The sequence below is a fragment of the Lygodium microphyllum genome, chromosome 30 (genome assembly GCF_053477565.2).
Source record: "Lygodium microphyllum isolate KBCC chromosome 30, Lygodium_microphyllum_v1.1.10, whole genome shotgun sequence".
NCBI lineage: Eukaryota > Viridiplantae > Streptophyta > Polypodiopsida > Schizaeales > Lygodiaceae > Lygodium > Lygodium microphyllum.
Window position 1 is genome coordinate 63,812,237 of NC_141164.1, and position 144,179 is coordinate 63,956,415.

The 144,179-nt window shown below is 40.3% G+C and overlaps 3 protein-coding genes across 6 annotated transcripts; all 3 read right to left on the reverse strand.

The window, feature by feature from the left end:
- Positions 1-23,183: 23,183 nt before the first annotated feature.
- FANCM (DEAD/DEAH box RNA helicase family protein) lies at positions 23,184-94,076 on the reverse strand. Of its 4 annotated transcripts, XM_087672470.1 has the most exons (22): positions 93,802-94,076; positions 92,234-92,555; positions 92,001-92,144; positions 91,701-91,783; positions 56,711-56,825; positions 56,116-56,207; positions 47,000-47,054; positions 46,788-46,909; positions 46,555-46,668; positions 31,446-31,639; positions 31,204-31,334; positions 31,017-31,077; positions 30,850-30,920; positions 30,705-30,754; positions 30,413-30,578; positions 30,156-30,283; positions 29,314-29,640; positions 29,187-29,229; positions 26,112-27,791; positions 25,888-25,954; positions 25,500-25,649; positions 23,184-24,569 (listed from the first exon to the last, which is right to left on the reverse strand). In XM_087672470.1, the coding sequence occupies exons 1-22, from the start codon at positions 93,826-93,828 to the stop codon at positions 23,927-23,929; spliced, it is 4,785 nt and encodes a 1,594-aa protein (XP_087528596.1). In that variant the 5' UTR covers positions 93,829-94,076; the 3' UTR covers positions 23,184-23,926. The 4 variants fall into 4 exon arrangements, with proteins under 4 accessions (XP_087528596.1, XP_087528597.1, XP_087528598.1 ...); XM_087672473.1 differs by lacking the exon at positions 23,184-24,569 and having other exon boundaries at positions 25,518-25,620; XM_087672471.1 differs by lacking the exons at positions 56,711-56,825; positions 92,001-92,144; positions 92,234-92,555; positions 93,802-94,076 and having other exon boundaries at positions 23,186-24,569; positions 91,701-91,775.
- Positions 94,077-96,744: 2,668 nt separating this feature from the next.
- LOC148009936 (uncharacterized) lies at positions 96,745-97,515 on the reverse strand. Its single transcript, XM_087672847.1, has one exon. It carries the CDS (start codon positions 97,513-97,515, stop codon positions 96,745-96,747), a length of 771 nt encoding a protein of 256 aa, XP_087528973.1.
- Positions 97,516-98,372: 857 nt separating this feature from the next.
- On the reverse strand, positions 98,373-99,920 carry LOC148009937 (uncharacterized). Its single transcript, XM_087672848.1, has one exon. It carries the CDS (start codon positions 99,918-99,920, stop codon positions 98,373-98,375), a length of 1,548 nt encoding a protein of 515 aa, XP_087528974.1.
- Between the last annotated feature and the right edge of the window lie 44,259 nt (positions 99,921-144,179).

Sequence of the window (144,179 nt, forward strand, 5' to 3'; positions counted from 1 at the left end):
AAAGCTAGACTGGTTGCCCAAGGATTTTCACAAGTTGAAGGGTTTGATTTTCAAGAGTCATTTTCCCCAACTGCCAGAATGACCACTATTTGCACGGTACTTGCAGTGGCTGCCCACAAGAAGTGGCCAGTGTACCAAATGGATGTTAAGTCAATGTTCTTAAATGGTGACCTCAAGGAGGAGGTGTACGTGGCTCAGCCACCAGGGTTTGAGGCCCCCCATTCTGAGAACAAAGTGTGTAAACTGAAGAAGGCATTGTATGGGCTGAAACAAGTCCCCCAGAGCATGGTACCAGCGGATAGATAGGTTCTTTTTAAACCTAAACTTCAAAAGATGTGCCTCAGATGCTAACTTGTATGTTTACAGGGATGGTAAAAAGTCTGTAGTGATTGTCCTATATGTGGACGACCTTCTTATTACAGGTGAATATGAAGATATGATCAACCAAACTCGAAAGGCTTTGAGGTCTAAGTTTGAAATGACAGACTTGGGCTTGCTGCACTATTGTTTGGGGATTGAAGTTTGGCAAGAGCCAGGAAAGATCTTCATCTCTTAGAAGAAGTATGCATGGGAGATCTTGAAGGCATTTGGCATGACCGAGTGCAAGGAGATAGCTACACCTATGGAGGTGAATGCAAAGTTATCCGTCGAGGATACATCAGCACTAGCAGACATTGGGAGGTATAGGAGGTTGGTTGGCAGTCTGAACTATTTGTGTAACACCAGACCAGATATCAGTTTTGTTGTTGGTGTTTTGAGCATGTTCTCAAACAAACCTCATGAGAGTCATTGGAAGGCTGGGATGCGGGTGCTCAGATACTTGAAGAAAACTCTTGACTATGGTATCACATACAGTTTCGGAACTTCTCTTGTAGGGAACTGTGACTCAGATTGGGCAGGAGACATTGATTCCAGGAAGTCAGTTTCTGGTTATTGTTTCTCTTTGGGTTTAGGAATTTTCTCTTGGATTAGTAAGAAGCAACCAACAGTGGCATTGTCTTCTACCGAAGCAGTGTACAAGGCAGCTTGTTTTGCTGCATGTGAGGCCGTATGGTTGAGAAGGATTCTATGGCATATGGGAGTGCAGGATGAAGAACCAACTGTGCTGAGATGTGACAATCAGAGTTGCATTGCCATTGCCAAAAATCCAGTGTTTCATGCACGCACCAAACATATAGAGATCCAGTATCACTATGTGTGTGATTTGATGGAGGATGGGATAGTGGAGTTGGTCTACTGTCCAACAGAGGAGAATGGAGCAGATATCTTCACCAAAGCACTTACGAAGGATCTGCTTCAAGTTCATCTTCAGAGACTTGGCATTGGGCCGAGGAGATAGTTCACCTATGGGTGGACATTAAGGGGGGGTGTTAGATATGATCAATGCCCCACCCTCATTAGGTGCTACGAATGATCCATGGTGCTCAAAGTTGTAAGGCCCCCATTATGAGGAGAAGCCAAGTGTGAGCCCGGACATTGGTGGAGTCCTGACTTGTATATCAGATGAGGTCTATGTGACCGGATGGCAAAAAGGTGACCATTGTGGGTCTAATCTTTGGGTTAGATGGAGAGGTTAAGTTGGTAGCAACTCGAGGCACATTGCATTGAGTTGCGTGGTAAGGGAGTTAAAAGGGGCCCCTATTGTGGGGTCCGGGGGCCGCGAAAGCGGCCCCTGGTTGGGGCGGGGGTCCGGGGGCAGCGCCCCCGGCCCGATGGTAAAGGGAATATTCCCTGGCCGACTAGTGGAGGCTCATATGGTAGGTCGGTCAGCAGGCCGCCAACCTAACGACCTTCGCGGGCTATAAAAGCTAAACCCCTTCGCAGCCATCACTAACTCATCTTTCACCCAGTCAGAGTTGTTGTTCCAGCTAACCTTAAGCTCTTCACCTATCTTCTGTCTAGATCGCCATCTAAGCTTCACACAGTGGAAGCGCACGGGTGGACAAAGCCATCTTTGTATCAGTTGTTTGGAGTTAAAGAATTTACTGATTCTCCTCTTATCTGTTGTATACTCTCTATCTCTTTCTCAGATTCTGTTCGCTGCGCCGTGTAATATTTTACAGATTCAATTTATGATGCATCGACACAACGTATATGCACAAGTACTTGGTATTCAAAGAACTAATGAACATTGCGGTTATCATGCTGGGGCAAGGTGATGGGAATACTCTTGAATGGCGAGATATTCATGTTTACACTTGGGATGGTCAATGTAACTGCATTTCAAACTTGCATACAATATACATATCAGTGTTGTATATCCTCCTTTCCCTATGGGCAATGATGGTTGGTATATAAAGGTTTCTTATAGTAATGTTAATGATCCTATTAACATACATGAATTGTCCAGTAAAAATTTTGTTGCATTTCAACTTTAGATACATAAAGATATAGAGGTGTGCATGTTGTATAGTGGTTGAGTATTGCAATGGTTTATTGTCAATGCTTGTTAACCCTCAAACGAACAAAGGTGGAAAATCCAAAAAATTTAAAGCGGAAGACAAGGCCAAGGCAAAATCGAAACGGAAGGTGAAGGCGCGCCAAGAGGAATCCGAAAACGCAAGAAGTGTAGAAAAGTCCTAAATCAAGGAGAAAGGCGCACGAAGAAAAGCGCAAGTCAATACTTTTGTAAAAATGGCGCAAGGCACACCATGATTTATTATAAGAGTGGTGGGGCTCTCACTCGTTCAAATTGTAAAGGTAGATGAGCGGTAGGGAGGAAGCTAGGAAGATAAGAGGACAATGGGAAAAATGACCTAGGCCACGGTCGGCCATGTAAAAAAGGGGATAAGGGGATGACTGCCCAAAAGGGATTTAGGGTTTTGTATATAAAGTTAAAAAGTGAATGAGAAGCTCATTCTTGTGTGTAGCCAAAAGGAGCTATCTTCTTCTTCTTCTTCTTCTTGCTTGCTTGAGCTTGTGCTTGAGAGAGGGAGTGTGAGAGTGTGAAGAAGTGAGTGTGTGAGGGTGAGGGACCGGGGTAGAGAAGCTCTCCATCTTCTCCTCTCTTCTTTTATTCTCTTCTCTTCTCTTCTCTTGCTCGCGACAATGGAGCTTGGAGTATGGAGCTTGCTTGAAGCTTGCACTTGGATCGTGGAGCTACCATAGTGCTCGGGAGAGGAGGTAACTCGATCAGGCATGGAGGTAAGCTCACTACACCCGTAGAGATAGATAGCACATCGGCTATGTGAGAGGTAGCCATTAGTGCTCAACTTGGAATGCTTGAAACAATAAGTGGTCCATGGGTCTCGGGGGTTGATCGCCTCCACATTTTGGTTCCATTGGGACCAACAAATTCAAGCCTTGAGTGCTTTGAATCAAGCATTGAAGTAGGGTTTTCCCCAAACCGGTGCTTGAGGTAGATAGGTAGGAAGCGAGGGAGTTTAAAGAGGTACTCGATCTCCTTAGCAAGTAGTTTTTTGGTTTTTGGACTTGGGAAAGCATGATGGAGTAGTGTAGATATTTCCCTTATGATTTTTTATTGCATTTAGGAAGGATAGGAGCAAAACATTGGAGTGCACAGTAGGGTTTTCAGTTGCTGTATAACAGGCTAAAACAGGGAAATGAAGGGCAAAAAATGAAAATTTGGGTTAAATATTAGTAAGGGAAGCAAGACTAAGGTGAGTACAGGCTTGGGCAGGGTGATAAGGGGCCATGATTGGCAAAAAAGGCCACATTTTGTATTGCAGGGTTTCAGGAGAGCTGGAGAGAGAGAGAGAGAGAGAGAGCTTCATTGCGTGGACCTACTTTGATCTTGTCATCTAGGAGTTATTTGCCCAGCATAGGTAATTCCACACCTCCCCTACATGAGTAGCTTGAATATGGAGGTGCTCAATAGGTAGGAAGACCTCGATCGCTCGACATGATGAATTCTTGAAAGTCCAACGAAAAAACACATCGCGCTCAGCCCGTCTAAGTGACGGCAATTATGGGCCGAGTCCCACTCAACCATTCGGCCCTTTAGTATTCGGCCCTCAGCCAACTATACTCGGATGTCTCTCACTCGGCCTGTCCGAGTGAAGCATTCGGACCACTTGGTACTCGGCCCACCTGACTCAACCATTCGACCCTTAGCCCACTCGGCCAACCCCATTCGGACAAGTTATCAATCGGCCCTCAGCTGAATCAACCATTCGGCCCACTTTACTCGGATGCCCTTCGCTCGGCCCATCTGAATCAAGCATTCAAACCAACTTGATATTGGGCCCTTGGCCTCGCCGACTTGGCCTAACCCCATTCGAACCAACTTGATATTCGGCCCTCGGCCCGTTGGCCAACTCAGCCCAACCCCACTTGACTCGGATGCCTACCACTCGGCCCGGACGAATCGGGCATTCGGCCCCTGCAATTCAGACTTGTTGGGCCAAATTTGGATTTTTTCAAATTTTAACCTGTAGATCCTAAAACTGATTGAGATACCATATTGGGCCGAAACCACATCATAGGTCTATCATTGGGCTGAAATCTAGAGTAAGTAGTTTAAAACTTGGCTATAAATGGTCCTTCAAATTGCACATGGTATTTACTGTAATGGCCCTGCGGGCCGGGGGGGAGTACCCTTCGGACCCCCACAAAGGGGGCTTTGTCCCCTCCACACCTCCCCCGAGTAGGCTGGAGAGAAAACGCACACCGCAATAGGTCCTCCAAATTAGATCCCAGTGTAGTCATGGCTCTACACAAGCATGGATTCTCACTTGCAAAAGAGCAACCAAAAGCCCATGCCCGAACAAACAGAGACCCTAGAACCTCAATGGGCCAATCTAGCCAACAAGGGCAAAAAGACCACACCGTAAAAACACGTATGTGTTGCATTTGGACTACATCTAGTCAAAGCAGAAAGCAACAACATCAAGCTACAACTGTGAGGATGACTAGATATGATAGTCCTAACGATAGATGCACCTTGAATAGCACTACACAGATGATCCAAGACATCAGTGGAGAACCCACATCTGGTCGTGTAGTTGGGGACTCAAGGGCATTTGTCAAAAGGCTTAAAATTATAAGTCAAAACCCAAAAGATGAAGACATAGTACCGTCGACTTATCTTAGGGTTAAACTCACCGCAAAGAGAGAGCACATTGTCGATGCTCTCATCGATGAAGGAGCTGATTTTAATATCTTGACCTATGAAGTATGGACCTTACTAGGCCAACCAGAGCTCACATCGACTAATGCAACTCTTAACCCTTATGGGGGACACCCACAAGCACTTATAGGGATGTGCAAAATCCTTGTAACCATTGAAATCGAAAGCTTGCCTATCTTATTCCATGTCCCTCCAAATAGTGCTGATTGTGGAAAGGAAACCCTCCTAGGACGACCCTTCAAAAGGGCGACCAAGTGTGAGGCCGACTATGTAGCACAGAGGATACACTTGACACTACCGGGTTGAGGATAATCACAACCTTTGGTAAGGGTGACCTTGTTAAACCTCGAAGGAAAGACAATGAACATTCTCATACGCCATGCAAGTCTAGTGATGAGAGCAAGGACTTATTGGAAGAGTTGATACAAGCGCATGTTGAACGGAGAGAACCAGTGAGTGAGATCATGCTTGAAACAGGAAGGTCGGGAGACAATGCCAAGGATAGGCTTGGGACTTACAAATATCATAGAAGACCACAAAGGAAGCCCAAGCCGTATAGACAAAGGTATCGATGGAGAGCCAGCACAACGTCGCGATGGGTATCCAAAGCATTGCTATGTGCTCAAGGGTATTATGCAGGTAACCAATGGATTTGGGTACCAAAAACCCCTGCTAAACCACCTCTATCAGGTAAAGGCCAAATCGTATCAAAACCAAAGAAGCACAAGAGGAAATCTAAACGAAAATCTAGGCCTCGAGGTAAGAAACCAAACGTAACTATTGGAAAGGTAGATCCTCAGCCTAGCATGCTTAACAAGCAAACATCAAATGTAATCGTCAAGTATGCATGAAAGCCACTTGTGCCCAAGGAGCCTTTGAATTTCCAATAGGGTGATGAGCACCATAGATGCAATGTTGCTCATGACAAGACTGATTGCTCAACAAAGCAAATGGCACAATCACCTAATAGCCACGAGCAAATCTTTCAGCCAGTGCCAAGTCCACCTAAGAGTCCCAGATCTCCTACACCCTCTTTTCATAAACGGACACAGGAAACACAACAACATTCATCAAGTGCGGCTACTCAATCCCAATCTCTACCTCCATCTGAGATTCCAAATGTCCAAGAGGTGGGACATGACACCACCTGTAGCTCTCGACCCAAGGATATACATGTTCAATCCACCGTGGTGGCTAGCTCAACTCAATCTACACAAGTGAATGCTCAGAAGGCAACAAAAGACATGACCACTTTTAATCGGCCTAAGGACTTGACATTGTAGCCTACCAATAGTAGCCAGTCCACTGAACTAGCTGCTACTACTTCCAATCAGGAATCGCAGCAGTCACAGCCCTTGGCCGTGACAATGCCCCTTGTGGAACGTGTCCTTAGCAGTTCACCTGTGGAGGAGGTGTCGCAACCAACGTCCTTGACAACTCCAACACTTCCAATGCACCTAAAGCCTAGACTTGAGGAGTTAAATAGAAGGGAATTAATTGAAGAGCTAGACTCTCCAAATGTGCAATAACAAAGTTATCAAGCTCTTTTGAGACTCTTCTAATATTCCTACAATAACCAATTTCTTATGTCTTCTAGGCTTTATTCATTTTAAACCTTGCACGAAGTTGAGCTCTTTATGATCTTTGTGTGATATGTGGGCTTTGTTTCTTGCTCTAGGGTTTGTTGATGCCCCTTACCTTTTTCAATTGTGTCCCTTCTTAAAGTTTTTACTACTAAGTTTCTAGCGATTGTCACCACAAGTTTTTCACTTAGCTTATTTTCCCTTTGAAGCTTTCTTTTGTTCTTCCACTAAGTTGTACACCAAACCATTTCCTACATACTAGTATCATGCACAAAACCATTTCCTACATACTAGTATCATGCACAAATGATGACTTGTGGCATGAACCACTTGTGGCAATATGGAAGTTGGCTTGCGATTGTGCTTGAAACAGATAAGTGCTTGATCATCAAATGATGTGTGCATAAAATATCAAGTGTCTAAGCATCACACATGGACATGGTTGCAAGTGATGTTAATCACTTGTGAGTGTCAATTGTCAATCATGTCATGGACATGGAGTAGCCCAAATGCCAAGTCACAACTATTGTGGGTTTGCAACATGGCAACTTGCTCACAATGCATGCCCAAAAAGTCTTACCTCCATGATCACAATACCATGGCCACTTGTCCATCAAAATTCAAACATGAGTTCAAAGTGTATGCACCCCAAACCTTGGAATCCCACCAAAGTCTTGCATTTTTCAAGTTTCCCTCTTTCCTTCAATCAATGCACACAACAATTTGTTCAAGTGAAAAGAGTTTGATTGTTTTGTTTTTGTATTTTTAGTTTTTTAATTTTTCTTGTATTCTTGTGTTTTTGAGATTGTCTTCTTCTTTCTAGAGCCTAACCCGTCCTACTCATTCACAATCCAACAAGCTAATTCCTCATTGATCCAATCTCCCTAAACTAGCCATGTGTATTTCAAAATAACAAAGTCATTGCATAGGAGAGATTTGCTCCTTACCATTCCACCCCACACTCAAGTGGACAAGCTTGCTCTTCCACCTCAAACTAAGAGTATGAGCACCCTACTAATTGCTTTCATCCTTTCTCCTAAACAACAAAATTCTCAATGCTCAACAAGAGGACATTGGATAGAACTCTTATTATCTCAAGAGCTTCAACATCCTTGAATCAAGTATTTGTTACTCCATTGTCTCATGCTTTTACTTTTTTTTCCTATCCCAAGAAAGTAAAGAACACAAGACTAGCTTCAAGGTGTAGTAGCTCATCAACTTTCCTTCCTACATAAGCTTGAAGGCTTGAAGATGGTCCCATGACCCAAGCAATGCGCTCCACGAGAAAGTGCCTCAACACCTTTATATCCAGATCAAGCATACCCACTATTGGTAGAAGAAGATAGAGAAGAAGGAGGATAAGAATTAGAACTAATGGAAGAGATTTGCCTCACCAAGTCTCACTCTCTCATAAATTCTCCCTCATACACAACTCAAAACTCAACCTCTTATTTAATGGGAAGAAGAGAAGGGAAGAAATACATCGAGATAATGTTTGCTTTGCCAAGTCCCTCATTCATGCACACTCTCATGCTCTCTCTTCATCGCTCTCTAATGACAGTTGCACCAGATGGAAGATAAGAAAGAAGAAGAGTAGTTGCTTAAAGTTTGTACACACTCATTGCACAAGTTAGAAGATAAAAAGGAAGAAGAGTAGTTGCTCAAAGTTTGGATATACATGAATAGGGTTCTCAATTCTCTTTTCTTTGTTTTGTAAATTGAAATTAGGGTTAAATTTTCCACCCAATTTAGAGTCAGCATTAGGGTTAACACCCTCTCAATTAGGTTTATGGTTTTGTTGGGCATCTTATTCGCTCCACTAGCCCTTCTTTTTTAAAGGCTTTTACCATAGGTTGATTCAACCTAGTTTGAGCTAAAGCAAATAAAGTCACATGGCCACAACTCTCACATCCATTGCGGGTTTTCTAATTCATCTATGACAAATATTGTAACACACTCTCACAAAATATTATAAAAGAATAACATCACTCGTGGAATAAATTACAAGTGTCTAAAAGAACATAGTGAATCCCAAAAATATACTTTTACTTTCAAAAATAAAATTTGATACTTTGACTTCATTTTCACATTGTTTCTTGCATTTTGCAATTAACATGTAAACATAAGCAAACCACAATTTATGCACAGGTAAGGTCATTTGCAATATAAGATTGTGAAGTATTTGCAAGTAATAGCACAAAAAGTTAATTTGCTTGCTATCTAATGAATAAAGTCCTTACATTATGCTTCGAACGACACCAAATATTTAAAGTGCTTAGAGTTTGCACTACATGTTAGGTTTCATGAATTTGGCATCACGCACAACTTAAAATGAGAGATGCACATACTAAAAGAACATATAATGCACATTTAACATTTCTACATCACATGGTATTATGTGACATAGTTATACACTATACGATGTAGAAAAGTTGGAGAGAATTAAGTTTGCATAAGGCTTGTCATAATACAAAATGTAGGAAAGTTGGAGAGAATGAAGTTCCTAGTATCTTATCATAATTCAATGTGAAAACAATGAAAAGTATGTAAGAGAATGCAAATGTCATGATATAAGCTTCACACAATGCAAAAAAAGAATGTGATCTATATTACACTACACACGTGTTAAGACCTTGGAGATAATCAAACCAACCAAACAATACTTAACTAGATACAAGTCACTTTGTTTTCCAATCTTTTTTACACATATTTCAAGAGTTGATGAAGTTAATGGACTTAAATATTGAACCAATGTAATGGTTTAAACTATAATCAATGTTTACTTTAGCTAAGAGGCCAATTTAAACGAATTGACAAAGAATGTTGGTTGGCTCCCAAAACCAAAGCCATCTAAGGTATCCTTGATAAAGCTAGCCAAGCTCTCAAGAGCATCGAAGATACAAATAAGTGTATTACATGAGCTAACCAAACTAGAATGCATGAAAATTGTGCAACTTGTATTGATACGAATAAATTGAAGTCGATGCAACGATGTGATTGAGGTGCACCTTCATCCACGGGGCTTGTTCCGATGGGGTTGAGTGCATCTCGCAATGGGCTCATATTAGTACAAAATGGTCAAATGTGAGCATCTCCACCATCTTTCAACTCGACACAAGCTTAGAATGTGGCAAACAAGACAACACAAAGCACACTTTATGCAGAGTGGCAGCAACAGCTGATGCATGTGTTCATGTACGACTTGGTCCATGATGGTACATAAGAAACTAGTTTGTTAACCTAGGGCTATCTAGTGGAGTAGGGACATTTTAGGGTTTTCCAACTATAAAACGTGAAAGACAAGAATTTGTAAGTTCTTTAATTCATGCACTATTTACATGAAAACATCATCTTTTTGAGACAATACACTTTTCTTACATAAGCTTTGGAAGTGTTTATGACCAACTCTACAATGGTGAGAGGGTGTATCTATTGTGTGCTTCAACCATGGATTTCTTATGATGCATGGGCACTTGTCACACAAGCCTAAAGTGGTGATTGAAAGTCATGTTCCTCTATATGTAGGACATAGAGGCATTGGTGTAGTTAGGGTAGTGGAACATTTCCTTTCTTTGCCAACTTTGAGACATGAAGTAGAGTAATTCGTGCATATACGAATTGTATGTCAAAAGTGTAAACAAACAACAAGAGAGAGGTGAAGCAACCAAGAGAATACACACACAATGGAGACTTAAGAGCACACAAAGAAGTAGGGCTGAAATCTTCTTCTTCTTTCTTCTTCCACACAAAAAGAACTTCGCTATAACATGATAAAGTACTTATATAAAGTACTAAAACATATGTACGTGTGCAGTCATTAAGTGTGAACCCGCTAGGGATAGATGGGGTGACACAACAAATGTGCTATAACGAAGAGTGGACTACGTGGTTGTAGTATAACTGTAAAATCTTTGGCATATCTCCCATGTCAATCACCTAATGGGCAAGTGGGTAAAGTTTTGCCATATTACCATAGCTTGTACTGGATGCTAGCTTATGTGGAGCTCAATATCTAAATACCCCCTTGACATCAATATGAGCTCGTGTACTCCAAGTATAGTTTTAAAATGACAAAGCATCTCAACTCTGAAGGCCTTGCTAAAAATATCCACATCATGATCTTGTGTACTGACATAAACCAAGTCAATATCACCTATTAGAACTTGCTCTCAAATGAAATGCTCATGGGCCTCTATGTGTTTGTTCTGTGCATGATACATTGGGTTCTTGGCCAGCTAAATGCTACTAAGGTTCTCACAGTGGATAATAATCTTATTGTCCACTTGCTGCAGCCCCAAATCATCAAGTAGCTTGTGTACCCAAGCTACCTCACATGTTGCAACCGCAGCACCCCTATACTCTACCTCAATACTAGGTAGTGCAACTATAGTGTATTTCTTGCTACTCCAAGTAATAGTACCAAGAGCAAACATAAATCATATGGTAAATCTCCTATTTGAAATACTAACCCAATCTATGTCTATGTAACCATGCACATTCAAGGATACACTTGCTGCATAGAATAAGGCATAGTTAAGTGTAGAGATAACATAGTGCAATGTGCACTACATTGCATCGAAATGTGGCTTCCGTGGAAGTTGCATAAACTAACTCTCCAAAAAAACTATGTAGTTTAGATGTGACCTTGTGATTCTCAAATAAATAAGGCCACCCATAGTCATTCTATACATAATGACATCATCAATTGCATCAGCCTCATGTGCAGTCGGCTTAGCACTAACATCCAAAGGCATCAAGTTTGGTTTACAATCAGTCATACTATATTTTTTCAACATATCCAAAGCATACTATCTTTGTGACAACCATCTACTCTCTAGAATCCTAATTATCTCTATGCCAAGAAAATAGTGCAACTCTCCCAAATCCTCCATTTCAAACTCATCCTTGAAAAGACTCTTTACATGGTCAATCTTTCTCTCTCTCACCCATATTAATCAATTCATCTACATATATAGTGATGATAATAATACCCACATCACCCTCACATATATAAAGTGAGTGATCAACCTATGCTCTGCAAAATCCAATGCTAGCAATATATTTTGCAATCCTATTATGCCATACCAAGGGTACTTACTTTAGCCCATATAAAGCCTTACAAAGCCTATATACATAATCCAGATAACTATCATCTTCATAACTAGGTGGTTACTCACATAAACTTCTTTTTGTAACTCCCCATGCAAGAAGGCATTTTTAACATCCATCTTATGCATAATCCAACCATTTAATGTAGACATTGTTATGAAAACCCTCACAATAGCCATTTCAACTACTGGAGGAAAAGTCTCCATATCATCAATACCATGACTCTATGCATACCCTTTGGCAACCAACCTTACCTTATAATACTCAAGTGATCCAATAAATCTATTTACAGTCAATAGTTTTCCTACCTTTAGATAAAGGCACAAAATCCCATGTATCATTTGCCTTAAGTGTGGTCATTTCTTCATCCATAGCATTATCCCAATGCTCATTACCCACGATATGCTCAAAACTAGTGGGCTCTATATCTTACACAACCTTAACCATGTATGCTTAGTGATCAACTACGTAGCTATCATATGTCAATCACTCCATGGGTTTCCTTACTCTTGTTGACCTGTATGGACCTGAATCACTATCGTGTGTCTTAGTATCCTCTTGTGCCTTTCTCATACTAGATGCCTTAATGTATGGAATTTCAAATTCTACATCCAAGCTTTACTCAAAACCATCTGAATCCATATCAACATGAGAGAAACCTAATGATACATCAATCACAAGAGGTGAGTCCCCAATCTTCTCCTTAATTTTCCTTGATACTTCTGATGTACTTGGAGTGTCCTACACATTGGTATATCAACTGCTTATTTTATCAAAGATAAACGCCCCTACTAAATCTCATTTCACATCTAATATGTTATAACATATGTATCCTTCTACTCGAGAATATCCCAAAAATACACATTTTTCTGCTTAAAAGATCCAATTTACTATGCAAACATCACAAGTATGCACATAAGCGATACATTCAAATACTTTCAAGTAGAATAATTTTAGGTTTTTATCTATATACTTCCCCTTGAGTGTCATATCATATACATTAGCCATGTTCCATCATTTAACCAACACAAGCCAGGTTCTTAGTTATGTTTGAAACATATAGCATATCAATCGGGAACTTTATTTTACTACCTTGTGTACCTAAGGGAACATTTCCAATGTGAGTAAAGGAATGGATTGTACCATCCTCTACATAGCCTAGAGACTCTAGGGTGCAATCTCTCTAAGCCACTCTCCACGAGAAGACATGTGATTAGAGGCATATAAGTTTACATACCATAAATCATTTTTATACGACTAGCAATCATAGTGTTCATAAAATGCTATGTGACAACAAGCTACTCACTTTTTTCATCATTGTTTTCGATAATGGAAGCATAATTGCCTTACTACTTTTTTCCATTTTTAATTTCAAGTTTCCTTTTGAAAATTTTACTTGAAATATTACATTTTTCACTGCAATGCCAACATTCCCTATTATCACCAAAATTATTCTGATGTTAGTTAAAGCCTACAACTTACCCTCTTTGGCTTTTCCTTCCTCAAGATTGTCTTCCCCTATTTTGTTGTGCACCATAACTTTGACCACAACCACCACCTTGGTCTTAGCCCACAACCTCTATCTCTACTAGTAGAGTAAAATACATGTTCAAACTTACTCTTACTTTGAGAAGAAGAGGAATCAAAGCCAAGGTTCTTCTCTTCAAGTACCAACATAGAAATCAAATCTACACAGTCAAGGATATTATCATTGGTATTCATTACCTAAAGCTCTTGTACTCATCTCCAAGTCCATCTAAACACGCTCACACAACATTGTCATCATTAACTGCAACATTGGTAGATACAAGAGCTTTCACAATACTCTTGATATTTAATGCATAGTCATTGATGGATATGTTCCTGATGCCAAGAGGCATATTTCACGGTGGATTCAGTGCCACGGTGGATTCCGCGAGGTTTTACGGTGGATTCCGTAAACTTTGATGAGACCGGGGCTCATACACAAAGTGGATTCTTTGTGCGGGAAGTTGATGGGGATGCCTATCCTTTTCGAGCGTTTCATTAATTTAGTGTGTACATGGGTGATTCCATAGCGGGTGATTTCACAAAATGCATATTAAATTAATAAATGTTTATGATTTTAGAGTGCGCACTCGTAATAAATTAAGGTTAGGATTGATTTCTAACCAGTTGATTTATTTATGTAGCTGAAGACTGCTAGGTATTCACTTTTGTCAGTTTAATTGTATTATTTTACTAACGATTGTGAATGCTTCAATTGATGTGTAGAGATAGCAGCAGTGGCGGAGGAAAGCATTGGAGGATAGCGAGTATTCAAGTTATCACTTATATTTTGATGGGCGCATACCTTAGGCATGGCGCCTATATTTTGTCGTGCCTATTTATTGAGGCGTTGGATATTTATTTATTATTTGTATGCGCATGGACGCACGATTATGTTATTTGTACTTGGACATTGTATTTGGTATGCCTGACTCTTTGGGCACCGTCCACATTAGCTTTATTTCTATTTTGTGCTAAAGCAAACTCAAAAGCCAAAAGCTTGCTATTTTGTAATTTGGGCTATTATTTGAGCTTGAAAATGATTAATACATAAAATACATGCTTTGTGGAGCTCTCACACAAGGCATGGGGAGAGATTGCACCCAATTGCTCTCTTGTTCATGTCGTGCATGCTTTTTACCTTCAGTTTTGTGCAAAAAGTAGAGTTCTTTTGTTTTTGGGGACCTGCCGGCATTCACTACACGAGCGTACAGCATCCGATTTGCACACCAGTGGTATCAGAGCCAAGCTGAGATCAAGAGCTTCCAATCGCTATCCATCTTGTGCGAAGGCGGAGCTCCTGGAACAATCAAGCTCTACGGTCAATCTCATCGCAAACGGTCGATACGGGAGGATTCCTGGCGGGCAAGAACCTCTATTTCCATCCTCAGATCGCGAAGGACCGGCCTGCAACAGCGGAGGACCACTCCTACATCCTCTCATACAAGTCGTGGTTACACAGAGATAAGCTCTATATCTTCAAAAGCTTAAAAGCTTTCATTAGTATTAAGCTTAATAATAAAGCTTAAAGACCACAAAAATTCGATGTCTGGTAACTCGACATGCCCTCAACGTGATTTTCGGCGTGGAAAAACGGCGCCCCCCCCCTCAAAAATCGTCGACTGTTATCACCAAGCTTAGTTATATAAGCTATAAGTCATAAATCCTCCTAATCATTCAAGTTTTCCAAGTCTTGTGATTACAGCAAGTCACTCAAGTTCTGCAAGTTCTGGTACTCTGCAAGTCATATAAGTTTGCAACTCTACAAGTCAGACAAATCACTTGAAGTCAAAACTGACTTCTGTTCAAAACTCATAGAAGGACTGTTCCTGCGCAAAAACTCCGAATTGCAAAGTTGTTCATTGGAAGGTACTGTTCGCATACGCAGGTTTGCTGAACCAGTTTCAGCACACGCAGAAGATCAAAACGCAGATTTTTCAAAGATTATAAATCGTGCAATAGCCAAAGACAAAGATTGTGAAAGCCACACACAAAAATATATAAGCCTTGTACACCCGATCTTGAGGTACGCTCATCCCGCTAATTGGATTTTGAGAGTGTGAGGTCTTTTGAAGTTTTGCAGGATGACAAAACCACATATGGATGATTTAATGGATTGAAGGCGATCTTCCTGAACCTACGATGGAGCAAAAGCTGGATTTAATTATGATGCAATGGGATGAAGAACGACGAGCTCGGCAAGCATTACAAGTTCAATTGGCCAATTTACAAAGATCGACTATCGACAAAGAGAAACCACAATCTGAAGATCTTATCCGACGTACCATCGACGCGACTCTCGAAGCTCAATCCATCCGCAAAGAAACAAAGATAAGTAAAAGAGATTTCAAATTCCGTACTTTCAATGGCACCCGAGATAGAAAATTTGTTCTTGCATTCATCAGTTAGTTTGATTATTACTTTCATGAGGAAACATATACAGAAAAAGATAAAATCAAGTGTGTCACTAATCATTTAGTGGATAGAGCATCTCTTTGGTGGACCGTGGTTCGTAAGAGTATAGATTGTCCCACTACCTGGGAGAATTTCAAGAAGAAGTTTATGCAGAATTTCCTTTCTCCACAATTCCATAAAAAATCCATAAAGCAATGGGACCTTCTTCACAACGAGATCATGAGCCTATTCCTCAGTACACCGAGCGCTTTTGGAATGCATTACTCCAGTTACGCATGCTTGAAGACGTACCTGAAGCGACACACAAGTGCAAGTATATGTCTGGATTACTTGGGCATTACTACGCTGAAGTCAATATGTTCAAGCCTGCAACTCTTGAAGACATAATTTCTTTAGCTCATGACACTAAAGACAAGCTTCGAGGAAGAGACAAGCGTCCACAGCAATTTCAAACCAATGGTAACTATGGATCTAAGCAATTCAACTCAAATTTTGGAATATTTAATCAATGTCGTTTTCCTTCATCATCTTTCCGTAAAACTTGGGCAAAACCACCTGCTTTACCATCCAATACCAATCAAAACCCTAAGCCTATTTCACAGCCAAATCCTAATATTCCTAGACTTCCTTCCATTGCAAACAATGTATCTAAAGCCAAACCTATAGTATGTTACAAATGCCACCAACCTCGACATCTAGCAGTAATTGCCAATCCAAGAAGCCACCTGTCCATATCAACTACCTTGAAGCAATGGAAGAAGACGAACATGAAGAAATGCCTGATTTCACGGAAGATGAAGACGACATTACTACTCCTTCGGATACTTTACCAGGTATGCCAACTCCACATTCTTTATTGACAATGAAATGTTTAGTGCATGGAAAAGAAAAGATTATTTTGCATGATGATGGTAGTGCTCATGATTATATTTCTGCAAAGCTAGTGAAAGAATTGAAATTACAGACTGTACCTACGCATTATCGCATTAAAGCAGCATTCTTAGACACAAGGTATAATGGAACACAAGAAGCGCATGACTTAGAAATTCAAATTGGTAAATACACTGAAAGAATGAATTTTCTAGTTGTACCATTACAGTCCAGTGATATTATTTTAGGTATGCCTTGGCGTCATCAACATAACCCTGATATAGATTATTCCACACATTCAATTAATATTAATTTTCAAGGAAAACATATTACATTGTATGGTATGCATGCATCTAATGCTTTTCCACTGCTTTCACATACTCAAGCTAAACGTGCATTACGCAAAAGTAGTAAATCTTATCTCATTTTGATGAATGAACTACAAGTTAAAGAAAACCATATGCGCCCTAGGCAAAAAGAATTTCTTGCACACTTTAAAGACTGTTTTACAGAAGATCTACCACCTGGTTTATCTCCTTCACGTCCAGAAGACCATAAAATAGATTTGATTCCTGGTACACAACCACCTTGTAAAGCACCATATAGGCATAACCAAATAGAGCAAAAAGAAATTCAAAATCAAGTTGAGGAATTACTAAATAGAGGATTGATTAGACCTAGTAGTTCTCCATTTGGTGCACGTGTTCTGTTGGTAAAGAAGAAGAATAATACCTATCGTATGTGCATTGACTATCGAGCTTTAAATAAGATCATTGTAAAGAATAGATATCCAATTCCTAGATTCAATGACCTTATGGATAAACTGCAAGGTTCTGCCATATTTAGTAAAATAGACCTTAAATCTGGTTATCATCAGGTGAGATTAGATAAATCTGACATATTCAAGACTGCATTTAGAACGCAATTTGGTCATTATGAATTTTTAATGATGCCTTTCGGATTGACTAATGCACCTGCTACATTTAATAGAATGATGAATCATATATTTTTGAAATATCAACATTGTGTTATTGTATTCTTTGATGATATTTTGGTGTTTAGTCAAAATGAGAAAGAACATTATGAACATTTATCCTTGGTTTTCAAGTTATTAAAAGATAATCAACTGTATGCCAATCCGGAAAAGAGTGAGTTCTTTAAAATAGAAATTGAATATTTAGGTCATATTGTATCATCTAATGGTATTAAGGTTGACCCTAAGAAAATAGAAGCAATATTGAACTGGCCTATACCTAAAAATATACTTGAGTTACGATCATTCCTAGGTCTTGCTAGTTTCTACAAGAAGTTTGTGCGTAATTTTTCATTACTTGCTTTGCCTTTGACTAAACTTTTGAAGAAAGGCATTCATTATCATTGGTCTGATAATCAACAGAAATCCTTTGATTTATTGAAACATGCATTAACCCATGTTCCTGTTTTACAACTACCTGATTTTAATAGACCATTTTTTTTAGTAGTTACTGATACTAGCGGATTTGGAATAGGAGCCATACTTATGCAAGACAATCATCATATAGCCTATTCTAGTTGTAAACTGAAACCCTCCGAACTTAAATATTCCACATATGATAAAGAATTATTAGCTGTAGTACAAGCTTTAAGACAATGGAAACACTACTTAATGGGTTCTGAATTTATGATTAAGACCGATCAACAAAGTATTAGACATTTACTTAGCCAACCCCAAATATCTGACCGACATATCAAATGGACAACCTTCATTCAGAGTTTTCATCCGATTATCCAATATCAACCCGGTAAAGAAAATATAGTGGCCGATGCATTAAGTAGAAGACCTACCATTCATAATATTTCTGTTATATCATTTGATTCTTTAAATCCTATGAAAGATACTTATCATCAAGACATTACTTTTCATGCTGATTGGAATAAATTAGTTGGAAATAACTGGATTCTTATTGATTTACTGTCTTATAATGATGGATTCATGTTTTATGAAAAGAGATTATGTGTTACAGTTCCATTCAGATGTTTTGTTTTGAATGAGATTCATTGACCTCCATATCAAGGTCATAGAGGTATCATATCTACTTTACGTACATTAACTGAAGATTTTTATTGGCCACATATGGACACTGATGTATCTAACTTTGTTTCTGAATGTTTGATTTGTCAAAGAGTTAAGAGACATCATGGTAAACAGTATGGATTACTTATGCCTTTATCTATTCCATCAAGACCATGGAAACAAATTTCTATGGATTTTATTACTGGTTTACCTAATACTAAAGCTAACCATGACATGATTTGAACTGTAGTAAACAAGTTTAGTAAACAAGCATATTTCATTCCATGTAAGAAAACTTTAACAGTATCTCAAGCAGCACAATTGTTTCTTAAAAGTGTTTTCACTAACCATGGATTTCCAAAAGTTGTTATTTCTGATCGTGATTCCAGATTTTGTAACAACTTTTGGATTACTTTGTTTGCTAACCTAGGAACAAAGATTGATTTCTCATCTGCATTTCATCCTGAAACTAATGGACAAATAGAAGCCACTAATAGTACTATTTTAGATCTTTTACATGCTTACACTATTTCTAAACCACAGACATGAAACATACATTTACATTTATTACAGTTTACATATCACATACACCATATACATCTACAAAGAAAGCACCGTTTGAAGTGATTTATGGTTATAGATTATCTACACATGTTGCATCTTTATCAAATAGAATTCAGAGTGCTGATGATATTGCTATTATGCACGCTACTATTTTTTATGAGGTTAAAGACATGATTGCCAAAGCCCAGCAATCATATACCAAACAAGCCAATAAAAAAAGACAAGCAATGAATTTCAAAGTTGATGACTATGTTTGGTTGAGAATAGAAAAACGTAGATTACAAAGTGTAGATAAACACCCAGTTGTAAAATTAGCTCCTAGATTCTATGGACCATTTAAGATCATTCACAAAATTAATGACAATGCATTCAAGTTAGAATTAGCAACTCACTGAAAAATCCACAACACATTTCACATTAGTTTATTACGACCCTTTAGAGGCTAATTACCTATACACCATGTTTATGAAACCCATCTTTGTTAGAGGAAGAGACTGAAATACTTGAACCTGAAGCTATCATAGATACTGACTTTATGACCACTAGAACTGGCCAAAGATATTCTAGATATCTAGTCAAATTTAAGAACCATCCTGTAGAGGAAGCCCAATGGATGTACCCTAAAGACTTAAATGCTTTCCCCACTCTGCTAGCTCCACATTGAGCTAATAGCAATTGAGGTCAATTGCTATTCCACCCTAGGGATATGATGCCAAGAGGCATATTTCAAGGTGGATTCCGTACCACGATGGATTCCGTAAGGTTTTACGGTGGATTCCGTAAACTTTGATGACCGGGGCTCATACACAAAGTGGATTCTTTGTGCGAGAAGTTGATGGAGACGCCTATCCTTTTCGAGCATTTCATTAATTTAGTGTGTACATGGGTGATTCCATAGCGGGTGATTCTGCAAAATGCATATTAAATTAATAAACGTTTATGAGTTTAGAGTACGCACTCGTAATAAATTAAGGTTAGGATTGATTTCTAACCAGATGATTTATTTATGTAGCTGAAGACTGCTAGGTATTCACTTTTGTCGGTTTAGGGGGAGATTGCACCCAATTGATCTCTTGTTCATGTCGTACATGCTTTTTACCTTGAGTTTTGTACAAAAAGTAGAGTTCTTTTGTTTTTGGAGACCTTTCGGCATTCACTACGAGAGTGTACATCATCCGATATGCGCACAAGTTCCCTCTTTAACTTCATTTAGCTCTGACTTAAGCTATAGCTTTCTAGTCTTTATATTTACCTCAAATAACCTTGTCACATTCTTTCAAGCAATAGTGAGGGTTTCAAATTCTTGCAAATAGTCCACCATACTATCTTTAACACACTTATAGCCAGTGTATCACTTTACTCTATGTGTGCTTTCAATCCTTCTTAGCCTTTATTTATTATGCAATAGCATTTCACAATGGGGTTTCGAGTGTCACTACCATATCCCCTTCAATTATCCTCCGTGTAAGTCACCTAACACATTAATGAACATGCAAAGATTATTTGACATTAATAAACATACCAATATCACAGATGTGCTTATCCAAAGGTCAAGCAAGCACTTCAAAAGGCTCATGAGAAGCAAAAGAGGACAATAGATCATTGTAGATGTGCATTAGAGCTTGTAGAAGGCCATTATGGATTATGTTTTAGAAAGGCAAGGCTAAAAATAGGCAAGACAAAGAGCATTTATATCCTAAGCTGGATATGCATTAATATGGATCCTTCTAGGTTTTCAAAAAATAGGTGATGTGTATAGACTAGAATTGCCTTCACATTGAAAGACACAATGCTTTTCATGTATTAAGATCTTTCCATATGGATGTATCAAAGAATATAGTTATTGCAATTCAACCAAACATTGAGTTGGATGGAAATTTGGTACTCAAGCAAACTTTAACACATAAGGCAAGAAATATAAAAAATAATGTTCCCAAATATTCCTTGGTAAAGTTTCAAATTTACTTACCAAATAGATGCAAAATAAATAAAAGGCAACTTAGCAAACCATTCTCAATTGATTCAACTTTACCTCAATGCATTCTAGCTTGAGCCAACTTTCAATTTGAACTCCTTTAAGTTCAACACAATGAGAGATCTAAGACACCACTTCATGCTCAAGGGGGAGCTAACAATTCACTCTAATGATGGACAACTCGTGTATATAGTCGAATTGGAATGTACCGAATTTTCATCCAAGGTATGGTTTGTTGAGCATATGATTGTCATGAGGTCACTATCCAATGTACAGTCAATACGATTGACATGCAAATGGCTATAGTTTTTACTGTGTCTCTATATGCCCAAATTATGCTTTACTTTGTCATGATGGTCAAAACAATATTGATTTAGAATAATTAATACATTCCATGTGATTCTTTCTAGCAACAATGATCATTTATTATTAATGAATTGCTATTTAAAATTTTCAATACCCCCCCCAAATGGGGGTGTGTGTGTAGCATGAGCATGAAGTGCACTAACAATCTGCCCCACATGGGGGTGTGTGTGTGTGTGTATAGCATGAGTATAGCTAAGTGCACTAGCAATCCGTATTGTCCTATACTTTGCCAATTGAACAACTTTTCTTCTCACCATAATACAATGGAAAATGATGGTAAGGGTTTAAGGGAGATATCTTTCCACAAACATGTGTATTTAATCACTTTGCTTTATCATAATTGCATCATGCACATGTGAGAGGTGCAAGCCAATTTGAAATGATGACAATCCAAAACCCAAGTTCACCAGTTGGAGACATTAGCAAAAGTTATTACAAGCTACACTGGATATGTACTTATGGGTGCCCGGTGACAATCTTCATCTCACACTAAATGGGACCTGAAAAAGGATTGTGTTGTTATTTAGCCTAAGAACTAAAAATAAAACGTCTAGACTAAGGTTATTGTAAATTAAAGCAAGTTTCAAGAAGGGCTTAAAGCATTAAACGTAGATGGGCAATTGTCAATTTATAAGCTCGAATTGGAGGATTTCTAAATTATATAATTATTGATATTTAGAGTCTAAAGGCTAAAGCTACATTAGAATGTGTACCACTTGTCAAACAAAGAGAAAACTTCCAACCATCAAGAAGAAGAAAAACAAAAGGAAAAACACATCACATGTGCAACAAGATAAGAGCAAGAAATTCTCTTCACCTGTGTGAGAAGTGGCATTACATGGGAGCTCACCAATGGCACTACAATTTTCCTCCCTTTCGAAGCTATCAATGCTATCAAAGTTATCATTCAAAGGATTCTCCATTTTGCCCTCTCCTCTTTGCAGATCTCAAACTATCCAAGACTATTTCATAGTACTTGAAACTAGTTACTTATGTAATTGATTTCTCAACCATCTTGAGCAGCTTGCCCTTACATTAAGGCCCAAAATCAAACACATTACAACAAATCTGCAAGGGATTACACATCCACATTGCAAACTGTCACACATGCAGGTATTCTCAATTCAAGTTGTGCCCATTTGTGCCAAAACCAAGGAGCAAATCGATCTTTGATAGCCTTGGTTGTTTGTGACAATTGGAGAAGCCCAAATTTGCAGAGGGATCTACCTACGACTCAATATCCTAAGTGAGGTCTTATCCATCTTCAGTCTAGCAGGCCATGACTCGGCAGTGTCTGAACCCTAAGTCACTGGACATTTGCACTGATTCATTTCTTTTGTACAAGGGATTTCCTCATTTCTACTGTATAAGGGATTTCCTCAACTCTGGGAGCTTTCTTCATGAGAGCAGCTTGGATAATGGGCAAAGACAAGGTGTTGCCTAGGATTCAAGTGGTTAGGATCACTAGAATGATGTTGTAACCTCACTCTATGGTTCACTGACATTATTCATATGGGTGACCAGAAGTTCGTGACAACTACAGTTGGTGAGCAGACAATTTATTACTACAGTGCTTACAAGAACGTGGAAAGAAAGAGACACACAGCTCTCATACAAAAAGTTATTGGAAAAGGGCAATTAATAAAATCAACTTAAGAACCCATTTTACAGAGGCCTTGATGTTTCCACATGCAAGGAACAATTGAGGCCAAGGAGATCAATAAACTTACCATAAGAACCTGATCTTCAAAAGAGCTTTAATGCTGTCACTCGCAAGGAACTCAGGTCAGACCTGGAGCAATGCTAATAATTTTAATTACAGTGTATGGAGTATAAAATATCTCCACATCCTCAGGATCTCTGATTATGCTACAATGATGGCCTGTCAGTTGTGCTCTTATAATCCCAGCTACAACAGATAAAGGTAAAAAAGGACTCTGATCAGGCCAAATATCGACGGATGACAATTTTGCATCCAAGATCTACTGAACTTAGAGCTCTCTGGATTTGTCAAATTTGATACAGCATTTTTGTTTTCCATCACAAATCTGAAGGTCTTTACCTGCTGCGCATGCAATATCATCAGAGTCAGCTCACTCAAGCTCAGCTTTAAAGATCTCAGACTACAGCTTAGCATACTACCAAATATATGCGTGGCAGCAGAAGCCAAATATCTTAACTAGTAGCAAAGGGTATATATTCTGTCGGCCTGTTGCATGGACCCTTCTCATTCTGTCATGATCTCAAGATGACACTTTACTGCCATTCCCTCGCATCAATATCATCAGAAAAAGTTTCTTTGCAAAGCCGGCTCAAAAAATTCAGAATATGCGGCCATCATCAGTATTTGCCAACTGCTTGTATCATTAGCACCTCTAGCAGTCAATGCCAAGATTAAATGATGGAAAGCACTCAAAATCATCATGGCCTATATCAACATGCATGCAGATTTGATCTTTCCTAATCCTGTGGATATCTGCATCAACCGCTACCACAGGCTGAGAAACATTTGCTTGAAACTGGGAGCGTGACAACTGAGCTGCCTCAACCTCCAAAGCATCTAGATCAACTCCTATAAATATATCATCATCAAAGTTTCCAGCTACATCTGACATTTCAAAATTTGGTGACACTCCTTGCTGTTGAAAGCTTAATTTCCGCTTTCTGCATTGCAGTTTGGTTCCAGACTGTGAATCATTTGGAAATTTGCCAGAGTCGTTATTTTTCCCACTTGTATTATTTTCTTTAATCTGTCTTGAGTCGGAGTCAAAACTGACCGGCATTGTTGAATGGCTTCCCAAACAGGGAGTTACAAGGAAACTGCCAGCAGGAACTGTCAATCCTGAACCAACTACAGTTTTTTCGCAGCTATTTGTAAACTCTAACAATTTGCTTTCTTTTGATTTGTGCGAACTTAGTGAATCGGTATACCCAGACAGAGGTGTGCTATTGGGCTTTAAGAACCTTGTCCAAGGTCCAAAATCCCCATGAAGAGGTGACTGTGTCAGCAAGGATTTCCTGTAGCAAACATATCTTTACGTTATAAGACTAATCAAGAAAATAACCATGCAAAATTTGTTACTCTGTTAAGTAACATCATCACTCAAATTAGATCTGCAAAAGCATAGAACGAAACAATCTAGAACACTGCACAAGGCAGCTGGGGGGATGGCCATATGCAGTGAAGAATATGATGTTGAATTGCTGCTTTGACAGGGACAGCTTAAGTGGGACCAAGCAACCAACATAGCCAGGCATGTGACCAAAAGGACTGTCAAGACGACAAGCTAGCGGACACAATGACATGAAGCTCTGCATTTGGTGTCACCAAACTAAAGAAACAGGTGACATGTCGATCAACAACTGCTGTTGGACTAAAGGAACAAGTAATAGGTTAGTGAAGACAGCTGGGGGTGGCATCATCCATGCACACAGGTGATATGACAGGCAAGAAATGAGGCAGGCAAGGGTAGGAGGCACAACAGCCAAGCAAGCCCATCAGGAGATCCTGAGCGGCAATCTTTGTCAGGCCTAACACATTTGGCATCCAGCTCAGTAGCCACAGTCCCAGTTCAACGGTCTCAAGCCATTACCAATGAGAAGTTGCCATACATAACTTGGCTTTCCCTTCCAAGGTTTCTGGCAAACTCCAAACTCATGTGAGCTAATCAATATTAGACTCAACCATACAGCCCTAAGTTGGAAGAAACCCAAATGTTGCGAACTAGGTATAGATGTTTGAATGTTGCAGCTCAGGAAGTTCAGGATGCATATTTGAAATTGCATAAAGTGCAGAAGGATGTCATGGCATGCAGTTGGCCTATATTAATATTTGATTATTGAACACCCCAATGGTGAATGGTATAAATATGTCAGTCAGCCTCAACTCAGTTGTGTTAAATGTTCTTTAAACCAGCACTTTGTTGAACCCATGAGACAGATACTAACCTGTAAACAGCCATCATGTCAACCGGTTCACTAGCACCAGACTGACTCGCTACTGTTGGTTCAGGTCTGTCATCTATGAAATCCTCCAGAGATCCCTCTTCATCTTCGACATCATCTTCATCTGTAGAGACTGCTTCATCAGTTGACACCCTGCAAAACAATTACTTCTGAAGACATTCTTACAAAGCACCATGTCTATCGGTTTTTCTAGAGCACAATCAAAAGGACAAAAACACTAAAGTAAGAAAGAGTAAGAGAGTCAAATGAAGACAGGAATCTCAAAGCATTATGTCTATCAGTTTTTCTAGAGCACAATCAAAAAGACAAAAAACGTGAAAGTAAGAAAGAGTAAGAGAGCTAGACAGAGACGTAGAAAAAGATTCCTTACTCAGCTTCTTCATCGACTAGAACTGCAGCTGCAGAGTGGAGTCTTTGCTTTCCCAAGCCAGCCTCAACTGTTACAAAAAGTATGCAGGAAGTGAACATTGGAGTTATCCTACTTCTACTTGACTTTCTTCAAAAAGCCACAAAGTACCAAAAATCAAAAGCAAGCATACATTAGAATGCAGGTAGACCACTTCTAAATGCACTTCGACCTACCCAAGAGCATACCTTGCATTGGTTTTTTTGATTTGCCTTTCTGTTCACGATGCACTAAGGAGGAAGACTTTACTGTTTCTGTTGTTGCCCCATTTTGAACTTTCCTAAGTCGTTTGAGCTTTCTTGGCTTATCAACAGAAGACATTGCTTCCAAAGATAATCTCCAGTTTCCACTAGTGCTCCTCCGACTGCAAGGGCACAGAGGTGAATCCATTACTCTTGTTACATTTGCTGGCTTTCCATCAGCCAAAACTGTGGGGGTAGTATGTGTAGTTTCATTAAGGGACAGTGCTGTTGGGACATTTGCTTCATTTCCATCATCCAAAACTGCCGGATCATTATGTATAGTTTCATTAAGGGACAGTACTCTCGGGACATTTGCTGCTTTTCCATCAGCCAAAACTGTGGGAGTATTATGTATAGTTTCATGAAGGGAAACACTAGCTCCTGCATGTGCACTGTTATTCAGATTAATAACTCTCCGAAGATCATCATCAAGCACTTTCTTGTTTTTCTGGGAAACAGGAATGGGTTTACTGGGAGACCTCACTGCTCTCCATGCTTCCAGATACATGTTTCGGCTGTTTGATGAGGGATGTTTACATCTTGAGGCATCCCACTTGGGCTCATCATGCAAACTAAAGCCATCAAATAAGCTGCTAGTATTTGCAACTTCAAGTTCCTTTTGAACAGAGGAATTATCTAAACAAGGTGATGACGGGACAATCCCCTGCTCTGCCAAACTGCAAAGACGTGGGCTGTCATTATCCAGATTGTTCTCATCAGGTTCCAAACCCTCTCCATATATACCACTGACTTTCAGCATTTTCTCCTCAGGTGTGGATGTAACAATATGCCTCACCTCATGTATAGGTGTGCTGGTTGAATCCTCTGCAGCAACTCCCAACTGATCCATCCCATGACATATATTACTTTCATTATCCAAATCTTGTGCCTCACAAAGCTCCGATGGCAATAGAGAAGATATTTTCACATTGGCATTGTATTCAACAGCACTATCAGTACATATGCACAAAGAATGCTTGCACTGACCCCTGAATGGTAGTGTAGGTGGTGATGTGACCTGGACATAGCCTCCTGAATCCACGCTTACAATTCCTTCAAATATACAAAGCTGAGGTAGAGGATGGTCAGAAGCTGTGGACATTTTTGAATTTACTGGCAAGCATTGATTGCCAGGCATCCGCTCATTCTCTTGGCCAATCAATTCTTGGTGTTTAAATGGTGAAAGACTTCCGTAAGATCCTGATTCTGGGAGACATTTGTCTGTATTGTGAAAATCTGTTTCAACTAATTTCTGTCCCACATTGAAAGAAGAAGGTGAATTAAAAGCAACCGACATTTTTCTGTTTACTGGCTCAGGACGGTTAACAATATCTCCAAGCATCAACTCGTCAGGCAGAGCATGAGTGGAAGTATTGCCATCTTTTGGGTTAACAAGGGAGTAATGGGTGGAACAAGACAGCTCTGCTTGCCAAGTCCATTCATGCTGTTCGGACAATAGGGGGCTTCCAGAGCATGTTGCCTCTTCCAGCAAGTCTTCTCCCTTTTCAGAATCAAGTCCCTCTGCTTTTACTTTTGCATCAACGGAAGAATGTGAAATGAAAGAAAGTGGTTTGTTTTTCTCTTGGCTGCATTCAACTTTTCCTGCAGCCTGATTGGCATCATATCCTGTGGCCCACAGAGCAATGAAAAATATGAGACACTTCAAAATTGTGCTAATGCCATGGACGAGCATCTAGGGTGAAAATAGATGGCTGCAAGCAAACAGGATGTTCCTTCACTTATGCACTTGTACAAGGTGTGACATGTACACTACCATGCATGCACTTACTTTCTTTTTTCATACTCTCAATTACTTTACAGAATCTAGATCTTGTGCTGGAAAATACTCTTATGCATTATCAAGTGGGAAAGACAGTGGAAATGCCATCCTACCTAGCTTCAAACAGTCCTCTAAACTGTACAAGGGAAGCCAAGCTGTAAAACATTTAGCATATGAAGAATTAAAGGATTCAGTAACTGTCTACAGTATACAAACAATTGCAAATCAAACTTATCCCAAAGAGCATGTCACTGCAACACTTGAGAACATATACATAACTACCAAAAAACCTGGGTATGATATAAGAGCATACGTGAACTGTCAGGCCAGAAAACTAGACGCAAAAAGTTCAACTGGGAGATACACTAAAACCAATGACTAGAGTCCACATGTACTACAGATGTAATAAAACATGTTTCTGCATCTCTGTAACACCAAGATAAAACGAAAACCCTGTATCTTATTAAACTACCATCCAGAAAATCAAAACAAAAAATTTCAAGCAACATGTTTTTTTTTACATTTTTGTATGTATGAGTTAAAGTTACCATACATGTCCTTCAAAACAAAATATAAAGATTTCTACTATGTTTCTGTAGGTTTACAAGTTAAAATTATCCTACATATCCTTGGACTAATGCTCACGTAGTTACTCTACAGGTCCTTTGTCTAATGCCCAACTAACTTCACCATATGATGTGCTACATGTGACCAAAATATTCTAGCATGTGCACAGATTTTCCTAGTGAAATTGCTATGCTGATATGAACTCACGGTTTGGTAGGTGTACACAGCATGCACATGGATAGATGCCTGCATTCCAGACATTAAGAGGTCCCTCTTTTGATCGCACCCACACAGATCTGAATGAGATCATCAAGATGGTTGTTGTCAGACAACATACCTAAAGAATATGACAAATATTGCATTCTATTAAGGCCACTTCTCCACCTCACACCCAACAGCTTACTCGTGTCCAAGCTACATGGGCACTAATCTCTCCCATGAGGTGAGATGTGCTGTCAAACTTACCAAAAGCTAAAAATACTGTGTATATCTTGCTTCAAACTGTGATTTACACTTCATAAGAGAGGGAAGAGACAATATTTGAGAATAGAATCAAGAGACCAGAAAACCAATGTGAAGATTGTTTATGGAAATGTTTTCTACAAGTAATACATAATATATAATTAATATGATTAAGACTAATAATGTGTCTGATAATATAGTGACAGACATACCTTGTGTATCTTTAGGTATGGCCGCCTCCATCACATTTAAAGTCTGTATTTACAAAAACAAAAAAGACAAAATTTAAAGATCTGTTTTTATGACAATGCATCTTAAGACCACATCAGCTTGTATTACCTGCTCATCATGTTTTCTATGAGAATAATTTTGCCGCAACAACTGCAGAGTATCAACAAGCATAGATACTGTTTTGACTGAGTGTTTTACTTTATGCACCCTGCTAGCAAGGAGCTGGCAATGAGGAAATGCAATCAAAGAGGGTCTCCATGCAGCAGGTTGAGATGGCTCGATATATCTTCTGAGAATCAGTAGTTCCTCTACTGTTAGAGCTGCAGCACCTGGATCAAAAGTTTCCACTGGTTTTTGCTTGTTCTTGACACGAGGTACAAATTTGACTATAGATAGCTCCAATAGCTGAACCTCTGGTTTGAAAGAGTGTGGAACCTGGCACATTTCACAATCTGCTTAATAGGCACAACCTGAGTAATTTAATTGAACTGAATACATAATCATCATGATTGCACGTTCATGGTTGATATGCTAGCCCTAAGCGCATTTTACATATCTCAAGACTAAAAAGCACACCAGTAATCCATGATAGATCAACAAAAAAGATGACATGAGGACAGGCATAGGGACAAATCCTTTTTCTACAAAAATGACTTGTCCTCTTTGTTTATTTTACATATCTCAAGACTAAAAAGCACATCAGTAATCCATGATAGATCAACAAAAAAGGTGGTAAAAACAACAGTGCCTTGATATCATTGTAACTAACTTTTATAAAGCTGAGATTAGCTTCCTCATCAAATAAGAAACACTATATAGTGCAGCAAAAAACTATTTCCTCCAGACAACAAAACAGATTAAAAACTCTTCCTCTGAACAAGCTTCACAGAAAGAGAGTTGACGATTATCTCCCTAGTAGTATTTATCTTGATCTATATACAACAGCCTACCATTCGAGGACTTGAATGGAAGTTGAAGCTGCGTACACCACCATTATGCATGTGCTTGCTAAGAACTTTGCTCTTGGCTTGCTTTTTCAAGTACCCTTGAAGCTCTGCTCCCTCACTTGCTAAAACTAGTGCTCTTTATGTCAAGGCAACAACTTGCAACAGTTCTAAACGGATCAATTTGAATGGAGCTTCAGACACTAGACATAAACCAACAATTCTATCACAACAAGGTGATAAAGAAAACACTCTAAGGATATTGACTCGGCCATCCCGTTTCCTGCCAGTTCTTCCCATTCGTTGTATCATTCTAAGAGGTGATATATTTGCATCAAAACAAATGACAAGGTCAACCTCCATGATGTCCAATCCCTCTTCAGCAATTGATGTGGCAACAATAGTGTTGAATCCTCCAGCACGAAATTTCTTGTAAGAAAGGCAGAAATCAGTTAAACCACAAAAATAAATAACTTCTTTGCGGCCCAAAACAGATAGCTATGTCTTTTTTAGTGCTACTGACATGGTTCACTGAAGAAAAATCCAGTTACATACTTGCAGCACAGATTGTTGCACTTTCTGGCTTTGACCCTTTGAACTTTTACCTATACATTAGCATAGATATGAAGCTAAAAGCAAACACAAATCCAGTAAGATAAGTATGATTGAGACAACAAATAGCGCACAAATAATATAGAACCTGAGCTTTGGCCAATAAACTCCATTGCTTTTATAGTGTCCCCGAGCGTTTGTAGGGTTTCTAAAATATCTCTGCAGAGCTTATAAAGATCAAATGAGCAGATTATAGATGAAGAGGACTCCATACAAAGACTATCACTGTAGAACGCTGCCATTGTTAATACTTACTTTACACTTTCCCGGAAGTTTGTAAAAATGATTACTCTTGTTTTTGCTGGATCGTTCTTCTCTGCATTCATGACAAATCATGTTTGAGACCCCATATAGTATAAGAATGATCCTGCCATATTCATTCTCATAATTTGGAAAATCTACCCAGAAATACTGAACCCCTCAAAAAAGTAAAAGTGCATACTGAAATGTTCTGATACTAGTTCCTGCAATTTTAATAACTTTGGACTGGAGGCACCATTTCCCACATGCTTCTGCATCAGTGACTTGATCTGCTGAAGGTTTTCATTCCTTCCCATCAGTCTTGCAAAGGGCCTGGAAAATGACGAAAGCAGTCAAAGTTAACAGAGCAGAAAGTCTACTAAAGCCATACGAGCTTCACAAAACTCAGCACAACCTCATTCCTGGAAGAGAAAATAGAAATACCCTGATAGCAGCTTTTGTTTCAGCATCTCAAATGCTGGCCGAATTCCATGGCTAAACAATAGTTTGAAAATGTGATAGAGAGTAATGATAGCTGCAAAGCAAGCCTCAACATCCCCATATTGTCTTTGATCCAGACCTGATGGTGGAGCTTGTCTGAACTTGTCTCTTGCAGTCAAAAACTCATACGGTGTCAACTGAGTCAAAATATTCAAGGTCAAAAACAGAAATTGGAGTGCGTCTCAGTCACATATCTTTAATTACATCCTTGTGTATACTTTATGGAACAGTGACATAAACACTCTCAAGGGAGATCATGGTTCTTGACCTAAACATGAAGCAGAAAGTCCATGGTCAAAGAACACAAACATAGCTGGGTCTAATAGTCTTCTGAAATTAGCATAGGCATTGAGTTATTTTCCATTCCCAACGACCCAAAGAGTGTAGGCTGATCGGAAAACTAACAAAATTTTCCATCTTATACTTTCCATAATCCATTTGGATCACTTTTTTTCCCATAAGGGGTAGTTTATATTAATTGTGAAAAAACATACCGGATAACAAGATTGTCTTGCGGAGATTGTCCCTTTCTTCATTATCTCTTTTTTAGAATTTTTTTCCTTTGCTTTGCTCTCTCTCTCTCTCTCTCTCTCTCTCTCTCTCTCTCTCTCTCTCTTCCATGAAGATAATTGAATTAAATGGCAACATTTACATCAGACCATCAAGTCAGCTAAGAAAACAGAACAAACACAAATCAAGCCAAAAGGCCTCTAAGACCATGACACACAAATATCACACAAAAAGGACAGCCAAAGTGGAGCAAACAATATCCAGCCAAGGAGCAACAATGTCAGGAAGAACCAAGTCAGCTGAAACCATAGAGGAGATCTTCCATAACAATAAACCACGAACATGGGCCACATGACCATGGATACCCAAGGTAGAATCAAAAATGAAGGCATTCTGAGTACACCAAATATGCCACAGAATTGTCCATCTAGGAATGGAAAAGGCAAGAATGATCTGATTGCAAGATGAACATAGAAGCCGTCCTTCCCATAATCCATGAACGAGCTGATATCCATTGCTGAGTCACTGAGGGCCACACACAAGAAACAAAACCCCAAATCTGTTGAGCAACAAGGCAAGAGACAAAGAGATGAAGCAATGCCTCATCGCATGCAATGCAAAATACACAGCGATCATGGGAGATCTTGCAAGCACGCAACACATCTTCAGTTGAAAGACCCCCAATAAGCAACCTCCATATGAAAACTTTACCTTGATAAGGAATCTTAGACTTCCAAAGTTTGAGAAATCTTTCTCGCCACTTCTTTTTGCAGTCTCGAATATGCCATATTTTATTGGCCTTTCCAATGACCTTTTGACCTCGACAATCTGATGATAGATCTGATTAGCTGACCTGTTCTCAAAATCATCAAGTAGCACAAACATCCAAACTTGCCAAGGAGACAAGGGCTGTAAAGCAAGCAATGGAGAGTACCTCAAAAGTTGCTCATGTAAGGATGATCAAATGTCATGATAACCACGAGCCGCTCAAAAGTATTGATGAATGTGCCGGAAAAAATAAAGACGGGGCTGCCCAAGAATGACACCATTATGGACAGTTTGCAACCCCAAGCAAGCCATCCGATTAAACTTATCTCGTTGCAAGTCTTTATTATGCCAATCCAACAACCTGGAGGTAGCCAGCACTTCTCCTTGCAACGAATTCTCATCCTTTCGGAGATCAAAAAGGCGCCAAACTACGAAAACGCAAAATCTCTTGCCAGGATGCAATCAAGTGAGAAAGGAGAAAAAACTGGGAGACGTTAATAGGCCTCGTGGAATTCAGCACATACCACCAAGAAACTTGAATAACCGTGCGACCATGGGAGATACATGTCTTTTCAATGAAAAATTTTGCAATATCTGTCCCAAGATGACTCTATACACATAAAGCCTGCAAAAGTGCCAATCTCAAAGCAACCATATGGAAATTAACATCCAGTAAAGCTGCTCCCCCCATCCTTTTAGAAGTAGTCACATGTTACCAAGAAATCTACACCTGGCCCAAACGATTCTCTTTCTTTTTCCACAACATGAAGCGGATAGGCTGAACCAGTTCCAAGAGAGACTTCTTAGTCCAAGGAAGTAAGGGCCAAAAAAAAACAAGACCATACTGATCATGATGCATTGAGCAACTTTAAGTCTCACATGAAGAGGCCAACCTTGAGATTTCCAATATATAAACCGATCATGTATACGGGATGAATCCAATCAAGCAAGACACGAGGAGCTACATCCACACCAATCGGATAACCCAAGTGTCGGGTAATATCTCCTTTAGAAATCACAACTCCTTGCCAACCCAAAGCTTGCAAATCACTCTCCGTACAAGAAATCAGTGTAGATTTCTAAGCATTAATATGAAGCCCCGAAGCTAAAGCAAAGAGATTCCACGTAACCATTGTCCAAATCACATTAGTCCAATCAGTCTTCTTGAGAAACATAAAGAAATCATATTGACCCAAAAGTTGGGCACCACTGGGAAGAGACAAACCAACAATCTCGCCTTGATCAGCCAACTTATCCAATAAAGAGAGCATTGGGTGAGTGACTAAGGCAAATAACAAAGGACTGAGAGGGAGCCTTGCCGAAGAGAACAAGACAAGGCAATTTCATCCATTAAGCACAATACGTGCCACAACACCCTGACCAATGGTTATCAACAAGAGAAGTCATGTGAAAACCAAAGCCCATGGTAGACCTCGGCTGCCGCAAGAAAGACGAGCTGACATGATCAAATGCATTTTCAAGATAAAGTTGAAGCATAACAACCCACTGGCCAGAAGCTTTGGCATAATCGATCCCCAATTGAATATTCAAAATGTTATGCATGATATTCTGTCCCTTAATAAAAACCATATTGATGTAGATGAACCAAGTGCAGGAAAAATTTTTGCAATCTATTGGCAATGATTTTAAAAAAGATTTTATACAAAGAACCCATAACAAAAATGGGTCTCCATTGTTTCCAGGAAGTCAGAGAAGGAACCTTGGACAACAACCAAATCACTGCAATCTTCCAATCTAAAGTCATTAAACAAAAATTCCAAACTTGCTAACACAAGCGAGTTAATGGATCCTTAAGCTCCTCAACATGGGCTGAAAACAGCTCATTAGGAAGCCCATCCCAGCCTCGGCTTTTCCTACGTAGTAAATGGGACAGCACATCCTCCACTTCAACCTCTAAGATATTAGCCTCCATCCGATCAACCCATTCAGCTTAACCTGATTACTAACCAAGTCACAAAGTATCGACGAGAAGAGAGAACAACATACGAAAGAATCTCTTGTGGACCTAACAAAGATTTATAATAGTCGATGCGCTTTTGAATGATGGAGACAGATTCAATAACCATATCACCTTGCTCATTCAACAAACACTATATATTTTCCCAAGCGTATTTCCAACATAAACGAGCAAAAAACTGATGAGATTGACAATTATTATCATGCAAAGCTTCCGCTCGAGCCAGCAATTTGTATTTAGCATATTCCTCCTCTTAAAGAGATTGAACTCTACATTTCAACCATTCAATGCATGTAACCAAATCATCAGTAATATCCCCTAACTGATAGAGAGACAACAAGTGAGCCAACAAAGTTTGTGAATGCTGCAATTCAGCTCAAAAAGAAGAAGCACTTTGAATACCATATTGTCGGAACAACACATGTGCATGTGCATTATCCCTAAAAACAGCCCATGTTTCCATACCCCTAGATAGAACCCTCAAGCTAATGAAGCAATCAATTGTTGGATACACTCCAAAAACTAATTTTGCAACAAAAAAGATTAATTGAAACACAAAGCCAAATGAACAAGCAAAGCCTTAAAGGCATGAACTAGCCTATGAGTCAATTCCAAAACCAAGGGATAGTGATCTGACAAGACATGCTATCGCTCCACCCACATATCAATCACTACTAGAAGAAAAGAATTGCTCTGACAAATGTATATCCCATTAAGTCTGGCCCAAGTATTTGGATGCTGAAGAGAGCAATAAGTATATCTAGACTGTGAAGGATGCATCCAAGACCACATGTCTTGTTTCAAAGCCACAGTTGCCAATGCATTCCAAGCCTGACACTCAGCTCGTTTGGACCATCCATGTCCGAGTGAGGTGAAGTCACCTAATCTTCAAATACGCATGCATTAAAATCACCCATAACAAAAACCTTGGCGAGCCATGAAAAGACAATGCAAATCATCCCAAAGCTGACTACATTCCCGAGCAGTAGGAGCATACACACCTGTCAACCACAAAACCTCACCCTCATATATGATTTCCAACATCAAAAATCTACAACGAGCATCATGAGAAACCAAGGATGGTTGCAAGGAAGATCGAACAACCAACATAACTCCATATTTAAGTAAAACCTATCCACTAAAAAACATTGTATAACCCTTATATACATAAGAAAAACCTGCCAAAGGATGTTGTTTGTGCTCCATTGAGCAAAAATCATTCCAATTATTAGCAAAAACAATTCTCCACAACCGATACTGCATGCTGCCAAAAGAAACACCTTCAACATTCCATAAAGCAAGTCTTATGATAAACAAAAAGAGAGAGAACTACCAAATCACTGCTTTCCCTTTAACATCAGTAGCATTTGCAGCCTGAAATCTCTCCATCTCACTACAAATCACATCCACAAGATCCGCCCTTTTCAAACTAGCAATCGAAGCACGAGAAGGGAACTGTTGTTGTGTTGCTGAGAACAAAAAACATCCGAAGGGGGCAAAAGCCTCCCGAGCATCAAAGCGCAAAGCAGAATCAAAAGCACTTTTATCAACCACACCAATTGCAGGTGCACGCGAAGATAGAGGTTTATGTAAAAACCCCTACCTCTGCGCTGAAAAGTTAGAGTAACAAGATGAGGAGATAAGTGGGCATGAGTCAAACAAGATTCCTGTCGAGCATTGCGTCTAACCACATTGACCCAAGAATCATCTTGAGGAGACAGATCCCGACCAACTGAATGCAACTCACACTCAATACAAACCTAGGAAACATCCTTATTTTTATTATCATGTCCATGTGGGGCAAGAGGCACAGGAGGAGCAACATCTTGCTACTAAGTCAAAGGCTAGGGATCACGGTCTCACATATCCATGTCAAGGTCTAAAGAACACACAAAACCTCAAGGCTACTATCACATTTTGAAATAAAATGGCCCAATTGGCCACATGGAAAGCAGTGTCCAGCAAATGTCCCCCATTTGAACTCAAAAACCAACCTCTACAACCCAAGGATCTCAAAATGAATTTTAGTAAGCCAAGGTTTCCTAATGTCCCAAAGCATACAAGCCTTGTTCCTATTACTGGAGGCCAAACGGAGCTCCACCAACACCTTGTCAAGGGATCTCAAAACCAAAGGAAGAAGTCTTCAAAGATTTGCAGAAAAATTAACTACCTCCACCCAAATTGGACATGCCTACCTAAGAACCTCTTGAAACTCAGCCATAGGCCTCCCTGGGACCATATGGACCAATTGACCATCCAAAAACAAAGGAATGTGTTGCACAATGCGAGCGCACACATCTAGAGTACGAAAAAGGACCTCAAAAAACCCCTTCGGTCCATCATAAATCTCTTCCACCAGAGAAGCTTGCACTTGCCCAAGAACATAACCATGGTGTGCATCATCACTCACAAGCATGGACTGCAGCCAAGAGTGAATCCGAGCAATCAAAAAAGTCCTACCCGTAAAATAAAGGATGGCTGCCCTCTCATAAAAGGAAACAATCTACTATAAAACTAGGTTAGTTTCCATGACAGCAACCACAAGATCCCCTTCTGGTAAAGAGCTCGCTTTACCCTCATTAGCATGAGCATAATAAAACATAAGATTGTTGGTAGTGGCAAGCATGGAAAGAATAAGCAAGAAACACGAACACCTTGGTGAGGCAAATCCGGAGCACACAAAACCGGTTCATCAACCGTCATCTTACGGCATTTTTCCATCTCATCCCCTTTCATCAACTGACTAGAATCCTCAACCAAAGAGTCACCATCTAACTCAACAGATTCTTTCTTATCCCCTTACCCAATATGCTTGTCAAGAAAAGCCACATCAATACCACTTGATGCCTACATATTAGCAATAATAAAAGCCCAACCTTTGTGAGTGTTGCACACAATAGCAAACACAACAAGTACTATCTGCGGTAATAACTGCAGATCTACACTGAATTGGAGCTCAAATCTGAATGTCAAACTATGAGTAACACCTTGTTTGTACACATGCCCTAGGTCAAAAACAGGTCGCTTTCACTATACACAGCAAAAGAAGAGCACAGCGCCATCACTGTACAAACACCCTACTTAGAAACTAGTCTAGATCCTGAATCTGTGATGAGGACAGAAGTAGCTATGGGAGGGCGAGACTACAAGTTGAAGGGCAGAAGCGCTGCGACAGGACCCATCTCTCTCTCTCTCTCTCTCTCTCTCTCTCTCTCTCTCTCTCTCTCTCTCTCATGTGCACCACCTACGGAGCATTGATTCCATTAAATCCACAACTTATGGCATGTGCCTTTGATTCTCTCTCTCTCTCTCTCTCTCTCTCTCTCTCTCTCTCTCTCTCTCTCTCTCTCTCTCTCTCTCTCTCTCTCTCTCTCTCTCTCTCTCTCTCTCTCTCTCATGTGCACCACCTACGGAGCATTGATTCCATTAAATCCACAACTTATGGCATGTGCCTTTGATTCTCTCTCTCTCTCTCTCTCTCTCTCTCTCTCTCTCTCTCTCTCTCTCTCTCTCTCTCTCTCTCTCTCTCTCTCTCTCTCTCTCTCTCTCTCTCTCTCTCTCTCTCATGTGCACCACCTACGGAGCATTGATTCCATTAAATCCACAACTTATGGCATGTGCCTTTGATTCTCTCTCTCTCTCTCTCACACACACATATCCCCTCTCCCCTTCCCAATGTATACCCACAACTAGACTCTTTAGATCTTCTTCCTATGACCCCTCCTTTACACATAAATCTCAAGTAATATATTTGAACACGCATGCACTCTTAGACATCCGCATTGTCCCAAACTCATATATTCAGACTACCACATGCACCCCATAAAACATAAAACCAATTATATAAAACTACACATACACACGTGCACTTTTTGAAATCCACATTGGCATGCCCTAAGATACATTTCGTCATAATCTCTTTTCTAGATATTTTTCCTTTGCCTTGTGAAGATTGTGTTGAGAAACCGCTTCTTCAGTTTCCACATTTCATTTAGGGTTTCGCGCTTACAGCCCCAAAAAGGGCTCGTGTCCACATTTTGGTCATTTTGTTGGTGAGCGCCCATACAGTGGTGCACCACCCTAGATAGCTTATGTCTACAAATAGGTTGTTATATCATTCATTCTACACTCACTTCAATCATTCTTCACCCCTCTTCCTTCGTCATCAGACACCCTTCCCTTCTCTCTCAAGCCCTTCCACTGCCCTCACACCCCTTTCAACAGACATTGCGGTTCATGGCTAGTGGTTGCTTTCTATCAAAAAATGACAAAGAGAAAAGAGAGACAGTAGAGTTTGCCGAGAGAAACACAAAGTGTGTACGATAAACATTGAGAGAGCAAAGAAACTCAAAAACACAAAAAGAACACGATGATGATGCACTGAATCATGCTACGAGAAGAAAAGCTAATACAACAAAGCCGAAGCTCAAAAGATAATTGCACTGTCCTATCCAAATTAGGCAGCAGCACCTATGGGAATCTACATAGTAAAGGGAGCGAAACACAGTCCTTCAAGTTGCGGGCTATCAAAGTAATCACTGGAAGGTGAAGGACAGTTGTTGTCGAGGGAGCAAACTGTCATTCTCTCATGCTATGGGAGATAAAGAAGATGATCACCACCTATTGAGGGAGCAAACCGCAATCCTCAAATGTCGGGCAGTGAGTAGAGATGCAAAACGCAAATGCCAAGTATCTCCTAACTACCAAGCACAAAGATAAATGCTAACGCAAGCAAGCAAAGACTAACACCTGTGTAGGAAACCTAACACCAAGCTGGACAATGATGACGCCAAGATGTGTGAAGCCCTCCAAACTGCCAAATGCAAATACCAGGGTGATGCCAGATGAAAAGAAGATGACGCCTGCTGGTGGAGATACCCCTCCGGAGATGCAAAACGCAAGAAGAACGTGATGCGAGATGTGAGAGAGATGACACAATACAAGAGATGGTGGAAGAAGGCCAAGAGCTGCGATGTCTTCGATAGGGATGTGGGCAACACTAGCATGAGGAGAGAAGAGTATCGGAGTGATGGAAGAAGAGTAGTAGAGGATGGCCAATGTGGTGGTAGTGACCGAAGAAGGTGATAGTGAATGAATGAAGTGATTCCCTATTTATAGGCATAAACTGTCTAGGATGGCGCACCACTGTGTGGGCACCCACTAAGAAAGTGACCAAAATGTAGACACTAGCCCTTTTTGGGACTATCAATGTGAAACCCTAAATGAAGTGTGTGAATTGAAGAAGTGATTGTTTCACGCACCTTGTTCCATCATCAAGTTTTGCATTCTGGAGCTTCTCTACATCTTGGCATCAACCCTAAACAACCAGCAATACACTCTCCCACTTGGCAACCATCAAACAACTTGCCTTTGGGACTTCTCCACCTGACGTCAACACTCTCCACCTAGCAACAACTTCCTCATCATCTGGCGTCAACTTTCTCCCCCCAGTATCATCTTCTCATCACCAAGGTATTTGTGTTTTGCAGCCTAGCTATATCCTCATCATCCAACGTCATGGTCTTGTACCTAGCATCAACATCTAGCATGCTCACCCTGTGTTTGACAACTCTGATACACTCACATTTGCATTTTGCAACCAGGCCATCTCCCCTGCATCTGAGGATTGCACTTCGCTCCCTCAATATAATAGGTGATCATCTTCCTCGTCTCTGATAACTTCAAAGAACTACAGTTCGCTCCCTCAACAACTATCCTTCACCTTCCAATGATTACTTCAATAGCCCACTGCTTAAAGGACTGTGCTTCACTCCCTTCACTGAGCAAATCCCTTGTTGGTGCTACCACCTGATTCAGACAAGACAATGCAGTCATCTTTTGAGCTTCAGCTCTGTTGTATTAACTTTTTTTCTCATAGCATGATTCAGTGCATCATCAACATGTTCTTGTGTCTCTGACTTTCTCTTCTCTCTCAATGTTTGTTATACACACACTGTGTTTCTTCCCGCAAATCCTACTATGTCTCTAGTCTTTTAGTCATTTTTTTGACAGATTGTCTCTTTCTACTTTCAAGATAATGAAAGTATCACCAGCTAATGACTAGCCAACAAAGTACTGACCCAAAGGACGGGACAAGCCAACCAACTGTCCAATATCCACCAAATGCAATAACTTGGTGAGGATAGAATGGGTCGCCAAGGCAAAAATAGAGGACTCAAAGGACAACCTTATTTGATTAAGCATGCAAGGGCGAAGGGTTTAGTGACACCATCCATCTATGTGTGTGTGTGTGTGTTGGGGGGGGGGGGGGGGGGGGGGGGGGGGGGGGGGCACACGCACCATGAAGTTGCATCCACTGTAGCTCCTCCTCTCATTATGGATGCAAAACCCAGTAGCAATATCAAGGCCACTATTTCCTCCATTGACATTCATGTAGCTCAAAGAGCTACCACCTATGTAGCACTACCAAACCCTTGCTCAAGACAACTTCTCCCACTGGTGTCACACCTCATCACGGCCACCTATTTGCAACTATTGCCTCAAGCCTCTACACCACCTCCTCTGTTTTACACAGCACCTTTTGTCTTGAGCCAATGTTGCATGCGCCATTGACTATGTGCCATGGTCTGCCTCGCTAATGCATATGCCATACTCCTTAACCATAGCTCAAAGATGCATATAATGACTGTGATTAGGCTAGAAACAACCACAAACTAATGAGCAACACAAACGCATACATGCATAACATACATAAAGTGCCAAAACTCCTCTATCAAACTCCAACAGAGCTCACAACCAAGAAACGACATGCATGACATGCAAAATGCTAAGAGAACCTTGCATGGGGTGGTGAGTCATCAAAGCCCCCTATTGTGGATTGCCATATGTCATGTGCTTGCCAAACCGCATGGGCAATAAGTCACATTAGACTGTGACACATGTTTGACTAGTAAATCTTCAACACTATATGTAAGCAAGAATTCTACCCTATGGGATGTCATAGCTATTGAGCACTCAAACCTTCAAAACTCATTGTTCTCCATCCAACATCTATCCAAATTATTGTCAAAGCTCAAAGGAGTGTATGGGTAGACAATTATCAACCACCAATTGTATCAATTTGCTATAAAAGGAAAATAGTTTCTCATCTCTTCTACTTGTACTCCTTATTATCTTTTGTTCTACCATGTTTTTCATGATATTAAGGTGCTAGATGCCAAAAACAACAACCGGCTCTTATAACAAGAAAGCTTAGGGGTGATGTCAATGAGTGGCTTGAAACCATGTGGTTCCATCATTACAGACCATGTAAATTCATCCATCTGCCTTCACAAAAGGAAAACTTAATGAGACCAACTATACTTTGGAGAAGTTCACAATCAACACCATGCTAGACTTTTATAAGCTTTTTCTTGGATTCTCGTGGTTTCGATGTGCCATGCGTGCGAGCATTTCTCATGGTTCAAGTGCAACCATTCACGTGCTGCGCTTTCAATTCAGGTCATATTGTGCATGTGCTGCTTTGTCGTTTTTGGTACCTCTCTGACCCCATACTTTCACACACGAAAAAACAACAAACACATTCATGATTTGACACAAAAAAAACCAAAATACAGAATCCAAACAAAAACCATCATAATAACACCCACAAATAAGAATAAAAAAACCCCCAAAAAAATACATTTTTGGGAATTGATGTCAAAACAGTTCCTTTAACAGATCCAAGCTATCCTAATAATCATATCCCACATGATCCAGCCTTCTTCACACCTAAGAAGTAGAGAAACACAAACCCACTTAAGAAACACAAATGCACCCTACATTGTTGCTACCAAAGTATGTAACTATGTTGCCATTCTAATTTAGCAGACTAAGTATTCAATAAAAGATACCTAGAATTCAGAACACAAAGAACAAACTTGCAAACTGAAAAGCTTTCTCAAAAAGAAGCAATCGAGCCCTTCATTACATAGACCAAGAATCTTTGTGATCAAATGCAAGTAGCTGAGATACAAAAACAAATTAAAAGTTGGCTGGAACATGCACCCAAGTTCTATTCCTCAAGTTCTACAAACTAATTACAACCTTGAATGCACATGTTAGTACTGAGATTTAGACAGTCACACCTAGTGTAGCCTCCTTGTATAGAGCAGTTTGGGTAAAGGATATGCAAGCTATCTAGAACCCCATAAGCACAAAGCAAAAAAGTGGGCCTATCCTGAAGCTATAAAGCATTGTACTTTCCTTTCATTTTGAAGGCAATAGGATGGTACTTTTGTCCTTTCAATTTAAGTGTCTGAGTCATTGTCCAACCACACAAGACTGTGTTTATGAGTCCAAGTCTCAATCTTGGAACCTAATTCACTTATGTGACATTCTATCTTCAACTCTATGTCATCATGAGTTCACTCTATGTCTTCAAGCCACCATAGCCATGCTCTAGATCTGTGTTTTTCACATGGTATCAGAGCTCAATCGAGCATGGCTTAGCTCAACACAACTCTTCTCTCTATTCTCTTAGTCTCTCTCAACCTCAGTCCATCTCAATGTTAGCTCATGACTTCATTTTCAACTTCATTTTCATCTTCCACCTTGTGGCAACCATAGCCAGACTGCACCTACCCATCTTGGAGCCTCTAGATCTCTTCAACCAAACCATCTTAGTTGAAGCTTTCTTCCCAACATATCCTCCTGACCTCAGGGCACTCCCTCCTAACACCTCAATCATAGACATTGGTGGTCTACAGCCCCGACATTGCGTAAATTTGGAGTCGTTGCCTGATCTACATCTAGTTCCGTCCGTACTGCCGTTCTCTCTCCACATAGCGTGATTCCCGCTGAGACCATAGGGCTTTGGAAGCTCTATACCTGAGCTCTCTCCCACTCAAAGGGTTTTCAAAATGGCCATCTCTATGAGCTACAATAAGTGAAAAATCAAGCCCCTGTCCTGAAACCCTAAAGAAGCAGCCATAGCCAAGTTCCTTCCTACCGGAGTTCCTACCACTCTGACCTCAATTCCCAACAAACATTTTGGGCATTAAACCAACAAGGAGGAGACTCAAGTTACAAGACAAGCATCAAAGAATCATCATCAAGCTTGACATCTAGTTCTTCACAGCTAGTATCTCTTGATACTAACCTAGTGCTTTTTGGCACTTGTGCTTATTAGCACATTCAAAATCAACTCTTTTGCTGCTCAAATCTAAGAATTTGGTATTGATTTGCTACTACTCCAGCCGTCCAACATGGGCAAAGATTCACCGATATGTCGCATCAAAGAAGTCCGGTTTCACACCTAGCAAACCCGCATCAAGCTCATCCTGATGAAGAAGGGCCTATGGGCCATCACCAATGAACAAGAGAATAAGCCCCGAGATGCAACTCTTGCAATTGCTTGGCAAAAAGGAGATAACAAGGCTCAAGCCATTATAAAGCTTGAGTTGGATGACAGCTACATTCATCATGTGGATGCTTGTGACACATCCCATGACACCTGGGATAGATTGGACACATTGTTTGGTGCCTAATCAAAGTCTTCTAAGTATAGATTGCTAATTGAATTTACTTAGACTAGACATGAAGCCTAATACATCCCTGGCATCTCATCTAAACTACATGGAAAGTCTTCTAGCCCAACTTGCATGAATAAATCTGAAAATGGATGAAGATATATGTATTGGTGTCTTGCTAAAAAGTTTGCCTCCTAATTATGATAATGTTTCAACCACTTTAATCAATATGTCAAACCCTAAATTGGTTGACATTAAGATCTCTCTATTGGAAAAAGATAAAAAGATAAAAAATAAAAAACAGTCAAGTACTTCTAAGGATGAACAAATGTTGTATGTCAATAACAGCAACAAAGGAAAAAAGGACCAGCTATTTTGTAACTTCTGCAAAAGGACCGGACACACTGATAAGTTTTGTCATGACAAAAACAGATCTCAAAAGGCCTATCTTGCAGCTATAAAATAAGAACATCATGGAGCAAAGGAAGAATAAAAAAAAGAAAAAGAAAAAGACCATTAGGAGCAGAAGGACAAGCCTCACCAGTCCTTTCTATTCCCGATTTTCTGATAAACTTTTTTAAAGCCTTGTATAACCGTACCCTAATGCTTCTGTCTAAGCTTTATAAACTCCTCATGTAACCTGGCATTACAACCTCTGTACACTTTGTGAGACCCTTGTTACAGCCTCTGGATGTCCACCATGTTTTTTGATATCCACATTCTGCGACAACCTCTGGTGTTTTCCATGTTTGTGGTGTGCCCACACTTTACAGGTGGTGACTCACTAAAGCCTCTATACACTTTGTGCCTTTCAGGTTGTGATTGAGAAGGGATGTTGAGATTTAAGCAATCACACCTAGTGTAGTCTCCTTGTATGGAGCAATTTGGATAAAGGATATGCAAGCTATCAAGAATCCCATAAGCACAGAGCAAAAAAGTGAACCTATCCTAAAGCTATAAAGCATTGTACTTTTCTTTCATTTTGAAGGCAATATGATGTTACTTTTGTCCTTTCAGTCAAGTGTCTGAGTCATTGTCCAACCACACAAGACTGTGTTTATGAGTCCAAGTCTCAATTTTGGAACCTAATTTACTTGTGTTACATTCTGTCTTCAACTCTATGTCTTCATGAGTTCACTCTATGTCTTCAAGCTGCCATAGCCATGCTCTAGATCTGTGTTTTTCACAATTAGACCTTCTCTCACTTTTGAGCAATTCAATCCATATTGTTTAAGGAGGAGATGCAACTAAAAAGTAACATATGAAAAATGATAGCCATGTTATATTTATAGCAAATCCCAAAGCTACAGGTGAGAAGAAGGATTAGCAAGAGTTCAAAGGCAAGTGCTAATCCTATAGAAAGCCAAGCACATGGTGCAAGATTGCAAAAACAAAAAAATATGAAGAATGGCACAACAAACTCATCTTCCAAAGGCAAAGACTCTATGTACCATATTGGAGTCTTCTTGGCAACCGAGAAGGTTTGTCCCTAAGCTTAGACTTCAAAAGCAGATGATTCTTGAGAGCTAGAAATTGAGAGCCTCTAGTAAGATGACCAATACTAAAGAGTGGTATAGTTCAATAGGGCCTTTAAGAGAACCCATTGCTATGAAAGTCAAAAAGAACCCAAAATGGCTGATTGAAGGAAGCAATATCGTTTCATTTCTCACACTACATGGAGAGTCCAAGAAGCTTTAAGATGTGTTCTATGTGCTCACATAAAGAATCCATTATCCAGCGATTGCAAAATGTGGCCTCAAAGTTGTCTTTGACAATGTGAGAGAATAGATTTTTTATGGAGCTAGCAATGTGGTTAGCAAAGTAGTAAGCGAGAGAAACTTTACAAGTTAACAGCTCTTACAAGGACCATTGGGGAGGGTGCTAGAGCCTAGGTTAAGCTTTGGCACAAGCGATTTGGCAACATTGGCCTCGTTGTGCTCAAAGTGATGCACAAGATCAGGATGGTTGCACACTTACCTAACTTTGGTGAAATGTGACATGTGAAGCTTGTTTAATGGGTATCATAAAGACTTGCATACAAACCGCTAAAAGGTGGACCACAATATAATCGAAACCTAAAAGTTGGGCGATAGATCCTGAACATCCTAGCAAATGCTGTCAAGTATTATGAGGAAGCAAACATGCGAATTCAATGCTGGTTCCAAATATCACACTGAATTGAAGTCCCTTTGATCAAAATGCCTAAAAGTTTTGCACAGGGGTAAAGTTGACTTAGAAGACATTTGAAAATGTGGCTTCGTATACACTACCCTGCAATAAACTTACGCTCAAGCACAAGCCCTTTAACATATGGCATATGGCATACCCGTGCAGCATCTCGACTGTAAAAGACACCAAACCCACAAAGCTTGTTCACGAGTGGCTGTAGAACTTCCAAAAATAGGTCCTTGATCTTCAGGGATTCTAAGTCCATAGCAACCTGAAACAAGAACAAAGATCTCAATAATAAGAGGCAAAATTTTGCATTTTCAACTCTCAGTTAACCATATTAAACGGGAGTATATAAGACACATTCATGCAGGAATATCAAAGCTTTACCTGGAGAAGTTCTATTTTCTTGGAATGCACATATTGCCTAACATCAGAGTCACTTTCACTGCGATACTCCAGGCATGAAATTCGAAGGTTGTCTACCACAGCCTGTATAGTAGTCTGCTTTGCTGGAAAAGCAAGAACATACTTCAAGGATGATATTTGAATCCTTACATCTGTTTATTACTGTTCGACTTCTGTGTACAAACAATACATACATCCGGGGGTTGCTGTCAACGCCAGAATACGTAGTCTGATGGATGCTTCCATCAACTGCATAGCAAAAATGTCACATTCACCTCAATCTGGTTCATCAATGACAAAGTTACTCTGGGTTTCTCTCCAAGAAACCAAATAGAACTGATATTGAAAAGATTACTGAGGCACTTCAACGTAAGTGAAAACATTTTTTTGTACACAATGATCATGTATGAAAAATTTGCTATAAAAACATGAGTTGAGAAAAGGAGGGAACAGAGAGTTGACAAAGAGAGGGCAGAGGAAAAATCGAAGTGCTGATTTTGTCCAGAGACAAAACAAGCCAAGTTGCATATCTGACAGCAGCACACAACTAATCAAAGGTTGTCAAAATTTAAGTTGCATATCTGACAGCTGCACGCAACTAATCAAAGGTTGTCAAAACTTAATATAATGATTAATCTGTGCATATATGGATTGCAAAAAGTGGACACATGAAGAGCAAGTAGCACCAGCATAGATTCACTGTCACTGCTCTATTTTGAGAACTAGATCATGTTACATATATGAATCTGCCATTACAGTGGATTGAAGGGACACACTTTGTGGAAGTGCAATTATGTGTACAACCTTTTCTTCTTAATGTGATTAGACATGGACTATATACTAAGCATGTAATTTACTCCTTATATGCCGATACAAGTCCTCGATGGATCATTGGTATTGGGTATTTCATCACCATGAAAATAAGGTAATTTGTCCACCATCAAGGCTGCAAACTTAGTGCCTTCTAAATGTTATCTCCAAACACCTATTGATATTATATGTCAATAAACCCAAGCCTCCAAAGTCTTACATTGTAAGAGTTCAATAGCTAAGGGACAACAGTTTTTGCCACAAGCTTTCAGAAGTGTGGTCAACTCAAGGGAGAGAAAGGGAGAGTGTGTGTGTTTACAATATTAAAAACCATGCATCCAGTCAGTAACAAGACAAATGTAAAGCATAAACAAGAGCAATCAAGACAATGCAAATCAATTCAACAAGGATGAAGATCACAAAAAAGTTGCCTCAAAGTAACCCACCAAGCAGCAAGCTAGAGCCAAGAGTGAGGTGCCGACCAAGAGCAAGTCAACAAGTGTGGCATCAAGTCTGGGCTGCCAATAGGAAGCCTTTATATAGGCTACAAGTGGTATGAGACTTGAGAAAGCTGGCATGGACAAGTGCCAAGAGGACTAACAGCAGGCACCTCCCTGGAGGAACCCCGAAAGCATTGGTAGCATCCAAATAACAATGCTATGTGTTCTTGGCTAGCTATTCAGTCTATGCAGCAATGCTTCTGGACAATAGGCACAGTTTTGAATTGACTATTGGTAATAAACCAAACAAAAAGGTTGCTTATGATTTCTTAGATATTTCTAGCACACTCTCTTGATACCTAATTCATGCTAAAAGTACCAAGAGAATACAACAATGTAAAGAAGTCAACAAAAGGTTCAAACCATTGGATGCCCAAGTCCTGCAAAAACTAGATGCACCTTGCAGATATCACAAAGAAAGAATTTTATATAATGAAGCATGGGATGAAGGAACAACTTCACATGAGCAATAGCTCACCAATGTCCAAGATAGTCCAAGCAAGAGCTTCTCAAAGCTCTCCGAAGGCCACAAATTGTTAAACATGCAAAATATTGCCCTCAGCCACTGAACATGATAAAGATTCAAGTTAGGAATCATCTCCCATGGCCTTGTACTAGACCCTTGCAAGGAAATGCTACAAAAGCCAAGTACACCCAAGAGGACCAACCATAAAGCACTCTTTAATTTCAGTGTCAAATACTTGTAGAGAGGACATTGATTGCCTCCTCTTGAGCACCACTCTTCATAATTAGCCGCTAGAAAGCTCCCACCATAATGCTACTAAGAGTGTTAGCTTTAGGCGTTTTATAGGTTATTTGGGTCTATATTGGCTTTTTGATATCTATGCGGCATTATTTCTGGCTGATTACAACACTATGTGGGCCACCTATAGTTGGCCAACCTAGCATAGGTGGTGCCCATTATTGCCTATATATGAGCCTCCTCCCAAATCTCTAAGGAATAATTTCATAGCACATTGACTATCGTGCTTTGAATAAAATCACGATAAAGAATCAGTTTCTAATCCCTCGGATCGATGATGTTACAGATAGATTGCAAAGGGCAGCCATATTCAACCGTATAGATTTGAAAAGCGGGTATCATTAGATTCACATTAGACCAGAGGAAATGCCTAAGACAGCTTTTAGAATATCTTTTGGGTTGTATAAGTTTCTTGTCATGCCTTTTGGACTTACAAATGCTCCTACCACTTTTATGCAGATGATGAATCCCATCTTCAAGCCACATAGGGGATTTTTGGACACCTTCTTTGATGACATGATTGTCTATTCAAAGAATGAGACAGAGCATAAAAAGCACTTGGACATTGTGTTCAATGAGCTGCGTAAGCATAAGCTAGTCATTAAAGACAAGAAAATTGAATTCTTTTTACACGAAATCAACTTTTTGGGACATACAGTATCGACTCATGGTATTCATATGGACCCTGCAAAGGTTGAGACAATACACTTACAGCCACCATTGAAGAATGCACATGAGATTCACACCTTCTTGGGTCTATGTTCCTATAACAAGAAGTATGTACACGACTTTGCTGAAATTACATCCCCATTGCATGCCTTGCAAAAAAAAAATGCGGCATACAAATGGACGGCAATGAAAATTTCAACATTTGACAAGTTAAAAGAAAAGATTATTTCAAATCATGTGCTTGTATTGCCCAATCTAAGGAAGTCATTTGTGGTTTATTTTGATGCATGTGAAAACATACATTTGGACTATTTTAATGCAGGATGGCCAAGTTGTCGCTGATGAAAGCCGTCTTCTCCACGATGCAGAGAGGAATTTGCAAGTCAATAAGAAAGAGCTCTTGGCTGGAATTCATGCACTATCTATGTGGAAACATACTTGTTAGGGGCTGATTTCACAGTGCAAATAGATCATCAGACATTGAGGTACTTTTTGAGGCAAACAAAGTTGTCGAAAAAGAATATGAGATAGGAAAATTTTCCCTCTCTGTTTCATTTTCAGATTGTATATGCTGATGGCAAAAAGAATGTTGTGGGTGATGCACTATTACGTAAGGCTCAGATTTCAACCATCAGTATGGTTTATCACACTAAGTTGGATGCCATAAAGAAACAGTATGCTATTGATTTGGATTTTGCTAATGTTTATGATCAACTTTGCAATGGCCAGAGGGATGATCACTTTGTGCTTAGAGATGGGTTTTTAATGATACATGAACAACTATGTATCACAAAGCAACTAAGGCCTAGAGTGATCCCTGGGAGTCATGCTCCTCCTTATGCAAGGCATGGAGGGATTGATGCCAACAGCCATAATCAAAGCAGTGGACCATTTCTTTTATTGGTCAACTTTGAGGCATGATGTAGAGCAGTTTGTCAAAACATGCATCATATATCGGAAACTAAAGCATGATAGGCAAAAGATATTGGGTTTGTTGCAAGCCTTGTCTATTCCAAACGAACCTTGACAAAGCATTGCTATGGATTTCATTTTTGAGCTTCCTAGGACATCTACAAGGAATGATGGGATATGGACTATCATTTATAAGTTTAGCAAACATGCCCATTTCATTCTTGTGAGAAAGAAGATAAAGGTTGATCATATGGCACATTTTATTTTTGTGGCATATCTTTAAGTATCATGGTATACCACCAGAGTCGATCATCAATAATCGAGATCTTTGGATGATCAATTTATTTTGAAAAGGATTGTTTGAAAATATGGACATCATGCTAAAAGTTCTAATCATCCTTTCATCCGCAAAGAGATGGTCAATCCGAAGAGGCAAATTCTATAGTATTGGATCTTTTAAGGTGCTATGTATCTGACCATAAGACACAATGGGAGCTGTACTTGCCATTGGTTGAGTTTGCATACAACAATACATTGCATAGTTTCACTGGCAAAGCTCCATTTGAGATTGTTGAGGTTGGCAAGAAGGTACCACCTACTTTGCACACCAAGGATAAGATCTTTGAGGCTAATCACTATGTGGAAGCTTGGATGCAACCTATCCAAAGATAAAGTATGCACTATAGAGATCTCAAGAAAAGCAAAATAAAACAACCAAACGCCATAAACATGCTTTGCAATTTGCAAAGGGCGCTTATACATTGCTGCGTTTTGAAAACACAAGGCTAAAAAAGATGAAAGGAAGACAGAGGTTGTATCCGAAGTTAAGTATGAGATACTATGGGCCCTTCAAAGTGTTGTAGGACATCAGCAATGTTACATACCAACTAAAATTACCTCCACATTGGTGGATATAGAAAACCTTTCGTGTCCGTTTGTTGAGGCCTTTTCATGGTGATGTGCCAGAGGATGTATTCGTTGAAATTCAACTTGAGGTTAAGGAGCTAGATGAGATCTTGAAACCCGAGTAGATTTTGGCACATAAGGAAAGAAAGATGAGAGGTAAAGTTTCCAAAAGATATTTGGTGAAATTTCAAAATTATTCACCAATGGATGTAAAATGAATGAAAGAGGATAATTTGGCAAACTATCCTCAATTGTTGGGCTTTACCTAGATGCCTTTCCATTAGAGCCTACTTTAATTTGACGCTTGAGCTCAGTCAAGTTTAGCAAAGCAAGCATATGGGGTAATGCCTGATACTCATGGGAGAGATAGCACTTCCACTCCTCCAGTCATGGATAGCTCTCATATATAGTGGATCTCGGGTGTATTCAACATGCATCCAAGGTATTATGTTAACACTACGTTTGTCATGATGTCGCTATTCACTGTATTAGTCATTGTGAGATGTATGCAGATGAGTGTGGTCGTTACCGCCGCTTTGAGACTATACTTTTGCATCAGTTTTTTATCAGTCACAAATCAGCTTAAAATCACTTTGGGATCAGTTTTGCATCAATTTTTGCATTCAACTTGTGATCAGTTTGGAATCACATTTGCAACAGTTTGTCATCAGTTTTCAGATCAACATAAGATCAATTTGTGCTTACTTTTCAATCGCTTTCCGCTGGTTTTATGGATAGCAACGTGTTTAGTAAATGCCATTGATAGTTTTAAAGAGGCCTCAGACAGCTCATCGAAGTTTCCATTGCTGATGATGTTCCCATGATCATCATAATTAGGCTCTCCACCTTCCAATGTATCTCGACCTGATGATGAGTCCTCATGAGTGATGAGCCATTTTGTATTTTGTCATTTTGAGTCTTTTGGTGAGCATTAAGTGAAAGCATGTGCTATGCCAAATGCCATTTTGTATCGTTTTCTCTCACGCAATCTAACATGTTATGATTTACCTGACTCTAGTTTCAACTTTGATATGGCCTTTGCATTTGTTGTCTAAACTCAAATTCATGGAAACTTTGTGCTTTCCATGATCTATCTTTAAGTTGCAAAGTTTATATGTGTGTCAGGTGATTTTATATGCAACTTTATATGGTTTTTTTAGTGAATGTACAAAACATTGTATCTTATTCTTAAAATTTTTGTGTAGATTCTATACCGGACATATTCGTGTATTAAACGTATCGTACCAAACTACAAAACCACCATGCCTTTGCCCAATGCCCTGGTTACTTTTGGGTGGGACACCTTGGAAAAAAGAAAAGCAAAAGAGCTTGGGCTTATTTGCATCCCTTTTTGGTTCCAATTTTGAGCCTAAGAGGGGCTATTGAGCTAAAATTTCATTAGTTTCCATCAAACAGCCCCAAAACTCTAATTAATTAATTAATTTAAACATTTTCATTAAAACTAATGCAATTCTAGAGAGTTTCAAAGTCCCGCATGCAAACCCTAATTTGGAAGGCCCCAAACTTTCTATATAGAGAGGTTGCCATCCCAGAAGGCCAATCTCATTTCTACAAATTGCATGTACAAGAGCTTTGTTGCGCACACCCCATTCGCAAAGGACATCTCAGCCGAAGCTACCCCACACTGTCTAGCACCATTTGGCACTTGTTTCCAACCATCTACACATAGTTTTCTCTTCATCCAATTGTCGCCAACTATCCACCATCGAAAGATCTTGCATTTACTACCTTGGCAACACACAAAAGGCTGCACTTATTGTCTAGGAGCCATAGCCCATAGCTGAGGTCGTCTTCTAAGCTGCATTTACCCTGTGCAGCTACAGCTTGTCATCACCTAGAGTTTGCATTTTGATCAAGACAGCCACCACCCAGATTGTTTGACACCTTCTATGGCTGCATTTGCTGATTTTCTCTCTCCTTTGTCTGTCTGACACTAATCCAATTGTGTTTGCTACTACCACACACCTAGGGAGTTCAAGGGTCAGTATTCCTTCAATGCATAGTGTGTTTGCTCCATGAGCATCATCTTTGTGTTACCATGACCCTAACTAACACTTTAATGCACAAAGTGCTTCTGTATCTCCAAACTAACACTTTAATGCACAAAGTGCTTCTGTATCCCATAAGCCATTCCCCACACTTTGGTTGGTTCCTCATCTACATAGATGGTGTGCATAGTCATTGGTTTTCCGATTCCATCCTCTTCCAACCTATCCCATCCAATCTACCTCATCACATGGCTGCCAACTCAATTGCCATGTCGCAAGGTCATCTACACCTGCTGGCTACCCTTCTATAGGCTGCTCCCTACTATGTTTTCAGCTCTGTTGCTAACAACTTCTTCTATTGCATTACATAACATAGAAACACCACTAAAACACAATAACTTAGACAAAAGTGCAAAAACACAAACTAGAGGATGTGATGAAAGAATGTCAAAAGTGAATGAATGTATATACACAATGCTCAAAGGCACATTTGTCCTTATGGCTCTTGTGGGAGTATGCTGAGGGAGGCATCAGAGTGTATTGTCCACCAAAGACAAATCCCGAGTACTAAAACCAGTAATCAAAGCTCAAAGATGATGGAGAAGTAGGGTAGGCAATGTACCGACATGCTTGCAACAAAACACAAGTATGTTGGCTCAGGGCAGCAAATTGCAAACATGCTGATTAAATGCGGTCAATCCCAATCACGTGATGAGATGATGATGATGATGTCAACAATCCCTTCACCAAAAAAGAACACAACCTCCTGAGCAAAAAATGCACAAAATAGATCATCCAAATAGGAATGGTGTGGCAAGTGGCAAGTTGGGACAACAAATGAAGCTCTTCTTGCACAAGGCAACAGCTAGGACAGCACATAACAACCTCGGAATGACCGGATGGCACCTCCAAGGCTGATGGACAACACTTCCCCTTTCTAGCGGGACCTTCCCTTTCTAGCAACAACTCCTAACAAGAGTGTGGTAGTTAGCTAGAGATGGCACCAAAGGAGGAGAGAGTGAAGAGTCAAAAAAGAGGAGTGAAATGGATAGAGTGATGAGAAATTGATGCCCACAACATCTCTATAAAGGGGATCTTTGGGCATTCATCTTGCTATCAAAAGAAAATGCCTTTTTAATAAACAGACCTTTTTGGAGCTGTTTCTGTTGAGTCAAATTGGGCTGAAATGAGTGATAGTTGAGGCCTTTAATTTTACATGCTAAATGGTATGTACTATGGTGTTAACAATTTTTCGGTGCCTCTTGATAGGACTGTGAAGAAAACTGCTAGGGTTTGCACTGAGGAAACACAGAGTATACGACCACAACAGAAACACAAAGAGACAGACACAGACACAAAAAGCAAAACTCAAACCGCTAAAAGCAAAACTCAAAACTCAAACACAGAAACTCAAACACAAACAAGGAAAAGAAGAACAACTCTAAAGTGAATGAATATTGCAAATGAATGTAAGAGTGTACAGATACTCAAGGACAGAGCAATGTGTTGAAGAGTGACGTCCACCAGAGATAGATCCCTAGTCTGTGACCACCAGTCGGAGTGTAGGTTGGAGAGGATGCGGCAAACCCAAGTCTTAAGAGGACCTGGAGCACCAAACGCAAGCTGGACAGATGACGAAGAGGACTGGCAATTGTCGCCTCTTGTAGAGAAGCTGTCGCCTGGGAAGATGAGGCCAAACGCAAGCTCTAGATGCAGTCGCCAGCTGCTGCCAGGTATAGAATAGGTCCAAACGCAACAACAAAAGGTCACCTAATGATGGAGATGGGCTGCCAACACTCGTCTGCACACTGGAGGAGCAAACACAACAACAGAAGTTGTGGCAGCAATATCTAGGGCTGGACAGCCACATGTGTGTGTATTGATGGCTGAAATCTACACTCGGGTGTGAAACCTACATAGACACGAATGAGGCCGAATGGGGGCAGCCTGTCTATTTATAGATGTTGAAGGGTGCCCCAAAGAATTAGGGTTTTTGGGGGACCATTGAAACTCTCTTGGACCACTCCCCTTTTTAGGGTTTTTCATTAACTATGTTTTGGGGCTGTTTTAAGAATGCTAATCAGCTGAAAAGAGTGTTTTAGCTCAACAAGGACATGGCGAGCATTCAGAGGACTTTCTGTGGTGGCTGCTTTTTGGACACTACATCACATAATATTGTCCTACACACATCAAGCAAGATCTAAGAGAGGGTGTTAGCAATGCGCATTTCATAAGGTTATGAGGCTTTTATAGCTCATATTTGTGTTTGGGCAAAAGATTTATTGGATGATACGATAACCTTTAAGATGGCCAACCTAGCCTGATTCTCGAGCTATTTATAATTCCTCTCTTCTACCCAAAATTGTCTCAGTCATGAAGATAGAGAGACAGCTTGGGAGCGTTGTGCAGGTCACACATCACAATCACAATACAAGAACGATATTGATCAATTAGAGGTGTCTAAGTGACTACCAATCAGAAAAAACTAGTTGTGTTATTTCACTGGGTTTACATGGATATCAAGGACAACATACAACAAAAATTACCAGAACATGAAAAGCACAGCAATGGAATCATACGTACCACTTAAGTATGGTGACAAATATAATAATACCATTTAAATTTCCATCATTATTGAACAATCGAAGGAAGATCTTTAATGTCCATTTGTTGCATTAGTTCAGGTATAAGGTGATTCTCTTGTGCTGTTTGTATAAAAGTAGTCTGAGATAGATGATAACCTTTCTTACAACAATGCAGTAAGAGTAGTTTCCTGTTGCACGATGCGCTTCGTCCACAACCAAGCAAACAAGTTCTTGCATTGGACAAGAACCTGCATCACCAATAAAGTTGCAACATGACAGAACTTTTCATCCATATTCTTGAAGATAGCATTCTCTTAAACTTTTCGCATGATTAAATGAATTCTTCTGACAATATTCCAGAAGGAAGAAAAAGTTATGATTGCCCTACATTAAGCTTGGTAATATGCTTCACAACACCTTTTTAGCTACAGGGTAAAAGCACCTACAAGAAGGTTTGAAAATAAACAGAGTTTGAAAAGGTTGAACCTTAAAAGAAGCTAAGATACCTAAACACAAAGCAAGTTAAGCGAGAGTCTTTTAAGGAAAATTTGGAAGAAATGTGTTCACTTTGAAGGCAGTTGAAAGAGTACCTGAACTATAGAGAAACTAGAAAAGAGTGAACATTACAAAAAATATTTCCAAAAAACAATAGTAATGCTCCCAACTTTGCACCTCTCTTCAGAAGATGTTTGAAAGCCCTTATGTAGCCAAGTTTTCTCTCACAAACATAAAGACAAAAACTGCCATCAACCTGAATGTATATCTTTCTCAAGCACTTGAGGTGTTACAAAGAAGACTCGCTTGGTTTTCCAAAATCCTGCTCTCTCTGTTGGATTCATTTGGCCAGTCATATCAATTGTCCAATCCTATTTTTAGAAAACATGATCAGAAGTGCTGCAGAGTATAATTGTACTTCCACAAATTTTGTGTTTTGCAGAAAGAAGCTATTTAACAGCAATTCCATATTATCTAATTGTGTGAACAGATTTCAGAGAAACAAACAAGACCATTTACAAAACCTGGAAAATAGAGTCTAGACTTTCACCCATCTAACATCAAAGGAAGCATATAAAAACAATGAACAACCCATACAACATCTGAAATAGACCATGAAGCTGCTCTATCCACTAGAGATATGTTCTCAGCATTGGATTCAACAACTCAAACTACCAAAGGCTTCAGATCTCAAAGGTGGAAACCACACAAGTAGCGCATTGGTGAAGAGCCCCCACCTAGCTCAGGCTTAAACCATATGAAGACTTTGTTCCGAAACATAAACCAATAACCTTGTTAGACCTTAAAATCCCTTAAGGTGAGTATCAACAACTTAAACTACACCACACAAGTATGTTACCAATCATGTTTATCATGCCTTATCATCTCTTGCTTGTGAGCCTCAATCTAAGTCAAACGAGGACTTTAGGAACTCTGATCTGTCTATCACTTGTTTTGATGGAGGAGGTGGCTCATTCTTGAGTACTTAGTTTATTGCATTTCAGTACATTTTCTCCTCAGTTCGGGATTTTATGTGCATTTCCTAGGGCAATTTCTTCATTCTTTAGCCTGCCTCACCTGTCGGACATTGTCCACCCTTTCCAAGACTTTTTTGAGCATTTTTTGCATTTTTACCAGCATTAATTGCTGGTCGGCCATATTTTTTGCCCCAAATTTCAGGTCGGCCAGTTTTTGGGATATTTGGCTATTTATAGCCATTTCCCACTTGGCAATCATATATATCATCATCTTCCCTACTTCCTCAGCAAGTGCACACTCTAACTCCATCATCTTCCTCCATCTCCGATGCTACCGTCATCATCAACCTGGTCTGGTGCCGTCATTGACGTTGTGGGCTCTTCCTGTATTCAACATTTTTTCCTTGTTCAGTGCAGGTTTTTTTTCTTCTTTTTTTGCAAATTGTCTCTCTCTCTTCCTTTGTGTTTGAGTTCTTTCTTCCATTGCGCACTCTCACACGGTATCAGAGCATGGTATCATCGCCTAAGAGGGACAACCTAGGACTTGAGGCCGATGCCCTATTATCCTTGGGTCACTACGCTGAGCTCCTTCCTTTTTACACGCCGGAGTATGGAAGAATTAAAGCTAAAATAAAATGTATTGAATAAAAATATTTATTACTCAGGCTATAGGAGTCCTCGCCTAGGAGGAGCTCCTCATTGAGTTGTCCTCAGTTAGGCAGGTAGTTCAAACCACCACATAGGATGACCTCTCTAATAATTCTTTTTAGCTTGGCCGTGTTGGAGCAGTCAGTTAGTGACTAGTTTTGGGCTTTCTATAAAATTATGATGGGCCTACTCCTTATGGATTTCATGCCTTGGTTTTGTCAGGACGTAAGGTGACAATTGTGATGGGTTTTATTGTGTATCTATTTTGTATCAGCTTGATGCTCTTTATGGTTGTGTTTATGTGAAGAGAGAGACAGAGCTAACTTCTCACGAAGGAGACCACCCCAAACTGCCAGGTGGCCTTGCCACATCAGCATTTTGCTAAAAACACAGCTTTTTGCTTGGAGGTGTTCGCTTTTCTTGTGCCAAGCACCCATTTTGCTGCCTACTTCCTCTCTTGCTAGAGGCAACAAGCTTCCTCAATCACGCGACAATCTTCTGCTCTACAAACGCAATGTTCCTTGGTCAAGCAACACCTTTTCTCAGTAAACACACATGGTCTTTGTGCAAGCCACACTCTATCTCTCCCAAGTGAATCCTCTACATCGACTTCCTTGTAGTCGTTTCCTCCTGTTTCACGACTGTCTACCGCCAAAACACAGATTTCTTGTGGGTGTCTTGCAAGATATCAAAGATATCTTATCACCAATTCTTTGCTTACTTAGAGAATGAGGTCTTTGTTCCTTCCTCTGAGAGACGGAGAGATTTTCGTGCTAGTTCACGCGATGACTAGAGGTCACCTAGCCTGTTTATACAAGATCCCTCTCCTCCCCATTCTCTCCATGTTTCACAAAAGGCCCGTTCTCTCATTGTTTCACAGGTGCTCATACTCCCTTCTTTGCCCAGAGAAGACTGTTAGCTTGATGGTTCCAATTACTCGCTTTGATCGTGTAAATTGAAGTGTATCCTTGATACCTTTGATCTTTGGGAGTTTATTACCCACCCTATTCCCCATCCATCATAGGATCCCACTGTTGGATCATCCATGGATCGTGCGGCCTTATGGGAGCAGCTCAACTCTAGATCCCGATCTTTCCTCTTTATAATCTTACAAGATTCTGTCCTAGTGCATGTGTGTAGATTACGCAAAGCAACGGAAGTGTGAACAAAGCTTACTTCTTTGTACTATCAAAAGGCATTTGCCCACCGAATTACTCTCAAGAAGAAATTACGGATGCTCATTGTTAATGATTCTCCTTATATGAAAGATCATATCAACAAGTTGGAGGATATGAGAGAGAAGCTTGTGTCCCTTGGCAGGATGATCTTTAGAGGATATGGCCCATTCTTTTAACTCAGCTGCCATCTCCCGAAGTTTAATGTCTTCTATACCAGCCTTCTTACATCAAGGACCCATGAGAAGCTTCTATAGAAGAAGCTTGCCTTGCTTCTCTTCGAGCATGGCGAGCGCGATGTAACCAATGGATCCACCTCCACCAAAGCTTTTCTGGCAGGTTCGAGAGGGAGAATAACGAAGCAAGGGAAGTCAAAGGCTAGAAGACAAGAGAGTTCTTCAAGTTCTAACTTAGACTCGGAGAAGCCTTAATGTTCATACTGTGGAAAGGAGAGACATCCAAAGGAGAAATGTTGGAAGAAGTACCCTTACATTCATCTCGGAGCAAAGGATGGAGCTAAAACATCCAAGCCTTCTACCTCTACTCCGACAGTTACCCATGAGTCACTGACTTGGAGAAGCCTTCTTCAATGGTTGCCTCATCTTTTTTTCTAAGCATTTCTCGCATTTTGACCAGCATTAAATGCTAATCGGCCATATTTTTTGCCCTAAATTTCAGGTCAGCCAATTTTTGGGATATTTGGCTATTTATAGCCATTTCCCAATTGGCAATCATATATAGTATCATCTTCCCTTCTTCCTCAAGAAGTGCACACTCCGACTCCATTATCTTCCCCTGTCTTTGGGGCTGCCAGCATTATCAGCCCGATTGGGTGCCCTTACTGACATAGTGGGCTGCGTGCAAGGACTGATCAATCCTCCTTCTATATTCAACATTTGTTCCTTGTTCAGTGCAAGTTTCTTTTCTTCTTTTCTTGCAGATTTTCTCTCTCTCTTCCTTTGTGTTCGAGTTCCTTCTTCCATTGCGCACTCTCACAAAGTAATGCATTGGGGAGGAGCCCCCTGTAAAAAAAATACCCTAACACAGAAGCATAAACAGAAACCATACGACAAAGCACAGACTGATAAAAGAACACAGTTAGGGTTAGGGTTAGGATAACTCAGAGACGATGAACACAGTTAATAAATGAAATAATATGACTACTAATAATACGATGCTCATGCAACAAACACACTATGGAGTGAATGAATACTGAACCTCAAACTCCTGTATCTCAAGGATCATGGCAGGGGTAATGAGCAAGAGAGTGTGTCGTACTCCGAGCGGATCCCGAATCGCAGCAAGGCAGCCTCCGGATGTTGAACACCAGCAAACGCAACAATGAGAAGCTAGATCTGATGCAGACAACAGTGAGGAGAGAGAAATACTAAAAACGCAGGCAACAGGTGAGAGAAATACTAAAAACGCAAGCAGGACAGCTTGCAAGAGAGAGAAAGACTAAAAATGCAAGCAACAGGTGAGAGAAAGACTAAAAACGTAGGCAGGACAGCCTACAGGAGAGAGAAAAACTAAAAACGCAAGCAAGACAGCTTGTAGAAAAGAGAAAAACTGTAGCAACTACAACAGGAGAGGGGCGACAGCTAGGCCCTGCAAACGCAGCAGTTTGCTGACGTGGCAGGCTATACGACAACAGTACAGATGATCAGCAGTCAGTCGCCGAGCAGAAATAGTAGCAATCAGTGTATGGAGGGCTGGAAACAAGCGCCAAACTGTAGGGAACAGTGATGAAAAGCAAGGGCTGAGATGTTCTCCGCGAACGGGGTGTGGGCAACAAGCTGATAACACCTGAAACCTGCAAAAACGAGATTGGGGGAAGAGTGGAGGGCTGGCTGCCAATTTATAGAAAATGAGGGTTCTAGATCCTCTCCCACTTAACTCTCTTGATCCGCTCCCCGTTTAAGGGTTTTGGCTAAAATAAGCCTAAAATAAGCAAGTTTTGGGGTTGTTTAAGTAGCTAAGAGCAATTCTTAGCACAACACCCCCACCTAGCTCAGGCTTAAAGCATATGAAAACTTTACTCCAAAACATAAACCAATAACCTTGTTAGTCCTTTAAATCCCTTTAGGTGAGTATCATCCCTATATATACAATCTCTAAACAGTCGTGGTACAAACATAGTGATATTGCTTCTAGTGTATTCTATGTCAAGATTGTGGGAGAGAAGGAAGGAGTCTCACTTGTAGCTTTCTTGCTTGCAAAATGGGGGAATACACACAAAGGTGGAGGCTGAAAACTGTTTTTCTCTTCTTAGTTGTGTAAGCCAAAAAGAAGTCACATACAAAGAAATAGAAGAACCCTATATATGGGTCTCAAACCAAACTCAACTAACTAAGGTGGCATACTAACTGAGCCACGAACTAGAGTAGATAAGGATAGCTGTCATCTAGCTATTATTCATGGGCGGTATACCAACCGCATCTGCAATTGACAAGTCGGTGAGATAAATGCACAACGGTCACCCTGGCATATCACGAGTGGAGCTCGATATCTCAACATTCTACTCCACCTTGATTGCTTCCAAGCAAATAGACACTCTTAAGTGGGAGGAGTTGATTCCGATGATCCTCAATAAAGAGGAACAACTCAAAGGTCACGGCGCTCCCAAGACAGAGGCGTTGACAAGTCAATTTTCCCAATAGAAGGGAAACAACAACAAGAATAAGGACGAGAAGGGGTTTATGCTTATGGAACACAAACACTCTCTAGAAATGTGTTTCTTTTTAATAAAAGATTTAGTTCATTAATTAATTGAGTTTTGGAACTATTGTAATAAAGCTAATGCATTTTTAGCTCAACAACCCCTCTCAAGTCCAAAACTTGAACCAGAAAGGGATTGTACTAGCCCAAGCCCAAATTTCCTTTTATTTTCCACAAGGCATCCCACCCCAAAGCAACCAAGGCATCGAGCAAAAGGGTACACATTTTTTAGCCAATGACCTACCAAGCCTACAAAGGCAATGGCAATCTTCCCAAGGGAGCCCAAGTAAAGTAATCACACCAAACAGACCAAGGCATTGAAAAAGGGTGACCATCGACAACCTAGTAGCCTACCAAGACCTGCAAAGACAGATAGAACCACAATGGACTTTCGCTTTTTTTCTTTTCGAGGGCTTTTGAATGGTTTGCATAGATTAAACTTGAAGTGAGGGTTTTCAATCAATGTTCATCCTATTGAGAAATTTGTGCCCTTTTGGGAAGAATAAAGGGATGGACAAACCTAAAACCTTCACAAAACAAGCAAGCTATCCCAACCACTACTCGATATTAGTGACAAAAAAATCTATGGAGGGTATGCAAGGAAAGCCAAAATGATAGGTGAAGGCAAGCTGAGCAAGCAAAGGAAGCAAAGGAAATGGCCCTTGGAGACTACCATGTGAGTTGCCACGAATATGGTGGATCCAAAGTCAACCACTCTAAAGACTAGAAAGAGCTAAATGCGCAAAGATATATGTTTACACGAACAAAATGCCGATGCACTAAAGTTATGCAAGAGGCAATGCAAGTGATCATGCTCATGCAAAATGCTATGCAATAGTGCCACTTGGACAGTGCCCTCGCAAGGAAAGAGCTTGAATCAAAATCCTATCACCTGCAAGAGAGAATAGTTGTCTCCTCTCAATGTGGAAGGGAAAGCTAGAGGCAATCACCCTCTCCCCGCCAGTCCGAAGCAATAGGGAAGGGTGCATCCACTCCAATCCTAGGTGGCAAGTACTGAAGAATCGGACAATTGACTATTTTGGTCAATATCTATGCACAATTGTCAACAGATGAGGCATAGTAGCATAACCAACAGGCTCACTAGGAATTGCTATGGAGGCAAACTATGGTATCAACTAGTCGACACCTAGGTAAACAAGGATAGGGACCCCGTGTTGGGTATGACCCAAAGATGCATAGGATGCAAGTTGAGCCTTTCCCCAAGCTACATAAGCATCACTCGATCCATAGAAGAAAATCCGGGAGATTGCTCCACAAAGACTTCCTACTCTAAATTACCATTCAAAAATGCACTTTTGACATCCATAGCGCAACCAACAAATGGAATGATGTTAATTGTGTAGTGGATGCAGAGGTTTCCTCATAATATATGCCATGTTTCTATCAAAAACCTTGCACGATAAGGCAAGCCTTGTATTTATTCCAAGTCCCATTAACTTTCAATTTGGTTCTAAAGATCCACTTGGTCCCGATGACTTTCTTGTGGCTCGAATGATCCACCAAGATCCAAGTCTCATTTCAATCAATGCTCGCAAGCTCCTTTTCCATGGACACTCGCCATTGAGAATGATTTAGAATCTCTTGTCAACTCTCTGACTCAAAATACACTATGTAATCTACTGCAAAGACAAACGCAAATGATACATCCTATCTTATCATCAAGAGTATGCATATATGCACAACACTCCAAGACTCTAAAATGGGAAACAACAGGCCGTGTGCCAAAAAATGCCTCAAAGGGAGTCCTCTAAGAAAACGCCGTAGTCAAGCACCAGTTGAGGATGTATAGTCAAGTGTTAACAATCTCAATACAAAGGCACTCAAGAAGCTCTATTGCGAACATCATAAAATGTATCACATTCACCACAGTCTCATTTCTACGATCTATGACTCCATTGTGATAAGGGGGGTTGATAGAGGTGAGCTAGAGAGATGCCATGCCCCTATAAGAGCTCAATTAACTCGTGGGAGATAAACTCACCACCAAAATCACTTCTCATACATCCTACTCCACGACCAATCTGATTATGTATAAGCAATACCCATGAAGAGAAGTATGTAAATGTGTCAAATTTATGCTTTAGAAAATATGCCCATATGTATCAAGAGAAATCATCCACAATTAAAAAGCAGTACAATAACCCATTTAAGAGTAGCAGTGGAGACCCACTCACAAAGATCAACATGGATCAATCTAAGAGGCACCTGAGTTCCTTGTGTGGTCTACTGAGGATATGGTATGTACTATTGCTTCCCAAGCTGACAAGATGGACAAACATCCCTGGATAGTTTTAAGCATAGAAAGCCCTCAACCATCTAATAGCATGACAGCTCACAGAGCTAGTTATATCCAAGGTGCCCGTGCCAAAGGTACTCATTGTTCGTAGGCTTCCATGTCGTGGCTAAAGCCTAGAAGCGATGGAACTCCGAGTCCTCAGCTATCAGTTGGGAAAGAAATTGAGTCATCTCGCAGAGGCCCACTAAGTTATGCCTCGCCACAAGCAATCACTCAACAAGTCTAAGGATCTATGACCTCAATTGTGGTCACACATTGTTCACCCCAATCAATAAAGCTACTAAACAAACAATAAGTTCACCCCAAGTTGGGGGCCATAATATACATCATCCAACAAAGTAAGATCTTGAACCTCGTCTCCGTATCAAACTTAACACGACCTAGACCATGGATCTTAACCAAGGAGTTATTCCCACAATAGACATTCCAAACTATAGGCGCTTGAGAGAAAAAAATGTATTGAATGAGGGTCATGTGATGGGTGGCTACACTATCCACAATCTAAACAAGAGATGATATGCTCAATCGCATAGAGTGGGCCACTATGGTCACCCTGTCAAGAGATGATTCGCGAATGTGGACTAACTTGAAACCTCTCATGTCTCCACAAAAACGAGGTGAGCCTCGTGTCCAACAAACCAATCAAACATGCCCTTTGGAGTTGAGAATGGTACTAATTGTTATAGCTAACCAATGACAGCGTGGGTTTGGCCTTGCCATCACTGTCCCTGATTTTGGTTGCCACCAGTCTACCTCCTTTGCTTGAGATATTCCCAAAATGGCCTGCTTTCTGACAATATTGACAATACCGATTTTTCTTTGATACATTCTATCACCCAGGTTTTAAGAATAATTAGGAGTTTCCATGGGTCTCACTAGCTTGACTTTGATTTGAATTTTGGTTTTGGTTTTTTCTTTGATTTTGATTTTAATTTGTCTTGCCTTGTTCATGTTGTCCCCTCTAAGAAGAAACTACAAGCCTCCTCTATGGAGGGAGCACTATGAAACTAATCGAACAACCGAGCATAATGCAATAGCTAACACTCAATTTCATAGAATGTAGAATAATGGGCTATGAGATCACCTACTACACAAAATGAAAGTATTCTCTAGGCAGCTTATTCCGAAACAATGTGACCCAGTCAACATTTATATAACGCATCCTATCGCGCACCACCTAACTATCAATCAAGTGTTCCTACCACTCTCATGCCAGGTTAAAGTGAGTAGTTGTGAGTGGAATTCAGGTAAGGGGCCTTGCATTAGCTTGAGGATAGCAAAGGTATTTCTAGCCTTCCATGAGCAAACAACCTTAATTGGACCAAGTCACAAGTCTGGTTGGGGTTGGTATTTCTAGCCTTCCATGAGAAGACAACCTCAATTGGAACAAGTCACAAGTCTGGTCGGGGTTTCAACCCCTAGACAAGATCCCACAAATTCTAAGTCAAGAGCATGCCTCTTCAAATTCAACCAAGTCGTATAGTTAGACCTGTTAAAACGAGTCTTGTCAATGTTAAAAAAATGCTTGGCAAATGAGAATGAAGAACTGTGAGATGTCTTGAGTGTAAGGAGGGTAGTAAGGAGAGGGAGAGGAATAGGGTGAGTAGGTTAAAAAAGTCGAAGAAGGACCCATATTATATTCAATATACAAAGAGTAATATTTTTCAAAGAACATGGCGTGCCAAGAATGACATCCACATGTTCAACTCTCATAAGTCAAAAATCCATGATCTGATGGTACTATTGGGTCGAAAAATCCAAGTCTGATCCCAGCGATCCACCTAGGGCCCTCTGCATATTGAACACGATAAACTCAATCAACGAGTACCATGTAGAGTCCCAAACTCTGCATCAAGTGAGAAGTAATAAAAATTATAAGTACAATCACTAATAAATAAAATTGTAACATCTTGGTCATTTATACGTCCCGTGACCTTCAAAAGATCATGCGGACCAAAAATTATTTTCTAAATGGAAGTACTATTACTAGTGCTAGCATTAACAAAGTATTCTTGAAATAACATAAAAGAAATACCTGGAGCCTCAAGAATATTTATCGAAGTCTCGAAAATAGACTTCACCTTTTTGTTCTAGGGATACTCACGATCACCGCGAAAATGACCCATCTGATGCAAAGCCAAACAACAACCCTTCAAGCAATACTTGTTGCAAGTGATCTCATACTTGCCATCTTTTATCTTGTGCAACTCCAAAGTTGGTTGGCGAGTTGCTATGAATATAGATGACTTCTTTAGCTTAAAGATTAAAGGTAGCTTGATGCAAATCCACAATCAACTAGCTACCCCTTCTTGCAATCAAAGTACTATCAAAATTCTTTGCGTACTTAAAGACGTCCTCGAGCGAGTGATGAGGATTGCGGAGCACCTCATTTTGATAGTCAAACAGTAATCCAAAAAGGTATCATATGTAGAGCAATGCTTGAGGATCATCCAAGGTCTTTATCTTATGCAATAAATCTTTAAATGCTTACAAGTATGCATCCAAGCTTTTCTTCCCATATTAAGCTCAAATAATTTACGGTTTGGGCTAGCCATGAGCCAATGTTCGTCTCCTTACATTCATTGTTCTCCCCTTTAAAGGAATCTAATTGGAATTGAAGAGGCAATGTCCTTATAGCTACGAACACAAATGGAAAATGGAAAGTGCAAAGCTCAACTAATTGACATTGCATTTTCTTCACTTGAGCTTGGAGAATTGCCACAATGAACGAATCTCCCTCAAACTTGAAAGAAGAAGAAGCTTCAAGATACTATCCATACATGTATTCAAGTTCGAATGCGCATCCTCATGTACTTAAATTTGGTAGGAATAAACACATCAAAGGGAGATACACCATGAGAAGACATGGTATTAGCAAAGGGAGAGATTGAGAAAAGATTTAATTTAGAGTTCAAGGAGTGGAAGAGAGAATAGCAAAAGAAGTATAAACGTTCTACATTTAATGTAGAGCTGAAGCCTCTTTCCTTTTTTTTGGTGCAGGGTGATTTGGATGGGGTAAAGAGAAGGGGGTAGCTTGGTTATTTCGATCGAGAAATGGGATCACAAAGGCCAAAAGTAATAATTTAACCTTGATTCCTCTCTTCGCTCTTTTCAAAAAAAGAAAAAAGAAATATGGATTAACAAGCATCTGACCACACGGATCAACAAATCGAAGGTGCATCCATGCCAACATCCAAGGGGAGTTGACTCCTCAACACACCTCAAGTCCCAACAACACGGGGGTATCACCTCTCCGTTTACGCAAAACAGCAATCCTTCTATCCGACATCCGTCACGGCACAAACTACCATCTGCCTTGCAATGATTGCACCACAATACCCCTTCTACAATTACTCTTGGCAACAAAGGCATGTATCAATCTCTCTCTTTCTCACTATTGTTCTTCACCACAATAGTATACCTGCCTATGTTCATCTTCTCTGTCCATGACTCTCAATAATAGTCTTTCTCTCTCCACACTACAAAGTCTTGGTGTTTCTCTCTCCTTGACACCCGAAGTCCCAAACGACCATAAAACTAACATTAGAATTAACAAAAATTAAAGCTAACATTCACATTAATAAAAATGTTGATATTAAAATTCATCAGCCGCACTAGAAGGTTATTCAAGTACCCAAGCTCAAAGAATCTCTTGATGAAGAGACCCTTAAAGCTGTTAAAGTTAGTTCGCTCAACAACGTCCAGACTCATGTACCAAGTCCTATCCTTATCTCCTAAGCATAGACCGAAAGCTTGTGAGCACAAAGTAAGATCGGTGAGGCTGTTGGCCTTGCAAACCTACTCGAACTGCTCTACTACGAAGCTATATGGGTCATTGTTTGACTGGTACTTGTCTAGTTGCTTAGCCCAATAGGGATTCTAGTTAAGTCCTACCAAGGTGGTCGGTCCGGATCTGTAGATCATAATTGGCAACCATAATCCTTCAAAAAATATTCGTCTTTGAGCGCTTTCTTGAAAGCATCCCAGTTAGAGTCATGTACAAACAAATCTTTCACTCTAACTCGCAAAGTAGGCATGACAAGCCGTAAAAAATAGTTACTCAAGTTGGTTGGAACTCCGAAGAAGCGCATCTGGCTTTCAAAGGTCTTAATGCAGACTGAAACATTCTGGCCATCAAATAATTTTCGCTCACTAACCACAACCTCGATCACCTTGATCGCACCAAGTATATGCTCATGTTCTTGATGCAAGAGTCGTTGTGAATCCAACTGTTGTTGCTGATGCAATTGCCGTTGTTGTTGCATAGATAATTGCATCTATTGATTTTGCACCATAATGGCTGAAGAAAGAGTTTGTAACAAAGTTTTCATCTCATCAATCGAAAAGGAAGAAATAGTCGATGATGAAGGTGGATTATTCAAAGGTTCTCCCATCTGGAAGTCCCTCCACCATCTTCCTCCTGGAAGCCCACCAAATCGCATCAAGGTTCAGATGCCTGTAACGAGCATGCCAAAGTAGCCCAAGCTCATGGGAAACCCTCGCAACCAAGGCTGTGAGCTTGTAAAGCCCACCCTCCTGTGTACCTATCCAAAGAGCATCACCTGTAGAAGCATCCTCCACTGTGACTGCATCCTGGTGAAAATGACTCGAATACCTAGCTGAGTAAGACCATGCACAGACAATAGGTTAAAGCCCAAATCAAGTACATAAAGAACTTTGGAGGAAAAAGACCGCCTGTCCAAAAACATAGGTAAAGTCCCCACACCTCGAACAGGAACAATAGAGTTGTCACCAATGGTGACAATGCCCCCTCTCGAACGAATGTCCTCAAGCCAATCCTTACTGAAGGTCATATGAGAAGATGCTCCGTTGTCCATGAGCCAAGGCTTCTCCTGAGTGGTAGAAGCTAGGGTTGTATCCTCCTCAACAAAGACATGCACAAAAGCCGACTCTGTCGTGGCTAGGGCCGCCGTCGAGTCCTTCTCCTTGGGTTTCAGATGGGGATACTTTTGCCAACACTTCTCGAGATGAGTGCCCTTCCCATAGTGTGGGCACTTGGGCTTCTTCTCCTTCGCATCCTTCTTGTCCTCCTCTTTCTTGTCCTTGGCCTTCTCCTTTTGTTGCTTCTTCTTCTTGCCTCCGCCGGTACTTGCAGTAAAAGCCTTGGTGGAGCCATTGACACCCACCTCTCTGAGACGCTCGTCATGCTCCAAGACAAGCGGGGAAAGTTTCTCCCATAGGAGTTTCTCACGGGTCCTTGAGGTGATGAGGCTAGTATAGAAAACATCAAAACAGGGTGATGGCAGCTGAGTCAAGAGAATCATTGCCATATCCTCGAAAGAAATCACCTGACCAAGAGAGGCTAGCTTGCTTCGCATATCCTCCATCTTCATATGTGCTCCTTCATGGAAGAAGAATTATCAAGACTGAGCATTTGCAATTTTTTCTCCAGAGAGATCTTGTGGGCGAACGTCTTATGTTGGTACAAAGACGCGAGCTTCTTCCACACTTCCGCTGCGGTCTTCAACCTGTGAATATGAACAAGAACAGAGTCATGAAGATTCATAAAGAGAAAGGAACGGGCTTGAGAGTTAAGCCGATCCCACAAGGCTACACGGCCCATAGAGGTCCCATCAGAAGAATCTGCCGAGGGACGATCGATGGGTGAAGAAACAAGCTCCCATAGGTCGAATGTGTCGAGGATGCACTCCACTTTGCACAACCAGAGGGAGAAGTTGGAACCATCCAACTTGTCTTCCTTCGAAAAGAAAGGGACTATGGGCACCTAAATTGAGGGAAGCAAGGAAGGCATACGGACATCTGAAGCAATCTTTGCCGATGGAACCTTCATGGTAGATGGAACCCTCTAAGATGCATGGACTGAAGAAAGACCGGTACGAGGAGACTCCTCCCATCGTCGATCACGAAACTCCTAATAATCCCGTCTCCGCTTAGAGGAATGATGAGAAAGAAGCTCATCCTCTGAGTCATCGAAGCCTGAAAACTGGTAAGACATCTTCCAAATCTACAAACACTAAACACACCAACCAAAGTTTACCGATGCTAAAGGATAACCACCAAAGGGGTCACCAGTCCGATCAGACCGCCAAACACAAGAAACTGAGGTCACCTAGCACCAAATGTTGTAAACGCAACTATTGATGATGCAAACGTCTGAGGAGCAATTGCCAAACACCAAAACGCAAGCTGATATGCAGTCACCATCAAGGAAAGGGCCGCCAGTGGATCGAGAACAACGCCAGTGGTCGAGAACACCGCCAGAATAGCAAAACGCCAGGAGTGTCGCCCAACTGTAGATGAGGCCACCTTGTTGGAAATGCAAACAGGAAGAAGGATGGTGACGTGGCGGCCACAGAAGGGGTCACCTACAGCAAACGCAATGTGGGAGACCTTCAAGGATGGCCGCCTTGCTGATGGTGAGGGTATGGCAGCAGCAGAAGAAGGGGATGGTGTCTCTCTATGGAAGCTCTCCTCTGTGCTCTCAGTTACACGATGATACCATGTGAGAGACCGCAACGGAAGAAGAAACACGAACACAAAGAGAGAAAGAGAGAGAGAGAGAAAGTAGAAAGTGAAGAAAGAAAATCTGCACTGACTAAGATGAATGCTGAATACAAAGTTGTGGACTGATCAGTCCCTTCTTTCAGCCCGAAGCGTCAGTGAGGGCACCAAATCAGGCCGGAAACAATGGCAACACCAATGCCGGAGTGGGAACAGAGGAAGAGTGTGCTGAAATCTGCAAGACAGTGTTAGGGACTGATGGGGGGGGCTGCTATATATAGTCCCCCCAGCCTCAAAACTAGCCGACTCTGCTGGCCGACTGCCCCATAATGTCCGACCTGCCCATAAAATGGGCCGACTGCCTACACCCCGGAGCTGACCAACTGGCCAAGACAGGCTAACAGTTGCTCCTACTCAGTTCTCAATATAGGCTCCTCTGGGGATTGAGCAAGTGTGGAAGTGTTTGATGTTATCTTCCCTTTTCTAGTTCCTACTTCCAAGGTGAGCTTTTTGATTAAGGGCATAGCTTTCTTTGGTGAGCACCCACTTCTAACGCCATGTAAAGAAAACGCTCTACCACCACAAAAAACACAAAAACAATCGTACAATAATTGCATAGATTGATAAAGAACACAATTAGGGTTAGGGTAACGCAAAGACAATAAACACAGTGAATAATGAATAGAATACCATGCACAATGCAGAAAGTACACTATGCAATGAAGAGTACTGACCCTCAAAACTCCCGGATCTCAAGGACTGGGGCAAAGAGTGGAGAGTGTATCTTACTTTGACGGATCCCAAAACGTAGCAAGGCAGCCTCCTTGAGTGTTTGGCAGCAGCAAACGTAGCAATGGATGGCAAAACAATTGATAGACAAGCAATAGGAAGGCTGAAAATAGCAAACGCAGTCCAAGATAATGATGTGGCTGCAAAATGCAGCACAAGAGTGACTAAACGGCAGCAGATGATCAAAACACAACCTTTTGAGTAGTATGGTGAAAACACAGCCTAATAAACAGCCACCAGCAATAGGCAACAGCCTCTAGCAGGTCCATACAGGCTGGAGCGCAATGGACAGTAGTAAATGCAGCCTTCTAGCCTGCTGACTGAATGCAGGCAACAGCAGATAGGAGTAGACAGCAGCAACACCTGGCTGGACAGCATCTGAATAGTGGCTAGAAACTAGAGAAATCTGTGGGAGAAGGCTGGACAGCAGACGCCTGATGATGGAAACCATGAAATGTGTTTCGCTGGCACTCAAATGCGAAACACTCAAAAGCAAACCACCTAGAGTGAAATGGCTAACTCAAACAAGATTTTTAAATGAAAAACAATTGTTTTTTTGTGCTCTTTTGAGAGTCTTTAAACACTCTGCATATATGATAGACATCATTTATTGACATGAAAGGGTTTGCATGATATAAATGTGTAAGTTGCATTTCAGAGTGTGACACAACATTTCAAGGGTGAAACGTTTTGGAGGTGAAATGTTTCACGGTTACCTTGGATGGTAGACAGGTGGGCAACTTCGGTTGAGATATCCTCTATGTATCTTAGAAAGACTACTCGTGGCCAAGTTGTTCATGGATTATTGGAGATTTCGGTGGGCCACCCTAAGACATCCCCCTACGACCTGATCTGCACCTGAGACACAACACAAGCCATACTCACAATGTAAGGGACTAGACATCAAACTCACCTCCCAACCATAGAGCCAAACGGGCTCACTCTCGAGCCTGAGAGCTAGCAACACTCCAAATCACAATCACATATCTTAGTGCATTTCCACTAAGTCACTTCATAACCACTATGAGCTACTAACGCCCATCCGACTGTCCAAGGACGTAACAGCTTCTCTCTTTATGAACGATTGTTTTGTTGTCCTCAGCAATATCCTCAAGGACGAAGTGAGAAAAACAACTCTTCAATGGACATACCGACTCCCAAGTACCCTTCGTCTTCAGGTAGTTTTCCCATTTGACCAAATACTCAAGATAAACGCTTCAACAGGATTGTTTAGTCCTACGGTCAAGAACCAATTCCAGTTCAAGTGAAAGATAACGAGCAATATCCTCAAGCTGTGGAACTTCCTCAATCAGAACAATCAATTGACCTTGTCCCAATTATTCTTTCAAACAACTCACGTGAAATACAAGGTGAGAACTTCGATCTCCAATTATCTTCTTGGTAGTCTAGAAAGGACCACAATACCTCAAGGACAACTTATAACACTTGCCACTAGTCATTGAATGAGAATCCTTTGAGACTTTATGATAAATCCACATGCCCTCCTGAATTCCCAAGGAGTACAATGTTGGTTAGCATAAAAATTAGCATAATCCTAGGCCATTTTACTGCTTCCCTAGCAATCATTAACATCTCTTGCATATCATACAAAAAGTCAACTATGGACTATATTTTCATCCCTCTAAGATCTATAGCAATCAATGATTTATCCTTTTAAGATGTTCCAAGGACAACATAGCCAATCGAGTTTCATGTTTTTGAAAAACCGTTTGCTAAAAATGACTAATGAACTTAGGATCCTAGTCACTAACTATTTCATCGAGCAAACCATAAAGTCTTTTTGATAAAGAGACCAACCAACTCAATGATTTACGTCCTTTTACTTCTTTTTGCTCCAGATACCCTTAAGCAAACATACCAAGGATTCAACAATATAAGCATAGTCTTTTATGAATTTCAAAAAAACCAATAAAGCCTAAAAAAGATTTTACTTGCCTTATGGTTCCTAGAATAGACCACTCAAGCACTACTCGAACCTTTTCAGCGTCAACATGAATGCCATAATCAAGATGACATGACCAAGATATAACATCTCCGTGTGAAAAAATTCACACTAAGATAGTTTTGCAAACGATTACTCTCATCTTAAAAGTTGTCAGACGATCCACAAATGCTTAGCACACTCCTCCAACGCCTTACCATAAATAAAAATGTTGTCAATGAAAATTACTATCCACTTTTCGAGATGAGGATGAAATAAGTCATTCATCATCTGCTCTAAAAAGTTACAAGAGCATTGGTCAATCTAAAAGGTTGAACTAAAATTTAGTAATATCCATACCGTATTCAAAACGCAATTTTCGAGACATCCTCCAAAGCTATCTGTACTTGTGGTAATTGGACCTAAGATCAATTTTTGTGAAATATCATGTATCACAAGGCTAATCTGTAAGATCATCCATCAAGTCCTTCATAATCAACACAAAAGCCTATCATGCCATCCTTCTTTTTAGCAAGAAGGACAAGAAGGCACCCCATGAAAATTCACTCAATTCAATAAAACCCTTAGCTAAATAGCCTTGAAGTTGCCTCGCTATCTCATCTTCTTCTTTCGGGCTAAACCTATAAGGTTTCTTGGAGACAAGATAGCTACGAAGCAATGTCTCAATCCTATGATCTAAGATTTCAAGAGACAGAATAAGTCCATCAAGTACCTCAAAGGAAAAGATATCAACATACTTATATGATATCAAATTCAAATACTCGCAATATTATTATTAAGAGATATATATGATTTTTATAGTTGATATACAATGAGAAATATTTATCAAAGAATATTTATCAAAGAACCCCGCATGCCAAGAATGACATAAACATGGTCAAGGCTTATGAGTTGAAAATTCATAAACTAATGGCACTGTTGGATTGAAAGATCTAAATCCAATATAACATGATCCCAACAATCCATATTAGGACCCTCCACATATCGAACACGATAAATTCAATTAAAAAGTATCACGTGAAGCCGTAGTTCTCCACCAAAGCGAGAAAAAATAAAATTATGAATAGAGTCATTATTGAACAAAACTATAACCTCTTTGCCATTTATACACCCAATGTCCTTTAAAAGATCATGCAAGTCAAAAACAATTCCATTAATGGAACTACCATCACTGTTACTAGCATTAACAAAATAATATTCGAATAAAATTTCAAAAGATATACCTAGAGCTTCATGTGTGTTTATTAAAGTCTTGGAGATAGGTTTCGTCTTCTTGTTCTGGGAACGATCTCATTCATTATGAAAGTGATCCATTTGTTAGCAAGCGAAGCAATGGCCCTTCGAGCAATTCTTACTGCGAGTAACCTAGCATTTTTTATACGACACCAAAGACAATTGACGAGTTACTGCTGGGATAGATAACTTATTTGGCTTAAGGGAAGAAGCAGGTCGATGGAAGTTCCCTCATCGACTAGCTACCCAACTAAAACAAGCCTTCCTCCTCAGATAGGATTGTAAATAACCTAATTTGACACTAATTACACCAAGCACAAAATTCACATGAACTGAAAAATGTAAATGTTACCACTTAATCTTGGACAACAAACAACCTGTTAGTCTCAAAACTAACACCCCTTTCGGTATTTCTTTATCTTATATTGCAAATGGATGGAATATAACTAAGATTCATTGATCTCCTCCAATAATCCAAGTGTTACTTATTATCATTAATGACCAACAAGCCTTCAAACCAATTTGCCCCTTGGTTCACTTGAAAAATCGACCTTCACCTTGCTCCTTATGAGACAAATTTAGTCCCAAATTGAAATTGGCTAGCTAACCTCTTAAATCTCCTTGAAATTCTTTGATTTCAACTACTAGAACTCAAGTCTCAGGCTTCAATTCTAAGTGCACATCCCAAGATAGCTATCGAAACCCTCATTTCTACTATAAAATAGAGTTTACAACAAAGATTGACTAAAATATTTTCCTCTAATGGCTCAAACTACTGAAAAATGTTGAGATAACTTGAGAGATATCTAGAGCACTTCCATCACGAGAAAATGAAAAAAAGCAACTATTGCCTTGTTTAGACAACCATGAAAGCTATCTCCACTGATGGAACACCCCAAATATAATGTTGCCTAGTTGAAACAGCCCTTAGATCGCTGTCTACTACTGCTGTAGTCTATTCTAGGCATGTCATCAGCTCCTAGAGGATCTCCTACTCGCTCGAAATAACCCCACCTCTCTCTTTTTTTTTCTTTTTTTTTTTCATAAAACCCCACCTCTCTCTCTCTCTCTCTCTCTCTCTCTCTCTCTCTCTCTCTCTCTCTCTCTCTCTCTCCTTGAAAAAACATCTTTTCCACTTTGCATGGGCAAGTTTTAACAAGTGGCAATCTTCTATTTAATAATTGTTCTGGGGCTTAAAATTTTAATTTCACCAACCAATAAAATAATTTTTCTTTTGTCGAGTTTTCTTTTCTCGATATTTGTCATACACTCTATTTCTTCCTAAAAACTCTATTGTCTCTCTAATATGGTACGAGTGCATACTATCCCATCACTTTTCTTAACAATAGCCATCAATGCACATGTAAGAAGATTACCTTATTCTTTGCGAGCGAAGGCTCATGTGCAGGTAGCCAAAGGACCAACGGTATACATGAAAAAAACAAAAATGAGCAAATGCAAGCATTTAGCTTATCCTCATCTACATGGGCCTTCTCTAATTGTGATTTCTCAACTTGAGAAAAAGTTGAAGACACCTCGACAGCTAGATGGTCAATGGCTTAAATCATGAGCTCAGTCAAATCATGCAACTCCAAGATGGCCTCCATCATCACTTGTCAAATGCTTCTCAATGAATGTTCTGATCCTAGGGAATAGCCAATATTACAAGATCTTGTGGTACATAATTGCCCGGAAATCCATGTCTACCTCAAAAGGCACCCTACTCCACCTTTCAATAGCTCAAGGTTATCACATCCAATGGCATCTAATTAGTACAGCCTAATACTAGCACGGTACTAATACTAATAAATATTAGACCTACATCTGATATTACATCCGATGGAGATATATATATATATATATATATAATAAGTCTATACCTAAGTCTAAACCTAATGTTTGAACTTAAAACATAAACTTAGAGATTCAAGTCAAAAGTAAGTGTAAAAGAGAGTTGAAACAAGACTCGTTAGTCAACAAGAGTATAGTATGTCATAACTCATGATTCATGAATAATGAAACCAACAACTTTATTATGAACCAAATATGCAATCTCATTCAAAAATTATGTACAAAAATGGATTGAGATAAAAACCATGGCTCAATCCAAATCAAGATACATGATCAAATAGCAAATCCCTAAACTCTAAGTACTCATATCACTCTCGGCATCAAAGATAAATGCATCCTTGTCCACCACTTAAGAAGCCATCACCCTCCTCAACAAAATCACCCTCACTAATGAGATTGCCCTCCTCATCATACGCCAACTCTCTAAGCTCTATGTGAGAGATAGTGATAGATATATCCTCATGGACCGAACTAGGATAGCTTCTCAAACCACTCCGATGCCTCGTGCAACATCTAAAGGCCCCACGAGTATCACAAACAACTAATGTGGATGCCGAAGTGAAAACTCCACTACTAGCGGCGCAAGGGCAAATAACAACACAGTTTGGCATACACAAGTACGAGAGATCCTCCAATCTATCTCCTTAAGCTCCAAATAAAGCTCTCTAAATATTTGCTCCTCCAAGTCTTTCTCACGAGTCACACTTTTAAGTGTGCTAGTGGAGAGCTTAAGCACATCCACATTTATCTATACATTTAAAGAATAAAATCAAAAAATATTAGATTAAACAAATGAAACATCTCTAAATATATTTCTTAATTTATGAATAAAGTTATGAAACTAAAAACTATAAAAATTAGGTATATGATACATGTTTACCATAGACATCTTACACATATTGTGTAGCATGCGTAAATTGGAGCAACAATATTTGTCCTTCAATTTCCACGTACTAAGCTTATTACGAATTTTAGTGTGTATGAGAAAACTGGTAGACCAATTCCTCTCACATGCACCTGACGAATGATCCTAAGTTGTAACGAGAATCGAATGAAAAAATAAAAGAGATTTTCAAACCTATGCAAAAACGCGTAAGACCACTCTTTGAAAGTAAAGCAATTGGTAGCCAAACAACTCCTACCAAAAAAGAGGCTTCACCAACGATTCCCGCTTTCAACAAATGATGGATGCAAAAGTGATGCCCTTTGATTGCTATAATTGATGAGCTCTTGGAGGAAGGCACCATGGTGCTCTTCCGTCAAAGCCTTTGAAAGAAAGGCATAGCGGTCGGCAAGGACATTGGCGTTCATGAAGAGAGAGGGTTTTTTAAGGATGGAATGCAAGAGTACCACAAACCCATGGATGGGTCGCTTCATCCACTCCCATCTCTCCTTTGTTAAAAAGAGAAAATCATCTCTTTTAGGGATGGTATTCAAGATATCACTACAATAGCCATAAGCTAATAGAGATTTAGAGATGAAAAGAGAGAGAGAGAGAGAGAGAGAGAGAGAGAGTGTGTGTGTGTGTGTAACTAAAAAAATACCATGAAAGAAGAAGAGACCTCCCTGTCCAAAATGGTTGATTGTTTCTCCTCCATCACATCCGCCATAAGATGATAGAGAAGGCCAGTAGTAACCCCCTCCATGTCTCTCATGTGAAGCACCTTGTAAATAGAAGTAACAACAATAACAATGCATCTCACATCCATCCAAAATTCCTCCTTTAAGCAAATCCTTTGAACGGCCTTTGCTTCCACTTGGCTTGATATTGACTCCCCTTTAAGCCATTTTTTGACTTCATCCAGTAGAACCATTTTTTGTAGCTTATTGCAAACATCATAGAGATACTTGAGGAAAAACCACGTGACCGAAAACTGATACTTCGAAGGCTTCTTCAACTCCAAAGTTCGAGTATGAGCGATAAATCACAAAAACCCGGACCTTGGAGTTAATGAAGCCAACAATTATATAAGTGTCGTTGCCGATCCTCACCACCCACTCCAACTTGTATGTATCTTCCATAAGAAGATCTAGACAATGTATAGTACATAGCCTCCATACTATGGATAGAAACTCAACCTCAAGTTTATCTCATAGATGCACAATTCGAGAACCACATTTTGTGGCCCCCAACCTACAAGATTACACACGATGACGTTAGAATAAATTTGGGAGATTAAAAGAAAAGAGAGATGTAAAATAATGGATTTAGAAACATTGCCGTAATGATGGCTTGCCATAAGTACTGATACATGAAACATCCCATGGTTCTACTTTCCCTCATGCCCACATCCACCGCTCGTAAGAAGTATGTGTCAAGTGGACAAGAGACGAGGATGTTGATGATCCCCCCTTTTTTTGCGATCACTCCATCCATCGGATAGAATAGAGCATCCATAAGTCACCCAACCAGCACACACAGGCTCAAGGGACTTACCAATCCTCTTTCTCTTCTCATCAAGTTTCTCGATACGCATGTCATTGTATATGACACCATACCACCCCTCACATGGACCGATAATAGCAATGGCTTTCACCATCCGCTTCCATCAATCCACTTTGAGAATATGGAAAGAGAGATTGCACTCAATTATGGTGCATGCCATCTCTATTTCCGCTTGACTTTGCCTCTTCTTGAGAAAGGAGAGAAGATTCGAAACTTGCCCCATTCCTTGGGCAAGAGTGGCTTGCCTCTTGGGCAAAGGTGTACCACTCGAATGGCTTTTTCTAGATGGAATAGAAAAAACCCCTCCAACGGAGAAAACTGAGATTGTCGGAGAGGAATCTTCTTCCGCATCCGAGACCTCATAATTAAGAGAGACCACCGCCTCACTCGCCCCTAAAAAACCTTTGCGCCGCTTCAATGGCAAGTATTTCCGACAACAATCTTCATAGACATCATCAGGAATACCAAGGCCTGGTGTGGCCTCCCCTCCTAATTTGCAAAGCTGGATGCGAAGGCAAGTGACGGATGAGATATGGAGCTTTGCGCAACACTTGCATTGCGTTGAATTTCTCCTTTACTCACTCGAAGTAGGCACAATGCAAGCAAAAGGCCTTATAAAGAGGGGGTTGTTAGATATGATCAATGCCCCCACCCTCATTAGGTGCTACCAATGATCCATGGTGCTCAAAGTTGTAAGGCCCCCATTATGAGGAGAAGCCAAATGTGAGCCCGGACATTGGTTGAGTCCTGACTTGTATATCAGATGAGGTCTATGTGACCGGATGGCAAAAAGGTGACTGTTGTGGGTCTAATCTTTGGGTTAGACGGAGTGGTTAAGCTGGTAGCAACTCGAGGCACATTGCATTGAGTTGCGTGGTAAGGGAGTTAAAAGGGGCCCCTATTGTGGGGTCCGGGGGCCGCGGAAGCGGCCCCTGGCTGGGGGGTCCCAGGGGGGCCAGCGGCCCCCCTGGCGGGGGTCCGGGGGCAGCGCCCCCGGCCCGATGGTAAAGGGAATATTCCCTGGAATATTCCTTGGCCGACTAGTGGAGGCTCATATGGTAGGTCGGTCAGCAGGCCGACCTAACGACCTTCGCGGGCTATAAAAGCTAAACCCCTTCGCGGCCATCATTCACTCATCTTTCACCCAGTCAGAGTTGTTGTTCCAGCTAGCCTTAAGCTCTTCGCCTATCTTCTGTCTAGATCGCCATCTAAGCTTCACTCAGTGGAAGCGCACGGGTGGACAGAGCCATCTTTGTATCAGTTGTTTGGAGTTAAAGAATTTTACTGATTCTCCTCTTATCTGTTGTGTACTCTCTATCTCTTTCTCAGATTCTGTTCGCTGCGCCGTGTAATATTTTACATGGTATCAGAGCCCAGGGGGCTCTAGAGATCGGAGAGCGTGCAAGAGGCAAAGGCTTCAACAGCAAAGAGAAACGATGTCGACTCCGGGAAGCAGTTCTGGCGCATCAGGAAGCGGTGCAGGAGGTGGTGCTGCTGTACCGGCTATTCAAACACTGAGGATTCGTCCACCAACCTTCAGCGAAGGCAAGTTAGATGGTACAAACTACACCTTGTGGAAGTTCAAAATTACAACTATCCTTGATTCTTATGAGCTTCTGGAGACTGTGCTGGGGACTGACGCAGAACCACAGCCTACCCCCGACCCATCAAATCCTAGTGTGATGATTCCTCCGAATGCAGATCTTCTACGAGCTTGGAAACGAAGGAATGCAGATGCATTGTGTGCCTTAGTTACAAGCTGTTCTGACAGTGTTTTGACTCTGATTCAGCATACAACCAAAGCGTCAGAGGCTTGGAATGTACTAAGGAGTCAGTATGAAACACGAAACCAAACAAGGATTCAAAACTTGGAGAATCAACTAGCAGCGGAGAAGTTTGCTGAAGGAGAGACGGTTGAAGCATTCATCACTCGGATTAAGAATCTGCGCGACCAGATGGCTGGCGCTGGGATACAAAAGACTAGCGAAGAGCTAGCTCGGAGGTGTCTTCGGATTTGTCCACAAAAGTTTGATGGACTAGTAACTGCCCTTAATACTCAGGTGAGACCTCAAGCTTTGACTTTTGAGGAGTTTTGTGCATTATTAATGGAGGAGGAGTTGAGGCTGAAAGCCCGAGAAGGAAGCAACAATGGAGATGCTGCATTCTCTGCCAATGCAAAAGGCAAAGGTGTTTCCTCCACCAAAAATGATGGTGACAAAAAGAAAAAGGGCGGCAAGAAGAAGTTTCAAGGAGAGTGCTTCTACTGTAAGAAGAAAGGACATGCAATTGCAGATTGTCGTGTCAAGAAGGCAGATGAAAAGAATGGTACCCTTAAAACTAAAGGGAAAGAGACAGCCAATACGGCTGAAGCAGAGTTGGAATTATTCATGGCGACCATTGAGGAAGTGTGCTCCTCGGCGCAAGAAGAATCTACCACTGACTCTTGGGTGTTGGATAGTGGGGCCTCCCGTCACATGACCAACAAGAAAGGTCTATACAGTTCTATGCAGCCTCTACAAGAATCCATCACTGTGACGGTTGGAAATGATGCTAAATGCCCTGCTGCGGGCACAGGTACTATTTCTTTTGTTGCTGCAAATGGTGAAGTCAAAAAGCTTTCAAATGTGTTGTATGTTCCCGAAATCAGGAGAAATCTCTTATCAGTTGCTGCCATAACTGATCTTGGTCATGAAGTGAGGTTCAAGAAGACAGGTGCAGAAATTATTGATAGTGCTGGCACAATTGTTGGCAAAGGAGAAAGAAGGAACAACCTGTATGAGCTAAGTGCTCTTACAGCCACCGCTGGAGTGGGCACAAGTAAGCTTTGGCATGAAAGGTTTGGACACATCGGATTTGCAGTATTGAAGGAGATGCAAAAGCAAGGTATGGTTGCTCACCTACCTACAATAACTGAATTGAAGGAACCATGTGAAGCTTGTATGATGGGCAAGCAACAGAGAAAGGCATTTCCACAAGAAAGCAAGAATAGAGCACATGCTCCTCTAGAGTTGGTGCATGCTGACTTGTGTGGTAAGATGCCTACACAGACCTTGGGGGGATCTTCTTATTTTATGTTGATTGTCGATGACTATAGTAGGAAGATGTGGGTGTACTTCCTTCGTGATAAGGCTCAAGCTTTTGGTAAGTTTAAAGAATGGCTAATACTTGTTGAGAATGAAACAGGGAAAAGTGTGAAGAAATTTAGAACAGATGGTGGTGGTGAGTTCAACTCAAAGGAGTTTGAAGGTTTTTGCAAGAGCAAAGGGATCAAGCGTCAATTGACAACGCCTCACACACCTCAGCAGAATGGTGTTGTGGAACGCAGGAATCGTACCATTGTGGAGATGGCAAGATGCATGCTAAAGGGCAAGGGATTGCCTAACCATTTTTGGGCTGAAGCTGTTAATACTGCAGTCTACATTCTAAATCGGAGCTACACAAAGGCTCTCAAGGGAAAAACACCTCATGAGGCTTACACTGGTAAGAAACCATCTGTTTCACATTTCAGAATTTTTGGATGTGAATGTTATGCACATGTTCCAGATGAGAAGAGAAACAAGTTACAACCAAAAAGCAGAAAATGTATCTTCTTGGGTTATAGTGATGAGCAGAAGGCTTACAAGTTATATGACCAAGAGGCAAAGAAGATCATCGCGAGCCGTGATGTGGTGTTCAAGGAGGAGCCGCATACAGTGGAGGAGGAGAAGGCAAGGTCTTCCACTTTATCATCAAGCGAAGAAGTAGTCCACTATGAACCTGTCCCGAGAGCTATCCCTATCCTTAAGGAGGAGGAAGCATCATCTTCAGATGATGAGGAAAAAGTTCACCAACCTGACATCACCCCACCGGAAAAGCCATTGCCGCGCTGGGTGAAGCAGCTCTATGACCACAATAATCCTAGGCCTGCATCTGTTGAGGAGAAGGCAGACGGACCAAGGAGGTCTCAGAGAATAGAGGAGCAAAGGAGGGCTTCTGCTCACATAGTCAACATGGCCTTGATGGTTGAGATTATGAGAGAAGTAAAGGAGCCAACTGACTTAGAAGAAGCACTTGCAGATCCATCATGGAAGGCTGCTATGCAGGCGGAGTATGACAGCATAATGAAGAATGACACTTGGGAGCTAGTGGATCGGCCAGCAAAGCGGAAGATTATTGGCACCAAGTGGATCTGGAAGGTAAAGTACAAGGCTGATGGTACCTTAGAAAAGTACAAAGCTAGACTGGTTGCCCAAGGATTTTCACAAGTTGAAGGGTTTGATTTTCAAGAGTCATTTGCCCCAACTGCCAGAATGACCACTATTCGCACGGTACTTGCAGTGGCTGCCCACAAGAAGTGGCCAGTGTACCAAATGGATGTTAAGTCAGCGTTCTTAAATGGTGACCTCAAGGAGGAGGTGTACGTGGCTCAGCCACCAGGGTTTGAGGCCCCCCATTCTGAGAACAAAGTGTGTAAACTGAAGAAGGCATTGTATGGGCTGAAACAAGCCCCCAGAGCATGGTACCAGCGGATAGATAGGTTCTTTTTAAACCTAAACTTCAACAGATGTGCCTCAGATGCTAACTTGTATGTTTACAGGGATGGTAAAAAGTCTGTAGTGATTGTCCTATATGTGGACGACCTTCTTATTACAGGTGACTATGAAGATATGATCAACCAAACTCGAAAGGCTTTGAGTTCTGAGTTTGAAATGACAGACTTGGGCTTGCTGCACTATTGTTTGGGGATTGAAGTCTGGCAAGAGCCAGGAAAGATCTTCATCTCTCAGAAGAAGTATGCATGGGAGATCTTGAAGGCATTTGGCATGACCGAGTGCAAGGAGATAGCTACACCTATGGAGGTGAATGCAAAGTTATCCGTCGAGGATACATCAGCATTAGCAGACATTGGGAGGTATAGGAGGTTGGTCGGCAGTCTGATCTACTTGTGTAACACCAGACCAGATATCAGTTTTGCTGTTGGTGTTTTGAGCAGGTTCTCAAACAAACCTCATGAGAGTCATTGGAAGGCTGGGATGCGGGTGCTCAGATACTTGAAGAAAACTCTTGACTATGGTATCACATACAGTTTCGGAACTTCTCTTGTGGGGAACTGTGACTCAGATTGGGCAGGAGACATTGATTCCAGGAAGTCAGTTTCTGGTTATTGTTTCTCTTTGGGTTCAGGAATTTTCTCTTGGATTAGTAAGAAGCAACCAACAGTGGCATTGTCTTCTACCGAAGCAGAGTACAAGGCAGCTTGTTTTGCTGCATGTGAGGCCGTATGGTTGAGAAGGATTCTATGGCATATGGGAGTGCAGGATGAAGAACCAACTGTGCTGAGATGTGACAATCAGAGTTGCATCGCCATTGCCAAAAATCCAGTGTTTCATGCACGCACCAAACATATAGAGATCCAGTATCACTATGTGCGTGATTTGATGGAGGATGGGATAGTGGAACTGGTCTACTGTCCAACAGAGGAGAATGGAGCAGATATCTTCACCAAAGCACTTACGAAGGATCTGCTTCAAGTTCATCTTCAGAGACTCGGCATTGGGCCGAGGAGATAGTTCACCTATGGGTGGACATTGAGGGGGGGTGTTAGATATGATCAATGCCCCCACCCTCATTAGGTGCTACCAATGATCCATGGTGCTCAAAGTTGTAAGGCCCCCATTATGAGGAGAAGCCAAATGTGAGCCCGGACATTGGTTGAGTCCTGACTTGTATATCAGATGAGGTCTATGTGACCGGATGGCAAAAAGGTGACTGTTGTGGGTCTAATCTTTGGGTTAGACGGAGTGGTTAAGCTGGTAGCAACTCGAGGCACATTGCATTGAGTTGCGTGGTAAGGGAGTTAAAAGGGGCCCCTATTGTGGGGTCCGGGGGCCGCGGAAGCGGCCCCTGGCTGGGGGGTCCCAGGGGGGCCAGCGGCCCCCCTGGCGGGGGTCCGGGGGCAGCGCCCCCGGCCCGATGGTAAAGGGAATATTCCCTGGAATATTCCTTGGCCGACTAGTGGAGGCTCATATGGTAGGTCGGTCAGCAGGCCGACCTAACGACCTTCGCGGGCTATAAAAGCTAAACCCCTTCGCGGCCATCATTCACTCATCTTTCACCCAGTCAGAGTTGTTGTTCCAGCTAGCCTTAAGCTCTTCGCCTATCTTCTGTCTAGATCGCCATCTAAGCTTCACTCAGTGGAAGCGCACGGGTGGACAGAGCCATCTTTGTATCAGTTGTTTGGAGTTAAAGAATTTTACTGATTCTCCTCTTATCTGTTGTGTACTCTCTATCTCTTTCTCAGATTCTGTTCGCTGCGCCGTGTAATATTTTACAGGGGTGCCATTGATAATGTATGGAGAGAGGTTCATGGGTGGAGAGAGATGATTGAAAAAAGGAGTGGAAAGGGTAGAGCGGTTGAAGGAGTAGAGAGCTTGAGGAAGTAGAGAGAGGCTAGAGCTTGATGGAGGAGAAACTTAGAAGGGTTGAGAAGTTAAGGGAGGAGAGAGCTTAAGAGAGTAGAAGGGATAGAGAGCTTGAAAGGAGTATTAAGGGGTGGAGAACTTGAAAGAATGAATGAGATGGAGGGGGGGAGAGAGAGAGAGAGAGAGAGAGAGAGAGAGAGTTTTCAAATTTTGAAATTTGAAATTTGAATGGTAGCCCATGGGAGAGGATGGTTGCATTGTGCCATTGTGTATATGAGAGAGAGAGAGAGAGGCAAGGAGAGAGTTTTTAAACTTATTAGTTTAAACTTTAAACTGTTCTCTTGAGTCTTTGTGTGACAGAAAGAAAAGAAAGATAAGAGAGAGAGAGAGAGAGAGAAAAGGAAGATAAGAGGGAAAGAAAAGAATAGAGAAGAGAGAAAGAAGAAAGAAAGGAAGAAAAGAAAGCGCAAAAAAAGAAGGAAAAACGGCCATTTTCATAACTGTTGGCATACGGGGCCGCAGGCGCAATCGGCGGGGAATGGGTCTGACGGGTCTGAATGAGACTAGACAAGTCGGATGAGTTGACCCCTCCGTCAAACCTTGACAACCCTTCAACAGCTCTACACATGCTAGGTATCCCCCTTCTAACTTTCAAAAGGCAATTGGCTAGGACTTCCTTCACCCATTCACTAAAGAGCTTTATTGCTGAAGATAATAGAAATTCAATTATTCAATTGACTCCGAAAGGCTCAAAATGCAGCTTATTTCACACTTTGACAACTATTCTTGCACAAACAAACAGCAAACAAGCCTCCATTTGCATGCATCTTAGTTCGATCCAAGCATGTATTGATGCACAACCCTCCCGCTTGCACCCATACACTGAAAACACAGCCTTTGTGTCATGTTAAATCCTCCTCTTCAGGTTTGTCCATGCTTGATCAGCCCCTAACACTACTTTGATACCATGTTAGAGTGCAACAATGCAGAAGCATATGCACAAACTAATCATACATCCTAATCAAGGAGAGGAGAGAGAGAAAGACACAGAAGAACACTGAGAATGCTCAGCATTAAAACCTAAGTAAACAGGGCAGAACAAACACAAAGGGTTGTGCGTGTATCATAACAGTTAGAAATCTCACAAAGCTGTGTACAAGACTAACTGTTTTGATGGTGTCCAATGCAGGGCTAAAAAAGCAGAAGTGGGGACACGTAGGTGCAGTCGGCCAGCACCAGGCTGGGCCAATAAATGGCCTGGTCGAAGCTATCACGTGGCAAGCAGGCCAACTGGTCTGCCCAGTTGGGCAGGCCTGCTGCCAGTGATCCTACCATGCCTGTGATCTGCCTTGCCCAACAATCTGCTCTGCCCAGCATCCTGTCTGCCCGTCACCTTGGCTGTCTGCAATTGTGCTGCCCTACCTGGCCTGCCTGCAATGGTGTCTGCCTTGCCATGCTGCCCACCTAACCTGCCCGCCCCTATAGGAGGTCTCAATTTCTAACAAGCTTGTGGAATGTGTGAGCTAGCACTTAAACATTGTACTCTTGGTTCCCACAGTGGATTCTTTTTCCCAGTTACATCTTGTGCATCATCTCTTTCATTGATCTTGTGGCTTTCATTATTCTACTACCTGTTTTGCTCTTCTAAAAGAAGCAGCACCTCTAAAATCTGTCTAGCTTTTTCTCTTTGATAGTGCACCAAGATCCTTTCTCACAATCTACCAACTTTTAAGTGGAACAAACTAATTGGCTGAATGATATAAGGCTACAACAATCAGCCCCAACGTATAGCATTGAGCATCAATACAAGTGCCAAGCAAAAGCAGGGAGATGAGAGGAGGACGGCGGCTGGATAAATGATAGATGGATGAATTAATGGAGTAAGGGGGGCAGGCTGCCTATAAATAGGCAAATTGAGGCCACAACTACCCAAACCCAAAATGTGGGCACCCAAGTCAACCAGCCCATTGACCAAAATGGTCATTGTACCCAAAACAAAATGTACCAGTACCACCTCCACCAAAAGTTTCTAAAACGAATAAAATGACAAATCATCACAATGTCAAAGCTCCAAATGTCCTCATTTGACTCAAAGTAAGGCTCACAAGCAAGAGATGACTATAGATGACGCATGACTACTAACAACCCCTCTCAAATCCCAGATGTGATAGAAGGCCAAAGGAGAGAACAAATTTGAGGGTGGCAAAAGAAGTGTACTATAGATAAAGCCCATCATGAAGAATGCCAACCTAGGAGTAAGAACCCCTCTCCATATGAAAACTCGATCAAACAAAGGGCTGCCATAGGCCAAAGGAAGCGAGGAGGCCTCAAATGGATCACTCTAGAAAACTCTACTTGGGAATGGATGAGCCAAGCCAATGACCCAACTAAGAGACAATAGCAAGGAGCTATCAGAGGCACTATAACCTACCAAAGACAAATACTAGGGACCAAGGGCCACGAGATGGATACGCAAGCGGCATGGAATGGTGGCTTGATGGCAAAGGAAAGAGGCCGCTAAGCCCGTTAAAAAATGCAATCCCTAAAGAGTCTCCTCACAATCCTAGAATCCCCCTCCAAGACACAAACAACCAAGGAACCCACAACTACATCACCCAAATTATTCCCCTCTGAAAGGGATGGGGGATTCAAGGAAACCTCCAAAGGAGATGATGGGGGTGGAATAGAACATATGGGATCAGTGGTGCATAATCAGAACCAAGTGCAACAATAAGAATCTACCTTAAAAGGGTCCTTCACAATGGAAGGGAAATGACACCTGTATAGCTCCCTCCAACCAACCTATCACAAGGATGGATCCTAAAGAGGAGTCCTCAACAAAGACAAACTGCTTGGTGAAGACAACTTGGGTATCGAGTGTCATAAGGCCATGAACTAAGAGGAGATGAAAGCCCAATAAGGAAAGGATGTCAACACCATAAATAGGCAAAAACATAATGTCACTTACAATGACTATACCCTTTGATAAATGAAAATCCTAGAGTCAATCTCCTCGAGGAGTCATAAGACTCCAAGCACAGTTGTTAAGCCAAGACCTCTCAAAAGACAAGACAACCAAAGAAGGCTCCTCCATCTCATGGATGTGAAGGAACACAGACTCATGAGTAATAGTGAGCCTAGACTAAGTAATAGAGAGAGAGGGAAGCTCCCATGATGTAGCTCCATCCTTTGCTCCTAGACTAATGTGAGGGTATTTCTTCCAACACTCTTCAAGGTGCGAGGCCTTCCCACTATGTGGACACTTGGGATATCCTTTGCACTTCCTTCTAAAGTTATATCAAAGTTTAAATATGACTCTAATTTCTTGGTCTTCTTCTTCTTCCCTTTATTCTACTTGGCTTGTCCTTTACTTCAAGATAATGCCACAAAGGCACAACTTTAGGCAATGGCTCTACTAGAATCTCTCTCCCTATGATGCACATCCCACTCAAGCACTATCAGGACTAGCTCTTCTCAAGTGATGGTGTCCCTTGCACATGAGGTGAGGAGATTGGTGAAGACATCATACTTCGATGACAAAAGATATGAGAAAGCTATCATAGCAACATCCTCCAAAGAACAATCTTACCAAGGGATACAAGCTCATCCCAAATCTCCATCTGGATGAGGTGTTCCTTCATCGTAGGGGAATCTACAACAAACAATTGTTGAAGCTTCAACTCAACGGATATGTGATGCCTAAATGTCTTTGCCGGGTAAAGATATGTCAACCTCTTCCGAACCTCTGCACTCGTGTAGATACATCTTACATGCACAAGCACAGAATCTACACAAAAAAAAGATATGAGAGAGCTATCATAGCAACATCCTCCAAAGAACAATCTTACCAAGGGATACAAGCTCATCCCGAATCTCCTCCATCTAGGTGAGGTGTTCCTTCATCGTAGGGGAATCTACAACAAACAGTCGTTGAAGCTTCAACTCAACTGATACGTGATGCCTAAATGTCTTTGCCTGGTAAAGATATGTCAATCTCTTCCAAACCTCTGCACTCATGTAGATACATCTTACATGCACAAGCATAGAATCTACACAAAAAAAAAGAAAGAAAAGAGTGGGGCCTAGCATTCAACTATTTCCATAAAGTTGTTGAGTCCAAGGTCGCTTCAATATGAGAATCCACAATAGGTAGAGGAATAGGAACTACCATGAAGTCCCAAAGGTCACAGCTGTCGCAAATACACTTGGCTTGCACGACCATAGATGATAGTTCATCCCATCCAACTCTTCTCATGCAAATAGGGAGGGTAGGTAAGGCGCTTGCACAAAGGGTGCAATGAGGTATAAGCAACAATCCTCACAGTCATGGCTTTGTGGACACCAATCTTCACAATCTCATTCATCACTTTGACATTCTCACTATCCCAATCCAAACAATCCCCCCAATCACATTGGTCAGCCATAGATGTCGTTCAAGAAACCATAGATGCAGCTCTCATTGAAAGTGACCAGAAAGTTGATATCCCCCACCTCTTTGGGGCCCGTGGGTCCAATGTGCAGTAGTGGAAGATAGGGATATCTAAGGTGGGAGGGGCCAAACAGTGTCCAGATGGAGGATTCTATGGCAAACACGGGTGAGAAAATGCTTGCAGCCTGAAAATGCAGCCTATATCAAGCTATAAATTGCTCAAGAGGGGCCGGAGACACATAGACCTGCAGGAAGCGCAGATTGACTACTTGAAACGATGATGTCAGCACAAATTTAACACTACCCAGCAGGGAAAAGTTGCTACTTGGCTGCTGTAGCAGCTGGCTGCTGTAGCAGCTGGCTGCTGTAGCAGCCACCCGCTGTAAAACACAGCAGATGAGGTGTCCTTTTCCTGAAACCTCTGGCAGCTGATGGTCTGTCCCTTCAAAACATAGCCACTAAGGGGCTGAAAACAGGCCACCCTAATCCACCTTGATGATGAAAACACAGGGTTGGCAATGATGCCGAGCTAGTGCAAATGTGGACAGCAATTCTTCTTCATCATTCGGCTCCCATACATGACTCTCATGCCATGTGAGAGTGCACAACGAAAAGGAAAGTGAGCACAGAGCAAATAGAGGAGGAGACTGAATGAAACACAGGAGAGAGAAGGAACAAACTAATTGACAACTAAACAATCCAAGCCTGCAATGGTCAGCCCTAGCACGCAACACCGAGCATCAATGTGGACACCAAATGAAAGTAGGGGGATGAGAGAGGAATGAGGAGGATTGGCTGAATGATGGTTGTATAAATGAATGGAGTAAGGGAGACAAGCTACATATAAATAGACAAACTAAGATCACAACTTGCATGCAACTAACCAAGCCCCAATTTGGGCGCCCATGTCAGCCCACCCAACTAATCAGCACGGTCATTGTACCAAAAACCAAACGCATTGGTATCACCTCCATTGAAAGTACCTAGATCACACAAAAGAAGCAAATAGAGCCTTTAAAGTGTTTTGTAAGAGCCTTCCTAAGGTGTGAAGCAAATGATCGCTTGCAACTAGCCTCACTTTTTTTAAGAGGCTTTGTACATATTTATCTTTTTTATAATATTAATTTCTTTAGCACGTTTTTTTTTTTAAAGGTTAGAGCTCCTAATGTCCTCGTCTAACTCAAAATGAGGCTCACAAGCAAGATATGAGTGTACATGACACACGACTGTCAACAATTTGTACTACACAATCTTGAAATTTTGACCACATGCTAAAAATCCCAATGTAGCATGGTTATATTGATTACATGCTGAATAACTTGTACTACAAAACATTTGACTTATTGGAATCTTTAGCATGTATTTCAAGATCGCGGAAACTTTTATCAAGACACATAAAATGCAATCCGGATACACATAAAGATCCCCATGAGTCAAATGTTGCACAGATGTTTCTAGGGAATAGATCAATGCATGGTTGTCTTGGGACAAGATCCCACAACCATCGACAAATATTTGCTATCTAAAACTGCCTTTAGAATCGGACAACTATAGAGGAAGTATCCAATATCTAATATTGCATGCACCTTCTAAAGCACGTTTCAAAAGTTTTGTTGTTCAATTTATGCATAATAACAAACGTAAAGCCTTGAAACCTCAAAGTTTTGTCATTCCTTTTATACATAATGACCGTGTAAAAGCTTTGAAACCTTGTTTGAAAATTTAGATAGTATAGCACTTCAAAGTACCCTATTGACCAATTGTTGAAGATCAACTTCGCACAAGACCAATTCCCAAATTTAAGGCTGCAACTTACCTGGGGTATTCCCACACTATCATGGCATGATTCTATTTGCTGAAGTACTAAGGGCCTTGAAGGTGCTGTGAAGACAATCTTTCCTGAACTCAAAAAGTCAAAACAGACAAGATTGTGAAACCCTTGTCTCTACCTCAGCCAATACAATCCAACACAAACATCAATACTGACATTTCAGAAGCCTTTTGACAAATGCCACAAATAAGTTGCTGTGCCAAGAATTACAATAGATTGTTAAAAATACACATTACCCTAGAAGAAGACTTTCTTTCTGTTATGATTTTATCCTCACCAGTTTACCTGAAGGAAACCAACGGAAGAAATTGTACATAACAACTGCTGCAATCAAGGTCTTTCCTAGTCCCGTAGGCAAAGACACTAGAGTATTTGTGAATAAGGCTGTCTGCACGATTGAGAATTGATAATCTCTCATGGGCACATTGACTGCACAAGATACAACATATCCCAATTGCAAAGGGTGACATGGACAAGATAAAGCTGTGTAAACCAAGTAGACCAATAAGTTTGGTGACCTGGGTAGACCCATGTTTTCGCTGAGATTGGATCAATTTCTATGCCAATGACTGCTGTAACTGCTGGATCTTCATACTCAGAATGAGGTCTCATCAATGCTTCTTCAGGCTCTCTAGTATATCTCTGGACAAAGCTAAGCATGGTTTTCTGATGCACTTTAGTCTGGGGATTAGATGTCCCCAAAGTTCCCTCTTGGTTGGTCCCCTTGCGATTCTGATTCGTGGTTTCTTTCAGAACATTCCTGAACTGCTCATCTTTTGGTCTGTTTGGTATCAATGACATGTGCTCCATGGCAGCAACAGCAGCTTCCCAATTAAAAGCCTGTGTTAAGCCAGGGTGTTTAAATTAAGCGCACAGTGATAAAATTAAGAAATCAAAGGTGACAGCACATCCCATTCAGAACTAATCGGATTACGCATCTCATACACACATGCTTCAACTAAGCATAAAAGATAGCATGAATTCAACACAGTATGAAACCAGAAATATCTGGAAACATGTTCCAGAGTGTTTGCAGCTAGTAAATGGCCAGAATTGTGTGAGGCGAGCGTTTTTCACTAACGAAGCTGCTATGATGCTGTGGCTAATGTGAACTTTCTGTGAAACATGCTTACTTAGGTCTAAAATCCTGTGAACATGAGGTGTATAAAGTAATTATTAATGCCTGAACTAACACATTTACCATTATTAAGATAGATGTTTACCATGTTAGAGACATGAACTTTAACAGGAACACGAGGCATTTATATGTATCACTTCAAAACCTAATCACTTGGCCAGTGAGTGGACTGTACGCCTCCTGTATTAGTATCCTGGATCGTGAAGTGCATTGAGAGTGCAATAGGTACATAAATGAACCAACTTCCACTCCCTACATTACTAGCCTTGTTACTTCAATATGAAAGGGTCATGGGGCCATGTCCTCCTCATCATGCCAAACCACGTGTATCTTGATTCAAGAGGGAAATGCACAGATGTCACTATTTCCAAATCAGCTTCAATCAGCTCCATTCTCGAGTCTCCTTGCAATTCAAAGCAAGCATCGAACTGATTTGAAGGAGTGTGTCAGCATGGTGGACCTGCTATGCTTGGGCTTCTGAGCTTTTGCTGGCAGGAATTGGTCAGAGCATTGAATGCAGGACGACAGCCCCCACAGCAAGACTGAAGAGCAATTCCCAATTTCATCTGCAACCAGCTTACATGCAAGCCATTCTGGTTGTACAGACCCATAACAATGCAGCCTTAAGATGCTAAAATTCAAAAAGATACAACAATTGGTCATTCCAGAAGACCTATTTTGTGCATATCATTTTCCCAAGGATCTTACATTTGTGCGTCCATGAAGTGAAGGTTCGAATGAAGATTCTGTCATTTCTTAAGGATCAATTGTACCAAGCTATTCAAACATCAGAGCAGACAACGACTCGAAAGAGCACGCAATGAATCAAAGCATGCTCAAATCCGGATTGTGCTCGGACAGAGAATCAAAACAACCATAGCTATCCATGTTAGCACAAGCAATCCTTGTCGGTGAGCCTGGGAGGCATGTAAGAGAGCGGTCTTGTACATCATTTTCGTCGTTGTAGGTCTCCATCTGTCGAGAAGGGGGTTCAGTTCCAGTCGCTCGGTAGCTCGCTTGCTGGCTGGCTAGTTCGCCCGCTCCCCGCCGGCGCGGCCCCCCTCTCTCTTTTTGGAGGAAGGCAGAGGCGGGACTTCGCTTATGATCCCAAAATCGAAACCCGTAAACGTTCTCTAAAGAAGGAAGAAGGTTCAAAATATAAATTTGTAAAAAGATTAATATACAAAATTTGCAAACGCTTCTTCCTCGCTTTATGATGTAAGATCATGGCCAAAGCGCTAGCCATGAGTAAGAAATTCCAGCTTGGAAGGATTCTACATAGCGCCGAACTAGCATTCTGTACGCTCGACAATCTATTCCTCCTCTTTCTCTCTCTTCTTTTCCCTCTCTTATTCTAATTTGTTTCCTCTCTCTCTTTCTCTCTCTCTCTCTCTCTCTCTCATATCAAACTTAAAACTAAAAGTAATTTATGAGTCTATCCCATACTTTTTGTGTGGGATGATGTAAATATCTTACCAAAGAATCTATATATATCTTTCACAATAAAAAAGTAATTTATAAAATTTGTGTTATAGAACACGAGATATACATATAATCTCTTATATGTATCAAACTTATAAAATTTCATCTATACTCAAAGCTGGTACCAATTGGACCTCACAAAGTTTGAAGTTCAAGTCAATGGTGTCATATTGAACCCGCAATGTGGCAATTACAAAGCATGATACTTAGGAACCATTCCCCCCCCCTTTCTCTCTCTCTCTCTCTCTCTCTCTCTCTCTCTCTCTCTCTCTCTCTCTCTCTCTCATCAAACTTAAAACTAAAAGTAATTAAAAAATTTGTAATACAAAATGCCAAATATATAAATAATATCTTTTATACATCAAACTCAAACTTTCATATATACATGACCGATAAAAAATACATCCTTGCTTCGCGTGATATTTAGAAATAAGAGTATTATATCGAAATGGATCATAATTGATACTAGGCGCTCCGCGCCTAGACTCAGCTAGGCGCTTCGCGCCGGGGCCGGCGCTACGCGCTAGCTTTCTCCCGGCGCGAAGCACCAGGATGTGAAGCACAAATGTTTTAATTTGTTCACACATTCTTCCACTTAGTAATGAATCAAGTAGTCTTGCAATTTTTAAACTTCATTAAAAAATCTAATAATTCAACACAATAACATTGATTATCTCAACCGTAATAATTGGAAAACATAACTGAAGCAAAAGTGATTTTTAAATATCACTGAAAGAATTCCAACTATAACAATAGGTAAATGGAAAAGAAAGTATAAAATGTTTTCAAAAAGATAGTTGTACTGTAGAAAATCAACTATCGAAAAGAAAGCTTTCTCTTCTTAGATGAATTATGAACCGTGGATCTAGCATGAAGAACATGTGTGGGCGAAGCTGTGACACGCCCCACCCCAGATTGTGCTGCAACATCTAAAAATGAAAAAAAAAACTTTAGAAATAAGGATATTAAATTTATAAAGTAAAACATTAATTAATGAAAATGGTAACTATTACCTGGGGACATGATATGATTGGCTCTCACATTAGTAGAGCAGTCGGCGGAATTTGGATGAAACTGATGCAAAGTTACAAAACATGATAAATCTTTAAACTCCCATTTACTCCAGTCATTTGGTATGTGTCTAGTATGGGACCGAGATATGAAGTACTCAACATCTGTTTGTCTAACATAGTAGCATTTGATCCATCCAAAATATAAAATTTCTACATATAAAGGAGTGTTTCCATTAGTAAATCCATCATTGGGTAATCTTTCGATTACCCTAGCCAAAGTTCTTTGGATAATAGCATCCGTAGCGATAGTTCGCAATGCTTCTTGAAGTCTCATTTGATAAGGAGAGGCACGATAATATTCAAATACTGTTTGCGACATCTATCAATAAAAATTAGAAAACATAAAAATATATGATTTAAAAATAATAAATAAACTTTGATGATATTGCACCAAAAATTTTATGCAAATATAATATGATAAAAAGATCAAATAACTTTTTATGGTAGAAATAATTTAAACACAATGCTCTCATATAGTAAAACAAACATACGTCTAACTTCACATAAAATCATGAATATCTATCCATACATGAGAGATATGATTAAAACATTAAAGTATTAAATCAAAGAAAATAAGTCAAACTTGCTTTTCATCGACGAAAGAACTCACTACTGAAAAAGAGCATAAGAAAGTACAATGCCACATTTTATAGATATGTGAACAAAGAAGAAAAAAAGGCTTTGATTGTATTAAAATAAAAACATTATGCAAATATAATATGAGAGAACAAACATTACACTTTTGAAAAAATAGAGGTTACAATACTTTTTGTAAAATTTCATTATATACAATATTGATTGTACCATTTACCATGTCCTCTTTCTCATTAATCAAGACTTTCAATCTATCCGGAGACTTTACTCTAGAGAAAGCAACATAGAGTTGACCATGAGTAAAGACTGGGGTTTTTAGATATATTCCCAAACATGATAACGTTTGGCCTTGAGATTTGTTGATTGTCATTGCAAACGCCAAACGGACTGAGAATTCCAAGCGTTTCATTGAGAAAGGAAGTTCCAGTTTAGTTGGGATGAAAGTTATCCTCGGGATAAAAACTCTGTCACCAATATTGGTCCCCGTAATTATCTCTGCATCAATGACCTTGTTATTGAAAGCCTTGCATACCAGCCTAGTACCATTGCACAAACCTTTAGAAGGATTCAAGTTCCTGAGCAATATTATTGGAGCATTTACTTTGAGCAACAAGATATGAGGAGGAATACCTCCACCGAGGTCAAGGGAATTTAGATATTCCACAGAATAGAGGAATGAGTTCTCCTCGGTTCTATCCACAGAATCAGCACTGTAGTATTGTTTAACCTCTCCCGGCATCAGCTACAATGCATGATTGTTTATCATTTCCACATCATTGTTTCGAGGTGCAAGAATGGCAAGTCCACTAAAAAATGTTTTGTAATCAATTACACAATTCATTTCACAATAGACAAAATTGATCAAGTCTTGCATAGATCCTCCCTTTAACAACAATGCAGGTGGAATTTGCAATATATTATTAGTATGTGTCAAATCTTTTCCATCTCCAATGTCTTGCAACCATGCAACAAACTGACCCTCATCTGATGCGACCCGCATATTCTGTGTAAGTTTCAAAACATTGAAATATTGCCACAAATTGGAACAACATATAGCAACACCGACAATATCCTCACGGGTACCCTTTGGTACAACATGCAATATTTGCCTAAAATCTCCACCTAGTAGAATAACTTTACCACCAAATGGCATATCACACTGCATTATATCCTTTAAAGTTATGTCCAATGCCTCAAAGGTATTACGATGCAACATAGGAGCTTCATCCCACAAAATAAGACTTGCCTCTTTTAACAGTGCTGCAAGATGACTTTGAACAGGTATATTGCATGTAGAATTATTATCTGCCTGTAATGGAATTTTGAACTTTGAATGGGCAGTACGACCATGTGGCAAAAGCAATGCAGCAACACTAGAGGATGATGTAGCTATTGCAATGCGACCTTGACTGCGAAGCTTTGCAAGCAAACATTTGTATAGGAATGTTTTTCCAGAACCGCCTGGGCCATCTAAGAAAAATGGTTTACCCAAGCCACTATCAATAGCATTCATTATTGCCATAAAACAATTTCTTTGTCCATCATTCAACAAAGCTTGCATTGTTAAGAATGTATTCTCTTGTTCTACTTTATCATATAGTTATTCATCAAGGATCAAAGGATTTGTATACTCTTGCATTGTCACCTCAGGCAATCCATGATACTCTGCCAAATTGCGACCATGTTGATCTAAAAGTTTTTGAATATGCATCAATGCATGATTATTGGCCTCATCTTGCATATCAATATTTCGCCTATTTTGCAAGGAGAGTCGATGTTTATATCCTCTGTCAGCGGACCTAAGAACTCTTCCCATAGAGCCCCAGGTCGGGCGGGCAAACAAAATACCAAGATGGATGCAAACAAATTTCTTAATTGAGCACCGGTTTGCATCAATGCAGCTTCATGCAAACACATTTGCCATTCATCATCTGTTTCCAACATTCCTTTTGCAATGCAAGCCTCCTTAAAAGTTGAATATACCACATTATCAACCGTACGCAATGCCTCAAAGGATGTGCACCCCTTGCATACAGTGAGTAGTAGCCGCAAATAGTATTTTTCTCCACACGTAGGTAAAACAAAGTATATTCGACCACATGTGTTTCCTTGCTTTCTCTTTGTCCACATTTTTTTGCGTGCATTCCAAACCCAAAACATTGGAAAGTCTTGATAGAGAACTGTGTTAGCATCAGGGTGCAAACGATTGCATGTAAACCATTCTGTGAGAGTTGTTTTTTGAGCATTTTCATTTTGAACCACATCACGTATGTTATCAGAGTCACGAAAGGAAATAGTATTCTCTCCAGGTAAATGTATTTGCAATCGTTGAATATCAGGTTTCTCATCATGAAGTTTGAATTCAAATATTCACCAACATGCTTCAGAAGCTGAAATATATCGTGCATCTAAGTACCTCTCAATCTCATCAATATTTTCTGCGTCAATATCATTGGATCCGGAACCACGCGTACTTGTAAACCGAATGGTTGCTCGATCATGGCCCTTATATACATATTTATACAAATATTTGACAATTGCAATTGTCGAGCAAACCTCAACATTTATGTGAGCACTATACTTGGAACTCATATAAGGATTGTAAGGCACTATCCATCGGTTATCCAAGAGGTTACCTTTAGCATTATGAGTTTTTCCATCCTCTCGACGTCTGTATAAAGGATAACCAGATTTATCAACTGTAGTTGTATGTATAAACTTTTTTGGATAATCCTTTATACACTTTCCGTCCACCATGCAAGCACTTTTTGGATTAAACTTACCACACGGACCATGTATGTTACATTTAGTAATAATTCGATACAAATCCAAAAACCTTTCCTTATCAGGCAGCTCAGCGCACACCAGTCTATCATAATGACGTGCTTCTAGTGGCTTAAAGCGTGGTTCTAATATCAAGAGCATATGTGAATGAGGCAAGCCTCTCTTTTGGAATTCTATGACGGACACATATCCAGCAACTTTACAAAACAACTCCTTTTTCACTATCGACTGCATCATGTCCTTATGTTTCAAATGAAAAACTCTAGCAATTAAATCTGGTCGATCATGTTCAGTTTGACCAGGCAACAAAGCATCTGTAATTTTAGACCACTTAGGATTGCATGTCATGGTGATAAACAAATCAGGTTTACCTTTGCTACGTACAATTGCCATAGCATCTTGATATAATTGGTACATGAATCTTGGTCCACCTGTAAAGCTAGATGGCAATACTATTCTCCTGCCCACACCAATCCCAGCGATATTAGTATCAACTGCATCTGAACCATTGACCATATCAGCCAATCCCTTATACATTTCAACTCGCAATGTTGCTTGATTACGACGCCACCAAGCCAATCTACATTGTTCAATGCTACAATAAGCATCAACAATGTATTGTTGTAGCAAGCGACCACCCCTTAAAAGACATGCATTAGTATCATCTCGAATCTGAAGTCGAAAAGCGTAATATTGCATTTGAGTGACACAATCTTTATTTGCAAGATTATTGGCATTAATATGAGCATCAATAAATGCATATGGAACTTTAGTATGCCATCCATCCTCTCCATTTGGAAAAAGAAGAACATATAACAGTGGCATATATGCCTTGTGTAAGTTAGAAATATAAATCAAATGGCCTTGTCGTGTGCGAACTTGAATGCTACAATGATCAAGTGTATCATCATCACCTTGTCCAGGCATGATCGCAGCAACCTCACTTGCAGTGGGAATTGAATATCGTCTAGACGTGGATCGATTTTGAAAAATGGACATTCTTATTTCTATTGATGGATTGCGTTGCAAGCTTGCACCAACTGCTATAAAGGCCTGTGCGTAAGCATTGTGATCATGCATCATTTGTTGAAGCTCTTGTAGTAAGTCTAGCAAAAGCCCAGGTAAAACCCCCATGCGATTCAATAACTCATGATCGGTGTCATAAATATAAAGTTGTGCAAACTTTGACATTTGTTGTCCATCCTCACTTGGCAATAGGGAACCCATCCATATATTGATCCATGAACTCGAAAAGTATAACCATTTCCATTTTGAGGCAAAAGCTCATCAATTTTTGCACCCATTGAAACAAAAGCCAATGCGCTATTATAAGCACGTATATTTTTTTTGAACTCTCTGCTTTGTGGATGTGTGCCATCAAGCAAATTACATAAAGGTTGTGGTGGTTGCTGTAGAGGTGGCAAAATTACTTTCCCTTCTCTACAGCAATGCTTTCCAATCGAAGTTGTACGCATTGTTTTAGTTTCATCATGCCACAACTTAGCCATGCAATGGTGACAAACCTTGCAAAGGGTACCAATTGCATGCAAATTTGGTTTTTGGAAGAGCAAAATTGTTACTGATGGATGAATATCCAAATTAGGTGGCATGTCATGGAGAATTGAACAAAATCCACCATTTTGAGGTAGAAATATAGGAGCTTGAATATTGTACTGGTCATGTAGCATCTCAGTACTTGCATCTGCATTATGGATAGCTTCATTCTCTTCTTGAATAAGGCGAGGCAATTGAATATCTAAGGACAGTAATGGTGCACCAGGCATTTGAACACTTATATCAAATGTATTTGTTGTAGTGCGATGCAATTGTTGTAATTGCATTCTTGCTCTTGCCATGTGTCTACGTTCAGCTCTAGTAGCATCAAGCATTTGCCTACAATTTCTTAATCCACCATTTGGATTATTTGTGTTTCCATTTCTTTGTGGACTTGTGCTACGTACCCCCACTCCAAAGGGTAGCAATTCATGGTTATCCAACATCTCAACATCTATATTGTGGATAGTTGCATTGTCTCCTTGACGAATAGGAGGTGGTTGAACTTTCAACGGCAACAATGGTGCAACTGGCATTTGGTCACTTGTAGCTTGGATGCTATTGTATCTATCTCTATCTATGGTAGCATGATGCAATTGTTGCAATTCTGTTCTAACTATTGCCATGTGCATACGTTCAGCTCTCGTAACATTAAGCATTTGCCTATGCACACTCAAGCCACCATTAGGATTGTATTGTTGAGTTGCGATAGACATCTAAACCTCAAAGGATACCAAATCATGAGCAGCAGAGCAAGATGCAACGCGAAATTGATTGGTTTGATATAGCTGATTTGGGATGCCGACATCCATATAGTTTCCATTTGCATGATGTTGTTCATACATATCTCTTGCATGGTCACGAACATGTAATTTAGTCCTAACTCTTGCAACGTGCCTACGTTTATGTCTAGTAATTTTGAGCATTTCTCTACGTGCACGCAATACACGATCTCTAGGCACAGAATGTGTTGGAAGTACCATTGTCGAGAAAAACCTGAGATAAAAAGAAAAATGTACTTTGATATTAGTAATTGCATACTTTTATGTCCTATGCGTACTAAAATTTCTTCCTATCTTTTAGGGAAGACTTTAGCAAAGATTTTCCTTCAAGATAAATTTGTTCTAAACACTATTTCAATATAAAATTTGAAGATTATAACATCACATAAGCAACAATATAATCTTACATGTGCAAGAATATAAATTGAAAGAGCATATTATGTCATTATCATGGGGCATACAAAAGTCCAAATGACATGAAAATTCTCAAACCCAACAATAGAATGACATATCTATCGGAGGATCCGACAAAAAGTTATTGAAATCGCCTGATATGCTAAGAGCACTATGCATTGGAGGATGAACTCATGCGACGATTCAATAGGTTCAACATTGCAGAGAACCTATTGAGGCAAACTTTTAGAGATGTGACATGCACATCGAGGCAAATGCTCTCAGGTGCAAGCACGCTTGCATTCCTTTGAGCCAGTAATTCACACACTCCATCCTCCATACGATTACTGCTCTTAGCAAGGTCTCGCAACTTTTCTGCATGGTCTTCCAAAGAACACCCTGGCCAGTGCTTGCGAACCAACTCATAGATTTCTCCTATATAGCCCTTTATTTCATCTATCTCGTCTTGCAACATTATCCCATCAGCCAAGCCTCCTTCGTATTTTTCTGCCAGGATTTTTTCGATTCTTTGAAGGCGATCACCAAACTTTTGACAGAAGGAGTTTGAAGCTCTTTGACGTTTGTTTAAACTCTTGATTTGCTTCTCAATTGCATCTAACCGATGCAGGATCTTTAGGGATACAACGGAAGTGTTGTGTCCTTTGACACGTTTGAGGGCACGCCGTACTGACTTCCTCCTAGCCATGTCTTTGGCTTTACGCACATTCATTCGTGCATTGGGAGTACACAAAATAATGTCTGGTACATGGACATTGTTTCTTGCATCAGATGTTTCAGCATGCTCCATACTGCCATTGTTACACAAAGTATTAAGAGATCTCTCTCTCACACACACACACACACACACACACACACACACATAGAATATATTTAAAAAGCAATTGAATACTTTCATGACGTAGGCGCACCAAAGTATTACAATATTTATGCATACATGAGAGAGACACAATGAGACTATGTTGAGAAAATATTTGACACATCTTTTTCTCCACATCAAAGCATAAATATCCATACACACATGAGGGACATCATAAAAGCATTAAACTATTAAAGTATTCAAGCATTGATTACAACTTAAATGAATAAAATATTATTAGCACATATATACATATGAATACATACTATCAACACAAACATAATAATGTTATCACACATTTTTTATACTAAAACACATACACACATTAATTAATCAAACACTTAAAACACGTAATACACCTTAACAATGTAATGACACACATAACACATTAATTAATAAACGCATAAACACATTAAGAAATAATATTAACACACTTTCATATCAAAAGACTTTAATGTAGCACAAATCTTTAGTTATGAAAGATGCATTTGCTATTTTAACTTTGACCTATTTAAGAAAGTTATAGAAATGGCTACCATTACACAAAAGGACTCACCTAGAAAATGAGACTTAGAGCTATACTTTATTGTTTGTAAGCTATCAAATATAGCTTTTAGAAGGAACCTAAAGAATGTGACCTAGAGCCATGCATTGAATATGTGAAAAATCATATGTGGACTTTATAGAATAGCTTCAAATTGTGGGACTCTTCTTTCCAAAAATATTTTATTGAGCCTACTAAACTTTGGATTCCTAAGTTCAATTTGGAAAAAAAAAAAGTCATAGCACTTGATCAATATTAACCACTAAAATCATCCTTATGATGTAAAGATAAGATAGAGAATTTGAAACCACGCAAGCCTTTTTAAGATGTAAAGTTTGAGTCTTGCACATGGGCTAAAATGCCTATTATTTGGAAAAAAAAAGTCATAGCACTTGATCAATATTAACCACTGAAATCATCCTTATGATGTAAAGATAAGATAGAATTTGAAACCACGCAAGCCTTTTTAAGATGTAAAGTTTGGGTCTTGCACATGGGCTAAAATGCCTATTATTTGGAAAAAAAAAGTCATAGCACTTGATCAATATTAACCACTAAAATCATCCTTATGATGTAAAGATAAGACTTTAATATCAAAAGACTTTAATGTAGCACAAATCTTTAGTTATAAAAGATGCATTTGCTATTTTGAACTTTGACCTATTTAAGAAAGTTATAGAAATGGCTACCATTACACAAAAGGACTCACCAAGGAGGTTGAGGTGAGTGATAGGTTGGTGCAAGGAGAAAAAGTGATCAGGTAAGCTGTACTCAAGCTACTCTTTCACTCACTCTCTCTCTCTCTCTCTCTCTCTCTCTCTCTCTCTCTCTCTCTCTCTCTCTCTCTCTCTCTCTCTCTCTCTCTCTCTCTCTCTCTCTCTCTCTCTCTCTCTTTGTGGCTCCACCCCCTTTAAAAATTCTATTGTGGAGTAGGGGTCTCTCCCTCTCTCTGCTGAAAACAAAGACCATCTTCAAAAAACAAAAAAAAAGGTGTGTGTGTGTGTTGGAATTATTGTTTTTGAGGCATGCAAAAAATTGGTGTAAGCTAAGTTTTCTCTAGGCACATACAAATTTACTGTGGTAGTTGCTCTAATGTGCAGCATCTAACTATGAACTATCCCTTTGCTGCAAGATAGTGCTTTTTTTGTGAAAAGCATACCCTATTCTTGGAGAATACGAAGCATAAATAACTTGTTTTAAAACATTATTATAGACCCTTGAATAGCAATCTATGTGGCACTCCAAATGGCAACGACTCCAAATCTCTCTTAAATTATAATGTTTGGATCTACCTAACGTCACTCCTATCCTATGTGACACTCAAACAATGACTCAAAACATCTTCAAAAAACAAAAAAAAAAGGTGTGTGTGTGTTGGAATCATTGTGTTTGAGTGCCCATTATTGAGTGTAAGATATAGAAATGGCTATTTAATGAAGTTATAGAAATGCCTACCATTACGCAAAAGGACTCACCTTATTTTGAACTTTGACCTATTTAATGAAGTTATAGAAATGCCTACCATTACACAAAAGGACTCACCTAGAAAATGAGACCTAGAGCTATACTTTATAGTTTGTATAGTTTGTAAGCTATCAAATATAGCTTTTAGAAGGAACCTAAAGAATGTGACCTAGAGCCATGCATTGAATATGTGAGAAATCCTATGTGGACTTTATGGAATAGCTTCAAATTGTGGAACTCTTCTTTCCAAATATATTTTATTGAGCCTACTAAACTTTGAAATACAAACAGGAAAGGTGCTCAGGAAAATGAGCATCATAATGAATGGATGGAAATGTTAATTAGAGGATGAATGGCTTAACTTTCTTGATCAAGTCGTGTGTACAATGCATCATAAGAGTAATCAATCAAATGTGTGTGAGAGAGAGACAGACAAAGCGCGTGCAGCATACACACAACATTAACTGATCAAATATGTACAGATCCACCTAATCTAACTCCTATCCTATGTGGCACTCAAATGATGACTCCAAGCTCAAGATATTACTTAAATATAATTTCCTTATTATATTATGGTATAATATTCTATTACATTATAATGTATGGATGTAACTAACCTAACTCCTATCTTATATGGCACTCAAACAATGACTCCAAACCTAATTAACTCCTATCTTATGCGGCACTCAAACAATGCCTCTACACATAAAATATTTTTTTACTTTCTTTTAATAAAAACTTTTCCTCCCAGATCCCCTATTTCTTTTTGAGGAGCATGCATTGTGAATTTAAATTTACCAATCTATCTCAGTATCTCACGACAACATGCATTGAAAGGGAAGGTGAGTATGTATACCTACGTGTGTGTGTGTGTGTGTGTGTGTGTGTGTGTGTGTGTGTGTGTGTGTGTGTGTGTGTGTGTGTGCGTGCGATATGGAGGTTGAGCTGAGTATGGATGTAACTAACCTAACTCCTATCTTATATGGCACTCAAATGATGACTCCATACCTCTATTACATTATAATGTACGAATCTACCTAACCTAACTCCTACCCTATGTGGCACTCAAACAATGACTCCAAACCTAGAATATTTTTTAAATATATGGATCTAGTTAACTAACTCCAATCTTATGCGGCACTCAAACAATGCCTCTACACATAAAATATTTTTTTACTTTCTTTTAATAAAAACTTTTCCTCCCAGATCCCCTATTTCTTTTTGAGGAGCATGCATTGTGAATTTAAATTTACCAATCTATCTCAGTATCTCATGACAACATGCATTGAAAGGGAAGGCGAGTATGTATACCTACGCGCGCGTGTGTGTGTGTGTGTGTGCGCGCGCGCGATATGGAGGTTGAGCTGAGTATGGATGTAACTAATCTAACTCCTATCTTATATGGCACTCAAATGATGACTCCATACCTCTATTACATTATAATGTACGAATCTACCTAACCTAACTCCTACCCTATGTGGCACTCAAACAATGACTCCAAACCTAGAATATTTTTTTAATGTATGGATCTAGCTAACCTAACTCCAATCTTATGCGACACTCAAACAATGCCTCTACACATAAAATATTTTTTTACGTTCTTTTAATAAAAACTTTTCCTCCTAGATCCCCTATTTCCTTTTGAGGAGCATGCATTGTGAATTTAAATTTACCAATCTATCTCAGTATCTCATGACAACATGCATTGAAAGGGAAGGTGAGTATGTATACCTACGTGTGTGTGTGTGTGTGTGTGTGTGTGCGCGCGCGCGCGCGCTATGGAGGTTGAGCTGAGTATGGATGTAACTAACCTAACTCCTATCTTATATGGCACTCAAATGATGACTCCATACCTCTATTACATTATAATGTACGAATCTACCTAACCTGACTCCTACCCTATGTGGCACTCAAACAATGACTCCAAACCTAGAATATTTTTTTAATGTATGGATCTAGCTAATCTTATGCGGCACTCAAACAATGCCTCTACACATAAAATATTTTTTTATGTCCTTTTAATAAAAACTTTTCCTCCCAGATCCCCTATTTCTTTTTTAGGAGCATGCATTGTGAATTTAAATTTACCAATCTATTTCTTTTTGAGGAGCATGCATTGTGAATTTAAATTTCATGACAACATGCATTGAAAGGGAAGGTGAGTATGTATACCTACGTGTGTGTGTGTGTGTGTGTGTGTGTGTGCGTGTGCGTGCTTGCGTGCGTGCGCGCTATGGAGGTTGAGCTGAGTAGGGGTCTCTCCCTCTCTCTGCTGAAAACAAAGACCATCTTCAAAAAACAAAAAAAAAGGGGTGTGTGTGTTGGAATCATTGTGTTTAAGTGCCTATTATTGAGTGTAAGATATAGAAATCTTGTCTTGCTTCCTATGTCACACAACATTAACTGATCAAATCTTGTCTTGCTTCCTATGTCACACCTTAGTAAATGCTTGAGTAGACAAAACCTGCAGCAGTCGTTGTCGCAGACGATTCGGAGCAGTTGCACAGTCGTAGCAGTCACAGTCGCACAATCTCGCAGCAGACGCATAGCAGCAGCTCTCGCACAGTCGCAACAGTCGCACAGTCTCGCAGCAGACGCACAGCAGCAGCTCTCGCACAGTCACAGCAGTCGCACAGCAGCAACTCTTTATATAGAGCTGGCTGCTGCATGGCGAGTATCGCCATGCAGGTCGAGGCAGCCCCATGCTGGCCGAGAAGACACGCCGGCTGAGGAGACGGAAATCGCGGGCGAGGGCAGCGGGCACCTGGAACCCATTAATGGCTGAAAAGAATATGCCCAAACATTTTTGGTCTGAGGCTGTCCATACTACTGTCTACATTATGAACAGAACTCCCATAGCTACAATTCATGGGATGGCTCCTGAAGAATGCTTTACTGGCAAGAAGCCCGATGTATCGCACTTGAAGGTATTTGGGTGTGTTGCATAAGTTCACGTGCTAGATGAGCTCCGGAAGAAGCTTGATCCAAAGGCAAAAAAATGTATTTTTATTGGATACTCTTTAGAGCAGAAAGGGTATCGTTGTTATAGCCCTGTCACATGCGAGTTTAGAGTGAGCAAGGATGTTATCTTTGATGAGATGGGCAGCTGGTATGCACCTACTAGTGATGTATTAGATGATGATAATGATCAGGACATCTATGTGCAAAAAGAAAACAAGAAGCATAGAGTCTTAGTGGACCAGAAACATCATCTCGTACTATACCTACAGTGAGCCCTTGGTCTGGGAGAGTAAGGAGTAGTCCCACATCTTCAAGTGGATCTATAAGTGTTGTAGGGAAGGACAAAGGAAAGAAGAAAGTGCTAGATGGTAATGATGCATCTACTAGTCATTTGGGATTTGACGGAGACTCCAGTGGTGGAGAGAGTTTGGATGATGAGCTTGCTATTCCTTCACTCAAGACACCAGGTGTACAGAGAGCTCATAGTAATGTAAAGGCTCCATTGAGTGATCCGATGGTACGCAGATCTAGCAAGGTCAGATACCCTGTTAAAAGATTTGGTTTTGAAGGTTATGCAGCTCACCATTATGCTTATATGGTGAAACTAGTTGAGGATGTTGAGCCCACTTCTTTTGAGGATGCTATTGGTCATGCTCATTAGGATGCGGCAATGGATGAGGAGATGGCTGCATTAGAAGCCAATAAGACTTGGAATTCGGTACCCTTACCTAAGGGTAAGAAAGCTATTGGTTGTAAGTGGGTTTACAAAGTCAAGAATAATGCAGATGGTTCAGTTAGTAGGTATAAGGCTAGGCTGGTTGCAAAAGGCTATGCTCAAACATATGGCATAGATTATAAAGAGACATTCAGTCCAGTTGCTAGGATGGCAACTGTTAGGTGTGTGATTGCCTTGGCAGCAGCCAAAGGTTGGAGTTTGTAGAAAATGGATGCTAAGAATGCATTCTTGCATGGTGAATTGCAAGAAGAAGTGTATATGGAGCAGCCAACAGGTTATGAGGATTTAGAGCATCCCACATATGTGTGCAGGTTAAAGAAGACGCTCTATGGGCTGAAGCAAGCACCTAGAGCATGGTCTGACAAGAATGGAGAGTATTTTATCAATATTGGATTTTGTATTTCTGATGCTGATCACTCACTTTATGTGAGAAAGGGAGATACAGGTTTGGGCATCATAGTCATCTATGCGGATGACTTGATTATTAAGGATGACAGTGACAATGGGATTGCTGAAGTTAAGGACTTCTTGAAGAAGAAGTTTGAGATGAAAGATTTGGGCGAGCTAAGATACTTTCTTAGTATTGAGGTGATTAGATGTGATGATGGTATATGGCTGTCCGAAAGGCAGTATGGCTTGTATATGTTATCCAAGTATGGTATGACAACATGTAAGCCTCTTTCAGTACCATTGGAGCAAAAGGTGAAGTTGAGTGTTGACATCGGGGATGAGATAGAATACCCTACTATGTTTAGGAGGATAGTAGGGAGTTTGATTTACATGACTATCACAAGGCCAGACTTGAGCTATGATGTTGGCCTTGTCAGTCAGTTTATGTAGATGCCTAGAAAGCCCCATTTGGATGCAGTTAGACGTATATTGAGGTATGTGAAGTCCACTTTACATTATGGACTTTTTTATGAGGCAGGTAAGGACATACATGTATTTGGATACACATATGCAAATTGGGCTGGTAGCATGTCAGACAGAAGATCTACAAGTGGATTCATGTTTTCCCTTGGTAGTGCATCGGTTACATGGAGGAGCAAAAAGCAACCTATAGTTGCTTTATCGAGTACAGAGGCTGAGTATAGAGGTGTTGCTATGGCAACATGTGAGGTGGTATGGCTGCAAAAGTTATTAGGTGATTTGGACATGCAAGTAGATGGCCCAGTTGTCATTCATTGTGACAACATGAGCAGGATACAGCTAGCTAGGAATCCAGTGTTCCATGCTAGGATAAAACACATTGAGGTGCACTACCACTTTATGAGAGAGAAGGTACTTGCAGGAGAGAATGACTTTGTATATGTCATCACATAGGATTAGATAGCTGACATTTTCACAAACACATTGGGTGCAGAGAAGCTTCGAAAGTTCCGAAGCTTACTTGGAGTTGTAGAGATATAATTGAGCTAAGGGGGAGTGTTGAGATGGCAAGCTCAACACGTGCTGACATTGTTGATGGACCACCTGGCTAGATGAGTCCGCACGTCTATACTTAGCACGTTGGTGGTCATTATGATACTCACATGGCCATTGACTTATCGCTTATTATATTTAGTTTTTTACACCTACCTACAACTGGCAAATATATAATGTTAGTCGATTAGTGTAGTCGGTTATGCACTATTTGACTTAGAAGGCCACTTTCCTTTATGTTGTATCTTATCTGTACTTTGTGTACATTGTATAGTGTGTGGAAGAAGAAGAAGAAACCAGCAAGAAAACGTTTTGGCCTCCATCTCTCTTCTTGTGTTCTTGAGTGAGCTTTCTCTTGTGTATACCGTGTGTGTTTGGCATAGTAGCTCAATCAAATCCCCCACCACATGATTCTTGACATGAGAAGTATGAGGAGGGAAGCTTCATTGCAAAGATTGAGGATTTGAGCTTCTTTTGCATCTTGATAGAGGTAGTTGTGGGGGTTTTAAGCAAGGCCTTTAAGTATGGGACCTGCTATAATTTGTATCACAGAGACGAGAAAAGAGAGAGAGACATGATGATTTTTTGAAGTAATGATGTCTATGGTGTGTGCTAGTTATCCAAAGACATTACTTATTATTAAAACACCTTACTTGTACGAGTTTTGAGACATTGAGCTCTTCTCCTATTCCTGTCACATTTTGTCTTTTGGAAGCTATAGAGCATCTATTTTATCACAAAATTAGATTAAGGTTAATTTAGCTAGAAGTTACTATTATAAAAATAAGATACCTATATTTTGAAGGCTCCTTGCTCTAGGTTAATAGTTGGAAAACTTCGAAAAAGAATTGTAAAAAGATTGGTATGAATTGAAGAGTGCTCACACTATTTCAATATTTGTATTTACCTTTATGATAAGCACTTGGTTTTGTTATTTTTTGGTATTGTAGTTGAGTTTATCTTAGTTGTTTAGGGTGTATTCATCTTAGTATTGGGCTATTGATGCTATTTTAGCCCTTTTCTAGATTTGGGAACTTGAATTATAGTTGATTGGTCACTTTTGACTTGTGGTTCAATATACTTTGGGTATTTTGGTATGCTAGATGATTTGTAACTATTATGGCTTCTTTATTGACCTATGAAAATGCATTATTTAATATTGAAAAATCAAATGGAAATAATATTCTTATTGAAAAGTGTAAATCTATTATTTATTGGTTCAAAAGAAGTAGGTAAAGCCAATCAAATGCAATGGACATAGATGCAGTTGTATGCAAAGAAATAGATAAGTTGATAGGTTCCACTATTATGGTGGCACTCTTTAAGCCTATATTTTCATATAAGAGACACAATAGATGGTATCTATGATATATGGAAAAATCTTTATGACTTGTATATAAGAAAGCTGCCAATGAAGAAGGCCAGTGGGCCATATAACTCTATACTCTAGAAAGGAATAAAAAATGAATGCATTCCTCATGGTCCATATGTGCCAACAACCCTAGAAGCATAAAAGTGAAAGAACACTTTCATATTACATAAGATTTTTTGAACAAGGGATGTCCAAAGACCTAGTCCTTTGGAAGCATCAATAGCTCTACCACTTAATACTAAATGGTTGACAACATAGCGACCAAACTTTTCTCGTCAATAGACAAGAAAAAAATCAATGGTAAGAGGCTTCCACACATATCTCGCAAAAGAAACAACCACCATTGGAAAGCTGATTTTTGGAGAGTGCAGATGTAAGAGGAAGGGAAATGAAGACCTTGTATTTGAAAGGCATTTTGTTGATCCAACTTGTCATCACCACAAATTTCCACCAAGTGTTGCCTTTATGAAAACCCCAAGTGTTGTTGCCCTTTAAGACAAGCAATGTATAATGTGTATAAGCAAGTGATATATTTGATTTACTAAAACACTGCCCACATGCAACCAACCGTTAATTATCCAATATTGCCAAGGGATATCTTGGTTTAAAGGGGAAAATGTTGCATGACACATAAGGAGGTTGAAATGGAATCCTATACATGATGATACTCTCTAGCAATACATAAGGAGGTTGAAATGGAGTCCCATAAATGATGATAGCCTCTAGCAACATGTAAGGAGGTTGTAATGGAGTCCCATTGGCGTTCATAGCCTATAGTAACATGAAAATAGCATTATAATGATGTGAAAGACATGACAACAACACTTGTAGGTAAAAAAGCATGAGCAATAGTGACCAATCCCAAGCAATCCATTCAATTCAACATCGGCCTCTATTCCTATTTGCCTCCCTATGTGAGAAGTTTAAAATAACCAATACTTCAATTGTCAAGGAGTTTGCTGGCTCTCACATCCAAAGGTGGGTGTGAAGAAGATTTAGCAAGGACCAATTTCCAAGATCTCGAACCAAATTGTTCAAAAATCATGGAAGATTGCAAAGCCGTTTCAACATTAACCACATGCCACCATAAAGCAGAAATACAGGTGTTTCCAAGCTTAATACCTTGAGTCTTAAGGAAAAACCTTGCAATCAGAGACTAGGGCTATTGACCCTCATAGAAAGCTTGGGATAGTGACAGATGAGAAGAGCAATTGTATGTGTCTCCAAATTTAGAACAACCCCCCTCCCATTCTTTTGGGAGTGCAACCATCGTGCCAAGAGATCCAAGAAACACCCATTCCTATAGAATCCTTCTTCCAAAGAAAGAACTAGATGGACTGAATGATTTCTTGTAGATAAGACTTTGAGCATGGGAGGAAGGATAGGTAATATGAAACCATTGGTACCATAATCAGTGGGGCTATTTTCAATCTTACATGGGAAAGCCAAGGTTGTGATTTCCAATACATGAACTTGTCCATAACGAATGAGGGAATCCAACAATCCATCAACATTTTAGGTGAGACATGCATCCCCAAATGATAAACCGAATGTCTACAAGCAATATCTTTAAGCATAGCCTCACATTGCTATCCTAGGGCTTGAAGATCACTTTCAGTGCAATTGAGAAGGGATGATTTAGAGCATTAACGCAAAGCCCCAAAACGAGGGAAAACAAGTCCCATGGATCCATTGTTCTTTATAGATTATCTCAATAAACTTTTAGAAACATAAAGATGTTATTAGCTTGACCAACTAGTTATTTGTGTGAAGAGAGAGGGTGACCACCTTGCCACTAGCCACCACGCTAGCCAATATTGTCAATATAAGATGAGTGTCCAAAGAAAAGAACAAAGGACTCAATAGAAAACCATCCCTAATAGATTGGCAAATAGTAAAGGGTTCCATGACACCACCATGGAGCAACACTCAAAGAAGAATCCAAACTAACAGTTTGAATAAGCTTAGACATTCTAGGATTGAATCCCATACTCAACATTAGCTGGCCCAAGAAGGACCATTCCAAATGGCCAAATGAATTTTCTAAATCCAATTGAAACATCACCATTTCTTGCTTTGTGCAATGAGCATAATCTATCCCCATTGGGACATTCGAGATATTGTGTATAATATTTCGATCTTTGAATCCATATTGTGTAGGATGGATAATATGAGGAAGGTATTTGAGCAATATATTAGCCAACACTTTGGTAAAAATCTTGTACACAAAGTCCATTTAGGAAACCAAGTCACAAAACTATGACCGAGCCACCACAATTGCATTAGAAATAGAGTAGTTCCTACACATGCTCAATTGCTTAAGGATCTATGACCATTTCACCTGTGAAATTACTAAAGTGGACCACATTTTTCCTAACAAAGTGTGCAATCTTGGATAAAATTTGTGTGATTGATAATTATTATCTTGTAATCCCAAGGATAATGTAGGAATTTTGGTCTATTGCCAGGATCTCTTTTGGAAAGTAGCAATGAGATGCGACAATCTCTTAGAGGTAGAAAGCAAAAAGGAATCGTGCAATGAAGCCACTAGAATAGAATGCACCAAATCTAGGAGTTGCTCCACGACCTACAATCTTTACCTACAAAGGATAGCATGATGTATTCCATATTTCCAAGAAATCTCCATGTTATGCACATCAATAGATCAAGAGAGGCAACCCTTGAGATGGAAGATTCAATGAAAATTGATGTAATAACTATTGCATATGGCCATTGAATATCTCATGTAAGAGGAAACAAGAATTAAAACACAAAGGTAGTCTTAAAAAGTAGCTAAAAGGACGGATAGGGTGATTACGCATCTCAAACACCAAGGGTGATTATGCAGGCAAAGAGAGAGAGAGAGAGAGAGAGAGAGAGAGAGAGAGAGAGAGAGAGAGAGAGAGAGAGAGAGAGAGAGAGAGAGAGAGAGAGAGAGAGAGAGAGAGAGAGAGAGAGAGAGAGAGAGAGAGAAGATTTTCACACAATAACAATAAGGGTTGAGTGTAGTTCTATTTTATGTTAGAGTCATTGGTCCTCATCTATGTTGCATAAATATCAAATTCTCCCTATAATAGAAAAGATTTCAAGAACTTAAGCTCTCTTCACGAGAAGAGTTTCTTAGGTAGATATTGGGAAATTGAGTTGTGTGGTTTTGTTCATTGGGAGATTGAAGTTAATTTCTCATGTATATTTCAAGCTCAAACTATTTTATTATGACCTTCTTTATGAGATGAACATGGATTACACTTTTTTGTGTCATCAATGGGTTGAGCTATGTGAACACATTTTTGTATCTTTTATATATTTAAGTTTAATCCACAATTGTATTCTTTATTTTTGAGTAATGCTTTAGAGGTGGCCATACTAAAAGGTGGCTTGTCGCTTGAATTTTCATGGTCATTTTTCTAGTGTTGCTTGATTTTCGTCACTTGCATCTTGGTTTTTCTACATCTTTGTCAAAACTAAGGATCCTTGCTTCATCAACCCCCATCAATAAGAAGACTCCCTTGGAGGAGTTTTCTAACAAAGTATTTACCACACATACACACACATTATTTGCAACATAACATATATAGGATTCAGGTTTGCAAGCATTGGGCAATACTTAAGGTCCAAACCAATAATATGGGCCTTATGCATGAGAAAAAAAGACTAGCACTCCCCTTGCGAAGTAAATACACATGAGATTTCACTTTGAAAGTACATGAGTTCATGGATAATCATGACCCATCACCTCTACTTTAATACTACACCTTCCATATTCTATAGAATCCAATCTGTTTCCCATGGCCATTCACATTCTATCCAACAAAGAAGAATCTTCAATCCCTAAGAAAACTAGAATTGATATCAGAATTCTTGAGAAGCTATGGCAACTCCTACTATGGGTGAACTAAAAGTAGTATTCAACTTTATTATCAAAGACAATCATTAGTCTTGTGATGAAGAACATTAGGACTCTCCCAAGAATTCCATGTTGTTGGTGCAAATGACAACATGTGCATTTGATAGTGACAACAAAGGTATACCATGCTACGTTTGATTGTGACATCGACGGACTAACATTCATCTAGAAGGGGGAATATTAGTTGAAAAATGAGAGAGACAAACTCAAATCAAAGTCACACTCAAAAAGTAAATTCAAACTCAAAGTGTGAAAATTTATTTTTAGAAGAATGATTAATTTTTGGGCTTCGCTATGTTAATAATTATTTTTTGAATTGGTACAACTGTCTTATGTTCACATTGTAGTAGAGAGAAAAATCATTTCTTTAGAAGGCCTAAAAAGCACTTTCTACGTAATATGATAATCCCAAACCTAATATAGGCAAAAACCTTAACCCCAATTTCGAATGTACTAAAGGCAAGAAATAAATGGAGCATCCTATTTATGTGTGTGCAACTTTGAGCAACTACTCTTCTTGCTTTGATACTTGTCTTTCATCTTTTGCAACCATTGCTTGAGAGTGAGGGAGAGAGTGAGTGAGAGTGTGTGCATGAATGAGGGGCTTGGAGAAGTAAAGCTTATCTCCATATCATGCTTCTTTTCTCTTCTTTACATTAGAAAAGAGATTGAGTTGGAGTTGTGTGCGAGGGAGAGTTCATGAGAGTGAAGGACCCATGAAATCTCTTTTACTTCTTCTTCTCCTCTATCTTCTTTTGTTAATGGTGGGTCTGCTCAATGATGCCAGGAGGCTTATTTCACGGTGGATTCCGTGCCATGGTGGATTCCGTGAGGTTTTACGGTGGATTCCGTAAACTTTGATGACCGGGGCTCATACACAAAGTGGATTCTTTGTGCGAGAAGTTGATGGGGACGCTTGTCCTTTTCGGGCGTTTCATTAGTTTAGTGTGTACATGGGTGATTCCATAGCGGGTGATTCCGCAAAATGCATATTAAATTAATAAACGTTTATGAGTTTAGAGTGCGCACTCGTAATAAATTAAGGTTAGGATTTATTTCTAACCAGTTGATTTATTTATGTAGCTGAAGACTGCTAGGTATTCACTTTTGTCGGTTTAATTGTATTATTTTTCAAAGATTGTGAAAGCCACACCCAAAAATATATAAGCCTTGTATTCCCGAACTTGAGCTACGCTCATCCCGCTAATTTGATTTTGAGAGTGAGAGGTCTTTTGAGTTTTGCAGGATGACGGAATCACATATGGATGATTTAATGGCTGAAGGCGACCTACCTGAACCTACGATGAACCTACGATGGAGCAAAAGTTGGACTTAATTATGATGCAATTGGATGAAGAACGACGGGCTAGGCAAGCATTGCAAGTTCAATTGGCAAATTTACAAAGATCGTCTACCGACAAAGAGGAACCTCAATCTGAAGATCTTATCCGACGTACCATCGACGCGACTCTCGAAGCTCAAACCATCCGCAAGGAATCAAAGATAAGTAAAAGAAATTTCAAATTCCGTACTTTCAATGGCACTCGAGAAGGAAAAACTGTTCTTGCATTCATTAGTCAGTTTGACGACTACTTTCATGAGGAAACCTATGCAGAAAAAGATAAAATCAAGTGTGTCACTAATCATTTAGTGGATAGAGCATCTCTTTGGTGGACAGTGATTCGTAAAAGTATAGATTGTCCCACTACCTGGGAGAATTTCAAGAAGAAGTTTATGCAGAATTTCCTTCCTCCACAATTTCATGAGAAAGGTATAAAGCAATGGGACATTCTTCAGCAACGGGATCGTGAGCCTATTCCTCAGTACACAGAGCGTTTTTGGAATGCATTACTCCAGTTACGTATGCTTGAAGACGTACCTGAAGCGACAGGTAAGCGCAAGTATATGTCTGGACTCCTTGGGCATTACTACGCTGAAGTTAACATGTTCAAGCCTGCAACTCTTGAAGACGCAATTTCATTAGCTCACGACACTGAAGACAAGCTGCGAGGTAGAGACAGACGTCCACAGCAACTCCAAGCCAATGGTAACTATGGATCTAAGCAATTCAACTCAAATTTTAGAAGATTTAATCAAGGTCATTTCACTTTATCATCTTTCCGTAAGAATTGGGCAAAACCACCTGCTTTACCATCCAATGTCAATCAAAACCCTAAGCCTATTCCACAGCCAAATCCTAATGTACCTAGACTTCCCACCATTGCAAACAATGTAACCAAAGCCAAGCCAATAGTATGCTATAAATGCCACCAGCCTGGACATCTAGCAGCAAATTGTCATTCAAAGAAGCCACCTGTACATATCAACTACCTTGAAGCAATGGAAGAAGACGAACATGAAGATATGCCTGATTTCACGGAAGATGAGGACGACACTACTACTCCTTCGGATACTTTACCAGGTATGCTAACTCCACATTCTTTATTGACTATGAAATGTTTAGTGCATGGAAAGGAAAAGATTATTTTGCATGATGATGGTAGTACTCATGATTTTATTTCAGCAAAGCTAGTAAAAGAATTGAAGTTACAGACTGTACCTACGCATTATCGCATCAAAGCAGCATTCTTAGGCACTAGGTATAATGGTACACAGGAAGTGCATGACTTAGAAATTCAAATTGGTCAATAAACTGAAAGAAGAAATTTTCTAGTTGTTCCATTACAGTCGAGTGACATTATTTTAGGTATGCCTTGGCGTCATCAGCATAACCCAGATATAGATTATTCCACACATTCAATTAATATTAAATTTCAAGGAAAATATATTACATTGTATGGTATGCATGCATCTAATGCTTTTCCACTACTTTCGCATACTCAAGCTAAATGTGCATTACGCAAGAGTAGTAAATCCTATCTCATTTGGGTGAATGAACTGCAAGTTAAAGAAAATCATATGCACCCTAGGCATAAAGAATTTCTTGCACATTTTAAAGATTGTTTTGCCGAAGATCTACCACCTGGTTTACCTCCTTCACGTCCAGAAGACCATAAAATAGATTTGATTCCTGGTACACAACCACCTTGCAAAGCACCATATAGGCATAACCAGATAAAGCAAAAAGAAATTCAAAGTCAAGTTGAGGAATTACTAAATAGAGGATTGATTAGACCTAGCAGTTCTCCATTCGGTGCACCTGTTCTGTTAGTCAAGAAAAAGAATAATACCTATCGTATGTGCATTGACTATCGCGCTTTAAATAAGATCATTGTAAAGAATAGGTATCCTATTCCTAGAGTTGATGACCTTATGGACAAACTGCAAGGATCTGCTATATTTAGTAAAATTGACCTTAAGTCTGGTTATCATCAGGTGAGACTAGATAAGTCTGACATATTCAAGACTGCATTTAGAACACAGTTTGGTCATTACGAAATTTTAGTGTTGCCATTTGGATTGACTAATGCACCTGCTACGTTTAGTAGAATGATGAACCGTATATTTCTAAAATATCAGTATTGTGTAATTGTCTTCTTTGATGATATTTTGGTGTTTAGTCAAAATGAGAAAGAACATTATGAGCATTTGTAATTGATTTTTCAGTTATTGAAAGAAAATCAACTGTATGCAAATCTTGAAAAGAGTGAATTCTTTAAAACAGAAATTGAGTATTTAGGTCATATTGTATCATCTGATGGAATTAAAGTTGATCCTAAGAAAATTGATGCAATATTGAATTGGCCTGTACCTAAAAATGTGCATGAGTTACGCTCATTCCTTGGTCTTGCTAGTTTCTATAGGAAGTTTGTACGTAATTTTTCATTACTTGCTTTACCGCTGACTAAACTTCTCAAGAAAGGAATTGCTTATCATTGGACCGAAAATCAACAAAAATCCTTTGACTTACTGAAACATGTATTAACCCATGCCCCTGTTCTACAGTTGCCTGATTTTAATAGACCATTCTTTTTAGTAGTTACTGATACTAGCGGATCTGGAATAGGAGCCATACTTATGCAAGACAATCATCCCATTGCCTATTCTAGTTGTAAGCTGAAACCTTCTGAGCTGAAATATTCCACATATGACAAAGAATTATTAGTTGTTGTACAAGCATTAAGACAATGGAAACACTACTTAATGGGTTCAGAATTTATGATTAAGACCGATCAGCAAAGTATTAGACATTTACTTAGTCAACCCCAAATATCTAATCGACATATCAAATGGGCATCCTTTATCCAGAGTTTTCATCCTATAATTCAATATCAACCCGGTAAAGAAAATGTAGTGGCTGATGCATTAAGTAGAAGACCTGCCATTCATAATATTTCTGTTATATCATTTGATTCTTTGATTGCTATGAAAGATACTTATCATCAGGATATTACTTTTCATGTTGATTGGAATAAATTGGTTCAAAATAATTTCATTCCTATTGATTCATTGTCATATAATGATGGATTTATGTTTTATGAAAAGAGATTGTGTGTTACAATTCCATTCCGATCTTTTGTTTTGAATGAAATTCATTGTCCCCCATATCAAGGTCATAGAGGTATCATATCTACCTTACGTATGTTAACTGAAGATTTTTATTGGCTGCATATGGATGTTGATGTATCTAACTTTGTTTCTGAATGCTTGATTTGTCAAAGAGTTAAGAGACATCATGGTAAACAGTATGGATTACTTATGCCTTTGTCTATTCCATCTAAACCTTGGGAACAAATTTCTATGGATTTCATTACTGGTTTACCTAATACTAAATCTAACCATGATATGATTTGGACAGTTGTAGATAGATTTAGTAAACAAGCATATTTCATTGCATGTAAGAAAACTTTAATAGCATCACAAGCAGCACAATTGTTTTTGAAAACTGTTTTTACTAACCATGGATTGCCAAAAGTTATTATTTCAGATTGTGATTCTAGATTTTGTAACAACTTTTGAATTACTCTGTTTGCTAACCTAGGCACAAAGATTGATTTCTCATCTGCATTTCATCCTGAAACTAATGGACAAACAGAAGCTACTAACAGTACTATACTAGATCTTTTACGTGCTTATACTATTTCTAAACCTCAGACATGGGATACACATTTAGATTTATTACAGTTTGTATATAACAATACACCACACACATCTACAAAGAAAGCACTGTTTGAAGTCATTTATGGATATAGATTGTCTACACCTGTTGCATCTTTGTCAAATAGAATTTCAAAGTTGACGACTATGTTTGGTTGAGAATAGAAAAACGTAGACTACAAAGTGTAGATAGACACCCAGTTGTGAAATTAGCCCCTAGATTCTATGGACCATTTAGGATCATTCATAAAATTAATGACAATGCATTCAAGTTAGAATTACCACCTCACTGGAAAATTCACAACACATTTCACATTAGTTTATTAAGACCATTTAGAGGCCAACTACCTGTACACCCTGTTTATGAAAACCCACCTTTGTTAGAGGAAGAGACTGAAATACTTGAACCTGAAGCTATCATAGATAGTGACTTTATGACCACTAGAATTGGCCAAAGATATTCTAGATATTTAGTCAAATTTAAGAACTATCCTATAGAGGAAGCACAATGGATGCACGCTAGAGACTTAAATGCTTTCCCCACTCTGTTACCTCCACATTGAGCTAATAGCAATTGAGGTCAATTGCTATCCCACCCCGAGGGTATGATGCCAAGAGGCATATTTCACGGTGGATTCCGTGAGGTTTTACGGTGGATTCCATAAACTTTGATGACTGGGGCTCATACACAAAGTGGATTCTTTGTGCGAGAAGTTGATGGGGACGCCTGTCCTTTTCGGGCGTTTCATTAATTTAGTGTGTACATGGGTGATTCCATAGTGGGTGATTCCGCAAAATGCATATTAAATTAATAAACATTTATGAGTTTAGAGTGCGCACTCGTAATAAATTAAGGTTAGGATTTATTTCTAACCAGTTGATTTATTTACGTAGCTGAAGATTGCTAGGTATTCACTTTTGTCGGTTTAATTGTATTATTTTACTAATGATTGTGAATGCTTTAGTTGATGTGTAGAGATAGCAGTAGTGGCGGAGGAAAGCATTGGAGGATAGTGAGTATTCGATTTATCATTTATATTTTGATGGGCGCCATGCCTATATTTTGTCACGCCTATTTATTGAGGCGTTGGATATTTATTATTATTTTGTATGCGCATGGGCGCACGATTATGTTATTTATACTTGGACATTGTATTGGGCATGCCAGACTCTTTGGGCACCGTCCGTTAGCTTTATTCCTATTTTGTGCTAAAGCAAACTCAAAAGCTAAAAGCTTGCTATTTTGTAATTTGGGCTATTATTTGAGCTTGAAGATGAATAATACATAAAATACATGCTTTGTGGAACGCTCACACAAGGCATGGGGGGAGATTGCACCCAATTGGTCTCTTGTTCATGTCGTTCATGCTTTTTACCTTGTAATTTGTGCAAAAAGTAGAGTTCTATTGTTCTTGGGGACCTTCCGACATTCATTACGTGAGTGTACAGCATTCAATCTGCGTACCAGCTCAATGTGGATGTGAAGAGTTGAGGTGTTTTCTTATGAAGTGTATTACTTGTATCATGGAATCATCTTTAAGCCTTTAAGCTTTGACTACAACATGGGAAGCTAAATTGGTGATTTCATTATACCTTGAAACTAGTCTTGTGTTCCTTGCTTTCGTGGGATAAGGAGGCAAGATGCATGGTTGGTTTAGAGGCACATCATGAGAAAATTAAGTGAGAGATAGTTAATCCAAGGAGGTTAAAGCTCTCGAACTAGTAAGAGCTCTATCTAATGTTGTGGAGATATTGAGCTTTACATCAACTAGTATCCACTATACACCATGGTGATGTGGTAGGACATTACTCATTGTCGTGTTAGGTGATTGACATGGAGGATATGCTAGTGATTCTACAATTAGAATACACATGTGTGGTCAACTCTTAGTTATGGTACATTCATCATGCCACCTCATTTATCTTTAATGGATTCACAGTTAATGACCATATTATATATGTTTTACTAGCTTCACATTAGTCTTTATCGTGATACTGACTTTATTTTTTACTCAAGCCTACTGTGTGTGTGTGTGTGTGTGTGTGTGTGTGTGTGTGTGTGTGTGTGTGTGTGTGTGTGTGTGCGCGCGCGCGCGCACTCATGGTTGCTTCACATCTCTCTTGTCTTGTTTGTTTACATGGTACCAGAGTCATCCCATGGTTGTTTGCAAGGACCTTGAGTGAAGGTTGAGGTAAAGGTGATGGTGTCAGAGGGATATAAGCAAGTTTTCCTTGACATATAATAGCAAAGGGATCTTGAGATTGGTAGGGCTAATGGAATCTCTAATGGCAATGAAACTTGTTGAGCACAAAGAGTAGTATCTATACCAAACATCATTTTAGGGCCATGGTGCTATGATTTTTTTCCATCCGAAGCCATTTTCATCTCTGTTTGACCTTGCAAGTTCATAAAAGTAGTAGTTTTTGGGCATTCTATAGTTTCAATTGCGTCAGACGCTTATAGGTTTAAAGGCTATAAATTTTGAATCTATAAGATTTCAAGTGTTTTTAGAGTTGCAAACACAAAGGGTATGTGTATACAAATTCCCAATTGTAGTTATTATTGTGTAGTGATAAGACTATGTGCTTAGTTGCAGTGCACTTGGTACTAGCTTCTTGTATTATTGTGCAATGATAAGAGTATGTGCTTAGTTGTAGTGCACTTGGTACTAGCTTTCTGTATATTAACTTACTTGTATTATTGCACAATGATAAGACTATGTGCTTAGTTTAGTGCACTTGGTACCAGCTTGCTGTATTATCTTACTTGTGGATTGTAGTTTTTGTAAGGTTCTTTCTCTTCATAAAATGTCTGACAATTCAACTATTGTTGAGAGAAGCTTAATAAACACAACCATCTTACATGGAAGTTCAACATGATGAATTTCTTAAAGGAAAAAGGCATTTGGAACTACATACATAGAGATAATGTAGTACTCTAATAAATGCTACTACAGAATAGTTAAAGGGGGATCAAAGGATTAGGAGTAAACATGACATAAAGTAATGTATTGGATATCAGTGTGAGTGTCATCGATAGCATGATGTACTATTTGCAAGAATTTGAAACCTTGATCATTACATGGAAATTTTTTTGGCAATGTTTTTTTAAGTAAGAAAAAAGGCTAGGAAGTTGTAGCTCAAGTTAGAACTAAATCAAGATAAAAGAGGGAATATTTCTATGATGCAATGATTATGCATTAAAGATCAAGAGTATTGTGAAAAATCTTGGATCTATCAATGTAATAATTGATGATGATGATGATGATGATGATGATGTTATATGGGTATATTTAGATGGACTTAAGAATGAGTATAGGAGATTTAGGAAATTTATGAATATTAGAGTTTCTCAAAGCAAAAACAAATCCAAACAAGCATTTTACAAGTAGAGGTAGAGGCCATGGCCAAGGCCAAGATGGTGGTCATGGTCAAAGTTATGATGCACAATAAAACAGAAGGAATAATCACAAGGAAGGGGAAGCAAAAGGAGGAAAGTTGCAGGTTCTAATATACAAAAAAGTATGTAATAATAAGGAATGCTAGCATTGTGGTGAGAAAGGCCACACTGCTAAGAATTGCTTCAGAAAGAAGGCTCAAATTAGAGATAGAAAAAGAATGCAAGGTAATTCTAATTTTAGTAGTTCAAACAATGATAACCAAAGTGAGTAGTTATTTGTCATGCAACATTTCATGAATACTATAATTGCTTAAGGTTCATCTAAGAATGATGTAGGGTATGTGTGCCTTTAACTACATGACTTATTATGGAGAGAGGTTTAGAGAGATATGTAGTCCAAGGTCTCCAAGATATGTGGAGACATGGACTGACACAACTCACCCTATTAGTCACATTGAAAAGGTTCCTTTGAGTATGCATCATGGCAAAACAAAATACTTGGTTGATGTGTTACATGTGTTGAATATATGTAAGAACATGCTTTTTTTTTTTGCCAGATGGTAGAATAGGAATTGTAATATCTAATGCATGGTATGTGGAGGACCCTAGCAATGTTTCAAGGTTGATTGCAAAAGGTAAGCATGCTTGTAGATTGTTTACCCTTGATGTGAGTCTACTTGAAATCAATGCTACTATGTTTGCACAAGGTTAAAGTGTCATGGATGACATTGAAATTTAGCATAAGTGGATTGGTCATGTAAATGTGAAGCATCTAAAAATATGTTTGCACAAGGTTCAACTATCATGGATGACATTGAAATTTAGCATAAATGGATTGGTCATGTAAATGTGAAGCATCTAAATAATATGTAGTCCAAGAAAATTGTTTATGGCTTACCTCACATGCTGCCATAGCAGCATCTATATACTCAGCCTCTATACTCGATAAAGCAACTATAGGTTGCTTTTTGCTGCTCCATGTAACTGCTGCACTACCAAGGGAAAACATGAATCCACTAGTAGATCTTCTATCTGACATGCTATCAGCCCAATCTACATATGTGTATCCAAATACTTGTATGTTCTTACCTGCCTCATAAAAAAGTCCATAATGTAAAGTGGACTTCACATACCTCAATATACGTCTAACTGCATCCAAATGAGGCTTTCTAGGCATCTGCATAAACTGACTGACAAGACCAACAACATAGCTCAAGTCTGGCCTTGTGATAGTCATGTAAATCAAACTCCCTACTATCCTCTTGAACATAGTAGGGTCCTCTATCTCATCCCCAACATCGACACTCAACTTCACATTTTGCTCCAATGGTATTGAAAGAGGCTTACATGCTGTCATACCATACTTGGATAACATATCCAAGCCATACTGCCTTTGGGATAGCCATATACCATCATCACATTTGATCACCTCAATACCAAGAAATTATCTCAGCTCACCCAAATCTTTCATCTTAAACTTCTTCTTCAATAAGTCCTTAACTTCAGCAATCCCATTCTCATTGTCACCTGTAATAATCAAGTCATCCACATAGATGACTATGATGACCAAACCTGCATCTCCCTTTCTCACATAAAGTGAGTGATCAGCATCAGAAATTCAAAATCCAATATTGTCAAGATACTCTCCAATCTTGTCAGACCATGCTCTAGGTGCTTGCTTCAGTCCATAGAGCGCCTTCTTTAACCTGTACACATATGTGGGATGCTCTAAATCCTCATAACCTGTTGGTTGCTCCATATACACTTCTTCTTGCAATTCACCATGTAAGAAGGCATTCTTAACATCCATTTTTTGTAAACTGCAACCTTTGGCTACTGCCAAGGCAATCACACATCTAACATTAAGCATGTTTCTGTTTCAATAGCCGCCTTAAAAGATTTGAAGTGCTCAAACACATCACTTTTTTCCTTCATGAAGTATACCCATAACTTCCTTAAAAGCCTGCTTTTGTTTCAATAGCTGCCTTAAAAGATTTGAAGTACTCAAACACATCACTTTTTTCCTTCATGAAGTATACCCATAACTTCCTTCAACAGTCATCAATAAATGTGACAAAGTATTTTCTGCCACCAAGATATACATTTTGTGTAGATCCCCAAGCATCTGTATGCACTACATCAAGTATTTTTCTACTCACTTCTCTGTCATGCAAGAAGGATTGTCTTGCCTGCTTACCAAACTGGCATGCTTCACAAACTTAATGCAATTCTGCAACTCTACACATTTGCATGTACAATACATTTATGCCATATTTCAATATCTGCAACTACTCCTTTTCCTTTAGCATACATAGCGGCATCTATTGTAGGAATTCCAGCATCTAAAGTGAACATTCAGCCAACTCTACTTCCTTTTGCCACCAACTTGCACTTATCATTAAAGTCTTCTACAAAATAACCTTTTGCATTGAATCGGACCTGCAACCCCTGCTCTACCATTTGGCCAACAGACACTAGATTCTTTGTAATTGATGGCATATGTAATACATTTGTCAGTCTCTTTGTCTGGCCATCATACAAGGACAAGGGAACCTTTCCAATGTGTGAAATTGGGTGGCATGAATCATCACCCGTCTACACATAACCTGGATTTTGTAAGTCCTACATCTCTCTAAACCATTCAACATGACTGGTCATATGATTAGATGCACCTAAATTGACATACCATACATCATCATGTGTCCCCTTTCCTGTAACTGCATTCATCATATGCTGCATAACTTCGTGAATACGATGCATAGTTTCCTTGCTATAATTTACCACTGTGAATATCATCCTTCTTTGCATAGCAATGGGTTGCAATATGGCATGTTTTGGCACAATAATGGCAAACAATAGCATATTTTCCAGAACCTCTATTCTGCCATCCACCTCTTCCTCTAGAGCTCCCCTTGCCTCTAAAGTTTCCTCTGCCTCCAGAAACCTGCATTTCACCAAACTATTGATTGAACCTGTTTTGTTGGTTATCACCAGCACGTCCCATACCACAGCCTCTCAAAGAGGATCTACCACGTCCCCTTCTTGAACTCGAGTAAAATGCTTGGATATGTTCACCATTTCTTTCAGATGAATCACCCTACATATTGATCTCTTCAATAATCATGAGAGAGATCAGCTCATTAAAATTTGAAAATGGCTTCCGTACATATAGTGAAGTAACAAATGATTTCCATGCCTTCTCATTGTTAAGGCCACTCAGAGTGGATGAAACCAAACCATCATCATCCGACATTGTATCAATCACTGCTAAAGCATTTGCAATGCTCCTCACCTTCAACACATACTCATTGACAAACATTTTCCCTTTCTTCAAGGCATTCAACTCTTGCTTGAGTTGAATCTTTCGTGCCTTTGTATTTACTGAAAACATATTTTCAAAAATTGTCTAAGCTGCATGTGAAGTTTTTGCATTCTTGATATGCCCCAACATCATATTATCAATGACTGCAAATAGCCAATACATCACCTTTTTGTCTTTCGCATTTCATTCTTTCCATGCTTTTAATTCATCTGCAGTTGGAGGCCAACTCTAGCTCCTTTTCTTCACCTGAAACAAACTTATAAAGGCCCTTTCCAATGAGGAAGTTCGTCACACGGAACTTCCATGAAGGGTAGTTGTTCTTGTCAAGCTTCTCAATAATGGGATTTCCACTGTTCTCTGCCATTATCACAAACAAGGATACAACACAACAAGGTAGTCTTATGCAATCTTTCACAACATGTGCACAACACTACACCAAGCAATCTTTTTCACTGACTGCTCAATAGTACATGTAATCTGTAACTTGTTTGTAGATAAACCTTATGTTTACTTCCTGCAAACACCTAAAAACCTACAGATTTGCAATCTGTAACATGTGCACCTACTTTTGGTCAATATAGCCGAAATCACAGTGTATCGTGAACCTGCTATCTCCAACCTTGCAGCTCTAAAACGGGGCCTAAAACGGCCTTAGATGCCCAAAATAACTGCGAAAAACGCTAAAGAGCTATTCTACTAAATATAGAGTACTCTGCTCGCACACCAAATCTCACAACAATCTGAGATTTTTGCTCTGCCTTGCTTCTGATGCCTTCACAGGCACTATCCAAGAGAGAGAGTGGAAGAATGGGAGAGCTCCTTACCCGTTGCTTGCTTGCTCGAACCTTGCTTCTTTTCCTTCACTTCAGCCTTCAAAATCGGCCTCTCTCAGTGGTGCGGCTTTGATACCATTTCAAGAATCGCGTGGTGGGGGGACTGGCTTGAGCTACTGTGCCAAACACACACTGTATACACAAGAGGAAGCTCACTCAAGAACACAAGAAGAGAGATGGAGGCCAAAACGTTTTCTTGTTGATTTCTTCTTATTCTTTTTCACACTATACAATGTACACAAAGAATAGATAAGATACAACATAAAGGAAAGTGGCCTTCTAAGTCAATCAACGCATAACCGACTACACTAATCGACTGACGTTATACCTTTGCCAGCTATAGATAGGTATAACAAACTAAATATAATAAGTGATAAGTCAGTGGCCATGTGAGTATCATAATGACCACCAACGTGCTAAGTGTGGATGTGCGGACTCATCTAGCTAGGCGGTCCATCATCAATGTCCACATGTGTTGAACTTGCCATCTCAACATACATGTGGATATACTTTGTAGCAAAATGGAGTTGTTGATCGAGAAAATAGGCACATTCTAGAGGTGGCTTGTGCATTGATGTTTAAAATGAATTTTCCTTATTACTATTGGGCTAAAGCATGCTATTAATATATACATTATAAAGAGGATAGCCATGGTTGCTATACATGGTGTTACACGTGAGGAGAAGTATACAAGTAAAAAGCTAAATCTATCAAATGTGTAAGTATTAAGATACATTGTTTATGTGCGTATTTCTAATGAAATGTGTAGCACATTGGATCCCAAAGTAGAAAATTACATTCTCATTCTAAGCTTGAGGGGGAGTGGTAAAAAAATATGACATAGGCTAAGTCTATATCATATGGTTGTATAAAATAAATTGTGGCTATGTGTAAAGTGACCTAAAAGTCAAAGTATCTATCCAATTTGGAAGATACTAGGTTGGTGTGCAATGGAGAATGTAAGATAGAGGATAATGAAGTTGAAAAAGAAAAAGGTGGATTGAGACTCTATATCTTGTATCTTCTCACTACTATTGTGCATCTAAATCCAAATTGATTCTTTTAATTTCACTTGTTAAGTGTTCTTGATGTAGGATGGTAGTTTGAGTCTCCTTTCAATGTGCCAGAGATAGCATCCAAATATACCATAGTGTGCTCTTCCAACTTTCCATCTCAATCTTGACTACATCCTTTCTAATCATTAAAAATACTAGACCATTGCCTAAATCTTTGATTAGTCTTCCATTTCACATCTAAGGATGTCTAAGAAATAGATTCTAGTCAATTCATTTCATCACAATGAAACTAATAGAGAACTTAATATTCGTAATCTTAAAAGGCTAGTCTCGCAATACCCCTAATCAATGGACTTTTAATCCATAGGTCATTGTTAGATTGAAGTATACCTTCTACATGGGTGGATTTCTATAAGGTTCGACGATTCACAATCCTAACTCCAACTCTTGTATTGATCATTACTCTTCTCTCTAGAAGTCATCTAGTGCTTCCACTAGGAGGATGGCATGACTCTCAACATCTTTCCAAGACATGTTAAGTCCTATAGTGCTTCTAGTGTGGAATTTCAAGTAGATCTCCCAAATGTTTGAGGACTAGTAGTGTTTGAAAAAGGTATATGGACAATCAAAGTGCACTCAGGCCTCCCACTCTCCCCTACTCTTATAGTTTCACTTGTGCCTTCTTGTTCTAATCCTTGACTTTGTCAATCACTTTGAGTTGATGCTTTGGGTTAGGATATTCACCTACTTTGTTGGTGGTTTTCTTTTTGACATTGGATGTATAGGTGCATTCTTTGCACTAGAATCTACTCAATTCCATGGAAGTATTGTGAGTTCATTGCTTTTCAAGCCAACTTTTCTTTCAATATTATTCTTTCTTGTATCCTAGCTCTTTTATCCTATCATTGATCTATCAACAATTGAAAGGCCAAGGATATTGATTCCTCCTTTCGTACTATAAGCACTCATGATGGCATTAATAACTAGGATTAGAATGGTATAATCATAATTGATTATCTCTGTCCAAAGATACTCACAACAACAATGAAAGCATGTAGAGGTGGCATGCTTTTGCTACTAAAAAGTAGATAGTTTTTGGGGGTTAAAAAGTGGGCATTTTAGGAATTTAACATACTATAAATAGTGGCCCCTCAAAATACAATTTATTGAAAAAAAAGTCTTAGATTTAACAATGTGTGAAAAGAAAGGCCTATATGTTTCATAACAACTTTATACCATACCAACACTTTAATGAGTGTAAACATTTAGTGCCACCTCTTTCTCTCTCTCTCTCTCTCTCTCTATCTCTCTCTCTCGCTCTTTCTCTCTCTTCTTTATTTGATCTTAGTATTTTCACCACACACACACACACACACACACACACTCTCTCTCTCTCTCTCATGTGCCATCTACTATTCTCTATCTCTCTCTCATGGCAAGTGACACACACACACACACACACACACACACACACACACACACACACACACACACACACACACACACACACACACACACACACACACACACACACACACACACACACACACACACACACACACACACACACACACACACACACAAAAGGAGATCTCTCCTAGCCAAAGCAACTTGTTTTTGAGGTAGAAGGTAATTCCTTCACTTTATATTGCTGATCACCACAAAAAATGGAGTATCACCATGTGATAGTGAAAGTGCAAGTTATATAATACCATTTATGAAGTGATGGAGTACCAATTTAAGGTGATGGAAGATAGCTTTTTAGTGTTGATTACCTCTATATAGTGATTCATATTGGGTTTTTAGTGGCCTTGACTGCTTTTTTGTTTTTTGTACCACTTTATGTGGATTAGTTCTCATTAGTGGAAATCACTTATTAGTCATTTTGATACAACTTTTTAGTGGTAGGCACACAACTTCTATAACATCTAAGTAGCGATCACCACTTTTTATAGATGTGTATCATTGAAGAATGGTATACTCCACCTAAAAGCAGTTGTTAGCACTTTTTAGTGCTAGACCCATTTTTTGTGGTATTGTTTGGTTGCATAAACAATATCAGAGGGGGAAGGTTCACTTGAGGGTCTTAGGGCTAGAATTCTTTGAGGAGTGTGTTAATTTATATTATATGGTATATCAAGGAGCACCTCCAAACAATGATATGAGCCTACATTTTGCAAATGGATTTACGTGGAAAAAATGCAGAGGAACAAATGATCGCCTTGGTCTTGTAGCATGGGCTACTTTAAGGGAGGGTGTAGTCATGATGATATGGTATCAGAACCAACTAGATGGGAAATTGGAGAAATAGAGGTTGATAAATAGGCCATGCTATGCAGTTGAAGTGAAACCCTCTATTGAAAATCTATCTCTTTATAGCAATGTAGCTAACGCAGCTAATGACCAACTTTTAGACTTTGGTGCATACATGTTTTTAGGGCATGCTGTGGAGAGCATGCTTTTGGGTCTATCTCAAAATTTACTTGACCATACATTCCACCTCAAGTGTTGATATAGCAATATTTGTAACAACTATTGCAAAGCTTGACACAAGGTGCTCATGGCTTGATGTACCAGAAATTTCTCTTGAAGCATTGAAAACTCACAAAAATGAGTCGATTGACTTGACGAGTGGAGCTATGAAGGTAATCAAGCAGGTGAAAAAGGATATGTAGGAGCCTCAAATGCACAAATTTGGGCTGATGCAAAATGAGATCAAAATCAAAAAGCTCAAGGGGATGATTGCCATAAGAGAGGAGTCCCTAAGAGACATGTGTGTCTAGGATATTGACATACTAGACATGAATTGATTTGGCAAAGAGATGGTAGAGCTACAAGTTTGCAAGCTTGAATTCCAGCTAGCAATAATTTTAATGGTTGTAGACCTTAATTTGTTGTAAAGGATGTTGTGCTATTTTTATTACACGTTCAACATGATAATCTAGTATGCAACATAAAGGCAGTGACAATGGATCTTAGATTTGTGGAGACAAATATGAATTTGTATAAGACAAAAATTCATGGTCTGCCCATTAGACCACCTATCTAGCTAGGCATGGCACATAGTAGTTGTAATGAGGTTTGACTACTACCGCCACAAAAAAGAGTGCGGTCATACTTAGAACCAACATAGATGGACACCAACATCATACTTTAAGGTCAGCATTTGAGGTTTAGAGCTCGACATAGTCACAACAATGAAATCAAATACCAAAGTATACTCAAACAATCAACCTACAATATATTGCTATATGAAAGGACAATACAACCATATCAGTAGAGATAGAAAGTAATAGCAACACAACACTCACTGAGTAACTAGTGTAGGATCATAGTGCCATCATGCATATAAAGCAACTACGGAATACAAGATAATGACAATACTACTATTAGATATTGTGACTATAGGAAACAATACAAGAACTAACTCTATTGATAGAGCACTTATGATACCTATCAAGGGCACTAATTGAAGGGACTCACAAAGGGTCTAACAATTGAGTATAAGAGTCCTTTTGCCTTTGAATCCTAATTTCCCTTGGGCACTTGAGCCTTGAACTCTTGGATTGTGCCATCCTCGATCACTTCACTCCCTTCCTTATATAGTGTTAACCCTCAAACAAACAAGGTGGAAAATTTGGAAAATCTAAAGCAGAAGACAAGGCCAAGGCAAAAGTGAAATAGAAGATGAAGGCGTGTCAAGAAGAATCTGGAAACACAAGAAGTGTAGAGAGGTCCTAAATCAAGGAAAAAGGCGCATGAGAAAAAGTGCGAGTCTATACTTTTGTAAAAAAGATTAAGGTGCACCATGATTTATTTTAAGAGTGCCAGGCTCTCACCCATGCAATTTGTAAAGGTGGATGGGTTATGGTAGGAAGGAAGCTAGGAAGATAGAAGGACAATGGGAAAAAGGGCCGGCCATGTAAAAAAGGGGATAAGGGGATGACCACCCAAAAGGGATTTAGGATTTTGTATATAAAGTTGAAAAGTGAATGAGAAGCTCATTCTTGTGTGTGGCCAAAAGGAGCTCTCTTCTTCTTCTTCTTCTTCTTCTTCTTCTTGCTTGCTTGAGCTTGTATTGGAGAGAGGGAGCGTGAGAGTGTGAGGGAGTGAGTGTGTGAGGGTGAGGGACCGGGGAGGAGAAGCTCTCCATCTTCTCCTCTCTTCTTGTCTTGTCTTGTCTTGTCTTGTCTTGTTGCGGCAATGGAGCTTTGAGCGTGGAGCTTGAGGATGGAGCTTGCTTGAAGCTTGCACTTGGATCGTGGAGCTACTGGAGTGTGCGGGAGAGGAGGTAACTCAATCGGTATGGAGGTAAGCTCACTACACCCATAGATATGGATGGCACGTCGGCTATGTGAGAGGTAGCCATTAGTACTTGGCTTGGAATGCTTGAAGCAATAAGCGGTCCGTGGGTCTTGGTGGTTGAGCGAGAGCCCCCACATTTTGGTTCCATTGCCGGGACCAACGGATTCAAGCGTTGAGCGCTTGTGCGCTTCGAATCGAGCATCGAAGTAAGGGTTTTCCCCGAACCAGTGCTTGAGGTAGATAGGTAGGAAGTGAGGGAGTTTGAAGAGGTATTCGATCTCCTTAGCAAGTAGGTTTTTGGTTTTTTGGATTTGGGAAAGCATGTTGGAGTAGTGTATGTATTTTTCTTGTGATTCAGATACATTAGGGTAGGAAAAATGAACAAAAACAAAGGAAAATAAGCAATAGGATTTCTGCTGTTATAACATGCCATAAGGGTTTGATTAATTTGCCAATTTGCATTTTGGAGTTTACTTGCTATTCCAGGTATATATAACTCTTCCCCTCCACCCATAGCTTTGATTTGGAGGTGCATGCGATAGGCCGTGGCCTAAGTCATGTGATTTGAGTGATTCATTGTTATGCCGACCAAAATCACGCCATGTTCGGCCAGTATGAGTGATGGAGATTCTGGGCCGAGTCCTAGAATCGGCCCTCGGCCCACTACCACTTGGACACCAACCACTTGGACCAGTCGACTCGGACATCCACCGCTCGGCCCGTCCGAATAGACCAGTCAGACCAACTTGATATTTGGCCCTCGGCCTTGCCGACTCAACCCAACCCCACTTGTTCGAATTTAGCATTTGGCCCTCGGCCCAACCTGGCTCGGCCCTCGGCCCACTCGGCCACTTGGCCCTCAGACACCCACACTCGGACTGGCTGAATTTGACATTTGGACCAGTTACATTCGGCCCTTTCTCATTCGGCCCTCGGCCATTTGGATAGGCTGAACCGGGCATTCAGCCTTTGTAATTTGCACCTAGTGGGCCGAATCTGGATTTTTTCACATATTTGACCCATAGACCCTGAAACTGACACAAAGACCATATAGACCCAAAAACACATCATAGACCTATCACTAGACTAAAATCTAGAGCAAGTACAAAACTTGGCTACAATTGGTCCTTCAAATCACGCATGGTATTTACCGTAATGGCCCTACGAGGGGCTGGGCGGGACTGCCCTTCGGTAATGTGCACTCCCCTCAAATGGCGGGACACGTCTTAGCAGCCCATCGAGAAGAGGGTCTAGAAAGCTTCGCCTGGTACTCACAAGGAATGTCACAGGGTTTGCGATCTAGGTCTTCCCAAGTCTGCCCCGAGTAGAAGTGTCTAGCCGTTCCCACTAGGATTGACCTGAAGTCCGGGTTCCTAGCAGTCGGGTTCACCTAACAGCCTTCTAGCATCGGTCGATAGCCGCTTCACTTTGCATGGATACACTGGACCAAAGCAGACTCATACCGCACTTGGTTCAAAGGGCATCGCTCGACCTCTCTGTCCATAGGGCATAGTCCCATTCTGGTCCCCTAAAACAGTATGAATGAAGGTTCTAACCAGCATTGTCTAAGGTCATCGTCCGACTTTTCCTAACATTTCTCGTTAACATTTCCTTTGAGGAAAGCTCTCGGCTAATCGAGACCACCCTTCCGAAGGATAGACCCATTGGTCACATCCACCACGCTTCCCTCGGGGGTTGTTTTAGTTATCTAATTACCTACCACATTATGTTTGACACATAAAAGAAGCTTCCTTAATTAACCCATTAATCATAGGTTTCTTTACGTAATTTAGGGCACAAACACGAAGACAAGATTGTGGGAGCTTTCGCTCAATCGCCAAGACCCACGGACCGCTTATTATTTCAAGCGTTCCAAGTAAGCTCTAATGGCTATCTCTCACCTAGCCGACGCGCCATCGATCCTATGAGTGTAGTGAGCTTACCTTGATACCGATACGAGTTGCCTCCTCTCTCAAGCACACCGGTAGCTCCATGATCCTAGATGCAAGCTCAAGCATCCTCAAGCCTCCTCCACCTCCAAGCTCCATCCTCCATAGCCGCGTGTGCAAGAAGAGAGAATAGAAGAGAAGAAGAGAAGAGGAGATGGTGAAGAGCTTCACCCTCTTGATCCCTCACTCTCACACACTCACTCTCTCACACTCTCACACTCCCTCCAGCTCTTATTCACTTTTTGAACTTTATATATACGAACCCTAAAATCCCATGGGCACCCATCCCTTTTTTACATGACCGGACATTGTGGCAAGGTCCTTTTTCCATTTCCCTCTTCTAGCCTTATGCCTCTAGCCTACATCCATCTAATATTTTACAATTGGCATAGGAAGAAGCCTGGAGCTCTTTTACAAGAGTTTTTCGAGCTTTTTTGAGGCGCATTTTCATTTAAAGTTGTGCTTTTTGCCCCGGTTTATCTTTAGAGACCGCCTGCGTATCTTTGCTCTTTTTCCATCTTCCTTTTTATTTTTTCTTCATTTTTCTGCCATCTCGACTTGGGGTTAACATTACCCCCCTCCTAGACGGGTGCCATTCCCATGGCACTTCGGCATTGGGTTGGTGTAAGGGTGAGGGCCACATGTTTTCTCAGGCGCTTGTGGAAGCTTAAGAATGATGTTTTTCGGAGCAGCTAACTGGATATCATGGGTTGACGAGGGCCTCCGAAGTTGGTGGGTTGGTGCTTTTGGGGTGCCTGAAGGAGAAGGTGCGGTGCTCTACCTAAGGGGGGGTGCTTTCCTTAGCATGTTGGTGCATTGTGCTCGTGCTAGTGGAATGGGGAGGTGGCGAGCCTGGGTGATGTCCCACACTTGAGGACCCCATTTGTGCCAAGGGGGGTGTGGTGCCAGTGGCTTAGGGTGACAGGTCTAATCGGAGGTGAGTGTCACCTCCCTAGGTGTGTCCTGCCCTTGATGGGCCCTAAGCGTGAAGGGGGGGAGCAAAAAGGGCTAGGGGGTTGGGAGTGGAGCTTGGGAGTGGAGCCGGCCGACCGAAGCCACCAAACATGCCTAACTTAAGAACCCCTAGGTGCAGTGATTGTGCTTTTTGTGGTGATAACTGCTTCTACAAGTGGGTGATGTTGACCGGTCAGTTTTTTTTTGGTTGGTGGAATGAATGATAGCTAGGCCTAACCCTCTTCGTCCGAATGAGGGGGGGAAGGAGGGTGGATGGATTTGCACAAAAATTGGTGGCTTTGCATGTATCCGTTTAGGTTCATGCGGACGTGGAGAGAGGTGGTGGAAAGGAAGGGGTGATTACACCTAGTGAATTGGCTGTCACTCATGTCCTCTAGGAGAGCTAGACAAAAGGAAGGTAGTAGTCTAGCTCTCATCATTAAGCGTGCCATAGCACAGCTATCAATAGCATTGGGATCAAAAAAGAGGGGAGGCAAGCCATTCTCCTATGGTGCCGGATCTTACTTGAGTAGGACCTTAAGAAGCCTAAGGTAATTACATGTAGTTATGAAAGCGAGATCGGGACATGAGGAGAATTCCACGAGGAAGCGCATCATGGAGGTGGTTAGGCTTCCTAAATCAAAAAGGAGGGCATCCTCAAAGGAGGTGGCATTGGAATTGTAGATGATGGGGAAGTCATGCCTCCCATGGAGGGTGGCGACAAAATCCACACCTACCCTACAAGGATACGCCATGAATGTGGGGTCGTTCCTCTCGTAGGGTAGGGTGTTGCAAAATGCCATCCAGGCGACCATGTTAATGTCGCAGATTCGCCTTCTCTAGAGGGGTTGGTAGTTGTAGCCACTTACGGTGTGTGGCACTTCGAACACTTTGTCTTGCCAAAATTCTGCTTTCTCCGTGCCCCACAGAGTGGGAGTGTTTGCCCTGTCGTCCAACCATTTTTGGCCTTTTCTACCAGAGCAAGACGTCGTGCAAGTGTCTTCACCCTCTTTTCATTATGCACCGGCCACTCCTCTGCTTTCTTGTTCATTTCCTCCATGCTCTCTTCTTGCTTCAGGGTTAGTATCATGAGCCTTTGCTCTTGGTCCTCCAATTCCCTGATCAGTCTCTCCTATTCTTCTTTTTCAGAGTTCAATTGATCGGTTATGCACTCAATCTCTTCTTGCTGCTCCTCCATGTCCTGCTTTCTTTTCTCATCCCTGGCATTGAACTCAGCCATGAGCTCTCCAACTTTAGTAGTTTTTGCGAAGAGCTCCTGATATTGCATTATCAGGAGCTTATTCTCTCTTTGTATCTTCACCAGCTCCTGTGTTTCATTCTCAAGCTGCTGCCTCCAGTGCTCTTCTCTGTCATCCTTAGCCTTTATTTCCTACTTGAGATCTGCGATCTCCCTTTGCTGCATGGCTATCATCCTTGTTTTGTCAAGCTAAAAGGTGGCTATTGATTCATTCTCAGCTGCCAACTCAGCCTATCTTTCGTTCCTCCTTAGCTTTCTCCAACTGAGAGAGTAGCTCGGCGACATATTCGTCGTAATTAGCTGGCGGCGTCATCGTTGTTTGGATGGGTGTTGTTGAGGCCTCCACCTTTTGTCGTTTAGGATCTTGCCTAGACTCTGTGTCTGTGGCCGGCCCCTTTTGTCCTGTAGCCATAGTTTTAGTGCTCGTCCCCTGGGCTATCTCCTTGTTAATGATGTACTGCATCCATGCCACAAGATTTGATACATCTGTACTGGTGGGGATGATAGGGGTGATGGTGGTTGGCTCGGTGGGAGGCACCAATAGAGTAGGAATTGGGTGCATTGGGGCTTTGCCCTTGCCCTCAGTGACGGCGGGCGGCACAATCTCCGGCACTTGTGTGCTTGACCCAGGCCTTTCTTCTCTATGTGGGCTCAAACTCCCCAGTTCATCTGCTCTGCTTTGTTGTTCTATGGACCGGTGTGTAGCTTCAGCCAGGTCCTCTTCCTCCTTCCTTCTTAGTTCTTCCTCTTCTTCATCAGCCTTTCTTCACCTTTCCTCTTCTGCTTTTCTCTGCTCTTCCTTCTTTTTCTCTTTTTCTTCCTTTTCCTTTCTTTTTGTCTCCTGTGCCTTCTACTTTGATGCCTTCTTAGCCTTCTGTAATTGCTCATTTTCCTTTTCTTCTTCTCCCTCTCCTTGGCCTCCCTAAGGGACTCTCTCTTGGCCTTCTCTAAGTCCTCTTTCTCTTTCTTGCGGCCCTCGTCATCCTTTTTCTTCCTTTGAGTGGTCTTCTTTTTGGGTTTCTTGGTCGCCTTTCTGCTTTCCTGTTCTTCCCCTTCTTCATCTTTTTTAGTTCTATCGATAGATTCTTCTCTGTCCTGGTGAGGGGGCGTCCTATCGGGCGTTTCTCCTTCTCCCTCCTCTGCATTCTGTGTCTCTCTCACTGCCTCTTGGATGAGCGCAGTCAAGACACCTCCATACTCGATGTAAGAGGCCTTGGATGAAGCTTTCTTCCTTTCTGTAGCTTTGGAGGTTGGAGACCCTCCACTGCTGGCACATTTCCTAAACCCAATGCTTTAGCTGCCTGGTCAATAGTTTTTCGTACATACCTGTTCTAGTCAACTTCGCCCAGAGTGTGGGCCGCTATGTTCTCCAGCACAGTCACACTGATTCGATGCATCAGGGAGTTGTAGCTCTGGCTAGAGAAGAGCACATGTACTAGCTTTGCTTGCAGCCTAGCTTCTGTGTCGGGGATGTGTAGGATGCTGATGCCATCATTGGTGAGTGCCTCCTCCTTTTTCATTTTTAGCATAGCATAGATATCCCTCTTCTGTTTTCTCTCCGTCTTTGGCTCCAATCCCAACGCCTTCTCCACCAAGGCTGGGTTTAGACGGACCTGCACCTGCTTGGCACTTTCTCCTCTACCCACCATCACTGTGCCGCATTCTTGGTCTGGGTCATATGATCTGAGGAACTCTACACACTTCAGGTGGTCTGGCTCCTGTGAGAATTTTTCAAGGTACTTGCCGAGGTTACATTGCTTGACCACCCTCCTAGCTAGCTGCTTCCTCCCTAGTCACCACAACTTCTATGTTGTGGATGGTTCGAAACTTAAGCTAGCTGAAGGCACGATTTTCTAGGTAGATGCGATATTGCTCTCTTTCCTCGTCTGTGAACGGGAGTCGGTGGGCGCGGTCTTGCTGCGACATCTTTTGTTCTTGTCATAAACCATAATTTTCATTAGTGCTTGCGACATAATAATTTACTGAAAAAAGAAAAACTCTATGCTTTTTAATGAATTCAGTAAGATCCAATGTAGATTCTCCTTTTCAGACTTTGAATTTTTTCCCTTTACTTCAAAATTTTCATGCCCTTTTCCTACCCCACTTGTTTTCCATAATATATGTTTATGTCCTTCACTGACTTTGATTTGATTTACTGATTCTGATTTGATTCACCTTACCCCCTCCCCTTCTAGTTTGAGAAGAATCCTTCCTAGGATTTAGGGTCAGAAGGTTAAGGGCTTTCGGCATAGAGGTGTAGGGGTTACTTGTGAAGGAGCCAAGTATAGAAATTGGGATTGTATTCCAAATGAGCTTCGCGGTCCACATCAAAGGGTTTAATCCCCACTTGGGTGATGTATGTGAGAACATCTGTTAGGAAGTCACCAGAGTTGACTTGGCTAGCAATGTGTAACTCCTCCTCGGTCAACAAGCGGTCAAGGTAGGGGTGTCCTTTGATGTGTTCTTCTATGGGATGGCCTCGAAGAGTGGTTAACACTCGATATGAGGTTGACGCGACATATGTGGGGTCGTACTCTACGATTTTGATAGCATGGTGCTGCTTAGCATTGGTCATTATTCGGCATCCTTCAACTTTCGATTGCAACCTAAGAGTGTACCAATGCTTTAAGAATTGGGATTCCATCTCCGCAAGTCTTGATAGCTCTGTAACTTCTTGGTGAGTGATGGCAAAAGTGGTTCACTGAACATATGACGTGATGAGGCATTGTTTGATTGCTTGCTCTTTGGAGATCTCCTTGCTGAGCAATTCAGCAAGCGGAGGTAGCGACTTTTGCGAACACAAATTCAAATGTTTCCCAAGAACAAGGCATTGTTTGAACTTCGGTTGTGAAGGATTCGTCCAATAGGCCTAAGTCTAGTCGATCGTAGCTCAGAGCTAGCGACACAAAAGTGGCGTCCAGTCGCTTAATGCAATCCACCACATCATCCCCTATTTCTTCAGCTAAATCAGCTGCTAGTGTGAGAAAGGATTTCCTCTCGTAAGAGGGTCTAAGGCCTGCGCGGGTGGTTGGGGTTTGGTAGGACTTGAGCCTTTGGCAATGAAAAGTTGCCATTGTGAGTGGTCTTGAGCTTGCGATTGGGTCACTGGGACTATGGCTGGGTTAGCAGCAGCCTTGAGTGACGGCTTGCTGCTTTCAGGATGGATTTGGAAAGTCGAATCGACTCTAGCGGGTGATGACTCTTGTGATGGTGGCTGTCGCTTGGGTCGATAGGCTAGGGTGGAGGCTGAAAACTGTTTTTTTCTTCTTAGTTGTGTAAGCCAAAAAGAAGTCTAGTACAAAGAAATAGAAGAACCCTATATATGGGTCTCAAACCAAACTCAACTAACTAAGGTGGCATATTAACTGAGCCACGAACTAGAGTAGATAAGGATAGCTGTCATCTAGCTATTATTCATGGGCGGTATACCAACCGCATCTGCAACTGACAAGTCGGTGACATAAATGCACAACGGTCACCCTGGCATATCACGAGTGGAGCTCGATATCTCAACACTCCCCCTCGAGCTCAATCCCAATTCCTGCACACCAAGCAGGTCTCTGAACTTGCGCAGCTTCTCTGCGCCCAATGCCTTCGTAAATATGTCAGCTACCTGATCCTCTGTGCTGACATAAACTAGATCAATAAGACCTAGTAAATTCCTCTCTCACACATAGTGATAATGCACCTCAATGTGCTTTGTTCTAGCATGATAGACTGGGTTATTTGCCAAGTGTATACTACTCATGTTGTCACAATAAATGACAATTGGCCCATCTGCATGCATATCATAAAGTAGCTTATGCAACCAAGCTACCTCACATGCAGCCATTGCTGCACCCCTGTACTCAGCCTCTGTGCTTGACAAGGCAACTGTAGGCTGTTTCTTGCTGCTCCAAGTGACTGCAGCACTCCCAAAAGAGAACACATACCCACTGGTAGATCGTCTATCAGAAATGCTACCAGCCCAATCAACATCAGTGTATCCATGCAACTGTATCTGAACCCCAATCTCATAAAATAGTCCATACTGCAATGTGGACTTCACATACCTGAGTATGCGTCTAGCCGCATCCAAGTGCGGTTTCCTTGGAGCCTGCATAAATTGACTTACCAATCCAACAGCATAGCTCAAATCTGGCCTGGTAATAGTAATATAAATCAAGCTTCCTACTATGCGTCTGTACATAGTAGGGTCTTCCAGAAGCTCACCTGCATCTGCGCTCAGCTTCACATTCTGCTCCAAAGAGACTGAAATAGGCTTACAGCCTGTCATCCCATATTTGGACAGCATGTCCAATCCATACTGCCTCTGCAAGGGCTGTATCCCACTTGGTGATCTAATCACCTCAATGCCCAAGAAATAACGTAGCTCTCCCAAATCCTTCATCTCAAACTTCTGCTTCAATAGCATTTTCACATGAAGGATATCTTCATCACTATCACCTATCATAATCAAATCATCAACATAAATGACAAGTAGCATAATACCTTTCTCTGTTTTTCTCACATAAAGTGAGAAATCTGCCTTGGAAATCTAAAAGCCAATAGTGACAAGATACTTTCCTATCTTGTCAAACCATGCTCTAGGTGCTTGCTTCAAGCCATACAAGGCTTTCTTCAACCTGCAAACAAACTCAGGATGAACATCATGCACATAACCTGGTGGCTGCTCCATGTAGACCTCTTCTTGCAAATCACCATGCAAGAAGGCATTCTTTACATCCATCTGATGTAAAGACCATCCCTTTGATGCAGCCATAGCAATGACTGCTCTTACGGTTGCCATCCTTGCAACCGGACTGAATGTTTCTTCATAGTCAATGCCATATGTTTGTGCATACCCCTTGACTACTAATCTTGCCTTGTATCTGTTCACAGAACCATCTGCATTGTGCTTCACCTTATAAACCCACTTACAGCCAATTGCATTCTTACCTTTAGGCAAAGGTACCAATTCCCATGTAGCATTTGCTTCCAAGGCATCCATTTCTTCATCCATGGCTTTCTCCCATTTTTCTTTTCCCATGGCTTGCTCAAAAGAAGTGGGTTCTGGTTCCTGTATCACTTTGACCATATATGCATAGTGAATGGCTGTAAATCCATCATATTTCAGCCTATCCACAGGATACCTAGCTCTCGTACACCTGCACAAAATAGGTTCACTCCCAGGTGCTCTCAAACCATCCCTGGTCTTCCTTACTCCAGGTGTAACAATAGAAGGAATACCCAACTCATCATCAATGCTCTATTCTGAGCCACTGGATTCACCATCCACATAAGAGTGACCTGCATTCACATCAAATTAAGTCGCTGTACATTAACATGACCAATGCGTTTATGCCGGATATCAATATCTGCAACTACACCGGTCCCATGTGCAAACATTGCTACACTCAATTCAGACATGTCTGCATCCAATGTAAACATTCTGCCCTCCTTCTTTCCTTTTGCTATCAAGCAACCTTTATTTTTCATATCCTCAACAAAGCATCCATGAGGATTAAATCTGACCTGCAAGCCCTGTTCAACCATTTGACCAACAGAAACTAGATTCTTGGTGATATTCGGGACATGAAATACATCGAACATGCATTTCTTTTTTCCATCCTGCATAGACAAATGAATTTTTCCAATATGCACAATAGGATGTGCAGTATCATCACCAGTCTCCACAAATCCTGGTTTTTCCATTTTCCTTGGATCCTCCATCCATTCTGCATGACCTGTCATGTGGTTTGATGCACCTGAGTCAACATACCACACATCGTTGCTTTCTTCTGCACTTGTCACAGAATTGTTCATGTGCTGCACCATAAACAAATGCTCATTTCTGTCATCACCCTGTCTACTAGAAGATGCATAATTCCCTTGTTGCAGTTTTCCATTCATGATGTCATTCTGCTTTTTATAGCAGTCTTTAGCCATATGACCCATTTTACCACAGTAGTAGCATTCAACATTGCTGTTTGCATTTTGGCCTCTTTGCCATCCACCACGACCTCTTTGGCTCCCCCTGGCTCTAGAGTTACCACGTCCTCCTCCATAGGACTGGTTTTCTTAAGTTTGCTGCATATTTTGATTTCTACCACGGTCTCCAAATCGGCCTCCTCTACCTCTGCCTCTACCTCTTCCAGCATTTGAGTAGAAGACAGCTTCTTTTGAAGTTTCTCCTAAAGAAGATGCACCACCATTTCTCTGCTCCTCAGAAATTAGAAGAGCAATAAACTCCTCAAAATCAAGAAATCTTTCACGAACTGAAATGGATGTCCGAAACTGTGCATAATCCTTTCCTAGACCATTCAAGGTCACAGAAACTAAATCATCTTCCACTCGCGACCCAATGGAAGCAAGTGCATCTGCAATCTTCTTCACCTTCATGTGGTAGTCATTGATACTCATATTTTCTCTTTGCACATTATGCAACTCTTGCTTGAGCTGCATTTTCCTGGCTTGAGTATTTGTGCTATACATTTTTGACAAAGTATCCCATGCCTCCTTTGGCGTACTTGCATCCTGAATATGCACAATCATAGAGTTTGAAATACTGATAGACAGCCAATACATAACTTTCCTGGCTCTCTCATGCCATGCTTTAAATGCCTGCATTTGCTGTTGATTGGGAACATCAGGAAGAACTGGTTCTTCTTCATTTCCTGCAACAAATTCCCAATATCCTTTTCCCATAAGGAAATTCGTCATTCTAAACTTCCATGCTTGGAAGTTGTTCTTGTCAAGCTTTTCAGTGACAATCTGTGAGAGAGAATCAGACGCCATTATAGAACACTGCAAAAAGTTCTATCACTGCAAAGAACACAGCTTCAGCCTCACAAGGGCTAATCTGCAAAACTGACGAAAGTGGTATTTGACCACAGAGTCACTTCCTAGTGACGATTTTGCATCAACAGGCAACAAGGATGATTATGTAACTCCCAATGTCTCTGCACACAAGCATATGATGCAATTTCTATAGTAACTTTTCATCGACTTGTAGAACAGTGGTCGCACAGCATAAAACTGGGCCTTTTCCTGAGTGTGTGCAGAAAACTTCCGCCTCCAAAACAGGCCCCGAAATGGCCTCAAATAAAAAAAACAGGGTCGCCAAGGGTTAAAGCCCTTTCCCGCAGCATATACTGCCCTCTTGCTTCACCGCGAAGGGCGTCTCAACCTGAGACAATGCACTCTTGCAATTTCTGGCTGTGCTACCTGTAGAGATCTGCTCCCAAAATAGAAAATGAGAGCAACACTGCTCCTCTTACCAGAACACTGCGAGCTTGGCTTGCTTT

Bases quoted from the DNA above. Each gene is read 5' to 3' on its own strand.
- FANCM (XM_087672470.1), bottom strand. From the start codon at position 93,828: ATGGAGACCTACAACGACGAAAATGAT. The intron at 91,784-92,000 runs GTAAACTGGTGA...TTTTGAGTTCAG, and splicing joins CTTCCGTTGGTTTCCTTCAG to GAAAGATTGTCTTCACAGCA. The intron at 24,570-25,499 runs GTTAGTATCTGT...TGTTTGCTACAG, and splicing joins GACATGATGGCTGTTTACAG to GAAATCCTTGCTGACACAGT.
- LOC148009936 (XM_087672847.1), bottom strand. From the start codon at position 97,515: ATGAATGCTATTGATAGTGGCTTGGGTAAACCATTTTTCTTAGATGGC.
- LOC148009937 (XM_087672848.1), bottom strand. From the start codon at position 99,920: ATGGGGGTTTTACCTGGGCTTTTGCTAGACTTACTACAAGAGCTTCAA.